At 47.7% G+C, this 131617-nt stretch overlaps 2 protein-coding genes and 4 long non-coding RNA genes across 9 annotated transcripts; 3 read left to right on the top strand and 3 right to left on the bottom strand.

The window, feature by feature from the left end:
- Window positions 1–665: 665 nt before the first annotated feature.
- Window positions 666–10231, bottom strand: LOC111937454 (uncharacterized). Of its 3 annotated transcripts, XR_015277958.1 has the most exons (6): window positions 10109–10231; window positions 9655–9678; window positions 9366–9557; window positions 8878–8990; window positions 6389–6473; window positions 666–1180 (listed from the first exon to the last, which is right to left on the bottom strand). It is a non-coding gene; the product is annotated as an uncharacterized LOC111937454 (long non-coding RNA). The 3 variants fall into 3 exon arrangements; XR_002868636.2 differs by lacking the exon at window positions 666–1180 and having other exon boundaries at window positions 6217–6473; XR_002868633.2 differs by lacking the exons at window positions 666–1180; window positions 6389–6473 and adding an exon at window positions 7700–8788.
- A 125-nt stretch (window positions 10232–10356) lies between these two features.
- Window positions 10357–43010, top strand: KCNJ16 (potassium inwardly rectifying channel subfamily J member 16). 2 transcript variants are annotated; one of them, XM_086857118.1, is made up of 3 exons: window positions 10357–10424; window positions 22503–22610; window positions 37543–43010. In XM_086857118.1, exon 3 carries the CDS (start codon window positions 37598–37600, stop codon window positions 38876–38878), a length of 1281 nt encoding a protein of 426 aa, XP_086713244.1. In that variant the 5' UTR covers window positions 10357–10424; window positions 22503–22610; window positions 37543–37597; the 3' UTR covers window positions 38879–43010. The 2 variants fall into 2 exon arrangements, with proteins under 2 accessions (XP_086713244.1, XP_086713245.1); XM_086857119.1 differs by lacking the exon at window positions 22503–22610.
- Window positions 42730–44560, bottom strand: LOC147649830 (uncharacterized). The gene is made up of 2 exons (XR_015277959.1): window positions 44430–44560; window positions 42730–43308 (listed from the first exon to the last, which is right to left on the bottom strand). It is a non-coding gene; the product is annotated as an uncharacterized LOC147649830 (long non-coding RNA).
- An 11234-nt stretch (window positions 44561–55794) lies between these two features.
- On the top strand, window positions 55795–65923 carry KCNJ2 (potassium inwardly rectifying channel subfamily J member 2). The gene is made up of 2 exons (XM_023938853.2): window positions 55795–55948; window positions 60648–65923. Exon 2 carries the CDS (start codon window positions 60864–60866, stop codon window positions 62145–62147), a length of 1284 nt encoding a protein of 427 aa, XP_023794621.1. The 5' UTR covers window positions 55795–55948; window positions 60648–60863; the 3' UTR covers window positions 62148–65923.
- On the bottom strand, window positions 56202–56976 carry LOC111937457 (uncharacterized). Its single transcript, XR_002868637.2, has 2 exons — window positions 56713–56976; window positions 56202–56459 (listed from the first exon to the last, which is right to left on the bottom strand). It is a non-coding gene; the product is annotated as an uncharacterized LOC111937457 (long non-coding RNA).
- Window positions 65924–71775: 5852 nt separating the features above from the next.
- LOC147649831 (uncharacterized) lies at window positions 71776–89367 on the top strand. The gene is made up of 3 exons (XR_015278030.1): window positions 71776–72000; window positions 73156–73306; window positions 87933–89367. It is a non-coding gene; the product is annotated as an uncharacterized LOC147649831 (long non-coding RNA).
- The last annotated feature ends 42250 nt before the right edge of the window (window positions 89368–131617 follow it).

Below are 131617 nucleotides of genomic sequence, written 5' to 3' on the forward strand. Positions count from 1 at the left end.
ACTTGTGACTTACATGGATGCAGTGTGGGCAAGCACAGTGCAGAATTTAGAAGAGAAAAGTGGCCTTGGCTCACAGGATCAGGTTTTTCTTTAAGAAAACATATTTTTTCTTTTTTAATACTGTGTGTGGACAGTGTCTCTGTTGAGTGAAAATAAATCTATAAAGAAATACAGTAAAATTAAGAAATAAGCAAGTGGCTGCTAAGGTTGGAAGTGCAGGGAGATCTACTCTCATTAATAGTGATGCTAATTTTCCTAATGAGCTTTAAATCACATTCAGCCTGGCCAAAATGTAAGGACTAATATTTCAAATATAAACCAGGTACCAACAGGGTCTCATTTTGAAAGGTGTTCAGATTCCACTGAGATTTCTGGAATGAACTGGGAGAGAAAGGATGAGGAACTTTGGGTTTTGCTCTAAAACTCTGAGCAATTTGGGAATGACACACTTAGACCAGGTACAGGCGGCTGCTGAGAGGGTGAAACTGAAATTGAACGGCAGGAAAAAAATCCAGATGTGGATATCTGGAGAGATGAACCGGAGCAAGAACAACGAATAAAAACACTTAATTAAAAAAACTTAATTCAAATAAATAACTTAAATAAAAAACTTAATTAAAAATATTAACAAATTTATTAAATAAAATTTAATTAAAAATATCAACAAATCACCGGCATTGGGAGTTCTTTTATCACAGGGGCAGAGCAGGATCAGGAGGTTTATTAGATCTCCACTTGTCACTCCAGGAGCTCATCTGGTAAAGAGAACTTGCAAACACCATGCAAAGAGTAGCTCTGGACTGGTTTCTAGAACCAGCATCTAATTAGAAACAAAATTAAGTTTAATTACTCTGAGATTTTTTTTTCCCCCCCTCTTTTTTAATTGCAGTTTTGAAAGAAGTTGTTTCTATTATTTACACCTTTAACTGGTCTATGGAAGCGATATGGTGGAGTACAAAACACAGCTTTGCCTCCAGCCCTTTCTGCACTTAACCCAACAAAGCCCTTGGAACAGCTGGAAGATCTGAAAGGTTGGGTGGGTCAGATGGAAAATTCTGGATGTTTTCACCTCTAGGATATGACTTTGTGTTGGCAAATAATGAAAATTCATTAATCCCTTTTGCTCATCCACGGGAGAGCTCCAGGTGCTGATCCGTTCAGGGAAGTTTGTGTTCCAAACCTTTACAGGGAGACAGAGGGAGAAAATTCTGTGTAAAACCAAAGATCAGCTCTGTTCTGATGGAAAATATCCACTTGTTTCCAGCTTCAGCGTTCCTAAATGAAGAACTAAACCAAAATTGTCTATCTTCACCTGAAGATTGCAGTTTGTGCAGGTGTTTCTACCTCCATGAATTGATGCCAAACCTCCCAAATTTTGCCCCAGATTCCGGGTACAGTGTTTGCCATGCCATGTGCACCTCTAGCCATCAAACTTTTAGGCCCCTGAGTGTTTCTGACTCGATTTCTCCTCCCAAAACAGACTCATTTGGTGTGCCAGGGCAGTGCTGAGCTGCTGCAGGCTCCAGCAGCAACGAGAGGCTTTATTTGACAGAATGAGTGGTCAAACTTTATTCCTGGAACTCCCAGCAGCTTTTTCTCTGAGTGTTCCCCGCCAGCTAAAGGGGATGTGTGAGAGCAGACCTGTTTAAATAAAGACAACTCCCAGAAAACGCTCCCAGGGGCACTGCTGCCTCTCCTGGGATCCTGCTGATGTGTGCAGCCTGATCCTGCCACCACAGCTTCCTCAGAACTTTAGAATTTGTTCTCTCCTTTTTCCTTTTTTTCTTTTTTTTCTTTTTTTTTTTTCCACTGTCAACTGGCCAAATATTTCAAACATTTTCCTCTTAACAAATGTGTCCTTGTGGGGAAAAGTCCATTAGTAACAGAGTAGTTGCATCTTGTCAGGACCAGACTTTAATGGCTGTTTGAATTTTAACTACTATTTGCTAACTATTTCTCTGTTCAAGCCAACTAAGACCATCATAAAAGCCATTAAATCCCGAGTAAGTGGCCCCAGTGTAGCTGCAGGGTATAACCCCGAGTCTGATCTGAATTTATCCACTGCAAAGCAAAGCCTGTGACCCTCACAGACTTTTGGGAGCTGGAAATTTTCTGTTTTCCAGAAAGGATTGCCTAGAAGAATAAATGTACAACTCTTGGCCCCAGGGAAGGCCGAGCAGGGCCTGCAGGTAACGTGACACATTGCAATCCATTTTCCTGTTTGCAGCATGAATGAAGACACTGTCAAATATCTGGCACCGAATTTCTAAAATACATGGGACAATGCAAGCCAGTGTGTGGATGAGTGGAAAAGTTCCCCGTGCAGAGGGACAGAAAATACAAAGCTGGATTTGGTGCTGGTGGTGAGCAGGGCAGGTGGGGCAGGCTGAATTTGGAATTTCTTCATCCTTTTTGTCCAGCTGCTGCTCCCTGAGCGCCTCATGGCATCATCCTGGAATTTGGTTTAGTTGGAACAGCGGGAATGGGCAGGGAAGGGAGGGGAGGGACAGGAATGGAGGTGGACACCCATGGCCAGGTGGAAAACCCACCTGCAAGAGCCCTCCCAAACACCTTCCATGGATGGAGGGAGGTGGGAATTGCCCTCACCTCCCCAAACAGGAGAGCACAGACCCTCCTCAGCCACAGCCTCGCTCTCCTCCATCCTGAGGCTGGGATAACAGGATATCATAGGATAACAGGGTTATCCCAATGTGCTGTCCATCTCCTGAGCCACGGGAAATCAAACCCAGCCCCGCAGGGATTTATCCTGCACATTCTTGTGTCCTGTGGGGACAGAAATTAACTCTGTCAGCATTTGCACTTAACAAATCTAAGCCATCGAAGGTGGTTAGAGCGAATAAATCAAAATCAGTAGAAGTTAAAAGGAGAAAAAATTCAAGGCATGGCTCTTAACTGGGAGAAGTCTTATCTTTAAATAGGTGTGAGGTAACAAATGAAGTAACGAAGTGAGTGCAGGAAAGGAGAAAGGCAGAACAAAGGTTAAAACAACTCAGATTTCCTGGTTGTTTACTTGTGGCCCAATCAAAGCCTATTGAAGGAAAGAGAAAGCCTCAGTGGGGTTTGGAATGGGCTGTTAAGACATTCACACATCCTAAATGATCTCTGGATGTAACCAGTGCCTGGAGTGGAGAACGGAGAATTAAAAATAAGCTCCAGTGGGAGCAGAACAGAGAGCTCACCCAGCCATTTTCCATGCAGCTCCCAAAAACAGCAACAGAAAAAAGGCCAGCCCCAAACAAAGCCCAGCCCTCACAAGCCATGTTCAAAACAATGCTTGGCGAGGAAGGAGAGCTCTGCTCCGCATTCCGAGCGCCACAGCTGGAGCCAGGGATCCAAAACCGGTCCCTGGGTGGATGGGTTGGGGAGAGATGGATTTCCTGGGGAGCAGAGACACGTTGGCACAGGAATGCTTCACCTTGGAGGTGTTCAGGCCTGGAGCTGTCTCCTGTTGGGGCAGCATCGATGCTGCAGTGAAGGTGGCCCAGGAGAAAGGGTGTGGGGATGAAAGGGCTCGAGGGATCATGCTGAAAAAAATCGTTTCCTTGGGCTTTGCTAATAAAAAACACAAAGCTGAGGTTCCCACTCGTAACACTCTGCTTGGTGTCTCGGTAAATCACAGCACACGCTTGGCTAAATCACGGAATCATGGAATGGTTGGGTTGGAAAGGACCTTAAAGCTCATCCCATTCCACCCCTGCCATGGCAGGGACACCTTCCACCATCCCAGGCTGCTCCAAACCCCATCCAGCCTGGCCTTGGGCACTGCCAGGGATCCAGGGGCAGCCACAGCTGCTCTGGGCACCCTGTGCCACCCTGCTCACCCTCCCAGGGAACAATTCCTCCCCAATATCCCATCTAACCCTGCCCTCTGTCAGTTTGAAGCCGTTCCCTGTGTCCTGTCCCTCCAGCCCTTGTGTCTCTCTCCATCTTTCCTGTGGTCTCCCTTCAGGCCCTGCAAGGCCACAGTGAGGTCACTCCAAAGCTTCTCCTCTCCAGGCTGAACAATCCCAATTCTCTCAGCCTTCCTCCATCCCTCTGATCACCTTGGGCCCTCCTCTGGAGTTTCCGCCAGAGCTCCATGTCCTGCTGGGAACCCCTCACAGCACCCAGAGCTCCCTTCCCTGCATCAGCCTGCTCAGGATTCCTCTCTTTCACCAAACCCCACAATGCTCCCACATTTCCCAGCACTGAGAAGCCCCCACTCCAATTTACACCACGACTGGAGCTGGCTGTGCAGAGCCCAGCTCATCCCTGTGTCTGAGTTTCCTGTGCTTGGTGTCACTCTTGGAGCAGCAAATCCCATCTGTCCAGCGGTGGTTTCACAGAATGATCCTGCAGTGCCTCACTTACAAGGCTAATTTGTTTCTAAATATGTTCTCTTTTATTTATTTCTTATTTTTTTATTAGAATCAGCTCAAGGGTTTGCCTGGTCTCAGCGCTGTTTAATGGGGATTAGTTTGAAGTGAAAATGTGTTTTCCATTTGTCTGAGAAAGACACAACAGGGAGCAGAGCCCTGGAGATTATTGAGAGCTTTGGGTGGTTCTGGGAGGCCAAAGGCCAAGAGACTGCAGCTTTCAGTGGAGTGCAATAATCCCCTGGAAAAGCACAGCCTGGGGTGTCCCGTGGGGCAATTATGGGATGGAAATTGCAGAGTGTGACTGACCTGGGGGTTATTGGCTGGGTGTCACCCCTGCAGCTCCGCCAGGAGCAGGGAACACTGCGCTGTGCCCTTCTCCTGCTGCCCCTCACTCCCCACAGCAGGACATCACGGAGATGCCCTCACTCCTGGATAACCCACCAGGATTCTCCCACCTCAGGATGTTTCAGCAGTTCATCAGTGACACACAGAATCCCTGTTTCCGAGCTCGGGGAGGTCACACCCTGACACACAGCGTTTGTCTACTCAGTCGTGTCCTGCCTGTGCTGCCTGGGAGATTGGAATCTTTGTATTAATTAAATGATTTGCCAGCAGAGGAACTCACTGCTTTGTTTCATCTCTATTTATTCACTTCTCCGTGGTTGCCAAACCTTTTCCTTGCCTGCAGGGCACTGCTCTCTGCTGTGGCTGAGGCACACGAAGGATGCTGAGCAGCCCAGGGGTTCTGCCTGAGAACATTTCTAAAATCAGTTTTCCTGGAGAAATTTCCCACCTCAGCATCCTGAATGAAAGCACTGGGATCTGCTGGAGCTGCAGCATCCCTGTGATCCTCAGCCATCCCTTGGATCTCTGCAGCTGGAGACCCAGCCTGCTTTATCCACAGGCTGAGGGATACAACAATATCATTCCTATTCTTTCTTTCCTTGATCCCAGCTCTTTGCTGGCTGCATTTCTTGGGACAGGTCGGAATGCTGTTGGTGACCTTGTGAAAACACCGTCTTCATTATGAAAAGCAGGACAGAAAATCCCCCTGGGCACAGTGAAATGCCTCACCTGCAATTCCTCAAATACTTTCCACTGCTTTTAATCCCTTTGGGTGTGCGAGGTGCTGCACATGGCTGTTCACTAAATAGATATCAGCTGGAGGGAGCTGGACACAACATTTTGGCACCAAACTGCCTGGATGTCGAACACCTAGAAGTTTTATTTGTGGGTTTATCAACACCCTGGGTGATTTCCTGGGATGGCTCCTCTGGAGGGAGCAAACCCAGCTTGGAACGGGAAAAGGAACTTCCCCAAATTTCACCGGTGGTGGAGGTCAGGCTTTGGCTCAGCTCATTGTGGAGACAGATGTTGAATTCCCATAAAGAACTGTATTTTGGGAAAGCTGAAGAGGTTTTGGGATCTGTGGTTTTGGCCTAGCTCAGCCCTTAATCAGAAACGACATCGCTGGGCAAGAGCCCTCAGAGCTCTGGGAAATGTGCGTGAAACGGGATGGACAGGAGCTGCTCCAGCCTGCATGGAAAGCTCAGGTCACCTTTATTCCAGGTGAGCAATCTCCTCCAGTTCACAAGAAAACCATTTTCCCCACGTCAGTTTTTACAGCCCTGTTTTGTCCTGATAAGGGAAACTGTTGGGTTGGGATTGTCGAGACAAACGCTGAGTTCCCAGGAAAAATTAAAATCAGGACTTTTCCAGTTTGTCAGTCGTGACCTCCACTAAAACAGCATTTGCTATAAATTAAATGCTATAAATATGCTCTTCAGACAATATTTTGTGTAGCTTTTGCTAATTACTTTTATTAGAAATGCAATGACTAAAGTGATGTTAAATTTAAAAAAAACAGATTCTTCAGGAAATTCTTGCACATTCATTCAGGTCTAAAAAGTCCCAAGATCGAATTTTTGTGGAACATGTGGGTATCAAGCCTAGCCTGGGGTTAAACTCTGTCAGATATCCCTGAAAAATGTGGATTTATGTGGTCTCACCTGCTGGAGTTTTCTCCTGGGAAAGGTGTCTGAGCTCCTTGCACAGAGCCAGGAATTCCCTATGGAAAAAGGCACCGAAAGGGATCTGTTGGAAGAAGAAAAAAGCTCGTGAAGAGGTGGCAGCCTGGCCCCAGGAAAGTTGCTGGTCTGTGCTATTTACTTGTTTAATAAACATAAACCCTTTAGATAACAGCCAATCTGCAAGATCTCATTACAGGCCCAACTAAAAAAAATCTGATTACGGTTATGTGTTATGCAAACAGCATTTATGAATACTTATAAAAAGGAATTTGGCTACTCAATGTTACCTCTTCATGGCAGGTAAATATAATTTGCATTTTTACATGTGGGTGAGCAGCAGGGTTGGCCACAGTCGTGTGAAACCTGCAGCTGACCCCAGGCTCCTTTTTCAGCTCCGTGCAGGAAAGGAATTTACTAATTTATAACATTTTCCGCCCACTAGATATGCCAAAGAATTAGAGAAATTAAAATCAGCCAGGCGAAAGGGAAAGGAAACATCTCAGCATCCATTTGTAAAGGGGTGAGGGTGTTTAGTATTTAGCAGGGAAAACTTTTTAAACTATTTCTTAGCTGGGAGAGTCTGCAGAGGGAAATGAGAGGGGTCACATCTCTCAGGATATTTGAAAGTTTAACCAAAGCACCAGAAATTGCAGCAAGGGGGGCTCTCCTGGGCTGCCAAGGGGCTCTTGGTGGGGCTCAGAGCTATTTTTGAACCCTACAACTGATGGATAACAACTCTCTTATTTTGCAGCTGTCAATGAACAGGAAGAAAAGAGTTTCCTGAGGAGTGAAATCTTCCTTCCAAGGTGAGGAATCCGCTGGAGACAAATGCCAATGTCACATTCCAGAGCTTCTCTCCTTATTGTGCTTGGCCTGGAGCTTCCTCCATTCAGCGCTGCCACTGGGCCAGCCCAGGACAGAACCAGCCTGTTCTGTCTAATAAAACTTTATTGTGCTGCTTTTCAAAATAGCAATTCCTCTCCTGGCCCTTTGAAAGGCAGGAAGGCACAGAGGCAGGGAAACACAAGCCTATGACTCCTTAGGGCTACTAAGCCCTAAATTAAAATATAAAGCCATAAATGCATCTGACAATGCAGCACACTTTGGCATTCCAGTTTCGTTCCATTAATTGTTCTGGGGGTTTTTTTTGTTGTTGTTTTTTATTATTTTTTTGGGTTTTTTTAATTTTTTTTTTAATTTAATGAAGAATTCTCACCTCAGTCTGCTTCCATGAGAAAGCACAAAGATTAAATTGGAAATAGCAAATCATTAAGTCTTAGTAACCTGCAGAATCACGCCAACGATTTTTGTTTTTCCCAATGACTTTCTAAACTTCTTTTTCCTGTCAGTTGTGCTGTCTTAAATCCCAGAATGACAGAAAGGATATTTTCAAGATCCCAGGGAGCACTGGGAGCTGCAGGACCTTCCTGCTGTGCACCAGAAGGATCTGATGGTCCTGGAGGTGATGGATACAAAGTCAGGGAATGCGTTTTCCAAGCTTATTCCTTCACTTCATAACAACAGAAAAGCTGCCACATCTTTCTTCTGATCTCCCCTTCCCTCACAGCCTTAAAAACCCCAGGAACTGGTGGGAGTGGGAGAGAATGATCCTTAAGTGATGGCAAACAAACCCTTTAACATGAAGAGAAGGGAGTTGAGGATGAAATTTTATTTCCTGGTGATCTGTGGGATAAGTGGAACCGTAACAGCAAAAGTGTGGATGAAGAGTAGAAAAAGGAATAAAGATACAACACTTCCACAGAAATATTGTATTGTTTTGGATGTGTGTTTTACCCCTCTGCAAGCAGAGGGGCTGTGGTGTTGCTCTGAGATGATCTTGGTGTCATTTTTATGATTTTTATGTTTTCTCCTGCTTTGGAGTGCTCCAGACTTGTCCTGGTTATGAGCAGGAGGCTGCTCTGTGGTAATCCAGCCCTTTCAGGATCATAAATGTTTTAATTATGACTTGTTTTACTGCCCAAAGCAGAGATGCAGCCTTGCATTCCACGTGGGACTGGAAAAAGGCTGGACACATTCCTCCAGAACCCCAAATATTAATCAGACAATAATTTGCTTGGAGCTTTGCAAATTTTAGGTGGGCACAAACCGAGATGGAGAATGGTGAAAGAAAATTCCCTCCCTATGTCAGGAAGTCAAACTGAGTGGCAAAAAGAGGTGGCTGCAGCAGAAAATGCTTGAAGGGTTTGTTTGGGGTTGCTGCAATGTTTGAATGCCCCTTGCCTGTGCTGAAGCAGAGCCATGATTGGTTTTCCACCAAAAAAATTGGTGAATTTTAGTCGGATTCCCTCCTGGATTCTGGAGTTCTCAGGTTCCGGCTTACACAACAGCAAAATCTCAATGCAGGGCAGCTTTTCATCCCTGAAATAGGAGTTAAATAAGGCTTGCCTGGAGTAGACAAAACAAGAAGATCCGTAGACTAACTGGAAACATCGAGATTTGAAAATTACCTGATAGGAAAAGGGAGGGGAGCGGGATCAAAGACGTCCCAGGGAATGAAAAATTCCTTCACAGCGCTTCCTGTTCTCTCTGTTATGTTAACCAAGGTAGGATTAGATTTCAGCTGCCAAAAGAAATAACATTTAGAGATTTTTTTTTTGGTCTGGGGAAGTGGGACAGAAAGATTTAAGACAGCTTTTTCCGAACTATTTGCTTTTTGTCAAGCAGTCAAGTCTAGTTATTGTTATTAATTTGTATTACAGAACTACTAAAGTGGGGCTGGATTTCCAGGGTACCTGGGGCTGTGAAAATGCTCAGGCAGGGACTGCTGTCACCTGAACCCAGAGCAGCACCAGAACAGACAGAAAAAGGAGTTTTGCCCTGAGCTGGGCAGCTCTGGGGAGTTGTGCTCCTCTCTCCAGGTCAGGGCAGTGCTGGAGAGCTGAGCTGGCATGAAAAGAGTCAAAACTGGCTTTTTAAAATCTAAATACAAACCCACCGTGGATTTAGACACATTGCCACACCTTGGACCCACTCATTCCAATTCAGTCCTTTAGATTTGGGTTTCTCTTCTCATTTCATGCCCCAGCTTCAGACGTGGTCCCTGGGCAGGGATTGCACGAACCATACCCAGAAATCCAAATGGTTCAAATTCATCTTCAAGTGCCTGCATTAATCTTCAGTGAACAGCCTGAACATGATGTGAAAAGGGAAAAGCAGAAGCTGAAACCATTCTGAAAGGTCTCGATGCTGCAGAGCTCCTGTGTGGGGATGAAGGTTGTGCTCACCTTTTTCCAGGGATCCTTTTCTCCCTGTGGAGAGGAAGGACACTGGGAAGTTGTGTATTTACATCAGTCCTTCCACTAAACTCACCCAGTCCAGCTGTACCATTTGCATTCATCCTGCACCTTTGGTTTTTTTCTCTCTGCTATTTGGGTAAAGTGAATTCTAGAAGAAAACTTCTTGCTGAGGCAAATTCCATCAGCACAGAAAAGGACACGGTGTGCAATTTCAACAGAAAATGAGATTGCACTTCTTGTGCAGGCTGGAAGTCCTTACCTTAACCTCATGCTAATCTAGAAACAAAAGACTTCTTACAGGAAAAAAAAAATATAAATAAAATAGACCCTACTACAAACTGAGCCTGTTTATTCTGAAGTTGTCTATCAGTGGCTAACTCCAAACCCAATCTCATGGGTAAATATTTGCAGAACCATTTGAATGATGAAGGGCTTTTATTACCTGGGAGAGTTTCCTGCTCCTTGCCTTGGAAAGGCTCCCCTGGATGTGCAGGGTGGCCCCAGCTCCCTGCCTGGAGTGTCCCAGCTGGGAAGGAGCTGAGGAGCAGCCTGGGTGATCCTCAAGGTGCAGTGGGCAGACCCCCCGAGCTCACTCCCAAGAACCAGAGTCAATGTTTAACCCGAGTCTTTGGCGTTCACAGCTCGTGCCTTTCTTTATTATTAACCCAGCCCCTGTTTTTCTGCACAGATTGCAGAGCTGCTGCCAGAGGGACACGGAGGAGCCTCCAAAGAACTTCCTGGTGGCTGCCTGAGCAAAGGTAAAGCTCCTTTTGTGTCCTTTCCGTTTCCATCCCTGCGCATTCCTGGGTTGTGCTCTTCTGTTGGGCCAGAACAGCCTGGCAGCAGCCAGCTTGGCTGGATTGTGTCTCTTAATCACTGCATAAATCCAGTTTTTATCCAAAATTAGGATTTCATCCTAATTTGACCCAAACTGATGTGTCCCTATCCATAAAGAGTGAATTTATTTATTCCCTGGTACACTCTTTTCCATTGCTTTTTTCCTCCACACCAACAGCCTTGTCTCTGTAACTGGTTTTTTTTCCCCTCTTCTAATAATTTTTATATTTTCATGTTGTATGCTCAAGTCTGTGAAGGTTTGTCTCTTTTTCTCCCTGCACTAGGGCAAATCTACATTTACATCAGCCCTTTCACTGATCTCACCCAGTCTGGTTGTACCATTTACATTCATCCTGCTTTTTCTCTTAATGTTTTTTCTCTCTGCTCTTGGGTAAAGTGAATTCTAGAAGAAAACTTCTTGCTGAGGCAAATTCCCACAGCACAGAAAAGGACAGGGACACTCATCTCACGTTTATTCTGGGTGCTCTGTCAGTGTGATGGGAATACTTGTTTTTAAATCATGAGTATTTGTTTATAAAACATGAATATTTGCTTTTAAATAATATTTCATGTGTGTGCTATGTGGTGGCTCAAAACTGGTCCTCAGAGGGTTAGGCTCACTTGCTCAAATATGTTTTTTTATTTGTTGTGATATAGATTTATATAAAAATAATAGAATGGAACTTTTTCATGTTCAGAACGATTCATCCTTTAGGATATATTCTGTGTCCAGCTCCAGCTGTTTATTTTGGGGGTCATGGCTCCATCAGCAAGGGATGATAATGTGGCCAATGGACATTTCCAAACCTTCCACCACATTTAGAGAGGTTCAGTCATTTCTCCCCCACTGAAGAATCCTGGAACGAATGGGAGTATTGGTGGTATAAATTAGTATTTATTGGAATATTGTCAGTATGGGTCCAAGTGACCCTGGAAATGTAAATCATAACACAGGAAAAATAAACGAAGAGTTGTCTGATTCGAGGAAATGGAAACCTTGGCTATGAATTAAGTGAGAAGCTTTGAACCCCTTCCTACAATGGCCAGATTCAGATGCTGCAATTTACCCAAAGATTAAGAGATAAACAGGCAAAGAAACCAGAACAAAACACAAACCTGGCCTCTAAAAGAATGGGGGAATTGGCAAAGTGATCAAGAACCTTGTGGCTGTTCAAAGGTGACCTGGGGCAGCAGAGGATGAATTTATCATCGTTTTTTATCAGGAGTTTAATGTTTGTTAAGAGCCCAGAGATTTCTCCATTTCCTGAGCATTTCCCCCCCCCAATCTGGCAATTCTACAAAGCATAAATTGGACTTTAAAGGCATTTGCCTGGCTTGCTCTGGGTGCCATGAAATGCAAATACAGATGATGGCATCAAAAGGGCAAGGAGAGCTTTGAAGATCCAGCTCTTGTCAGGGAGCCAGGGAGCCAACGGAGCAGGGAGAGCTGGAATCCTCAGGAGAGGACACTCTGCCTGCTGGGGAAAGCAAACATTCCTCACGACAAGTTCATGGATTTCTCCTGGATAATCCCACTGGCCAGCCCAGCTGCCTCATCTCAGCTCCAGAGCTGAAGTGGCTGAGGAAAAAAAGTGGAATCCAGAGGGATCTTCCGGAGAAAAAGGAGAGAAAGGAGAAGTGCCTTAATTCTATTTTGCTCATATTAGAAGCAGACAAACTCCTTGTGGCTGAGTTAACTTCTGGCTCTGGGAACCAGCAGCAAAATCCCCAGCCCAACAGGACCTGGAGCTGTGGAGGGGTTTTGGTTCATTGGTTGAGGTTTAGTTGGGTTTTTCTGGGATTTTTTGGGAAGCCAGTCTCCAAACCATGTTGCTGATACTGAATGATAGGATACACTGGATTTCACTTTATTTTACTTCATGGGCACAGGAACAGAGGGTGGAAAAACCTCATTTTCCAGCACCACTGCCCCATCCAAGCTCAGTGCCATTATCCTGACAATAAATAGCTTAGACTTCCTTAGGGAAAAAAGTGCAAAGTAGGAAATGGCTTTTATTCCTCATTCCAGCTTCTGATTTCCCATATAACTCCACAGCACAAGATTCCTTTATGTCCCAGCAATCAAGGCTTAAATAACAGAAGTTATTATAATCAATAATTAATTATTATAATCAATATAATAATAAATCAAGCCTTCTGATAATAACAGAAATACATCCCATGATATGATCAGGGTTTCTTTTTCAGCATCTAATGATGTTAAAATAAATGGAATTATGTTGCTTTTCCTTTTTTTTTTAAGTCAGTAAATTCCCAAAGAGGATTTGCCCCATTTTTACAATGTGCTTAAGGACTTAGAGCTCATGATCAAATGCAGATTTATTATGGGCATGAGGGCTGGCATGCAGTCTCTGCTCAGAGCTGCTCAGGGCCTTTTTGTTCTGCTCCAGGAGGGTTTTTACCCATCTTCATCGTGATTTCTGAGGCCAGATGTGGCCTTTTGCAATTTTTTTTTTTTAATTTGTTGAGAAAAAGTGATAAATGCTAAATCAAAGAGCAAGGAGAGGTGGGGCTGTGGGCAGGAGCTGGAAAATATCACTCTAGTGGGAAGGTTTTCCTTCTGTTTTTGAGGATATTCCCACTGAGTTGGGTGGATGCTGGATGAAATCCCAGCTCTGTCTCTGACTCTCCCCCTCTGCTGGCAGTGCTGGCAGAGCTGCACAGGAGCTCCCAGCTCTGCCAAAAAATCCCTGCAGGAATCCCGGAGCGAGGAACGCTCCAAGGCAGCTCCGGGGTGGTGGAAAGCAGGAAAATGAGAGGATTTAGGGAGGGGTTGTGCAGTCTGAGCTGTGTCTCTTTGCTTTCATAGCTGTGGAACCAAGGGCAGGCTGTGGCTGAGAACACCTGGGTGAGGAGACAGCGATGGTTGGAGCATTCAGGAAGGGCACCCAAGGCTTTTACAACACTTCCTTTGATAACCCAAATCAGATCCCATCACTAAACCAACAAAGCATTAAATTATTCTTATATTTGGAAACGCAAAATAGACGAAACACAAACTATTGATGCAGATAAGATTGTCTCACATCCCTTTGAAAGGCACTGCAATGCACAGAATACACAGCACTGGTCTGTCACTGAAATATCATTTAGAGATCTCTAAAACGGAGTTTTTTAAAGTGCACAAAGATGGGATTGTAGCACATGAAATGCTGAGTTTTTGTGCACATGATGCAAGGGAGCTTTGTCTGGTAAGAACATTTTCTTGCTCCTGCTTCTCAGCCCTTCTTGATGAAGAATTTTTTTTAAATTCTCAATCTACTCTGCACAATTCTTTGCTTTGTTCAGCGCAAAGACTTGAAAGTTGCCAAAAGTAAATGACAAACGATTGGAGGAAGAGAAATCCAGTCCTTTAAGTAAACTCTTCCACCACTCTCTCCATGGGATGAACTTTAAGGTCCCTTCCAACCCAAACCATTCCATGATTCTATGAAACAGCCTCAGCCCAAGATTAATTATTAATGTTTAAGAGATATGTCTTGGACTAATTAATTCCAACCTTCATTAAACCAAATGATGGTTTTATTAAATTACCAGATCAGATCCACAGATTTAGTGGCTGCAAAGTTTTCTTCTGATATAATTCCATGAACAGAAACATTTTTTTGAGAAGAGGAGAAAGCACAACCAATATCTTACTGAAAATAATTTCCAGGTAATCTTTTCTGCAGAAAAAACAAAAAGCACATTTTCTCTGTATTCCTTTAGTGCTGAAAGGGCTCAGCAAGAGCATTCTGAGAAAGGATTTGCCGGTCAGGGCCTTGGGCACATTTTCAAAACTCAGACACTTCCACCTTGTCTTTTGTTCCCAGCTCGAATTTCCCAAATCCTCTTAGGTTAATTTGTTTTCCAGCACAAACCCCTATGAAACCTAAACCACCAGAAGGGCTTTTTCTTTTTTTATTTTGCTCTGCACGGGGGAGGATTGAGCTCGTCCCGCTGGGGCCGGGGGATGTCGGGGGTTTCCCTTCCAGCGCTGCCGGAGCTGCTGTGGTGCTGAAGGGATAGCGCCGGTCTGTCCGCACCCAAACTGTGTCTGACCACACCCAAACTGTGTCTGACCACACCCAAACCGTGTGTGACCACACCCAAACCACACCCAAACCACACCCAAACCGTGTGTGACCCCACCCAAACCGTGTGTGACCACACCCAAACCACACCCAAACTGTGTCTGACCCCACCCAAACCGTGCGTGACCACACCCAAACCACACCCAAACCGTGTGTGACCCCACCCAAACCATGTGTGACCCCACCCATCCCTGTGACCACACCCAAACCGTGCGTGACCACACCCAAACCGTGCTGACCACACCCAAACCGTGTATGACCACACCCAAACTGTGTGTGACCACACCCAAACCACACCCAAACCGTGTGTGACCCCACCCAAACCGTGTGTGACCTCACCAAAACCGTGTCCAACTCCACCCATCCCATGTCTGATCCATGTCCATCCCGTGTCCATCCCATGTCCAACACACACCTGACCCACACCTGACCCCGACCCCCACCTCCTGACCCCTATTTTCCAATGATTTTCCACAAAGGGAAGCAGTGTCCAAGTGCTCCAACACCGCTGTCTGGAAGAAAAGTTGTTCAAAGCAATATTCCTGCCCCAAAGTTGGTTTTAGGATTGAGGGACAGGAGTGTTGAGGTTGGAAAAGACCTCTGAACTCTCTGAGTCCAACCATTAACCCAGCACGGCCAAATCCACTGCCCCATGTCCAAGTGCCACATCTACACAACTTCTGAATCCCTCCAGGGATGGGCACTCCACCACTGCCCTGGGCAGCTGTGCCAGGGCTGGGCAGCCTTTTCTGGCTAGAAATTCTTCCTGATATCCAACCTAAACCTCCACTGGTACAACTTGAGGCTGTTTCCTCTTGTCCTATCACTTGTTGCTTGGGAGAAGGGACAGACCCCACCTCTCTCCACGCTCCTGTCAGGGAGTTGTGCACAGCCAACTTTTCCCCATGCTGAGCCCCTTTCCCAGCTCTCTCAGCTGCTCCTGGTGCTCCAGACCCTTTCTACCTCAATTGTTCTCCTTTGGGGTCACTCCAGCACCCCAAAGTCCATAGACAACCTCCACTGTGTTCCATGGAACTGTTTCTCCTCCCTTGTGAAACAGACTGAGATTTTAAACACCAGCAGTGTTTAATGCCCCCAGTACTGAGCTCTTGCGCTGCTTTGCCTGCACAGGGCCAGGATTTGTCTCCAGCCTGAATTTCCTCAGCCTAATGAGGCAGGACACACGTCAGGCCTGGTGCTAAACTGCTGCAGGGGGGTGCTGGCTGTTGTTGAACAGCTGCTGGATCCTGCCCGAGAGGGAAATCCATTCCCAGGTTGTATTTGGGGTTGTAAAGTTTGCAACCGTGCTGGGGAAACAGCAGAGCCACGGAGCCGTTCTGAATTATTAGGAATGTTCAGTCACACAGAACAAGGACCATAAAGCAGGGGTCAGGTGCTGGCTGGCCCCAGGCTGGGCAGGGACAGGGAGCACAGGTCACCCCCAGGGCAAGGGCTGCTGCTGAGCAGCAACAGCTCTGTGGGCAGAGCCCATTAGCAATTGCCCTCTGGCCTCTGGAACTGGCTGCATCCAGAAAGCTCAAAAACCATGGAACCCCACTGGAGAGGCCGTGCATAGGCAGTGGGAGGCTCTGGGAGAGATCTGCAAGGAATACTGGACCTGGAATTGTGAATGCTGGTGAAAATCCAGAACTTTTCTTACTCAAACACTTTTGAAAAAAAAGCCCCAAATTTCTGATTCTCGGTAACACCTGTAGGACCAAGGGGTCAGCACAGGGGTTGGCAAGGGCTGAGTTATTTCTATTTATCAACTATCCTATCTGAATCCCCCTGCTGAGGGCAGAATATTTAGGATTTCCATGGCAATTTATTTCTGAGCCCCTCTTCCAGCCAGACTGACGCTTGCCAGCTGATCCAGGGGTGCTGGAGGTGGCGGCTGAATTTATTCAAGCAATCACATTCTCTTTCCCAAAGCTAAAGCCCATGAATATGGAGTTAGCTGAGCGAATTGACAGGGATTCCATCCCCATGAACATGGATAATGTTCCAGCCCTGGAGAGCAGCATTTAATTGATGAGTGGGATTATATTTACACAGCAATTATAACAAAGTCAAGGTTGGCTTTCTGGGAAAGGCTATTTGCTTTATCCTCACTGCCTGGTTGTCCAGGAAAGCTTTTCCTTTATGGACAAGCAGAAAAAAAAATGAGAGCAGATGCACTCAGGTCTTTTCATAGCCTGCAAATAGCCCATGAAGCCAACTCAGGAGCCACCAAAGGGTTGCCTTGGCTACATCCATTAATTGACTCCATTCTAAGTGGGATGCTGATTGTTTACCCGCTGAGGAATTAAGAGTCAGTCCCTGCTATCCTCAGATGGCTGCTCGGGACCAATGTAAAATGAATAAGGGCTCATTGCAAATCCCACATGAGTCAATGGGCATCTCTGTCCCCGTTGCCTTCAGAGCTGGAATTAGCCAGCCCTGCTGCTGTGCCCTGAAATATGGAATTTTTGTCCTCAAGGCACCTCTGCAAGGTAAAGCCACTGACTCAGGTCAGGGATGGAAAGCTGGGGCCAGGAAAGCAACCTCAGGATCACTCAGGAGTCCTGGCCCTCGCTGTCCCTTCAGTCTGGATTGCTTTCCATGGGATGTGGAGACAGGAAAGGAGAGTGCCTGAGGTTTGTCCAGCTTGGGGCTGGAGCTGGAAACTGGGAGGTGGTTTCACATCTTGTGCAGTCAGGGAGACCAACAGCTGCATTCAGGTGCCTCTTTATGGGACCTAGCTGGAATTAAGGAAAGGAATTAAAAACTTTGGAAAACCAGAGGGTGGTGAGGAGCCCAGAGCAGCTCTGAGCTCTGGCAAGGCAAGCAGAAACGTGCAGGAGGTGCCCAGTGAGCACCTGCAGACCTCGGGGGGAAGAAGAGCTGTGGTCAGCAGCCAAATCCCAATGCCACACTCATCCATCTTCGTGGACAGACAGGAGCCAGCACCTGGAATCCTGACGTTCCAAAATAGTCAGAAACATTTATCCTTCTCTTGAAGTTCTAAATTCAGCATGGTTTAGGTCCATCTTAGTTACTGCAGAAGGGGAATATCCCTACCTGGATTATCCCTGTGCCAGAGACAGGGAAACCAACCTGGGTGTCTTGAGATTTTTACCACAAAAAGAGCTTTTTGTTTCCTCTTAGCCCAAGCTCAGTCCTGACATGGAAATTTTCTCCCCAGTTGACATTAGAATTAACTTGTTGACATCATTAGCAGAGCACATAATAGATAGCTGAACTGCTCTGATATTTATCTTTAGGTCAACAGCTCTAGAGACTCCAGAGGAAAATTAGAAAAAAAAAAAAGCATAGACTCTTTATTAGTAGAACTTAATTTAACTGTATTCAAACTTCATTAGGGAATTAAAAAAAATGACCTTTCTTAATGCACTCCTGCTTTATAAAATATGGAATGAGAATATTAGATTTGTTTGATCCTGGTCCCCATTAGGCACCAGGGTAGATGAGAATGCACAAACTCCCTCCTTGAGTGAGGACTCTTGGATGTCAAATCAAAGCCCAGGTGCTCCAAAACCCATTTCCTTTCCTTTCCTCCGTGTTTTATGTTTCCTAGCCCTGTAATTCTCCCCAGGAAACCAGCAGAAATCTTAATTTCTTACTCCCCTCCCTGGCCCAAGTAACAGCTCTGGTGATTTAAACAATCAAGCACATGTTCTTACACTGTCTGCACCTCCTGCTCGCCAGGAACGGGGATGTGGTGAGGAAAACCATGGAGGAAAGGAAAGGAAATGACATTAACCTTTTCCATCTGATAAATAAGGGTTCTATTCAGCTGCAGTAATCCACATCCTTCCCTAGAGATCCAGTTAATGTAATACCTAAGGGCTCGGTTAATTTCAAATTATTTCCACACTGGCCAGCTGATTTCTTGGTGAATTATTCAGTCCCTGCTCACATGGAAAAGGACTGGAGCTCTCCTGTCCTTCCCAACACCCTGAACAACCTCTTGGTGTGCCAGGGGCTCTGTGACAGCCCCCAAACAGAGACTTTTGTGCTGATTTTCACGGGACCACCACTCTGCAAGCACTGAAGGTCCCCTGAGCTGCTCTTCCCTGCAGGGACCTCCTCCCTGCCCGATCAAACATCCAGCACCTGCCGTTTTTATGGAATTAAAAGAGAGTTTGAGCTGGGAATGGGCGGAAACTTCGAGCAACAGCCCCAGCCAGGCTGCAGAACGGGTTCTGCACGTGTTTGCTGGGGTTTGAGGTGGTGGATTGGGAGCAGTGGCCACTGCAGGGTGGATGGAGGATCTCCAAGGATGAAAAGCTGGGGATTGAAATGTGGTTTTTTTTCTCTTCTGCACTACACGGATGGCTCCAGGGTCTGCTGAGCTGGGAGGGACAAGGGACGTCTGCAGGCATCGAGGGAGGGGTTTGCAAGGCAGGACAGGGGATCAGGGAACACAAATCCACTTGGAAATCAGTGGGGAACACCAGCCTGATGTCAAAACACGGGATTTATCTCAGTGTCAGGAAAATGAACCCACAAACACCAGAGGTTTATGTCCAAAAAGGAGACAGAGGAGTCCTGGAACTTTGCTCCAATAAAGGGAGAGGCCATGGGGCACTCCCCATGGGGACTCCCAAAATTTTAAGAGGATGCAGCCTCCTTTTTATCCCAATTTCCTGACCACATTTCCCTCTCTCCTTCTCCATTGGCTGAGGTACTTGAAAGGTACAGACTTCCCAAAACCTCTCATACCCCCTTCTGATCTATACCCCCCGTTTTTTGTTTTCCCTTGTGTCTCTCTTCTTTTTCTCTAAATCCACAGCTTGGAGGGAGTAACAGAATGTGGAATTCCTATGGAATTTATGGTTCCCCCCATTGCTTCTTTCACTTCTCCACATCTTATCCACCAGGCCCACAGTTTGTCTGTGAAGTCAGCTCCTTCCCATTCCTTTCAATCCCTCTTCTTTTTTATTTTCTCAATAATTGTCTTTACAAACCTTAGTTATCACTGACTTTACTCCCTGTTCCTGGCTCTTTTTTGGTTTTGCAATTGTTTTTGTAGCCATTGCTGGTCTGTAGGCACAGCTACTGCCTGCATTCCCTTCATCACACCTCGAGTAAGTGGCACCAAGAGAGGGATCATGCATGGTAAAAAGATTAGAGTCACACAACAGGAAAAAATAAACCTTTCCTTTCACCCACACTCCACCAGGTAACCACAAAAACACATCCCATTCCCATCCTCTCCACTTTTGGACTGGTGCATGAGCTAACTTTTTATTCCCTTTGTTGTTTGTTTCACTGCTTTTCCACTGTCACCTCTTTGCAAGCAGCAGTTTGAGTCATTTAATTTTTCCACACATTAGTATTGATCCCCAACCCACTGAAACCATGGGAATCTCCTCATTGGCACCAAGGCATTTGGGATTAAGTTCCTACCTTATGAGACACGCTCCTTCCTCTTTGATTCTTTTCCCCTTCAGGGAGTGTAGCTACCAGAACACAACAACCCAAACTTGGGTGCAATTTTGCAACTTTTCTGATGCTGTAACGAGCTGTGCTCCCAGGGTTCATTATGAGGCTGTCTTGAAACTTGCTGGTGAAACAGGAAAAACAAGAAATCTGACCTCACCGCAGTGCTTAATTGAAGTGGATTTATTGACTGTTTTTCAGCTCTTATAGCAACTGTGTTTGCTGAGAACTGAGGGCTCCTGGCTTTAATTCACCCTTAGCAGACACAACCTTGACAAAAACCTGTCCCACTCCAGGGCTGGACTGGGATTGGGCTGGAAGCTGCAGATGGAGATTGGAGATTTCCCTCTCCTTGTGATGCTCTTCAGCTTCCCTCCCTCTCCAGGACACCCATGTGGGTTGAAAATGCCAGAGGTAAAGCAAGAGCATCATGCCAAGCATGTTTTTGGTGATTTCTTGGTGCCATGGCAAGAAACATGAACCAATAAAGAGAATAAACCCCTCTGCTAAAAGATCTAAAAGATTCTTCAAGCTGCAAATCTTTTTGAAGAGTCTGGATCTCCAACCTCATGCAGCTGAGGAGGGAGGACTGATAAAAACCCGAAGCAGAGCCAGTTTGGTTGGATTTCTGCTGGGAAATCCACCTTTGACACAGCAGTGCTGCCCCTGGCTTGTGCTTAACGCTGCTGAATTCTTATCCCCGTGCACCTGCACTGGAAATTCGGGCAGAAAGCTGCAGGCTGTGACCCTGCTGTAACCTGAAGAACAGTTCCTCACTCCCCCCAGCAGGCAGTGGTGCCTCCAGACATGATCCATCAGCGCTGAACTTTATGTCCGGGTTTGGGGAGCTGTCTCCTTGGCAGGAGGGAATTCTGAGCTTTCTGCTGCGTCTCTCCCTGATCTGGAGTGGGAGCTGAGCCCAGCTGAGCCCAGCTGCCTGCTGAGAGGGGCAGGGTGTGAGTGTGTTCTGCAGGAGGGCTGGAAACCACTCCAGGAATAGATGGAGGAGATGGATGTGGCCCTCCCCTGGCACAGGAGGTAAAGCTGAGCTTGCAAAGAGGCATTTTTGGATGGGATGTCACGCTGCCTCTGTGTGAGACCTGCTGGTTTCACCTCTAATTCATCTGGCTGTAATCTTAAATCAAACTGGGTTGGGGTTTTTTTCCCCCCCAAGAGTTTTGGAGCCCTTTTGGCTTTGCAGAGCTGCTGGTGCTCAGCACAGAGTGACACCAGTGACCCAGGTAAAGGAATCCTCTGAACCCTCATTGTCCCAGCCCAGGTGCATGTCCCAGAGGATGGGGGGCTCTATCCAAGGAGTCTGGGATGCAGATTCCTGCAGATGACAGCCATTAGCCTATTGAATATTTGTTTTTCTGTTTGATGGGTAGGGAAGAGGCAGCGACTCTGCAGAGAACAGGCCTGGAAATTGCAGATTTTGCCCAAACCACCAACTTAAAAAAGCTTTAGAGACTGAAAGAGACTGGCTGTCAGTTCTGTTGGAGGCTGCAGGGCAGTGGGAGGGTGGAAGTTGTTTCATCACAGCCCCCAGCCTCTTGGCTGCTCTTTCCTGGCATTTATTAGCAAAAACTCATGCCAAGGGCTGCCAGGAGCAAAGCTGCATGGCCAGGAGGACACAGGCACCAGCAGCACTGAATTCATTTGACACATCCCAAGTTCAGAATTTATTGATAAACCCGGGGTAAAATCAGTGTTTGCATCTTGGTTCTAAAAACAGTAGAACATTCCCAGGGATGGGTTTTGTCCACCTGAGCCAGAACACCTGGAAAGGCCCGTGGAAGTGGAAGCTTTTTACACTGACCTCATTTTTGTGGTCACTGTGACCTGTTAAAAACCTCCCTCGGCTCTCTGGGATCCCCTCAGGTGACAGGGACAGAGCTGAGCTGGTCCCTGTGCAACCAATTCAGAGCATGGAGCAAAGCAGGAATTTAAAATAACCCGCTGTGAGGGCAGGTTAGCAGCAGCACGGGTTTCTGAGGGGAAAAATGAGGAATTCAGCCATCTCTTGGTGACATTTATTGCACAGACTGGTGATGGGATGCAAGGAGAAAATCCAAGGCCCAAAGGTGTCTGTGCTGCCTGCTAAAAGCCACTTTTTCAACAGCCAAGGCTGCTCTGAAGGGGCTGGAATTACCTCTGGAGCAGTTTATCAGGGAAATGGGGAAGGTTTGGGGTCCTGGTGTAAATCCTTTGGTTGCTTCACACTTATTGCAAAGCGGACCTTGAGCCTTTTTGAGAAAAACAATCAGGAAACTGCTGGGCTCCCCAAAGTAGCATTTTTCTCACCAGTTCCAGTGTGCTGAAAGGACTGGATTTTCTGTGAACTTTTCCCAAACAGTCTTGCTTTTTTCTTTCTTTTTTTTTTCTCTTTTTTTTTTTCCCTTCTCTTTGAGAGGGGGAGGAGTTGTGTCTAAAAAAACAAACCCAACCTGTCGTTCTCAGCTCTGCCAACCTGTCAGTCCAGCCATGCAAGAAGAGAGGGAGAGAGACAGAGCAAAAGAAAAGAGGGAGTGAAGCAGAGATTCTTTCAAACCTCAGCGGGACATTAAGGTAAAGCCCATTTCCAACTTCCCTAATTGCTTTTTCCTCTGTGTTTGTACACGAAAACAGAAATTCTGTTGCCTTAGAGAGCTTTAAACCAAGTGGGCAGCCCGGGTGGGGATGAACTGCTCCTGTTCAGCTGGAGGGGTGTTTGGAGTGGAACCTGGAGCTCGCTCGCTGTTGTTTGGAAACACGGTTTGTGCGGCTGGAATTCGCCTTAATTTGAATATTAAAGAGAGGCAGAGCTTGTTGGATCCCGTGCTTAGGGAGGGTGCTAAGCTGTGTAATTGCAGGGCTGAGCCGGGCTCTAATTACCGCAGATCAGGGTGAGAACTTGTCAGAGAGGAGGGAAATCCTTCCAGAGCTGCTCTGTCACCTTCTCCTGCAGCACCTGGCCCTGCTGGGGATGGGCTGTGGGACCACCCAGAGCCCCATCTGGCATCTCCTCCCTTCCCTTCTGTCCTTTCTGTCCCTCCTGGAGGGGCTCAGCATCTCCAGAGGGTTCCAGAGGCAGCAGGGCAGAGCAGCACAGGCGCTCCCAGCTCCCCCCGAGCAGATTGCGGCTCGCAGAGTGTGAGAAAGGCTGGCTGCAATGAGTCACAGCGATCACCCTGCCTGGGGAGCCTCTCGGGCTTTGCTGGGACAGCTGGGAGCAGGAATAGACACAGCTTGCTGGGTCTGAGTGTCCGTGTGAGCGCCTGTGTCAGCCGGGCACTGATGGGGCTGGGCAAGGAGCCTGCCGAGAGATGTTGCCCTCTCCTATGCCATGAAAACCCACCAAAAAAAAGGTGAGAAAGCAAGAATCCTGCTCATCCCCCTTAGAAATCCCTCTATTTCTATATCCCCGAGCAAACATTTTAAGCTGTCAAACTCTGTGATGCCTTTCTGAGGGCCTGGGGAGGTCCCACCTCCCCAAGGAGGGAGGATTTGCCTCCCTGGATCCTGGGTGGGCAGGGTTTGCTCTCCTCGCTGTGTCCCTGGGCTGTTCACTCCTGTGGAGCTGTCCCCAGCAGCTCACCTGGCACACAGAGCCACAAGGAGCCAGGGACAGACAGTGCTGCTGCCTCTCAGAGCCCTGGAATGCCTTTGCCAGGGCTTTGGTTACACACTCCTGGCTTCTGCATCTTCCTTCTGTTGAACTTCCTCAAATCCTCCTGCCTGTGCTGTGGATCAAAGCTCTTTTCCAGGCAGTGGCCACCACAAGCCTGGAAATCCAGAGGGGATCCAGATTTTATCTGTCCAGATAAAAAACCTCTGCAAAGTCCTGGTGTTCCATCATTTTCCCTTTCCCCTGGGATCCTCTCCTCTCCTGGGAGCCCTGACTCATTCCCTGAGGGGATGGTGATGCAGAGTGTGATTATAAACATTTAATAAATAGAAAAACCTTATTTTAGAGTGTTCTCTGTAGTATTGTTGTGAGTTTTCTTGTTCACAAGCTGGCATGGAGAGGGAAGTGCTTTTCCGAGTTAATGTAGTGGGTGGAGAAGAGGAAGTGAATATTTAAATTTTGGTGGAGATAAACTTTTTTACTCCTTGTTACAGTAAGAGAAATTAGTCACTGAAAGAAGGACAGGAGGAAAATTGGATTTCCTGATCTGCAAAGACTTCACTAATGAATCTCACAGCACTTGTGCATCTTCTCTTTTTTCTCTTTTCTCTTTTCTCTTTTCTCTTTTCTCTTTACTCTTTTTTCTCTTTTCTCTTTTCTCTTTTCTCTTTTCTCTTTCCTCTTTCCTCTTTCCTCTTTCCTCTTTTCTCTTTTCTCTTTTCTTTTTTCTCTTTTCTCTTTTCTCTTTTTTCTTTTTTCTTTCCTCTTTCCTCTTTCCTCTTTTCTCTTTTCTCTTTTCTCTTTTCTCTTTTCTCTTTTCTCTTTTCTCTTCTCTTTTTTCTCTTTTCTCTTTTCTCTTTCCTCTTTCCTCTTTCCTCTTTTCTCTTTTCTCTTTTCTCTTTTCTCTTCTCTCTTTTCTCTTTTCTCTTTCCTCTTTCCTCTTTTCTCTTTTCTCTTTTCTCTTTTCTCTTCTCTCTTTTCTCTTTTCTCTTCTCCCCCACTCCACACTCCACGATGCTCCTGGGCTTTTGTGAAACCAGAGCAGACATTCTGGAGCATTCTCCTGATTCCTGCTCTGGAAAAGGTGTGAATGCAGTGAGATAACGAGATGGGGGCTGCTAAATCAGCCGAGCTGGGACAGCCCATCCATTCCTGACAAACCCAGGCTTTATTGGATGGCTTGGCAGCGCTCAGCAAATGCCGGCTGATCAATCTCAGTTAACCGGCTGCAAACTCGCTAAATTCAGCTTCTACCCGGGCAATCCGTATTTTAGATGGGCTTCATTAGTGTGGCAGCAGCTCTGTGCTGGAAGTGTCAGAATTTAGCATCCAGGAGCTCCCCGGGATTCCTGAGCCTGTCACTGCAGAAGGAGGCAGAAGGAGCAGGGACTGATGGAGCGCTCATTGGTTTTGGGGAGCTTCTCCCAAAGAACTAAAACTTTAGCAAAAAACGCGTTCCCAGACAAAAAAAAGGTCGAAATCTGAGCCGCCCCTCTGCCAGCAGAGGTTCTGAGCAGTGGAAAGGTCAGGAGGAAAACACACTCAGAAAGTTTCTGCCTTTCGCCTCACTTTTTCCTCACCTCGCTTTTAAAATGAAGAGCTCGATACGGTTAAGGGATAAAGGGCTTTTGTTTCAGTATCTGATAAGGACTTTTATGATGCCATAAAAATACATGGCATAAATATAAAATGTGGTGCCATAATAATTTAAGGTATAAATCACTTTTATTTTCTTAATTTTTAACAATTTGTTAAGGTGGAATACGCTAGAATGCACATATATGGTAGATTGCATATATCATTTTATAGACCTTGTAAACCAGAGGCTTGAATGAATAGCAAGATATCTTTTTATCTTACGGTGTTTTCTCTCAGATGGGTTTCATTTGGGTTTATGGGATATGTTTTAGGGGGGGTTTCGATTTTTTTAAGGTAAGCCTTTCACCAGGATGCTTCTCCCTCACCTCAGTGTTCCCTGGTGTGGCTGAAATTCCGGAGATTGCCTGATGCTCTGCCCCTTTTTCTGTCGTTTGTCGCCTTTCTTGCCCAATATTCCCACCCCGAGGTTTTGGTGAGAGGTTTGGGAAGGGAGCGCCCTTTGCAGGAATTGATTGTGCAATTAACCCTCCACGTGATAAACACAAGCAAATTCCACCCCACATTTCTGCCTGCTTTTAAACCGGGCTAAGGGCTTGATTTCATTCTTCATCTTTCCATCTTCAGCTGTAAAAAGAGGATTTGTCTGTCCTGTCTGGCAGGAGGCAGAGCTGGAACTGGAGAAATGGCTGTGCTGCATCTCACGAGGAACTGCTCGTTTCTTGCGCTTTCCAGCCATGATTCCATCCTTGGTTCCTCTTTTCTAAGCAGATAAATTCATGTTCTGAGGGTGCACGCAGGGGAGGACAATCTCCAGCTCCTCAGCTGCTTTTTGTGCTGACGTGCTGGGGTGGAGAGGGTTCCAGCCCTTCATTTCCTCTGGAAAGATACAGCAGAGGAAACATTGAATTTTGGGGTTCTCCTTGCTGTCATGGTACAGGACAGTGGCTCAACATTTCCCAGAGAAGATCTAAAGACTGACATTTGATAAAAATCAACGGTCTGGCAAACAAACTGAAAAAAACAGGAAAAAAAAAAGGTAAATTTGGTGAACAAACATTTTATTCAGACAATTTTTCTTCAAGGGAAAACCACGATGGGCTCACAGAGGAGTGTGAAAGGATAAAAGAGTAAAATTTTAATGGAAAACCACTGGAAAATTTCCATGTTTAATAAAGGCATCTCCATTCCTGAGACAACTTCACAAAACACCTCCAGCTCCTTTTAAAATATTCTCTCCCAATCTGGTTTCAAATTGGAACCAAATTTTGTGCATTTCAACATCAGGGCAGTGTTTAGGAGTGGTTTAGAACTGTTTAGAACCTGCATCACCTGGCCCTGCTCACTCCTGACTTTGGACTCGGTTTTGGATGGCCAAGTGGCCCCTTCTGCTCTCCAGGAAATGCTGATTCCCAGCAGCCCTGGGAGAAAGAGCAATTTCCTACCTGGCTTTGTCCCACTCAGAGATAGATTAGGACAAATCTGAGCCACGGAGATGATATTCACTTCATAAAAGCAGAGGCCGTAAAACACAGGCCACTTTCCACCAGAAATCTCAACGGGGAAATTCAGATATTTCTATTTCCACTCACGAGCCTTCAGCAGCTGTTTGACTATTCATGAAAATCCTTTCAGTTTTCCACAACTGAGTGAGGACACTTTCCAGGAGCGGCCTGTGGTGAGATTTCCAGTGCACTCTTGCTCTGGATAGACTTTAGAATATTAATATTTTCATGGTATTTTGTCACCACAACCAGTTATTCCACAAAAAAATAAATGAGGCAATTGGTGCCTCATGCAAAAAAAACCCCAAGTAACCCTCCAGCAACTCCTTCGAGTTTCTGCTATTCAGGCCTCAGAAAGGTTTGATTTGGACTTTTTCAGTGGGAATAAGTAATTAGTGCTTTGCTTTATCTGCAGTCTGTTCAGGAGTTCAGTGGTTGGTGAGGCAGTTTTGGATGGAGGTGCAGTTGCCCTGGCAACAATCGGGAGTGAAATCAGAACCTTTGGAGCAGCCAGTGGAATGTGGTTCCACTTGGATGACAATGGGTCAGAGCAGTTTTAATGGGCAGAATGTAATCCAGCACAATAGGATTTATTGCCTCTGTGACATCAGATTGACACCATTCCTGCAAATTCTTCGGCTTGTCACAGACCTCAAACCTGCTGGCTGGAAAAACTCGGGAAAACGCCGTTAACCATTTTGTTTTCTGGATCAGCCGGAGCCCCTGTGTCCCAGTGGGGTGGGAGGAATATCTTCCAAGGCAGTGAAAGCCAAGCTCCCTGCACAGAGCCCTGATGAGTGGCTGTCCTGGACACCAGGAACGATTCTGAGAACCAAAGGCTCCTTCCTGCCGGCTGCTGAGCGAGCTGGCCCAAATCTGCCGGAGAACTTGCTCGCTTCCCGGGTTTTATATCACCAAAACAATTCCCAGTCATTTCCAGCGTGGTAATTCAGGCTCTTAAAGCTGATTGCATTTGCTGACAGACAAGTCCTAAAGCAGTGCTGGAAGAAAAGGTTCCCTGTTTGGTGTGGAGGGGAAATATTTCATCCCTCCTGATGCTTTTCCAACTCCTGCAATAAGGATCCTTTTATTCTGGGAGATCCCAGAGTTCTGTCTAAATGGATACGATGCCCAGGACCAGGACAGGAGGATGTGCTGCCTGCAGCTTTAAGGAGATGCAGGTTAGGCTGGCAAAATCTGTCCCCACCACCCTGAACCTAAAGCACAGTAAAGCTGGCATCCCTTGGGATGTCCCTACAGGCCTCTGCCACACACAGAAACCCAGAGCTGATGTTTTGGTGGCATCAGAAACGGCCTTTAGCACTCATTTGAAGGAGGTGGCCCTTGAACCTTGTACCAGTTTTCCTTTCCAATCAATGGAGGTGGTTCCCATTCATTTTCAATATGAAAAGCAGATTTTTTCCCCTCAGTCTCACAGCTGGTACCCTGCACATCCTCTCATTGTTGATAGGAGGCTTTTACAACAATAAAGCCCCAAGCTGGTGAGCTGTTCCTCTCCTTGGAATTAGTCCTGGAGAACAATTGAGCCAGACAATGACACAACCTGTTTCTTGTCTTCCTCAGTGGGAAATGGGCTCAGAGCTTTGTGTCCATAAACAGTCAAGGGTGTGGAAGGCGAGGAGTGACCTCAAAGCCGGGTTTTACACGGCAGAACAAAGAGATCTCCGAGCCTGATTGGAAAAACACCCTGAGAGCAAATCGATGGCATAAGATCATAATTATCAGCACACGTCACGGCGTGGCTGGAGCCCCTGGCAGCTCCTGCAGACACCAGGAGCAGAGTCCAGCAGGGACACGGCTCCATCCTGCAGCACTGGGATGGGCTGGAGGCTCTGATGTTTCATCTTTTGTGTTTCCCATCTATTTGTGATCCTGCAGCTCTTCAGTGGATAACTCCAAACTCCACACACAGTGCCAGCTGCTGCTTCCCCATTGGGCTCAGACACAGCAATTCCTCTCCAGGCCTGGCAATCAAGGACACCTCACTCAGGCCCCGAGAGATGCAAACAAAAGGGAGTTGGGGGCAGCAAACTTGGGGGAAATTACTTCATTCCCTGGAGCTGGAATTGGAAGATGAACCCCCAGGATGGAAATGGACCCAGCTTATAAAAGTGTGAAAGCCGTGAGCCCTCATCCATTTTGGGTGGGCTTCATCTGCCCGAAATGTCCCTGAAGGCCCTTCCATAAACAGAACTGCTTTTTATTCCCTTAACTTTGCCTGGCCTCTGGGTTTAGGTAGCCCAAAAGGCATCAGCTCATCCTCAGGGATGTTTCTCAGGTTGGGATGGGCTGGAGGCTCATCCTCAGGGATATTTCAGGCCAGTGTTGCTCTCACATGGCTTTCCCTTTGTTCCAGCACTCCTGGCATTGCTCCAGCACCTCTGAGGTCACTTTTTCATTCTCTTTAATCCGCACTTTCTTTCCCTCCCATGATCAGCCTTGCGGTTGCTCCCAAAACACCAAGTGATGTTTTTTGGTTTGTTGGGTTTTTTTTTCCTGTGGGAAACACCACTTTATGTTCTTCAAAGCCTTCACTTCCTGAAGATCCTCTCATCCCGAGGTGACAGAGCTTACACCATACGGAATGTTCCAGAGGAGGAATGAGCCTGAGCTCGTGATTTGGGGCAGGCCTTGGCAGTGATTTGGGGTTTCATTAATCACCTTCGGATTTCTGTGAATTTGGAAGGCCTCTGGCTCTGAGCAGGAGCAAGTGATGCTGTAATTCCATTTTATTCAGTGGGAACAGGAGTAAAAACCACCTAGGAAAACAAAGAGGGTACAAAATAGGATAAATCTCCCGCTGAGCCTGTGTTCATCACTCCTGAATTTAATTTAATTTTGATGGCCGATAATTTATCCCACTCCCAGCTAACCTGGAGTGAATCAGGGGACAATGGCAGTAAATTTCAAACCAGAGGGTGAAATTCCTTTTGCCACGCTCCTGTCTCTGGTGACAGCACCCCTGTGAAGGTAATGTGGAATAAATGAGAGACGCATTTATTTCACAGCCTCACAGCACCTGTGAGGCCAAACAGCAAAGTTGTCTCTCAAAACAATCTTTGGGAATTGCTTTGGCAATAAAATCAATCCTACTGCAGTTTAGATATCATTTTTTGTGTGTGTGTGGAGTGTTGACATTTGCAATGTAGCAGGTTTTTATTTGATGTATTTTTGTTAACACGGGCTCTGATAAGATCTGCTCGCTCCTTCACACTGTTTGCCTGGAGAAGTGAAACAGGAAAAACACGGCTGGCTGAGCAGCTTGGAACGGGCTGAATTCCCATCCAGGAGCTCCTTCCCTCCTTTTCCCTCGGCTCCACACAAGGGGCAGGCACACAGCTCCAGTCCCCGGCCTGGAGGGGCACAAATCGGCCTCTGTGCGAGTCACAGGGGGCAAAGATCCCCCTCAAAACCATCCAAACATTTCATTTTTGTGTTAAAGGCAACTTCTGGATATGTGCATTTCTCACATCTGCAGACCTGGATAAGGAGCACAGGAATATTGGCATATTCCTGGATAAGACACACAGGAATATTGGAATATTCTGGATAAGTGGCACAGGAATGTTGGAATATTCTGGATAAGTGGCTCAGGAATGTTGGAATATGTCTGGATAAACTGCACAGGAATACTGAAGTATTCCTGGATAAGGAGCACAGGAATGTTGGAATATTCCTTGATAAGGGACACAGGAATTTTAAAATATTCTGGATAAGTGGCACAGGAATGTTGGAATATGCCTGGGTAAGGAGCACAGGAATATTGGAATATTCCTGGATAAAGAGCACAGAATGTTGGAATATTCCTGAATAAAGGGCACAGGAATATTGGAATATTCCTGGAAAGGAGCACAGAATGTTGGAATATCCCTGAAAAAGGGGCACACCACTATTGGAACATCCCTCAATAAACCACACAGGAATACTGGAACATTCCTGGATAAAAGCACAGGAATATTGGAATATTCCTGGATAAGGGGCACAGGAATATTGGAATATCTCTGGATAAAACACACAGGAATATTGGAATATTCCTGGATAAAAGCACAGGAATATTGGAATATGCCTGGATAAAAGCACAGGAATATTGGAACATCCCAGGATAAACTGCCCAGGAATGTTGGGATATCCCTGGATAACAGCCCCAGCTGGAAGTGCGGTGGCTCGGGGCTGTGGGGCCTTTCCTGGCCCCAAACAAGCAGCAAACAGGAAGGAGAGGAGCTCAGGAAGCGGAGCTGCTCGGGCTGACGTTAAGGAAGCTGTCCCTGAGCCTGGAGGAATATTCTGGCCATTCCTTCTGGAATACCAGCTCCAGATTCCCAGATTATTAATAACCTGCTGTGTTTTGGGAAGGGACAGAACAGCAAATAACGGGGCTGAGGGTGTTGGCTCCGCTAAATTCCTGCTCAGCACTCTCTGATCTCGTTCTGTCATTGTTCCTGACCTGCCACTCAACCTGCTGATTACATTAATTCATTAATTACATCACGGCTATTCAGAGCTGCTACAAACTGTTCTCCTGCTCCTGGCCAGCGAGGGGGAAAAGTTCCTCGAGGGATTTTGCTGGGGCTCTGAAGGCTGAGGGAGCTCCAAGAGGGGCAGTGTGGGGTGGAATCTGCAGAAGGGTGGGAATGAAGCTTCCCTGGGCATCAGGACAGACACCCAGGGGAGGACAAAATGCTAATTAGTGCTGGCACTGGTGATTTGATTGCCTCACAGCTCATTTTCATTAAAGCCCAGGGGCCTGCTGGATTAGGGAATAGCTTGGTTACTGATTTCCAAAGGGAGAAGCCTGGATATAAAATTGTTTTTCCAGCTGTTCCATCCCTGTGTGGCTGCTCCATCCCTGGAAGTGCCCAGGGCTGGGCTGGATGGGGGTTGGAGCATCCTGGTCCAGTGGGAGATGTCCTTGCCCGTGGCAGGGGGCTGGAAGAAGATGATCTTTAAGGTCCTTTCCAACCCAAACCATTCCATGATTTTCAGCTCTAGGATGAGTCCCAGCTGTAGCAGCTTTAAGAATTGAAACTGCAGGAGCAGAAATGGAGACTCCTCGCTCCTGTCAGCTGAATATCAAAATGTAAATTTTTGTTCCATGGCTTCCTGTACCAGCTGATGGGAAGAGAGCCAGGACAAGGAATTTGCAGGAGGAGGGGATGGCAGTGGCCCTGGGGGGTGCAGCTGCCCCATTCCAGTGTGGGATGTCACCTCTGGTGTCCTGGTCACTCCATTTCCCTGCTGGGCCATCCCAGTTCAGTCCCAGTTCTGGGGCAGCCCATGAGGGGAGGCTGAGCTGGGATTGCTGTGCCCAGCCCTGCTGGCCCCAGTTCCCTCTGTGCAGGAGCTGAGGGTTGGGAAGAGACTCTCCAGAGGGAGCAGGTTTAGGTTTCCCCCCTGCCAAAGCATCTGGGACAAAGAATGGCAGCGAGGCCCCGTCAAGAGCCTGGAGTTGCCAGCACTTTCCATCTCTCCTGGTTTTTCAGTGTTTCCACTGCTGGCTCCTGGCTGAAGCCATGCAGGGCACACAGTGGAAATAAATGAAAAGAGACATTCACAGCTTTCCCAGGATTTTGGGAATTGCTTGGAGTGGGAAGCAGGGAGCTGCTCCCTTTTGAACCTGTCCTGTGGCTCCCAAATGGGCACCAAGGAGCAGCTCCCAGTCCGTCTTCTCCAGCTTCAAGGGGCCAAACTCCTTCATCTTTATTTTTATTTTTTTATTGGTTTTGTTGCAAGCAGATCTGGTTTCACTTAGATGAATTAAATGTCAATATATCTGTTGCTGTGAGTTGTTCCAGTGGGGATCACGGCACCATCGCGTGACTCAAAAATCTCTGCAAAGCTCTGCTGCTCTTTGGAGTCTTCATCTGGTCCTTAAAATGCTCAACAAACACTTTGTTATTGATACTTTAGGTCTCTGTCCGTATGGAGGCATTGAATAAGGAGTCTAAGAAATAAGTACGATTTTGCTCTGGGTTTGGTGTGTTAGAATCAGAATGGTTTGGGTTGGAAGGGACCTTAAAGATCATCCAGTGTTTTATTTATTTTATTTTATATAGATATTAATATATATATATTGTATTTTTAATAATTTTATTCTTTTTGATTTTTGATTCTTTTACTTGCAATATTTTCTTCTGCTGCTGGAAGGGCTCTGTGCAAAGGAGGCTGGAGGGGACAGGTGTCAGCTGCCAGGTGATGCCTGCAGAGCTATGCTGGTCGAGCCCTCGGTGACCTCCAGCACTCGCTTGGCTCAGCTGAAGGGATGGGAAGAACAAAACCTTTGCTTTCCAGGGAAATTTGAGCCTTTTAAAAGCTTCACTCTGGTGGCATCAAAGCTGTCACTGTGTGTGTAGGGTGAAAGCTTCCGTGGGGATGTGAAGGCAGCACAACCGGAGTGCTCCTGGCCATGCTCTGAAATGGGGACCCCTCCCCACAGCCCTGCTCCCCCAGCAGATCCACTCAGGGGATCTGGGATTCCCTTTCCCCTTGCAGAGCTGACCTGTGGGGATCTGAGCTGACAAACATTAAATCTTGAGCTGGCAGAGGGCAGGGTTGGATGGGATATGGGGAAGGAATTCCTGGCTGCCCCTGGATTCCTGGAAGTGTCCAAGGACTTGGAGCAGGCTGGGATGGTGGAAGGACAGATCAGAAGCAGAAAGATTGGCTGTGAGTAGCAGGAGAAGTCCCTCTGCAACAAAAAGAGTGAGAGGAAGGAAGGAAAGAAGGAAGGAAGGAAAAGCCTTAATGCTGTCCTACAATAGATTTATTTAGGTTTTGTGGGTGGTGGATTTTTTTTAAAGGAACAAGTGTTGGAGCCAATCCCAAAGCAGCTCCGAAGGTTCTGACTTGTCACATTTCTGGTCTCTGAGCTGAAACCCTTCCAGGGTTACACAACAATGACTAAAACTGGAAACCTTTCAGATCATTTCCAAAATGAAGCAGGAAACTGAGGTGATTGCTAAAGCAAGGCTGGAGAGAGAGAAACATCACTTCTGTGTGTGGGGGTGAGAGCGAGCACCCAATTCAGTCTGGAACTTTGGGGTTGTTTTCTTTTTGATCTGATCTCGGAACAGAATTATCCTGGAGCCCAGATCTTCACATTGTTTTGCTTAATGTTTTACAAACAGGCTGTTGAGTGAAGTTGTCACCGAACAAAAATTCACCCCTATTGTTTACACAATGGGCAAAGGCAGTCATAAAAGGGGTGTAGCAGCAATTTGTTAGGTATTAGGTTACGGTGCAAGAGGGATTATCCTCACAAAACACTGAGCCCTAAACTGCAAATATCGGGATTAAATTGACAATTACATCCAGGGATGCTGGAGGCTTTGCACTGACTGTTCTGAGCCAGCTGACAGGAGCTCGAGTTCTTCTGGCACAGCTGCTCTGCTCGAGAGGAGCTACATGAAAATATAAATATGATAAGAAAAATCTGCTCCTGCTGCTCTTTGCTTTGTGGCAACTCCTCACCAGGTAAAAACAGGTGCTGGGTTTGTTCCTGGCTCTGCCACTGCACTCCTTTGTGACCTTTGGAATTCAGGAATTTTCTCCCACGTCTGATTGGGGTGGAATTTTTAAAGTATATCAGTTTGGGGGCTCAGTGTAGAGACCCCTGAACACAGATCTCTGGAGCAGTTCTGTATCTACCCTGAGCATTTCAAGATCCAACACAGCAAAATCCTGGCTTAGATAATTAAGAATTATTCTGGTTTCTGAACTCAGATATTCTTTAGAACATCTCTCTGCCATTTACCCTAAAGAAACCTTTCGAAATTTCTGTTTCTGCCTTCCTACCACCCTGCCTGGCTTTGCTGATTTATTTTTATCTCTGACAAACTTTCATTTGAAGGGGGAAATGCATTTATAAGAACAGAGAGCAGAAATACTGCAAACTTCAGCTGTGCTGCAATGCAAGGGGAGGCTCATGATGTGCACAAACATGCCCAGAAATCCAGGAAAAAGCCCACAGAAAGTAAAAGCAAGACAGAAAAGGGGGAGGGTTTATATATCAGTGTTAGAGGAAGGTGAAAACGCTTCCTGGCAACATCTGAGAGTCATTTGCAACAACAGATCCCTGAGCTTTAGTGAGTAGAGAATGTTTTTAAATCCTCCCCCACCCCCTTTGTTAATCTTTAGCAGGTAACAGGACCTCTCATGGGATCGTGGGGCTTTCTTAGGGATGTGTCAAATATTTCCAGTTTGGAAAATCAGATTTTGGAAATGTCTCTAGGGTTGAAGGTCACTGGTTTGGAACTCTGTGGTCTTTGGTAATAATTTGGTAATAATGGGATTCTTTGAGCATTCTGCAGAAGTCAGAGTGCCTCAGCAGAGGGAGGGAGGAACATCTGGGTTCCCAAACTCTTGTCTGGAACAGGGAAATCACATGTCTGTTCCATGGTGTCCCAGGAATGAGGGACAGATCCTAATCCTGATTTACACCATCCAGGAACTCTCAAGGGTGGGTCTTTGCACCTGAATGTGCTGAGCAACATCAATGTCAGAGAGTTATTAATCAAGATGCATGATTATTAATTATTATGATTATTATTGCACTTGAGAGACTTGAAAGGGAGGCCTTGAAAAGTGCAGGTTTGGATTATGTTTGAACGCACCCAAAATAGGGAGCAACATTTTTTGATGCTTTGAGTATTGAGTTGGGAGGGATGAAGGATCATCGAGTCCATCTTCTGGCCCTGACACCCCAAAATCCCACCCTGGGCATCCCTGGAGTGCTGTCCAAACCCTCCTGGAGCTCCAGCAGCCTCGGGAATGTCACCATTCCCTGGGGAGCCTGGGCAGTGCCAGCACCTCTGGGGGAAGAACCTCTCCCTAAAATCCATCCCCATCCCCTGACACAGCTCCAGCATTCCCTGGCTCCTGTCAGAGAGCTGCCCCTCAACACAAAGCCCTACAAATGTTTTTATTTAAGATCATATTGGCTCCTGATTACTCCATTTTCACACCTCACATTATGAGGTGCTTAACGAAAACACCAAAAAAAACCCCAACCCTCAACAGTTTCCAGTTTTTGTTTGTTGTCAAACACGACTTTGAAAATGTTGGGTCAAGCATCTTCAATAGAGCAGGCTGCACTGTTTGTTTAAAACTCTGAGTAAAGCAAGTCATATGAATGTTTCCAAAGACCCTATTCCAAGAAGTATTTTTGGAAACATTAATGTTGTGTTTTTTAATGAAGGCCACATTCTGAGGCTACGACACCATATGTCACATTCATTTCTGGACTGGAAAAAAAAAAAAAAAAAGGAAAAAAAAAAGAGAAAAAAAAAAAAAGAAATGGAAACTATGTTTGGCTTTTAAGTGTTTTTGGATGAATGTCTCTGCATGCTTGTCATGGTTCCTTGGATGAGGAGAGAGTTCTTGGGCTGTTAATCCAGTCCATCCTATATATTTTACACCCCATGGGCCTGACTCTGCTCTGCCTGGAAGTGTGTGCAGTCATTTCTGCTCAGGCAAAAGGAGTGAAGACCTGAGGAAAAGAATTCCCTCAGGAAAGCTGTTTTTTTTTCTGAAATTCGATTTTCTTTAATTCATTTTCCATGGATTTCTTGGCTCCATTGAAAACCTACATCCGAACTCTGAAACCAGCTTAAAAATGGGAAAAGAGCTTGTCATTTTTCCATCAAAAACTTGCAGTTTCTGGAAGAATAGTGACAGGTTTCCCACAAAAATATTAGCTGTTGTTTTTTGGTTTTTTCCCCTTCAGGAATATCAGTTAGAAGCATGAAATTAGCAAAAAATTGGAATTTTTCTGCTGTGTCCCCATCACTTCTGACTGGTTTGTGTGTTAGTGGTTGGGATGTTGTGGATTGAGCTGGAGACCTGCAGGAAAAGGATTTGCCTTTTCTAAATTACATGTTTTTTATTGGATTCCAGGTGATAAGGTCTCAATTTCTAACATAATTCTTGTTCTTGGTCACTAAATATGGCCCAGGACTGCTCAGTTCTTCTCTGTTCTGACAGAGGAATCTCCTAATCCACATCACTTCCTGAATTTGTGTCACCCACAACTTCTATTAACACCCTCCGTGTTTGTTTCAAACTCATTAATCAAGATTTAAATATTTTTGGCAGCCGGATATTTTTTTGTTTGCTTTAAGGAAGGATTTCAGAGGCTTTCCAGGACCTCAGAGTGGTTTCTTTTTTTCATTTGAAATGTAAATAATTTTCTCCAAATTGAACAAACATATCTCTGCAGCACCAGCTCAGTCCACTTCACAAGAGCAGGTTTTTCTGGGCAATGCTAGAAGATAAATAATGTTTTGTTCTTGTGTTTGATACATTTTTTGGTTAAAACACACCAGCACTGAATTTCCCTGCCCATGTGACTGAAGTTTTAACTCTAAATAAGGGATATCCCCATTTTCTTTTATTCTTTCTAATGGAAAAAAATGCAGAAAATTGCAAAAAGCAATTAATTACCTCCAATATTTGGCCAAATTTAAGTGTTTTCTGCCATTTGTGACTGCTCAGGGGAGCTCATCCTGCTTTTAATCTTGCTTCATGGGATCATTAAAGGAGTTACTCACAATAGGGTCTCCACTCCAAAAAAAGGTTTTGATTTATTTTTTCATCAAATTTTAGGGCTGACAAGGACATTTCTAACTGGTTGAATTTGTAGCTGTCTCATATTTCCAGGCCTGGTCATGGATGTCACAGCCTGTCCCCTTCCAAAAATTAACCATGATGGTCACGGAGCAAATGGGATCAGATCTGGAAATTCAAATAAAAACGGACTTTCTCCTTTATTTCTTAGATTTCCAATGAACAAAGAAAACAACCCCTGGCACCTTCTGTAAGCTGAGGCAGAGATGAGGAAGATGAATGACCAAAGTGGCTGCTACAGGCCGGTAAATATCCAGGGAAACAAGGTCAGTTACCGCGGCGCCTGTCGGGAAAGCCCGGAAAAGGAGGTGAAAAGGCTGCAGAAGAGGTTTCTCCACAAGGATGGCAGCTGCAACGTCTACTTCAAGCACATCTTTGGGGAGTGGGAGAGCTACGTGGTGGACATCTTCACCACGCTGGTGGACATCAAGTGGCGCCACATGTTTGTGATTTTCTCGCTGTCCTACGTGCTCTCGTGGCTGTTCTTCGGCCTGGTGTTCTGGCTGATTGCCGTCCAGCACGGGGACCTGTTCAGCGACGAGGAGGTCACCCCCTGCGTGGCAAACGTGCACAGCTTCACGGGAGCCTTCCTGTTCTCCCTGGAAACGCAGACCACCATCGGGTACGGCTACCGCTGCGTGACCGAGGAGTGCTCGCTCGCCATCCTCATGGTGATCCTGCAGTCGGTGCTGAGCTGCATCATCGACACCTTCATCATCGGGGCGGCCTTGGCCAAGATGGCCACGGCCCGCAAGAGGGCCCAGACCATCCGTTTCAGCTACTACGCCGTGGTTGGGCTGAGGGATGGCAAATTCTGCCTGATGTGGCGCATCGGGGACTTCCGGCCCAACCACATGGTGGAGGGCTCGGTGCGCGCGCAGCTGCTGCGCTACAGGGAGGACAAGGAAGGGAGGATGACCATGGAGTACCGGGACCTGAAGCTGCTCAACGACCAGATCATACTGGTCACACCAGTCACCGTTGTCCACGAGATCGACAGCGACAGCCCCTTGTACGGCCTGGACCGCAAAGCCCTGGCCAAGGACAACTTTGAGATCTTGGTGACCTTCGTCTACACGGGTGACTCCACGGGGACTTCCCACCAGTCGCGGAGCTCCTACGTGCCCAGAGAGATCCTGTGGGGCCACAGGTTCAACGATGTCCTGCACGTCAAGAAGAAGTACTACAAGGTGGACTGCCTGCAGTTCGAGGAGACCACGGAGGTGTACGCCCCTCACTGCAGCGCCATGCAGCTGGAGCGCAAGGAGCAGGAGTGGAACCGCGCCGAGAAGACGCGGGAGAAGCAAGCGGAGAAGCCAGCCCTGGAAATCAAGTCCAACCAAAAGTCCTTCAGCGCTGTTGCCCTCGTCACCAGTTGTGAGGATCCTGAAGAGCCAGTGACAGCTTCCAGCCAGCCTCCTGGAGAGGTTTCCTACAGGAAAGCTGCTGTGACCTTGAGCAGGCTCTCCATAGAGTCCCAAATCTGACTTTTCCTGCTGTTAAAGCCCCTCCCAACAATTCCTCCCCTCGTGGCTCCTCGAACACAGACAGCGGGCTCGTGTGCAGCAGTATTTATGTCCCAGACCTCGTGGCCACGCTGTCACACACCGTCACACCCTGCTGGGCTGCGGGGACAGCTCTGCGCTGCGGGAACGAGGGAGCAGCTTCCACTTGGGATGTCCAGAGAGCCCCTGCACTGGAGCAAACCCTGGTGAACTTCCTTCCCCTGCAGGGACCAGGGCTGGCCGTGCCCAGAGACGCAGAACAACCTCGGCAGGGCACACTAACCATGCCCTGTGCCCTCTGGGGAGGGGTTTCCAAGCTGCCTCGTTGGTTTGGAACGCCCATTCCAGCCCCTCCAGGAGGTTCTGGAGCTCCATTATCCCAACAAGTGATTCCTCAGATCCAGCCTCATCCCAGAGCTCCTCTGGGGAATCCGTGGGGCTGTTCTTTGTAAGACAAAGGAATGACTGACCCCAGTGCTCCTGGGTGGCTTTGGACACCTGCTCACATCCTGCCTGATCCTGTGGGACCCAGAGTGGGATCCTGGAGAGCTTTCATCCCTAATCATGAACCATTCCCTGAGGTGCTGCTCCCTCAGCAGCTGGAGGGATGCAGGAGGTCAAAAAATAAAAAAAAAATCAAAACAAGACCTCTGGTTTTAAATCAGCAGAATCAGATTGAGCCTTGAGGAGGAGATCATGTGTGGAGTGATCTGTGCAGTATTTGATATCAAATCCTCTTTCATTTCATTTCGCTTTTCTTTTCAGCGTGTTGCACTTCCTTGCAAAGACAAAGATCAATCTGGAGAGCAAACAGGGTGATTTTGTCAGAATGAAAAGTGCTTGTCTCAGATGGCTGTGTTAAAATGATCCTTCACAAGAAATCCAACAACTCCGACTCAAACTGGGGGGAAAAAAAAGGAAAACATTGATGCTCTGAAGGTGTCTGTGACGTGGAAGTTCCGTGCTCTGCACGTCTCTGTAATTATCCAGTGAGCAATGCCTCATCATGCTCTTGCCCCTGATGATTGCAGTTCATTTGCGTTGTGTTTAATTACCCTGCAAACGTAAAATAATCATATCGGAGTTGCTGGGGTTGAGCTCACCTGACCTTAGCAGCAACGAAATTCAGTGTTTGCCTGCTCTCTGTGGTTCCTGGAACTCTTCAGTCTCCACAGGAGAGTTCACTCCACCTTCCTCTGGTTTTTCAGGATGAGTTTATCCTGGAAATGTTCATCCCTCTCCATTTATTGCTGACGGAGATGAAACGACTGCTGTGGAAATGCTGGCTAACTTTAGGCTGCTAAAATTAGGTCTGACGAGTCATTCACATCATTCTGACTAATTAATTGGGCTTTTATGAGCTCATCACGTTTAATGAAGAAAAAAATAGCCTGCTAAGAGGCTTTTTTTTCTTTTTTTCTTTTTTTTTCACCCCCCCTGCAATTTACTCCATGTAGTAGTAGGATTGCTGGATTATTTTAATGTATTTCTCTTTTGCTAGCACTTGTCTCTGGATAAACATGATCCCTTTAGGTAAAGCTGAAGCCTGGGGGGTGTTAGTTATTCCAAAACTCATTAATTAGCCCATTTTATATGCTGATTCATCAGCAGCAACCACTTATAAGTGCAGTAAAAACCATCTTGTTGTATCCTGGATTTAAACACTGGCAGACATGGGGGAAATAGTCTAGAAAAAAATGGAAAGGAATGTAGGAAAATGTGGAAGAGTCTCAGCACTTCTGTGGTGTTGGAAAAAACACCATTGGGATTGAATAAAATAGAATATCACCTTCCAGACATGGGAATTAACCCTTCCACTCCCCTCAGATCCTGGCTGGGATGCATTTATTTAATGCTGGGCACAACTTTTTGGGAAAGATGTGGAGAAATTGGAAGGGAATGGGGAGATGTGGAAAAGCTGTCGGTGAGGAAGGAGGGAAATGGCCTAAAAAGGGCCCTAAAAAGGGTTGGGAGGCAAAGAGCTCTCAAACACAGAAATTGCATTGGGAGAGAGGGAAATCTGGGGCTGGGAGAGGATGGGACAGGAAAAAATGGGATTACACTGGGGGAAAAATAATTAGGAAATGCATAACGAGGGTGAGGGTGACAGAGATGAGGGTTAACCTCTATGGTGGCTCTGGGGAGACTGGTGGAGGAGGAAACAATGAAAGAAAGGCCACCCTGGAGCTTCCCAAGCCTTCTGCTCTGGGATGCCGTGGTTTCCACACATGGAATGTCCCACATGGACACAGCTGCTGCTCTCACCCTCCGTGTTCACTTCATCCCAGTGTGACGGCACCCAGAGGTGAGATATGGCTGAGATAAGTGACCAAAACCCCCACATTCCTTCCCCAGGTGCCAATTCCAGGTGCTGGCTGCCACAGCAGCTCCCCTGAGGAGCTGGGGAGCTCAGCTGCCTTCCCTTCCCCAAGCTCTCCTCCCTGGGAGCCTCCGGACAGAAATTCTTCCTCTGGAAAGGCTTTGCTGGAAGTGAAAGCACCGGGAGTCTGATTTGGGGATTTGTCCTGTGGCTTTTGGCACAGAGAGATGCAAATAATAAATGCAAATACGTGAGTATGGCTGGTAAGGTGTGCCTGGCTCAGCTGAGGAGGGCCAGGAAGAAACTTCTCCCCTGGGCATGTTAATTCATAAAAAGCTGCTTTATATTTTCTTCTACTTTTATCTCCAACCTCTGATCCCAGCCCGTGCTGGAGAACCACTGCTCTCAACCAGCCTGGCTTTTTTCTCTTTGCTGCTTTAATTTCATTTATCCCAGTACAAACACGATGTATAATAATGATGAATAGCAAAGCATGCAGTTATTTTTATTTTTATTTTTTAAATGAATAAAAACATCAAAATAAAGAACATTCCTCTGCCACACACCTTGTGAGAGCACATTGGGCTTTTCTACTCTTCAGCTACAGGTTTTAAGCTTCCATATCCAGTTTCTCTGGGCAAGCTGTGCCAGGATTTCACCACCTTCACAGGGAATTTTTTGCTAATTTCTCATCTGTCCCTGCCCTCTGGCACAGGGAGCCATTCCCTGTGTCCTGTCCCTCCATCCCTTGTCCCCAGTCCCTCTCCAGCTCTCCCTGGAATCTTCTCCTCTCCAGGTTTATATTTAGGCAGGCCTAAACTGCCTAGAGCCAGTTCTTAATCCTTCCTCCCTAGGAAAGGACCTAGGAAAGGCTCCTGCAGGACACTGGACAGTGGAAAAATAGGATAAATAGGATAAACAGGATAAATAGGATAAATAGGATAAATGAGAGGGAGACTCTTCCTCCCCCATCTGCTCTTCCTCAGTGAGAACTTCCCAGGGTTTATTTTTCATTGCCATTGTAGGCCTGAGCAATAAAAAATCAACCAAGACTCCCAAAAGTAACAACACGTGCATCCCCCAGCAGGAAACCAACCTGAGCCTCCAGTCATTCCCAATTAATTGGAGCAGAATTCCCACCAGCCCAAAGGGAAGGACCTGGGGATATTTTGGGCGGTTCCTTGGTGAAACAACAGGGCCCTCCTGCTCTTCCAGAGCCTTGCAGGTCTCCTTGGGGCTTCCCAAAGCCAATTCCTGGAGCTGAGGAACAGCAGCTCCTTCCCAGCCACTGCTGAGAGGCAGGAATTGGAATTTCTGTGTGAAAGTTGCTCACCCCGTCCCCGACCTTTCCACAAAATTTACCAGCTGAAGCAAAATTCTACACAACAAAGAGCAAACACAAACCACCCTGCGCTGGCCTCCTGACTCATGGTGAAAATTTCACCCTGCTTATTTTCCCTTGGAAAGCAGCACCGTTGTTCCGGGTCAAGATTAATTTATGTCAAAGGGGGTATAATAAGAGATTATTATATCATTTATTTTTCCAGCTTTGCTCACCACCATTCATTAGGGCAGCTGGCATCTCCTCCCCCGTTATCATGTGTCATTTAGTGCATACTTTTTGTGAAGTTGGGTTTCAGATGTGGGACAGGATATTATCCCCTTGTTTATCCCTTGTTTCTCACGGGCCGTGCAGGAGGTCTGAGCTCACTTCAGGAAACAGCAGGTACCTTTCAGGGCATCGGAAATGTTGTGTAGGTGAAAAAAAAAAAATAAAAAATGCTTCTAAGCTTTTTTTTTGTCTCTTAAATCTTGGGTGGTTGGAGCTGGGAACCTGCAAACAGGAGGAGTTGGTGTCTGTGGTGGGCAGGAGAGGCCCAAAGCAGGGAAAAGGAAGAAGCATCTGACAACAGAGTCACTTGCAGGCAGACAGGGGAGGTGTGAGACATGAGCAGGCTGAAACAAGAAGCTGAAAGTTTTCATCTGGGCTGAAAATTGTGGGTCGGTGTTTTCATGGATGGGGCTTAAAAATCACAGTGCAGGAGCTGCCTCCAGGACTCAGAGGTTTTTGTGAGGTCTGGTGGCTGAGGAGCTGCTGGGGATGGACACAAAGGCAGAGTGAGGATGGGCCGTTCTGGCTGGGGCTCCCTGGGAAGCCAGGAGGGTTTGGAGCCCTGATATCGACACCTCCCAATGTTTTCTTCAGGACAGGCAACACAAAGTCACCTTGGACTGTCAAAAACACACAGGGATTTCCCACCCAGGTGTGTCAGGGGCCCGTGGAATGGTTTGGGATGGAAGGGAGCTCAAAGCTCATCCAGTGGCACCCCTGCCATGGCAGGGACACCTCCCACACAGCAGGCTGCTCCAGCCTGGCCTTGGACACTGCCAGGGATCCAGGGGCAGCCGCAGCTCATGGGGGAGTTTCTCCCAAGCACCTCATCCAAATCTCCCCTCTTTCAGCTTCAAACCATTGCCCCTTTTCCTAGCACTGTCTCCCCACCCAACAAACCACTCTCCCCATTGGTGGCCATCCCCCTTTAGAGTCTGGACCAATCCCAATCCCCATCCCGATCCCGACACCAATCCTGATCCTGATCCCAGTCCTGATTCCTATCAATCTGATCCCAATCCCCATCCGTGTCCTGATCCTGATCTTGATCCCCACCTCAATCCTGATCCCGATCCTGATCCTGATCCCCATCCTGATTTCGGTCCTGATCCCGATCCTTATCAATCCTATTCCTATCGCCATCCCCATCCCAATCCCCATCCCAATACCAGTCCTTATCCCGATCCCGGTCCCGATCCCTGTCCCGATCCCGATCCCGATCCCGATCCCGATCCCGGTCCCGATCCCGATCCCGATCCCGATCCCGATCCCTGTCCCGATCCCGATCCCGATCCCGATCCCCATCCCGGTCCCGATCCCGATCCCGATCCCGATCCCGATCCCTGTCCCGATCCCGATCCTGATCCCGATCCCGATCCCGATCCCGATCCCGATCCCTGTCCCGATCCCGATCCCGATCCCGATCCCGATCCCGATCCCTGTCCCGATCCCTGTCCCGATCCCGATCCCGATCCCCATCCCGGTCCCGATCCCTGTCCCGATCCCGATCCCGATCCCGATCCCGATCCCGATCCCGATCCCGATCCCGATCCCGATCCCGATCCCGATCCCGATCCCGATCCCGGTCCCTCGGCCGCCACCTGGCGGCAGCGCCCGGAGCTGCGGCGGGCGCCGAGCGGTCCCCGGAGCATCCGCGGCGACAGCGGCGACAGCGGCGACAGCGGCGACAGCGGCGACAGCGGCGACAGCGGCGACAGCGGCGACAGCGGCGACAGCGGCTCAGCCCCGCTCGGCCCCGCTCGGCTCCCCCGCCTGCCCTCGCCTCCTTTCTGCACCCCCGGGACTGGACCCCCACCCATCACCCCCAAAGAAGCGGGGTTATAACCAGCCGAGCTGCTGCCGGTGAATTCCCAGCACTCCCAGTATTTCCATCCCAGGAAATCTGGGCACAGCTCTCCCATTCAGCACCGTCGGTCAGCGCAGAACCCATTTTATTATAAAATTGAGCCGGTTGATTTTGTACCGTTGCCCTTTATATACAGCGGCAGAGCAGGGAGGAGCTGGCCCGGTTTGCCAGCTTAGGTAAATATAGCCGGGCAAACCTGGCTGCCCTCCACAGGAACCTTTCCAATAGGGCAATGAGCTATTTGTGGCCAAAGGGACAGACCTGGGGACATATCAGTGACCGAGAGCCACCCGTTTGTTTGGGCCAGGGAACGTGTGTGCGTGTAGAAAGGCAACGCTAACATTTCTTACCGTGTAAAACTCCGCACAGAAAAGCTCCAGAATAGAAATGCCTTAATAATTATCTCATCTCCAGTGCCATGTCCACTTCTGGATGCACATTTTCCGTCGAGCGGCTTCGTGCGTTCTCTCACGCACGGGAGTAGCTCCAATGAAACATCTGCTGAGCCCTCCGTATCATCCTCCTCCTTCACATCCTCTTGCGGGCTCTAGGAAGCTCCACAAGTGTCAGGCAGCTGCTCTGCTGCGACTACCGGGCACTGCACTCGCTCCTCGTGCTTCCCCATCTTTGATCACGGCGTGTCTCCCAGCCTTGCCTGACAGGGGAGGGATTATTTTTGGTCTGTCACGATCCCTGCTCGGCCCAGGTGCCAAAAGGAGCTGGTGGCCTCTGTGTGACCGCGGTGTGGAGCAGCAGCAGGGAGCCCCAGAGCGTCCCCAGCCCCTGCTCTGCGCTGGGGCTCCGTGGGATGCCTGTGTTGGGTGTCTCCAGCAGGGATTTTGGATGGTAAATGCCTCGTTGGGGTAGCCAAGCTCAGAGTGGGGTGGGAAAAAATTGGAATTATGCATCAGCGCTTTCAGATCTCCGTGGGGAAATCAGAAAGAGCCCAGGGGGTGTCTCCAAGGGGAAACCTTCCCTGTCCTTACTCATGGGAAGTACATGTCACCCCACCAACTCCACAGGAGGCTTCCCAGAGTGGCCTGTGCTAGGATGTGAAGTGGGAAAAGAAATTTGGGAAGTGTTTTATGGCAGTTCCTGCAATTACTCACTGCACTGATTAAACTTCTCTCCAGTGGTCCCTTTTTTCCACAGGCAATCGCTCTGTTAGAAGGTGCTTTTTGTCTTTCCTCCCATTTTATCCTTCTTTTTGGAGCAGTCCCAGGTGGAGCTGTCAGAACACTGTGGTTCTTTACAATCCCACACAGCACCAGCCACGAGGTGTTTCCCAACACCCTCCAGCCAACACTGCTAGTACAGGAGCCCTGAAGCCACAGAATCCCTTTGCTACGGACCAAAAATGTGGGAGAATGGTTTGGAAAAGCTCTGCTGAGAGCAATCCTCAGGATTTGGAGCGAGCAGCTCCAGCAGGGAAGTGTCACATGTGGATACGTCTGCACATGTGGACTGGGGCTGAAACATCTCCCATCCCTTTCCTCACATCGATAAAAGGGGATGGTTCCTGCCAATTCCAGCTCCAGTTTCACCCCTCTGGCTGAAATATCTGCACTTTCCCCAGCTCTGTGTTTGGCCTGGGGTAATTACTACTACAGTGTTAATTTACCTGAGCTGAGGAAAGCCCTGGAACATGAAGGGAGGATCCACAGCCTGCCCCAGCCTCCTGGGCCCTGTTGGAGCAGAGGAAGTTGTGGCTTTGGCTCATGGATTTGCTCCTTGAGGAGCCTTCTCCTTCCCAGGGTTATCTGAAGGGCAGGGAAGAGCGAGGTCAAGGATGTTTGGGAGCCAAAAGCATCGAGGGCTGAGGTGTTGCCTCGCAGTAAATTACCTGATGCAGATTAAATTACTCCCCCAGATCTGCTTCTTCTCTTTGCTCCGCTGTGAGAGGAGCCACTTCCAGGCACCAAACAGCACAAAGATGCTTGGAAGCCTTTCACTCCTTTCTGGGCCTTCCAAAAAGATTCAAAGTCAATTGCCATTTCAGATGAAGATTCAGAACAGACACTTCTTCAGCTTGAAAAAATTACGGTGGAGTACGGTCAGAGGTGAAGCGATTTGCCAGGGTTTGAGGAGTGTGAGTAACACAAAGCAAGGAGCTCGGTGCAGCCTCCAGTGTAAAATCCTGCCCTGTGCACCCCTCCTGCCCCCCCTGGGATCAGCAGCACAGGTGGGGGTGAAGGAAAGCTGAGCTGCTGGGGGAACTCTGACTTCTGGAAAGCTGGAGGGTGGATTTGTGGGTTGGGATGTCGGTTCTCGTTTTGTTATTTTTTTAACAAAAAGAGATTGATTGGCACTGCTGGCACTTGACCTGAGCTCTGCAGTCACCCCACCAGGCGAGGGGAACAAAGGCAGCCCGTTGTTCCCTGCTCCAGTCTGTTCTGCACAGGTTTTTTTGTGTCACCTTTGGTGGCAGAGAGCACAAGCACCTTCCAGTACTGTCACAGGTGATGTGACGAGCCCCTGCTCATTCTCTTCCCCTCTTTGTCAGCCCCTGTGCCTCTGATTGTCCCTGCACGTGATCCCTGCTCTTTGTCAAATCAAGACAGTCCCAGCCTGGGTGCTGGGTGTCCTCTCTCCTCTCACAGGTCACCTCAGGAGGCATTTGGCCCCAAAATGTGCTGGGATTAAAATGAAATATCCATCAAAGCGCAGCTCTGAGTACAGGTTTGTGCTCTGAGGAGGGATGGGAACTTCTTGGATCAGCCTTGGCTTCTCTGGAGCCACAGACCTGGGTGGGGGGGATTCTGGACACCTGCACAAAATTTTGGGTGCCCAGAGGGCAGGGGAGAGATCTAGGGAAGGGATCCAGGGAAGGGACCCAGGAAAGGGATCCAGGGAAGGGATCCAGGGGAGGGATCCAGGGAAGAACTTACAGAAGGGATCTAGGGAAGGGATCCAGGGAAGGGACCCAGGAAAGGGATCCAGGGGAGGGATCCAGGGAAGGACTCACAGAAGGGATCCAGGGAAGGGATCCAGGGGAGGGATCCAGGGAAGGGATCTAGGGAAGGGAACAAGGAAGAGAACCAGAGAAGGCATCAGGGAAGGGAGCCAGGGAAGGACTCATGGAAAGGATCCAGGGAAGGGACCCAGGAAAGGGACCCAGGAAAGGGACCCAGGATGCTCCTGCAGCTCCCATCCCACCTGTAGGGAGCAATCCCAGCCCCGTGGAACCACAGGAACCCTGGGAGCTGCCATGCCACCACAGCCCCACGGTGTCACAGGGTCTCCCTGTCACCAGCCCTGGCACTGAGCAGCTTTCCACGCTGATTGCTCAACATCTGACGGGAAAAAGCACAACCTTTCCCCCTCCAGTCCCTGTCACAAGGTTGTTTAATAGGGTTTGGGCACCAGCTCAAACGATACCAGGGGATCAAAGCCAGCTTCTGAAGAATTAGGGAGATCACAGAGAAACTCATGGCTCACGCTGAGCCTCCTCCTGCCACCCTCCTGCCCCTCTGGCACCCGGCTTGGGCTGGGGCAGAGCACAGGACATTCAGTCTGGCCCAAATTCCAGCTCAGGATGCCCAGGGCTGGGTGGGGAATCCTTCCCCTGTGAGTAAGTGAAGGGCAGAGCTGGGCCTGGAGGCACAAAACGGCATCAGAAAAGCAAATAAGCAGCACAAGATGGTGATAGCAGGGGAAAGGAAGCTGTGGCGCTTACTTGCTGAGGATAATTTCCCCTCTGACGACAGATTTTTCAAGTGGCAGAGGTGTTTTAACGGGTGGGCCTTGGAGGGCTGGTCCAAGTAATCAGCCCAGAACAATCTCAGGAAGTTTAAGTAACACTTCTTGAGCTCGGTTTGGTTGAACTCATGGGTTCAGTTGTAGTTTGGAGGGACATTTTGAGAGGTGGCAGCTGATTTAATTTGTGCTCCTCTTTCCCTGCAGGAGTTCTGGGAAGGGCTGAGCTCCACGTGTGCCAGGGACCAGCTCTGGGTGTCCTGGCCAGGATCTCCTTGGCTTCCTGGGCAGGGAAGGGCAGGCAAAGTGAGGAGAAGATGCTGTGAAAGCTCTGGAAGGGCTTGAGGCTCCCAAAAAGCTGGGATTGCTCCCCAGCAGCTCCAGCATCTCCAGGGATGCACCTGGTAGAGAAATCCAATCGTTGTTGATGGGCAGAATCCAGCACAAACACACCCAAACCTGCCCAGTCCCCTCTCAGGGAGTTTCCTGCACTGCCATGGGGATGGAAGTTCCCACTGGATGTAAAAACCCCAGTGCTGGCTCCTCAGGAAACTCCAGCTTGTTTTCTGCTGTGGTTTTCCTTCCACAATGGCCAGTGATCTAACTCTCTGTTTTTAGCACAGTTTATTTGCTTTCCAGGAGAGAAAATAAACTCTGATATTGTCATTTATGTTGTGGCCACAGACTCCAGGCAAATTCTGAGGCTCTGGTACAAAGTGATAGAAAACACTGAGGACATTTGATCTCAGCTAATCTACTGGAATAAAAAGTGTGAGAAAGAGAGGAGAACAGTCATTTATGTGTTGCTAGCAGAAATCAGATGCTTTCAGGTTTATAAATGCAGTTTTCACTGGAGTGGATCCTCTGAGAGGTAATAAATTAGAGTGGTAATAAATGCTCAGCAGCAGAAATGCAGCAGGCACAGTGCAACCATGCAGGCTTTTCCTTGGGGCACTGCTGGTTCCCCTCCTGTGCCCACATATCCCACACCAGCTCCCTCTCAGAACCACCAAACCTCCCCTGGGCCCCAGTTCCTCGGTGCCTGAGGTGTGAATGAAACAGGCCAGGAGGAGAGATGCAGAAAAGGCAGAGGATTTGCAATAATTTTGCTCAGAAAAGACAGAAACGTTCCAGCTCCTTCTGTTGCAGCTGAGCTCTTGTTCTTGCTTGCCACTCCCTTTCCCACTGGAAGCTTTCCACGGCTCTGCCCATGGTGGCACTCTCAGGTCTTCATCCCTGCCTGGTGCAACCAGAAAAACACCAAAACACAGCCCAGCCCCTCTCTCTGAGCCTCTTGGGGAAGTTTGAAAGTTGTCTGAGCTCCACAAGGGCTTTGGAGCGAGCAGGTGACTTGGCTTGGCTGAACAATCCCAATTCTCTTTGCCTTTTCTGCTAAAAGAGAAGAATTTGGGTTGGAAAAGCTGAGAGGGTTGGGATTGTTCAGCCTGGAGAAGAAAAGCTTCGTGGTGACCTCGGTGTGGCCTTGCAGTGCCTGAAGGGGCTGACAGGAAAGATGGAGAGAGATTTTGGACAAGGGATGGAGCAACAGGACAAGGGGAATGGTGTCAAACGGCCAGAGGGAGGGGATAGATGGGACATTGGGAAAAAATCCTTCCCTGCGAGGGTAGAGGGAGGCTGGGATGGAATTCCCAGAGCAACTGTGGCTGCCCCTGGATCCCTGGAATGTCCAAGGCTGGGTTGGACAGGGCTGGGAGCAGCCTGGGACAGTGGGAGGCGTCCCTGCCATGGCAGGGGTGGAATGGGATGAGTTTAAGGTCCCTTTCAACCCAAATTCTGGGATTTTATGACTCTGATCCTATGACTGCCTGCAGCAGGGACCACTAAAAAAATGATGGAAGTCCTTGGGAGCCCCCTGCTCACGGGCAAGCTCCACGAGCTGAGGTTTAAAACCAGAGGAACACCAAGATCTCCTCAGCTCGCTGTGCCCATCCCAGTTTTGGAAAAGCTGGCACTGAACAGCTGGAGCTGCAAGGGGGAGAATGAAAGTGCAGTCCCACACTTGTGTGTGTGTGAGCTGCTGGCTCTTAACCCTTTTCCTTCCAGGAATTGTCAACATCCCCATAAGCATGTTCTCACCACTCTGGCCAGTTTTATTTAACCATTAACTCCCTTTCCTTGCAGATATCCAAAGAATGGGAGCTGTGGGAGATCAGCTGGGGGATTAACAGGAAGATCTTAGCTTTAGGAGTGTGCTTGGTCACTTTGATCACTCACACTAATTTCTCCTCATTAATCTGAAAATTCCTTCTCATTAACCTGGAAATTTGCTCCCATTAATCTGAAAATTCCTCCTCATTAATCTGAAAATTCCTTCTCATTAATCTGAAAATTTCCTCTCATTAATCTGAAAATTCATTCCCTTTAATCTGAAAATTCATTAATCTGGAAACATCTCCCCACTTCTGTCTTTGAGCACAAAGTGCCCCAGCTGATGGTTTGAGAAGGAAAACCATGGAATTTTGCTGTGTCACAATCAATGCCAGATGCATTTACTGCATTTCTGGGAGGTTATCCACAATCCTGGATCCCTGAATGGTGCTGGACCTGCCTGCTTGGGGAAAATATGGAATGTGCCAGGTGTACATTAAATATCAGATGAACATTTCCTGATCGTTTGAAGGCCTTTGACCCTGCAGTGAGAGCTCAGAGCTCCCTTTTTCCCAACACCACCTTTTATTGGGTCTGAAAGTTCAGCTGGGAACTGAAGATGCTTTAAATTAGGCGCCTTAATTTGGTGAGAACCGAGCCACACGGAACACAGCGTTGGAAAGGAGTTTTCCTTGGCAGAATCTGGGAGTTGCTGTTGGACTGGGAGTTAGGTACAGCTCCTGCTAGAAGTGGATTTCTGTTTGGAATTCAGTATTTCAAGATTTCCTCACCTTGATCCCCACATCCCCCTCCTGCAGCAGCAAGGACTGAGAATATATTTATTTTTTTCCCCCCAAAATACAGTGACTGCCTGGTGATTTGCTTTTAAGATAAGCCTAACTAAAGCCTAACTGAAATATTAAGTGAAGATTTTGAACACAAAACATGGTTAAGGAAACAAATGTGGCTGAGGGAGGTTATGAGTTCCATTTTCTCAGGTACATAAAACCTAAATCCAATTTCCTCTGTCCAGTTTCATCCCTCCCATGGACAAACCCATTTTTATCGAGCACATCTGTAGATCCCATTTGCTTTCAAATTTATTTATTTGCTCTCTCAAGTCTTATCAAACGTGCAAGTTTTGTGGAATTTTCATTGGCTTTCCCCATTCCTTCTCTTACCAGCGTGGGTTCATTTTCCCTTGGAGATCCCAGCATTAGACCTATAAAGATCCAGTTAATGCCTAAACCCCAGGAGGTTACTGGGAATGGGGAAACCACCTTTTCCTGAGGAATTTTTTCCAGTTGACTTCATGGTTAGGGAAGAAAGGCACACTCATGACAGTTTACATGCATGGAAATGGTGAGACCCAAAAAAATAAAAGCCCAGCGTGTTATTTATGGCATTTCTTCTCCTCTTGTGGAAAGCTTTGATTCCCCCAGCCCGTGTTTTCTTTGCAAGTACAATACAATTAAGCCATTTTCAGCTGGCAATAAAATCCTTGAGAACCAAAGCAGATTTGGCCACTTGAAGAGATGAGGACTAATGCAATCTGATAATTAGGTCCTTTCAGCGCCAAGACAGAAAAAGCAATTTCATAACGTCTCCTGTGGAGTGAGACAGGGGCTGAAAACTCTGCTCCAAGGTCTGGGCCTGCAACACAACTCCCGAATTTCCTTCCAGGGGGAATCTGCAGGATCCCCCTGAGGGACAGGGGTGGCTGCAGTGACAACCGAGGGCAGAACTGCGACAGCAAAAGGGGAGAAAAATTCTCCAATGTTCTTCCTCTCCCCTGGTACCATTTCTCCTGCAGATAAAGGGTCCTGCCTTGAAAAATCTCTCAGCCCATGACCATTTCTGATATTTGACCACTTTCCTGATATTTCAGTGAGAGATTTCTGAGGCAAGGCTATGCCAGATTGCAAAAGTATTCATGGAGAGAAGGAAAAGGAACCCCTTGCTCAGCGCTGAGGGTTAAGTTTTCAGCTGTCTCACCCTCTTTGTCCTGGCTTGTTGCAACAGGAAAGGGTTTTTTAGAAACTTCTCTTGTAACTTCAGCTTCCCTGTTTGGAAGTTTGGAAGGGCTTCTCTCGCTGGAGCCCAGGCAGAGGGCCCCGTTATGGTTTTCATTACGTGTGCAATAGGTTTAGAATCGATATTTCGTTCGGAGAAGAGCTTTCTGGGCAGAGCTGCCCTGACTTTGAGCAAGCTGTGAAACTGGTGATGTATCTGCTCTCCCCTGCCTCGTGTGAAATGCTGAATGGCTGAGTAAGCCTTACTCATCTGGGCAGATAAATCTGTAGTAGGGCTGTATTTTTTATCAGCCGCTTTGCATGAGTAAAGGCTGAGTAAGAGGCTCCAAAGCCGGGCTGCAATCTGGAATATCTTGGGGATTTTGCACAGGGAATTGCTGCAGCCACCCCCCAGCAGAGCATCTCTTAGCAGGAGCTGGTCACAGCTCTTTATTTCACTGACACATAGATTTGGAAATACTACAAAGTGTTGCTGTTTTAGCCGTTCATGGGACGTGCACAAATTGAGAAACACGAGGGATGTTTTTTCTCGGATACAGGTACATGAGCTGTGCCCATATCTTTCAGATCCTGTGGATTCCATTATCTTCCTCTCACTAAATCGATAAACGAATTGCTGCCATCCCCTTTTATAGATTTTTGCTTTCCAGATCCGTCACTTGCGAGTTTTGGACTTCTCTTCCCCTTACAAACGAAAGAACAACTCACAAACAGCGTTGATTGCCCAACTCGCCAGATTGCCCAACTCTCAGAAGCACTTGTCTCTGCTTCCCCCTCCCCAGCACGCCAGTTCTGCTCCTCCTGCACTCACAAATGTGGCGCTTTGTGAACCAGCTGCCCTCGGCCGTTGTGTTTATTGCTGCAACAATAACAGCGGCACTTCCTCGCTGGGGATGCGGGGAGCTCGGCAAACAGGGCCGGTGCCAGGCACGGCACTGGGTGGGATGGAGCAGCAGCAGCCTGGGGAGGCTGTTCCTGGAGCCTCTGCCCCAGCAGAGAGCATTTGGGCGAAGATCTTCCACCGAGTGTTCAAAGGCAGCTCGTGGCACACTCGGAAACTTAGCAAACTAATGAGGAGGAGGAGGAGGAGAGTTTAAGCAACGAGGAGAGACTGCAGGCACTGGCATTGCTGTGGAAAGTAAGAAATCTTATTTACAGTCTGCTCTGGACATTGTAAGAAGCTCTCTGGAGGCCGACCCCTCAGCAGCTCCAGGCTGACCTGCTGCTGGTTCCCGCTGCCTTTCCCGGGAGCACCCCCAGCACTCATTTTTGGGTGTTTCAGGGGCTGCTGTCGCAGTGCTGGCTGCAATTCAAGGTGTTCGTGGCAATTCCTAAAGCCTGGGGTGCTCTGCCCCCCTGCATTCAGCAGCCACTTTATTTCTCCAGGGCACCAGGGCTGGATTTCAGCTGTTGTCCCTTCCCGAGGGCAGGGACAGTGTCCTGCTGCCGACACCTGCCCTGGAACCCAACACCCCTGCACTGTCCATCAGAGCTGGAGCTTGCCAAACTTCAGGCTGTGCTTACAAGGCTGTTTTTGTTCCTGCAAGGCTCCCGGCCAGGCATTTCATCCCTGTTTTCTTTGTCTTAGGCCACGTCCACCGTAGGGAGGACAAGCTGTTAAAAATCCTTTGGATTTCTGCATATTTCAAGCCTGGCCGAGCTGCCACAGGTGACTCAGGGAACAAAGCCGTGGATCCCACGCACTGCAGCCAGGCTCGTCCTTGCCTTGCTCCAAAAGATCTTAGCCCGGGGATCAAAGTTTTGTTTTGGAAGGGATGTTCCGTTTCGTTAAGGAGAAGGATTTTCGGTTTAGGGGCGGTGTTGTGCTTGCCTGGCTGCTCGTGCCTGCGAGGCTCGGCAGTTTGGGATGGGACACCCTGCACCTTAGCATTTCCCTTCGACAAAATAAAGAAAGGGACAAAAGAAACGAAACTTTTGTGTCTCCGGTATTTTTTCTCACCGCCCGGGGCCTCGGACATCAGCCCTAAACCCGGGAACGGGAGCGAGCGGGCAGCCAGCTCCCACACGGGACCATCCCAAACTCCCCGGGAAGTCCCGAAAAAGCCTTTATTCCTGCCGAGGGAGGCTGGGGGATGCCGGCGGCAGGTGTCGGGTGCCCGAGGGCGCAACCGAAGCGTCCCGGAGCCGGGGAACGAACCCGCAGCGCCGCTGCCTCCCCGCCGAGCCGAGAGAGCGCGGCCGCCCCCGCTCCCTCCGCCGCTCCTCCCGGGACCGTCCGCACCGGGAACCCGCGGACCTGGAGCCTTCTCCGGGCCCCCTCTGCACCGGGGACCGGGGGTGACCCTCCGCACGGGGATCCAGGGATCCGGCGCCTTCTCCCGGGACCGTCCGCACCGGGAACCTGGGGACCTCCCGCACCGGGGATCCCGGGATCCCGGACCCGGCGCTTTCTCCCGGGATCCTCCGCACCGGGAAGCCGAGGAGCCCCCGCAGCGGGGACCGGGGAACCCAAAGCCTTTTCCCGGGTTCCTCCTGGCAGCGGGAGCTCCGGCTCCGCGTACCGCTCCGCAGCATCCCCGCTCGGTCCCCGCTCCATCCCCGCTCCTTTCCCGGAGCATCCCCGCTCCATCCCGGATCCATCCCCGCTCGGTTCCCGCTCCATCCTCGCTCCTTTCCCGGAGCATCCCCCCTCCATCCCGGATCCATCCCCGCTCGGTTCCCGCTCCATCCTCGCTCCTTTCCCGGAGCATCCCCGCTCCATCCCCGCTCCATCCCCGCTCCGTTCCTGCTCCATCCCCGCTCCTTTCCCGGAGCATCCCCGCTCCATCCCCGCTCCGTTCCCGCTCCATCCCCGCTTCGTTCCCGCTCCATCCTCGTTCCATCCCGGCTCCATCCCCGCTCAGTTCCCGGAGCATCCCCGCTCCGTTCCCACTCTCTCCTCACTCCATCCCGGCTCTATCCCGGTTCTATCCCGGCTCTATCCCGGCTCTATCCCGGCTCCATCCCCGCTCTATCCCGGCTCTATCCCGGCTCTATCCCGGCTCCATCCCGGCTCTATCCCGGCTCCATCCCGGCTCTATCCCGGCTCTATCCCGGCTCTATCCCGGCTCCATCCCGGCTCTATCCCGGCTCCATCCCGGCTCCATCCCGGCTCTATCCCGGTTCTATCCCGGCTCTATCCCGGCTCTATCCCGGCTCTATCCCGGCTCCGCTCCATCCCCGCCGCTCCCGGTCCCTCCTAGGCCCCGCCCCCCGGGCCCCGCCCCGTGCTGTGATTGGCTGCTGGCGCGCGGGGGGCGTGTCCGGCGGGCCCGTATTAAAGGTACCATGGCCGCCCGCAAAAAGGGGCCGCGGGCGGGCGGGAGCGCAGTGCGAGCCGAGCGGGCACCGGGCACGGCCTCGCCACGGATCTTACCCCTTCTCCGCGCCGGCACCTCCCCAGCGGCCGCCGCAGGTAAGAATCGCCTCCTTGCCCCCGTCTCTCCCCGCCTCCCCGAGGAGCGGAGGCGATGCGCGGCGCGCGCGCTGTCGCGATACCCCCGCGATAAAGCGGCCGCTGCCTGCGGCTCGGAGAAGAGGGGGAACTCCTGCGTTTCTCACGGAGCTATTCTCAGCGCCGAAAATAATTCGATAGGTATGGCTGGAGCGCCCGAGCATCTGCTTCCAGCATCTGTTTGTGCTCATAACTTTCCATGCACCAGCTGCTCCCCCTCCTTTTTTTTTTTATTTTTTCCCCCACCCTCGGGATATTTTATCCTGGGGAAGGGCTGGAAGTTCGCACGGAGCGCACCGCTCCATCCCATCCCTTCTCCTCCTTCTCGCCTGTTGTTCCCTGCACGGAGGGAAGGCAGAAGCGGCGGGTCTCGGCACTCGGTTTGAGCGTCCGGGATGGTTGAGAGAGCTGTGAAATGAACCTGTAGCTTCTTCATTCATCGAACGGGAAGGCTCCTGTGTTTTTGACCATCCTGCCAAAAAAATGGGAAGCAGCAAAATAAAAATAAAATAATAATAATAAAAAAACCATCCGTGGAGGCAGCGAAGAGCTGTATTGTTTCAGCTTAGCTCATGACAGTGAAAGGAAAAAAATACTGATAAGCAAAGGCAGATGGATTTGGGGGGTCGGGGACCGCTGGGGACCCGCAGGTGCCGCTGGCCTGGCTTGAGCCGGACCCGCGGCTCTGTCCCCACCCCGCACTTGTCTCCGTGGCTCAGCCTTACCTTTACACTTGTTTGCTTTTCCATCCTCGCAGCCGGTGCGCCGCGTACACCCCCTGGTGATGGCTGCTCCTCTCGGAGTTATTTTGTCACCAGCTACAAATACCCCGAGCCCGTCTCCTTGGCAGGACAGCAGATGCGAGCGCCACTTGTCCTTCCCTTTCTCCTATTTCTTCGCACCCATTTCCCTGCATCATGTGCTCTTTTTGCATTTTTTTCTCCCCCCCTCTGCCTGTCCCTGAAGGTCAGATCCTTCTCCTGAAGCTCGCCGCTCCGTGTAACTTGAGTCGTGCCCGGAGCAGCGGAGGAGCCCTGGGGAATGACTTTTAAGGAGAAAGGTTTCAGGGGTGGCCGTGCCCGGCAGCGAGGGAGCAGGAATGTGGGAACAGGCTTGGCTGGGGCCAGAAGCTGCTTTGTTCTGCTTTCCGAGGGCAGCAGGGAGGGCGCTTGGCTGAGGTGGTGCTGGTGCTCTCTTGGCAACATGTGCCCGGCTCGCTCCGCAGGGCTCGGTGGCGTCAGCCGGGGAATAACAGCTCCAAGCGCTCCCTGCTGCTCCTCTCTACCCCTCCCCTGCTCCTCTGCACTCCGGAGTTGTCCCTCAGTCTTTAACCTTTGCACAAATCCCCTCCTGCTGCGCCTTGCGATGTGAGCGTCCTTCCCCAGGGCAGGTCTGCAGGGGGATGCTCAGGGTGAAGCTTTGGGCTCCTCACGGTGGCATTTCCCCAAATGCTGGCTCAGAAATGCTGCAGATGCAGCACAGCCCCATCTTCCCCCCTCCTCCAAGCATCTCCTCGCAGCACAGCCAGCCAGGCTCTCCCATCCCATCTCGTCCCTTCCCAGTAATCCCGTGTCCCTGCCACTGCTGCTGATTCCAAACTGTGTTGCTTGTCCTTCCTTCCAGGAGGAAAGGTCACCTGGATTAATAATAATAATAATATTAATCATAACAACACACCTGGTGATGATTGAATTTACAGCTCTGTGTCTGGCTGCCCTGCACTGTGCCCAGTTAGGCAAATACTGGGGTGGGTTGGTGGTGCTGAGTCCCTTTGCCCAGTGAGGATTGCAGGGCTGCTCCCACACCAGCCTGGAATTTTTGGTGCCACCAGCAGCTGATGCTGGGGTGGAGTGAGGGGCAGCAGCGTTGTCCAGCCTTTGAGCAGCAGGTGGATTGGCACCATAAGAAGTAGCATTAGGTTTTCCTGCTGCTTTGTTCCTGGGTTTTTTGGGGGAACCTCTGGTGGAAGTGGTTGTGAGGGTCAGGGTGAGCACGGAGCAGGTGCTGGGGCAGCCAGTGGATCCACAGGGCATTTCACAGGACCTGTATTTCCACGAGCAGGAGCGAGATCAGCCCCTCTGGCTGATCCCTGTGCATGGTGCTGCTCCTGCTCCCATCCCACCCATCCCATCCTTCTCCCATCCCACCCATCCCATCCTGCTCCCCGCTCCGAGCACTCGCAGGACGAGAGGCACTTTGTGCTGGAAAAGCAGGCAGAGAGCTCTGCCGCCCTGGGGTGTGCCAGAGCTTTGTGCATTTCCAGCAGGCTGCAAAGCTGTCCCCAGGCTCACCCCCAGCTTTGGGGGTCCCTGGAACCAAAGGGGGGTGCAGCTCCACTCCCACAGCACTGCCAGCGAGGAGGGATCCGGGCACGGGACAGGAGGGAAGAGGTGCTCAGTCTTCCAGGGGAGGGACATGACAAATTCGGGTCCCAAACTTCTAAATGCAGCCACAGGATGTTGGCTTTAGGATTTCAGGGATCTGTGGAATTCAAACAAGTGTCCTCAGGTTCAGACTTTTGTGGGCGAAGCTGTGTATTCAAACACTTTAAATGTTACATCTTCCCCTCCAACACAAGTTCCCCTCTAAAATCCGGGAAAGAAAAGGAAAATAAACAAACTTTAGAATAAACTGTTTCCTAGGCTGTGTGTTTCCATCAGCTTGGAACAAAACAGGCTTTGACCGTGGAAGTCGAACATGACTGTGATTATAGGATGTGGTTTATGGGAGTGATCGATTTGCAGAGCAGTGCAATGGCTTTTCAAGAAGTTTTTTTTAATGTGGGATGTATTAACAGTAATTTCACTTCCCTGCCGTGCTCAGGTTTCTAATAAAAGTGGGGTTTTGGCCAAAACAAATCATTTAAGTGAGCATTAAAAGAATTCTTTTGTATTTTTGAGCACGATATCCTGACGGGAATGAGAAAACCCGCAAACAAAAAGGTGTAAGGGGGCAAAAGAGTGGATTCTTACACACTGGAGGCACGACAGCTGTAAAAGTAAGAGTAAATGCCCAGAGTAAGCTCCACCAGAAGAGTTCAGTGCTGAGAGCTGCACTCAAACGGGCATTACAGAACCCGCCAAGAGCTGCCAAAATGTCTTGTCTGAGCTGAAGTCACAGATGACTAATCTTGGCAGGGAGGCAGCGGGACACTTTCTTGCACAACAAACAGGAGCGAGGGGAAAAGAGGAGGTGAAAGTAAACCCTGAGGAGATCCTGGAGGGAAAAGCAGCCTGCACAGAGCTGGTGATGTTGCTGTTTGTCACCTGCTCTTTTCCTAACAAGTGTTTGCTGAGCTCAAGCCTTTGTAATGTGGCTGGAGGATGTGGGAGGGTTTTGCGGAGTTGTTTGGAACCGCTCAAGTTTTTGGAGCACCTCGGCAGGGCTTTGGGGGCTGCTGTTGTTGGGAAAGGAGATAACATCTCATCTCCAGCTGTTGTCAAATTCCAGTCAGAGGAAGAGCAGAGGTCCTGCCGGGCAGGGGTTGTGCTCCACGGTGGCTGTGGTTTTGTTGGCTTTTGGACAAACTCCGATGAGTTTTGATAACATTAATTTAGGAAGAGCACCGTGATTGAATCCCCTGCTACTGTAAATGGTTCTGGAGCCTCCCATGCCGTGCCAAAGGGACAGCAGACATTCCTCTCCAGCCAGCTTTAGCTTTATTCCCTCCGTGGGCCATGTGTGGCTGGAGCAGTTGCTTTAATGCATCCCTTCTCCTCTGCAGTATTTCAATTCCATTTCCTGATATGCAGTACATGACTTAATGGATGACGCACTTGTTAAAAGCTAGACCTGGGTCTCAGCCAGACCTCCCTGAAACAAGTTTTTGGTGGCTTCTCCCCTCAGGAACAGAGTTTTGTAGCCTTTCTGCCGAGTCTTGGTTGGTGACGTTTCAGACCCTCGGGTCTCTCGGGACCGTCACCCGCTGGAGATGGAAAGGGCTGCCTCGGGCTCCTCTCTCACTCCTAAAGGTGTTAGGAAGGCACTCAATTGATTCTGCTGCCTTTTACTGGTGGCTGTAGCAGGAGCAGATGAGAAGTTTAAAAGGTTTCATTTTTACGTACAACTTAGGCCAAACTTGAGCGTAAAAACTACAGAAATCCCGATGAGTTTATGGAGTTAGAGAGAAGCAACTGCACCAGTGAAATTTGCTGAGAATACAAAACTCCTTCTTTTAGCTTAATTAAAACAATTGTATGTGCTTTAATTTCATGGAATCACTTCCCTGTCTCTACCTTCCCCTTTGCTCTCTCCCTGCTTTGTCACGGGTCAGATGGTCCAAGAGACACATCACAAGTTGCTACAAACCACTTCAGTATTTGTGTTTGAACAGAAGGATGTTAAAGGGAATTGTTTCTTTCAAAAGAAGCAGAACTCATGGTTATAAATAGCAGAGAGATCCTTTGCGTGCCCAGCTTTAAAGCCAATATTGTTCAGACTGGTGTGACACGATCCCCTCAGCGCTTTCCTTCGGGAAGGGCAATTCCTTCCTCGCAGTCACGATGTGTGACCCCTGTCCACGCACAGCTGCCAACATTGAGCACTGCTGAAAATGTTATTAAGAAAGAGGAAACTTCCTGCGGGTCCACAGGTGTCGTTTTCCTCGATTCCTCATGCTTTTCCTCCAGGATCTAAAGTGCCATTTCTCTTTCTCTTGCAGACCATGCCCTCTCTATGACGGTGGCTTGCTGAGCTCACCCTGCATGCCAGCAGACTGTCCTTGGTCGGTCCGAGGGCTTCTGGGGACTCCGGCCTCTGCCCGGTTTTTCCGTGTGTGTGTGTTCCTGTAGAACTTTCAAAACTGTTTCTCCAAAGGGTTTTGCAGAAACTCAGACTGTTTTCTAAAGCAGAAGCACCTCAGTCCCCGGCAGTAGTGATGGGCAGCGTGCGAACCAACCGCTACAGCATCGTGTCTTCGGAGGAGGACGGCATGAAGCTGTCCACCATGGCCGTGGCCAACGGCTTCGGCAACGGCAAGGGCAAGGTCCACACCCGGCAGCAGTGCCGGAGCCGCTTCGTCAAGAAGGACGGACACTGCAACGTCCAGTTCATCAACGTGGGCGAGAAGGGGCAGCGCTACCTGGCCGATATCTTCACCACGTGCGTGGACATCCGCTGGAGGTGGATGCTCGTGATCTTCTGCCTGACCTTCATCCTCTCCTGGCTTTTTTTTGGCTGTGTGTTTTGGTTGATTGCGCTGTTGCACGGGGATCTGGAGAACCAAGAGAGCAGCAAGCCTTGCGTGTCTCAGGTGAGCAGCTTCACCGCAGCCTTCCTGTTCTCCATCGAGACCCAGACCACGATCGGCTACGGCTTCAGGTGTGTCACCGACGAGTGTCCCATCGCCGTGTTCATGGTGGTCTTCCAGTCCATCGTGGGCTGCATCATTGATGCCTTCATCATTGGTGCCGTCATGGCAAAGATGGCTAAGCCAAAAAAGAGGAACGAAACTCTGGTCTTCAGCCACAATGCCGTGGTGGCCATGAGGGATGGGAAGCTGTGCCTGATGTGGCGCGTGGGGAACCTGAGGAAAAGCCACTTGGTGGAGGCGCACGTGCGGGCGCAGCTCCTGAAATCCAGGATCACGTCGGAAGGGGAGTACATCCCCCTGGATCAAATCGACATCAACGTGGGCTTTGACAGCGGCATCGACCGCATCTTCCTGGTCTCCCCCATTACAATAGTGCACGAGATCGACGAGGACAGCCCTTTGTATGACCTGAGCAAACAGGACATGGACAATGCTGACTTCGAGATCGTGGTCATCTTAGAGGGCATGGTGGAGGCCACCGCCATGACCACCCAGTGCCGTAGCTCATATCTGGCCAACGAGATCCTCTGGGGCCACCGCTACGAGCCCGTGCTCTTCGAGGAGAAGAACTACTACAAAGTGGACTACTCGAGGTTCCACAAAACGTACGAAGTGCCCAACACACCCATCTGCAGTGCCAGGGACTTAGCGGAGAAGAAATACATCCTCTCCAACGCCAACTCCTTCTGCTACGAGAACGAGGTGGCCCTCAGCAGCAAGGAGGAGGACGAGATCGACACGGGGGTGCCTGAGAGCATGAGCACGGACACCCACCCGGACATGGAGCACCACAACCAGGCGGGGGTGCCCCTGGAGCCGCGGCCGCTGCGGCGGGAGTCGGAGATATGACTGGCAGGCTCTGCCTCTCCCGCGTGGCTGGAAGGCAAAATCCCCACCGTGTCCGTCGGGCAAGGGCTCGTTGACCTGAGAAGTTGGCCCAGAAGAGTTTGCAGACAACGGTACTGTGGAAGAGTGGCGTGAAGGCAGCAGACCCGAGGAACCCAGGCTGGTTTTAGGGCTGTCCTCAGAGAAGGGACGACAGGAAATGAACTCTAAACACAAAGCACTAAACATGTCTAAGTATGAACAGAAGGCACATATGTTGTAGAATAAATTATGTATATATTTTTTTACAAAACTTGAACTTGCAGGCAAGCTTTGGTTGGGTTATTATTATTTTTTTTTTTCAACTTTTTCCAGAATGCTTCTCTCTAGGGAACAAGAATGTTTTTAATGGCATAACAAAGGCAAGAATCTGCCTTATTATTATTATTATAATTATTTTTTAAAAAGCTGCTGCTAACTACATGAACACAAATGGTTATTTTTGTTGCAGTGTAGTTTTTATTTTCTCTTGTGTAATTTAAAAAGAAAAAAAAAAAAAAAAGTCAGTGTTGAACTTTTTGGGTTGAAAAGCTCGTGATCAGAGAGGCCAATGTTGCCAGAAAGTTTAAACTCCTTTTGAGGCCAGTAGTTGATAGCTAGAATCAATTTCTCTCTTTCCAATTACATAAGGGGCATTATGTAATATCAGGCCAATCAGTAGCCTCCAGCAAAATTATGATTTTTTTGGGGGGGAGAATTTTATTCTCTGTTTAAAGGAAAAACGAGACAAAAGATATGTATACATAGGAAAAAGTACTACGTTAAACTACCTAAGTGGATACCAAAGAAAATGCACAGTTTTGCACAGTGGAGTTTATTTAAAAAAAAAAAAGAAAAAAAAAGAAAAAAAAGAAACAGGCTGCTTTAAACAAAAAAAAAAAAATTCAAACCTCAGACACTTTTTTGGTTTTGACTTTTTTCTTTTTTTTTTTTTTTTTCCTTTTCTTTCAAAGACCTTTATTTTGCACCTTATTCTAAAGGCTTAAGGCTCGGATCTAAAGTGAGCTGGGCCTCCTCCTCTTTCCCCCTGTTCTTCTGTGAGGGGAATAAAATCCCTCTTTTCTTGTAGGGGGAAAAAGCTCAGCTGGGGGAAGCAAACCAGCATCACCTGCGTGTTTCTCCCTGGCCTGCCCCAGCCCCTCAGCTCTGAGCGGAGGAGCTTTCCCTGAACCTGTGCCATGGACACACCGTGGAGCTGCTGGCTGATGCCAGGGGCTGCTGGAGTTTGGCCACGGATGAGCCAAGCAGCAGAGAAGTCCCCAGGAGGAGTTTTTTGAGGAGGGAGGAAGAGGAGGAAAGGGCCTCGGCAGCGCTCGGGAGTGGCGGAGGGACGGCAGCGCTTTGTGCGAGACGCTTCTCTTCAGCAGGGCAGGGTGTGAGGAAGGTGGATTTCCATCTGGTGGAGAGAGGGGTTCCTTGGGGAGGATGAGGCTGCAAAGGGAGCTTCATCTCCTGCCTCCCTCCCCAGCAAAGCCCAGCCGGGTGCTCAGCGAGTGACACTCGCCCTCCACTCGCCACCGAGCGGGTTTTGTCACCTTCAGCAAAGCTCTGGTGGCATTTTGGCTCCTTCACCCAGAAGGCTTTAAATTCTCTGTGCCTCTAAGCTCAAGGAGACAGCAAAGCTGTGCTTGGCCCCTGCTCTCGGGGGGTGGCAGTCCCGGACGACTCTTGCAGTATTGGATCACTGTATGCCATTAAAAAACAGCTTGTTCTAGGTCTGGTGTCTTCTGCACACGGAGATCTGTGCAGGCCTCTGGCCCCTGCCTGGCAGAAGAAATGCCTGCAATGAACTGCTTTCTGATAAAGATGCTATCTGCAGCGGGCAGGGCGGGAACTGGGGGAATTCCATGTGGTAAACACAGATTTGGCTCCTGGAGAGGGCAGAGGATGAAGTGCAAGTGCTGAGGCTGTTTCTGGGGTGGGAGGATGGAGAAGGAAGGGAAGGGTGGACGTTTAAAGGCGGTCTGGTTGCAGTTTCTTGCGGTGGAGACAGCGGGGTGCTGCTGGTGCTGCTGCCGGTGATGTTCTTGCGAAAGGAGAAAAACCAAACCAAAGAGTATTCAGTGACACAGAGGGGGCACGAAAACACAACGGGGAAAGGGAGGCTGAGCAGGAGAAAGGGGACCTGATCTCAGATCAGCATCCCCCAGGTGCACAGTGCTCCCACCAAATGATACTTGAGATTTTTGAGGGAGAGATGAGAGACGGGGGGGATGGAAAATTCAGGATTCGTCGCATTTCTTTGACACACAAGAAATCCAGAGAGTTAAAATCCCCTCCCCTTTAACATTTCTGGTGCAGAGGTTTTGGGTTTGTTTTATTTTATTTTTTTTTCTTGTTTGTTTGTTTTGTTTTTCAAGTCGGTTTTTCAGAAATATTTTTAAAAATTGTACATTTTATAAAGTTTATCAAGTATTTTCATATTTAAAGCCAAATGTAAATAGAAGTCTGTAAAGGAGGACGAGGAGAAGACAGTGAAAAGGCCACAAAAAAAAGTATCAATTCAGCTCAGCAGTCTCGGCTCGCTAGGACTAGATGCTACAGGTTAGCATGATTTTTAGCAAATTACTTGCAAGCCTTATAGGATTCCTAATGCTCTGAACTTCTCTTTATTTATTTTTTAAGCATGGACTTTTCATTTGAGAACACGTTCTAGTTACTGGTGTTTTTGCAGAGCTCCCAGAGCCGTGTCCAGGGGGGTGTGTTGAGGTGTAATCCATTGCTAATCTCTGCTTGTTCTTTCTTTCACAACCCTTTGTCTTTGGCCAGGGAAATCCCACATTTCAGCCCTGGCTCTGGGAAGCTGCTGGGAAGAGCCTTTTTGCTCTTCAATTGAAATTGCTTCATCAATTTTGGCTTTCTCAGCAGCAAATTGGAGGAATATTTGAAAAAAAAATGTTATTTTTAAGGACTAAGCAGTGACTGACAGCTTTCCTTCAGTTCCCATCCATCCTGGGCCAAGCTAATGCTGACATTGAACTTTAAACTTTAAACTTTAAACGTTTTAAGCTGATGGAGCCCTACCCAGAGCCTCCCCCAGGCCTCGGTTCAGCCTCTTTATCCAGGATAAATTGGCTCTCCCGGCTCGCACGGAAGTTTTTATCCTGTTTTTTGCTTAGGGGCTGGGGGGGAATATGTTATTTCTGCCCTTCCCTGAAAATACTTGAATGAGACACATTGTCTGACCCATAATTCTGTGTACAGTGACAGGAGCAGAGGCAGGTGGGGATGCTTCCCTCCCTCCGACTCTTCCCTGCGAGTTGTCCTGGGTTAAGCTGCCGGGGTAGGAATCCTCCCTCATTAGCTGGCTTTAATTACCCTCTCCCAGCCGTGGGACACTCCTGCGTTAGCAGAAACCCTCGGAGAAAGACAAAGGGCTGCGATATTTAATTTGTCCTGGTAGGTTTTCTCTCTCACGATGGATTACGAGGTGAAACTGAGAAGTACTGTAATGTCTTTCCTTCTGGCTGCTCACCACATTGTGAAGTAGAAGGTGCTGCCTAGCTGCCACCCCACAGCCCATCAGAAGCTGATTTTTTAAGGACTTTTTTTTGGCCTGCAGCTCTTGTAAGACGAACAATCTCGGCATCCGACAGTTGTCCATGACTATTTTCCTGTTTGCAGCCTTTTTGTATCGAAGTCTTCCTAATGTACTGCACAAATTGTGGATTGTACAGATTTTTATATATTATGTCTTATTTTATTATTTCTAAATAAATAATTAAAAAAACAAAACAAAACCCCAAACGTTGAGGATGAGCTGGGTGTGTGCTGCCTGTGTGTGGAGGAGGAGGAGGGAGGTGGGTCTGGAGGGGGTCTGGAGCTGAGTTTATGGTTGTCTGAGCACTTGAGGAACAGACAGCTCGACAAAAGGCAGGAGGGAAAGGTGATCCCACCCTTATTTCCCAGGGGAAAACACTAAACCGAGGTTTGTACCAGAGGAAAATCTGCCCCAGGCGAACTCAGGACCTTTCTGGAGGTCACACCTGGGGCTGCAGAGCCCCAGCTCATGCCTTGCCTCCAGTGGGCTCCGAAGCAGGAAGGGGTGGGGGATGAAAGCACCCAGAGCATCAGCAAACAGCACTGGAGGGTTTGGGAAGGGATTAAAAAAATCAGGCAGCAAAAGTCATCTTGAAATCCCCGCGTTTTGTGTCTGCCTGGAACATCTCCTTATTGAAAGGTGTTCCATCCCTGATTTCCCTGAGCCCAGTGTCCCCCACAGGCACAGCACAGGGCACTGGAGGAGCCCCAGAGAGCTGTGAAATCCCAATTTGTGCGGCCTCCAGGGCAGATATTGAGGCTGCACGACCGTGACTCAGCTCCCAAGTGCTGATCCAGCGGGGATCAAACGCCGCTGCCCCGGCTGAGGGAACATTTCCATGCAGGTTTGACCCCTCTGCTGATTTCCCAACCTTTTTATCAGCCTGTAATGCCATTTAACCATGGCTGGAGCCCTGACCCTGCCCAGCTGGATTCTGTTTTTACATCCAAATTGACTCTTGAAACCGAAAGGTCTCTCGGAGAGCTCAGCATCAGCACAGGGCTGCATTTCGAGGATTAGCTGCCCCAAGCCTGCATCTGCTTCTTCTCCCTGCTGCTGCAAGGCATCCTCGGGCATGAACTGAACACAGGGCTGGGGACCAGACCTGTCCCTTCCCTAAATCATGAGCACCCTCTCCTGTCAGTGCCTCTGCTCGGGCGAGTCCAGCACCATTAAACACCGATCTCAGTGGCCAGCAAGGCAATAATTAAAATTTTCCCTTTTGTCTGCATCCAGCCGAGCTGAAAGATGCTCAGTGGGCTCCAGATGTGCTGCCCAGAGCCTGGCAGAGGGAGTAAAATGCCACAGAGAAGGTGGGGAAGCTGCAGGACACGGGCAGCTGGGTGCTCCTGCACGGCAAAATGCACAGCTTTGTCAAACAGGACAGAAAAGGGAAAGCAATGAAAATTATAGAAAAGTCAAGAATGAAATTATAGAAAAGTCAAGAATGAAAATTATAGAAAAGTCAAGAATGAAATTATAGAAAAGTCAAGAATGAAAATTATAGAAAAGTCAAGAATGAAATTATAGACAGGAATGAGATTATAGAAAAGAATGGAATTTTAGAAAAAAATATAAAAAATTAAATACAAGTCTTGAAAAGATGTATTTTTTTTTTTTTTTTTGACTCCTTCCAAACTTTTCATTAAAATAAAGATTATAATCCAACACCGATGTTTTCAGCTTGTTTGAGTATGCAAATCCAGGGTGTCACAGGCAAAGCAAATGCAGTTTAAGAGTTTTGGGTGGGCAGGACAAACACACCTGTTCCAGCAATTTATGCATTTTATATTATCCTTTAAAAATAAAAATGCTGCCCTTGCTTTTCCCTTCCTTACCAACTTGATTTCAACATGCAACAGATTTTATTTTAAAAAAATCTCCGTTGAGATTTGTACAAAAGACACATTGAACTGTGATATCCCTGCTGGATCCCTCTGGTTGGGAAGAAGTTGCAGCCTTTTGCTTTCCAGGATTTTTTGTTTTGCTTAATTTTTTTTTTTTTTTTTGGTCAATATACCCTGTAAAAATTCAGTGTAAATATCCTGCTGTGCATGAAGTTCATTTGGCATGCAAATCAGCTCATTAATTAGGCATGCAGGGTGCCTGCTGGCTGTGCCTGGGTCTCATGCACACAGCCTGGAGCTCACTGGAAACTCCAACACTGTCTTTAAATAAAGAACACTCCAAACCAGAGCACTTTGAGGTCACCACCTCAAAAACCTCCTGATTATTGAGCTTTGAGAAAGACCTGGCTGCTGGTGCTGCCCAGGACTCACAAACTCCAAGATTCCACTGAACTCATTAGTGGGGTTTAATTGATGTGGAATAGGAAAGGATGGATTTCTGTAGCTGAGCAGCACGGGATCTTTATGGCAGGGCTGCATCTCACCCCGGGGCACAGAGATCACCCAGAGAAATAACTCTGCTTTTTGAGCTCTGTTCTTGAAGCCTTTGAATGCTCTGAAATGGGAGCTGCTGCATCTGGCAGGGATGAATGTCACCTTCAAGAAAAGCATTTCTCTGGATTTCTGTGGGATCTTGCACTCACAGAATTCAAGACAGCCCAGAAAAACTTTTATTTTATTTTATTTTTCCTCCTCCCCACGCTGATGCTTGCACTGGCCTCACTTCTGCTGGAAAGGCAGAAGTGGATCAAAAGTTATTTTTCTCTGTTTACACCTAAAGCAAGAGAGCTTTGGTTGCTGCAGGTGACACAGGATCCCTTTGGGATGGAAGCTGAGGGAATTCCCTCCTGCCTTCTGCAGGAGAGTCTGGCAAGAGATGTCTGTGCTCTAATAAAAACCCCTCAGCTAACTGAAAAATAAAACCAGAAGTAAAGCTTTAAAGGAAAAATAAAGTGAACAGAAGCATGGAGCAGCTCAAATGCACACGCTGCACTTCAGAATTATAATTTGCAGGACCCCTGTCTGCAGGATTTGGGGGATTTTAGTGGCACAGCTGGAGGAGGGAAGCAAATAATTCCATGGGAGACAGCAGAATGTCCCAACTTTTGCCTTGCAGAGGCTGTGCTGGTGGAGATTTGGGTTCCTGGAGGTCACAGGGTCCTTGGCCTCCCTTTTCCTTCTGTTTCTGGCCAGTCCCAGCTCTGATCCCATGTGGGAATTGAGTTCTGGGAGTGGCAGTGGGATACAGAGGATGTGGATCCCCCCATGGCTCTTCTCCACATTCTGGTCACTCCTGTCAGCAAGAAACCAAAGGATTAAAAGCAATTAGGGAAGCCCAGATTTATCCTAATTAGAGCCAATACTGGAGCTCTATTAGAGAATTTATCTCCAATTCTCCAAGGCTTTCTCCCAGTGCTCTCTGGAGTTCATTCTGCCCTTCTCATCTCTCCCTCCTTCGGTGACAGCGGGCTGTGATCCCAGGACCCTGCTGCCTTTGGTATTTACCTTCAGAGCTGGAACATTTCCACGCCTTTGGAGCGTGCTGGCATTTGCTGATAGCTCATTAAATGTTGTGATGGAGTCCTGCTGCAGCCCTGCCCTGGGTGTTTCACAGGCTGGGGCTGCCAGGATTGCAGGGCCTGTGATGCCTCAGGGTTTCATCTTTTGTGTTTCCCATCTATTTGTGATCCTGCAGCTCTTCAGTGGATAACTCCAAACTCCACACACAGTGCCAGCTGCTGCTTCCCCATTGGGCTCAGACACAGCAATTCCTCTCCAGGCCTGGCAATCAAGGACACCTCACTCAGGCCCCGAGAGATGCAAACAAAAGGGAGTTGGGGGCAGCAAACTTGGGGGAAATGACTTCATTCCCTGGAGCTGGAATTGGAAGATGAACCCCCAGGATGGAAATGGACCCAGCTTATAAAAGTGTGAAAGCCGTGAGCCCTCATCCATTTTGGGTGGGCTTCATCTTCCCGAAATGTCCCTGAAGGCCCTTCCATAAACAGAACTGCTTTTTATTCCCTTAACTTTGCCTGGCCTCTGGTTTTAGTCCCAAAAAGGCATCACCTGTCCCATGGCATTGTATCTGACAGATTTTCTGTCGAATTAAATCCAGGTATGTGCTGAGTAAACATCTTCAGAACCTGTGGACAAAAAGACAGTGCGAGATTCATGAATCCATGCAAATCAGGATGAGATCTGTCAGCCCAGCTCCCCCAGGAATCCCTGGAGCTCAGCATGTTGTGACAGCCCTGGCTGAGGCAGAGCTGGTGCTTTCTGTGCAGATAATGAGAGCTCTTTCATCCCCAGTGGCCTTTCCAGGGAGCCATCCTCCTGCTCCGAGCTGTGCTCTCATCAGGCAGAAACTGAACCACTGGGAGAGAGCAGGGAAAAGGGATGGGAGCAGCATTTCCATGTCATGTTCCTCCTGTTTGCCCGCTGCAGGAATCGCGCTGTGCCGCCCCACGGATCCCCTGGAGCAGGGGACAGAGATGAGAGAATAAAGTGGGGATTTATTAAAGGCCTTCAGCAGTGCAAAATCCTCACAGGAGCTACACCCAGGATGGACAATGGGCACCAGCTTTTCAGATTATACAGTTTCAGGTTATTACAGTTATAAATTTGGTCCATTTCCATATCAGGGGTTAATTCTCCAATTACAGCTTCAGGTAATGAAGTCACATTCCCCCGCTTTGCTTCCCCCCAGATTCACTTTTGTCTCTGCTCCTCGGGGCTGAGGCAGAGGGTCCTTGGATCTCAGGTTTGGAGGGATTTTGTCTGGCCACACTGAAGGGAGTTCACCAACACTCCCTCTGGAGCTCAGAGTTACGCACCAAAGCAGCCCAGAACCTGAAAAACAGAAAAACCAAAGAACTTACAGCATCACCTAAATGTCACTGCTCCAGAAATGATTAAACAATCCTGTTGTGTCCTGGCTTTTCACACTTGGACTTTGTTTTGTCACACATTAAAGCCATTTGCATGTGTTTGAGGTGTCATTAATTTGGTAGTGCTCGAAAGCCTCACACGCTCCAAGGTTTCCTTCTGAGGATATTTTCATGTCGCTGGAGAGGTTGGTTTGGATGGTGCTGGGTGGGCAAGAGGAGCCTTCCCAGTTTTTACATCTACCCTACACAGTGTTTTCATCTACCCTAAAGGCTGGTGGAGTTTTGCTGACACCCAGGCCATCATCCAGGGAGCTCCAAGGCCTGGGAATGTCTGTGACTGGAACGCTTGGGATCTGCCTCCTGCTGCTCATTGCCCTCCTGCTCTGCCCCCAGCGCAGGAAGGACACGGAGAGAGTCCAGAGAGGGCACAAAGATGAGCAGAGGGATGGAGAACCTCTCCTATGAGGAAAGCTGGGAGTTGGGATTGCTCAGCATGGAGAAGGCTCCTGGGTGGTTTCATTGCAGCATTCCAGAGCCTAAAGCTCTCCAAGAGAGCTGGAGAGGGACTTGGGACAAGGGATGGAAGGACAGGACACAGGGAGTGGCTTCAAACTGCCAAGGATAGATGGGATACTGGGAATTCCTGGCTTGGGAGGGTGTTGAGGCCCTGGCACAGGGTGCCCCTGGATCCCTGGCAGTGCCCAAGGCCAGGCTGGATGGGGCTGGGAGCAGCCTGGGACAGGGGAAGGTGTCCCTGCCATGGCAGGAGGTAAAACAAGATCATCTTTAAGTCCCCTTCCAACCCAACCCATTCTGTGACTATTTCCAGCAGTGCTGTGAGAGTCCACGAGTTACCCAGAAAGGAGCCCTGCTCTGTGTGATTTGTGCCAAAAACCACCCACAGTCCACTCAAACCCTGCCTGCCCCCAGCACGAGACACGCTCAGCCCGTTCCAGTAGGGGAGATTTTGTCTCGGAGAGGAGATGACCAAATTCCTCCCTTGAAGTTTGTCTCCTCCACGTACCAGAAAACCTTAACAAACAGGCATAATCTGTGCCCTGGGGAGCAGAGCAAGCTGCTTTTCTTTTTCTTGGCTGGCTCAGTTCGTGCTGGAGTTGTGGGACTTTTCATCTCTGCGCTTGGAGGAGCGGAGTAAAAGTAGGATGATAGACTGTGGAAAAAATCACTGGCTGGCTTTCCTCAGAACCTCTCCCCTGCAGCTCCTCCTCCCGCTGTACTCCTTCCAGCACCCCAGAATTCCCTGCCTCTGTGCATGTTATGGCACCTTTGGGATGTGTTAGTCATAAGAATGAAGCTACTGGTGCTTTGCAGGGATATTTTCACTCTGGCTCTCGCAGGAGAGCTCTGACACAGCCCTGCTGTCGGCACGGCTGGGGCGCGTTTGCTCGCTGGTGCCTCCTGAGATTCCAGACCGCTCCAAAAAAAAAGGGGGAAACATCCAATTTTTATTTCCTCAGGTATGCTGGAGGTCCTTCTGCTGCTCCTTGGTGGCGGTGGGGCTTTGGGGTGTGGGGTGGAGGTGGGATGGAGGCAGGAGTGGTGGCTCAGACGGGAGCTTTGTGCTGTCGTGTCCAGCTCCAGCTCTGCCCTTTCTCCTCCGAGCAGCGTCACCACAGGGCTGGGGGGACTTGGCTTCTCTCCCTCGAGCCCCTGAGGATTCTTTTCTGCACTGGGAAAATTCACATCGATCCTTTCAGCCCAGGGAGCCTCCTTGGTGCTGTGGATGCTCCATGGGATCCCCTTTCCCTGGGACCTGGAGCATCCAGGACCCAGCAAAGGCAGCTCCAGGAGTTTGCGGCAGCATCAGGAGGCACCAAATCACCTCTAACGGTGCCCAGTGTGCCCAGACCCGACCTGGGCTTGGGCTGAGCCTAAATTTGCTTTCTTTAAATTCATTTGGATCTCAGGACTCATCTGTGATTGCGGGTAATTAACTCCTCCTCACAGGGCAGCTGATAAGGGGGAGCTCCCCTGACTTCTTGGACATTTGCTCCTGGGGGTGCTGCCAGGCTCTTCTTCTCTCAGATGGGGACATCTGGAGCCATTTCAGCAAACATTCCAAAAAGTGAGGTCAAACCCAGCTCTCTGACTCTCTGCTTTTGCACTTAAATGTCGAATTCCTGGTTTATCCCAGCAGGTTTAATGCCAGCCCTGCTTTGGAAAACTTTTCCTGGGCATTTTAGGCCCAGCTCAGTAAAAAACAATGGCTGGTCAAAAATTGTCTGATATTATCAAATATTTTCCACCTGGCTTTTTATCAGGCAAGAAGGATGGGAAGACTTAAAATCCCAAAGGAATTAAATTAAAATATTCAGGTATTATAGGTATATTCAGACCTTTCATGCTCAGAGGGATTTCCGAATGTTCTCCACGTAACCACGTGCATATTATGGATATTATGGAAAAAAAATGGTGTGAAGGAAAACTTTTCCAGCCTGTCCACATTAAATATTCTCACACTGAAGAGGCTGTGGCACAGAGAACGAACTTTAAAATATTTCTCTCCTTTAGACAGAGATCTGGGGAACAAAAATCCATGAAAACAGCAAAGCACAGTGGTTAGAAAAGGTTTTGTTGAATGAAATGTCATTTTTTTTTGTTTTTCCCCTTAGGGAACACCAAGAAAATTTTTCTTTCCGAGCCTGTCTCCTGAAATGAGCTCCAGGAGTGGTCACAACCTGCCATAAAAATGCCATGTGCAAGAGAATATATTTAATATCAGGCAAGCAGAATGGAACGATACGATCTGTTTGGGGTTCGAAGGTAAATGTTTAGACTTTTTTTTCCTTTGAAATAATCTGGGAGAGATGCTGGTTGGCTCAGTGGGAAATGAAATCACGGAGGATTTATGCCATTAATGACAGGCTATGATGTCAAAGACATTTGGCCCGTGGCCATAACCTTTTGTGTGGCTCTGGTTGACTCTTATAAATAAACAGCCCCACTCAGCTGCTGCCTGCAGAGGAGTCCCCAGCACTTGGGAGCCCTGAAAAGCAGCACTTTTAAAAAAAAAAATTGAGGTAAAAAATCGAGGGGAAGGAGCTTTCTCCCCTCAGCATCTCTGGGTTCTGCAGCAGGGCTTGGTTAATGTTTAAAGCAGCAACACCGAAACTGATCTGGCTTTTTGAAACCCTGCTGGCTCCTGTTGATTTGTAATTAATCAAAACCCCAGGCATGTGCTCAATAGTGTCCAGCACCACGGGTTTTGCTCCTTCTGTCCCGTTTGTGGTATAAAAAAGCAGATTTGCGTGGGTTTTAGAGGCACTCTGAGCTTAGCACAGGTGGGAGTGGTGCCAGGGCTGAGCCCAGGCAGGAGAGGTGCAAATCCCACTGCAGAGGGACAGGGAATTCCTGACACCTGCCCACCTCTCCTGTGCTCCAAACCTGTCCCCTCCAGGCCCTCACAGCTGTAATTCCAGTCACAGCTGGGCAGATAATGCCCAGGATTTGCCTGCAGCCATCCCAGCTCCCTGCTGCCATTATTGGTGTCATTTTTCTCTTCACACAGAGCTGTTTTCCTTGGGGTTTTGTCCCTGGGGGTTGTGTTGCTGCTGGCTCTCTGGTTTCCAGCCATTTCAGTGCCCCCCTGGAAGGATGCAGGGCCTTTGGTGACCACAATTAGCAGCATCCCAGTGGTCAGGGGGGTCTGTGAAGGTCCGAGCCGAGCTCTGTGGCCTGCAGGGTTTTGGTTCCTAAACCCCTGGTGGTTCCAGCAGGTCCCAGCTGTGCTGTGGGGTCCAGCTCCAGCCCTGGGGTTTGGGTGAGCACCTGGCAGGGCTGTGCAGCTCCCAGGGCCAGAGGGGTGGCCTGGAAGGTGGCTCAGGACTGCTGGGACAGCTCTGCACAAAGCCAGGGAGCCAGAGGGGCACCAACAGCCCAAAGGGTTGTGCCAGAGCTCAGCCACCACCTCCAGGACTTCAAACATTTCCCCTTCTCCCATTCCACTGAACAAAGCAAAGCATCAAGAAGGCAGAAAATAATTTCTTTGGGGGTCTGTGCATCCTCAGGAGCAGCCAAAATTCAATTCCTTCAAACCTGCAGGCTCCAAATGTCCCCAGGGAAACCCCCAGAGCCATGGAATGGTTTGGGGTGGAAGGGACCTTAAAGCTCCTTCATTAAAGTGCATCCCCCTGATTTAGGATCTGCTTTTCCCCCTTTTCTTTCTCTCCTCTTTCCCATCCCTTTTCTCATCTCTGACCACAGACAGTTGGACTTTGAGTCTTTAATGTCATGGAGTGACTTTGGCACAACTCCCAGGGTCTTTCTGGAGCTCAGAGGGCTCCAAACCAAGAGCCTGGACCAGGAATGGGTCAGATCCCTTTGTCCTGGCCAGGAGCACGCTGCCCAGCCAGGTGTCCTGTTAACATGCTGCTCTTAATTAGCTCACACCACTAATCAGCACCGATGGGCAAAATGTAGCAGAATATTGAGCAGAAAACATCTCAGTTTGGGCAGATTTATACCCTGTGAAAATTATTTCCCTTTAATTTCAAGTCCCTTCAGCTGAAACATCTTCTCCCCCAGGGGTGGAGTCTCCTGGGCAGGGTTGCAGGGCAGAATAAGAAAAGAACTTTAACCCATGTTGTAAACCATTTATTAATATTGAATAAACCCCTGCCTTCTTTCAACACAAATAAAATATTACTGCTCTCCAAGCTGAAATATGCTGAAATGGAGCAAAGATTTCTATTTTTCCAAAACAAACAGTCTTCAAGTGAGGTCCTTTTGCAATTATTTTAGAGATCTTTTTGTGGGTTGGACGGGGGCCTAAAAATAATGTTGTAGATTTTAAGCTCTGACAGTACCAATAATTACAGTGCTGTAACTCAGCCCAAGCACCCCACTTTCCTCTGGGTATCAGGGCTCCCTTTTTCTCCTTGATGTTCAGAGCATTTTAATGTATTCTGCTTGAACATTTAATCCTCAATCACCAGCTCCTCTGGAAAATACACTCTTGTATTTTTAGGACTGGAAAAGGACAGAGGGAACTTGTTTCTCCCTATTTAAGCTGTAATAAGTGTCTCTACTAATCAAGAGGGGATGGAGGGGAAGGAAGGGAATAATGTGGCAGTTTTAGTGATCCAATTCCGTCACAAAACAAGAATGTGAAGAGTGAAATCACCAAACTGCGGAGCTGCTCTGACATCCCACAGCACTGGAGGTGCCAGAGCTGCTGTGTGCTGGGGCAGGTGGATGAGAGGTCTGAAGCCAACCCAGCCACAACCTCCAGCCTGGGAGAGCCAGTCCTGGTCCCTTTTCTGTCCTGAGCCAGCCCTCAGCAGGATCCATGGCCAACACTGGGGCTCTCTGCAGCAAAACTTCCAGAGAAGCTGTGGCTGCCTCATCCCTGGAGTGTCCAAGGCCAGGTTTGGAGCATCCTGATAAAGTGGAAGGTGTCCCTGCCCATGGCAGGGGTGGGCCTGGGTGGGTTTAAAGTCCTTTCCAGCCCAAATTGCTCCATGATTGTGTGATGTCAATCTGTAATTTTATCTGCCATCCCTCCCACGTGCCGAGGAAGCAGCAGAGAGGAGCCAGCGCTGTTTGCTGCACGTTTGGTTGCAGCTCAGCATTGCTCCAGAAGAAATTAGGACGTAATCTTGGGTCATTTGACTAATTTTGAATTAATTTTTGAGGATGCTTTGAGGCTCATCTAATGAGAGGCTCCTCCTGAGACAGGAGGGACGAGGCATCGGTGAATGCAAGGGAACATTGTATTATTTCCACAGATTGGAAGGGGAAGATAAATACCCTGGTAGCTGAGATAATCCTGGTGGAACAATCCTGTAATATCTGCTGCAAGCTGCGTGCACGACTGGATTGGGAACTTCCCAATGGGAACATTTCCAGTGTGAGCAGTGTCTCGCCTCTGATTTAAATTCCCTTAATTCTACCCTTGAAGTTTCTAGTCCTTTACACTTAAAAAGGGAGAGCTGCTTATTATTTGTGCTTGGGAAAGGAGACAAGACCTTTGAGTCTCAAAATGTGCTTTTTTTTCCTTTTCCTTTCCTTCAGAAAAATGTAATTGCACACAAACCCCCTCTAAACAATTCTCCTTGGCTGCCTGAAGAGTCCCTTGGCTGAATTGTAAATCACTGTAAAGTGCACCAAAATAAAAAAAAAAAATAGCAAGATCAGGGCATAAATGAGGTTTGGAGCTGTCTAGTCTGGGGTTCTGTGAGGTAATTAAATCAAGGAGACTTTCTGATCTATAGAAGGGTCAATGTAGCAGGGCAGTGCTTTGAACCATGGGCTCATTAAGGCACAATTGCCTCCTTTGCTGCCCGGATTGTTTATAACAGAGGATTATTTCGGAGCAGTCAATAACTGGAGAGTATAAATCACAGGGCAGGAAGAGTTATCCCCACTTGATGGGCCAGATCCTCAGCTGGTATAAATCCCTGCTGCCCCAGTGGTGTCACCCCAGGGTTTATTTACACAGTCCCAAGTTCTGGCTCATGCTGGTCCCGTTGGATTGGATTTTATTGACTCCTTCTGTGGGCATGGATGGGATGAGAGCAGAGATGTGGGAATTCCAAGCACAGAAAGTTCTCAAAATCTTGTAAATACAAGCTTAGATATAGACATGGACACAAGGCTTGACTTGAGGCCTTGGAGAAAACTTCCAGACTTAAAATCATAAGTGAGAATATGAATTTAAATAGAAAGACATCAGATTAAGCTGTAGGAAGTTTTAAGGTTTTGAAGTTAAGATATAGAAGTAATTATAAAGGTAATAAGAAGTTTTAAGTATAACAAGTAGCTTTGTGTGTCATTGTATGATTGGTTAAGAAAGTCCTCACTGCAGCAGAGACCTATAAAACAAAATAATTAACGATTGGTGTGAAAATAGAATCATTCCTTTGTGGCATTAGTTTATTGGTTAATTAATCTTTAAAAGATCTTATAACCTGTAGCCTTGTGACACTGACCAAGAACAGCTGGTGAATCAGGTGAAGATTCACTCACTCCTTCATGAGACAGCAGAATTAAAATAATAAATCACGCTTTGAAACGTCTTTAAGTGGCCCCGTGTCTCTGGCAAACCCTGGCAGGAGCTGGCAGTGTGAAGTCATTTCTGTGCCCTGTGTCATCACGCTGATGTCAGGGCTGCTGTCAGCACTGCCAGGGTGGTGTTTATGAAGCTGGAGATCGATATTAAATACTGGATTTAGGATCCATTGGCAGAGCTGCAGCTCGGACTGTGTTTGACCTTCTTTGGCTGACAGGGAGCCAGAGGGGTTTTTCCATGGCATTAAGTTAGAGGAGTTTCCACTGCCCAGCTTTCTCTTCTCCCTCCACCGTGTCGTAGTCCCAGCTCTCATTGGGAACCATAAAAAAAAAGATTTCTCGGAGGAAATAATAAAAATTTATGGAAGAAATCTCCAGAGAACAAAACATCAAACCAGCAAAGAGACAGAACACGAGGAAGCAGCCAAGGAATAATGTGAAAAATTGATGAGCAGAGCTGCAGAAACTGGAAAACAATAAACAAGCAGAATCTGCTTAACCAGGGATGATTGTAATGTTGTTTCTCTGGGTTGAAAACACTGAGTTTTATATCCATCCGGGATTTTGGCACTCACACAATGGTGTGTCCAGGCATTTCAGCTCTCTGCTGTTCTCTTTGAGACACACAAAAATTATGTCCACTGCTTTTTCCATGAAAAATTACCGGCGTTTTATTCCAAGCTGTTTCACAAATCAAAGCTGTCACTGCAGCGAGGGTGAAACATTCGCCGGCTCTCATTGCTGTCCTCCTCCCCCTGCTCTCAGGGGAGGGAAGAACATATGTGTTTGAGAACAAATAACCATCATGGGTTGTATTTAAATACCATTCTCTGGCAGAATAAACCTGTACCTGTGAGGAAAAGCAGGGGAGAGAGGATCTGCAGGAACAGGGAATTGCATATCAGGACAAATATTTGCATCCCAGCCCTGGGATCCCCTTCCTTTCCCTCTGCTTGTCCTCCAGCCGTCTGTCCACCTTCCAAACTCAGCTCCTGGGCTGGGCAAGAGGGATTTTATTCCCCACTGTGTTTAAGATGACACCTAAACTTCATCTCAAGTGATGCTCCTTGCTGCTGCCACATCACAAAACCTCCAGAAATGCCGATTTGGTTCTCTGAGCAAATTGAAGCCTGGAGATTTCCCTGCTGGTGGTTTATAAACACACCCTCCCCACCTTACCCCCATAGACATGGCTGACTTCACCCACCTGTAAATCCACCACCTTCACTAACCTACCCTGCTCCCACCATCCTCCTCCAACTCTCCCAAGCCTTGGAAGCCTCAGACCCTCAGCATTTCCTCCTGAAGCCACTGGCACTTTCCCTGAACCCCCTCTTAGCCTGGAGATCTTCCCTACGCTCCTAATCTTCCCCAAACCATCATTTCTTATCCAAAGCTGCTTAAGCACTTTGGGGAGGAACGTTCATTTCCAGGCAATACGTGCCCAACCTTGGCTGCTCTGCAAGTGGAGCTGCCCATAATCCGGAATAAAATTAAACCTTAATCACCGTGTTCTGAGGGAAAGATTTGTCACTGCCCAGCAAACGGGGATCTTAATGAAGATGTTGGTCCTTGCAGGGCACAAATCCTTAAAGGCTTAAAGGGATGTGCAGCTCTGTGCAGGAATGGGGGGTTTTCCCCCTCTGAAGCAGCATGGTGCTGCTAAGAGAGGTTTATGTATTTATATATAAGCACCAGAGACCCTTAAAAATGGATATATAATTACATCTATCTGTCTGAATTCCATAAAAGCAGCAGGACATGGAGGGTTCACCTCAGTGCCAGGAGCTGCTGCTGCAGGGCAGCCTCATGCCTTTTTGTACAAATGGACCTGCAGATGAATTAAATCTCTTTTTCCTGCTCTGACACCGTGACAGAGGTTAGAAATCAACCCAGGTCTCCCGGGCTGCCGCCCCTGAGCACGAACCACAAGGATTCTTTCTCCCTCTCCATTTCCCAACTGCTGGTAATTACACTTAGAAAAGCTCTGGGAGCCAAAACAAACAAGGGAGATGTTTCCAGTGAGCTTTCAGTTTGTTTTGAGTCCTTCCAAGAGGGTTTTGTGCACGAGGCAGTGCAGAAAGTTCTCATGGTGCTGAGCCCTCTCCTCGTGTCTCCGTGCCGAGCGCGTTTGCGTCGGAGCTGACATCGCCCTCCTTGGACTGGATGTTTTCTGCCTCTCACATGATGGGAAAAACAAATTCCACGCTGAATCAGGACCCAGCCAACGTGATCTGGATTGGTTTCAAAGGACAGGGAATTTGGTCACTCAGGACCTACCTCAGAACCGACTGGCAGCAATTTTACACATTTTTTTTATTTATGTGAATAATATTTTATTTATATGAACTGTGACCTCACGGGCAGAGCACTCTTGGGTAATATAGATTAAATGTCCACAGATTTCCTATTAATTATGTTTAATTTTAAATACAACCAGTGGACAAAAAAAAATATAAAAATAGGCATTATTGGATTTTTCTATGCTATGCAATTTTTTCATGGATGTGAAAACCTCCTCGCTCTGCACTGAGTCACTGGAATGTGCTAATCACAGTGAATCTGTTGGAGAAAATCATCTGTATTGCCTTTTTTTCCCTTGGAGCCCGTTCATCCATGACCTCATGGAGCTTCCCAAGAGCTGGCTGAAGTCTGGGCACCTCCAACTGCTGATAAAATCTCACCTGGCACCGCATTTTTACCAGAGCTATTTTACCAAAGCTATCTGGGAGATCTCATCCAAGAGAAACCTGTGGGAACGTCTCAATCCTGTTATTGACTTTTCTTCCCAAGCTTTGTAATTGATTCCCGCTGCCCCAGGCGGGCTGGGTTAGCGGGGAGAGCTGAGCTGGGCTGTGCCACAAACGCCTGTGTCCACCTGGCTGTCCCTGTCCCACCACTGGGGACTCTCCCTGTGCCTCCAGGGTCTGAGCAAACCCTGGAGATGTCAAAGTGACACATGGTGACGTTTTCCAATGAGTGTTGAAAATTCAGGGAGCTCCAGCCCACAGGAGCACGGCACGGTGGGAGGCACCCATTCGCCTTTTAATTCCCTGTCTTCAAACCTCAGAGATTTCTAGGAATAAAGCATTCTCTGTCTCTCTCCAAGCTGGAACTCTGCAGGGTGAAGGGCATGACAGTCACTGAAGAATTCTTTCGATGAAATCAACTTCCAAGGAAGCGATTTTTTATGAGTTTGGGCTGACAGCACAGGTAAAAGTGGTGGAGTTTCTGCTTGGCTTTGAGCCCAGTGAGCTCGTTCAGATATTTGGGATTTAATCCTAGAATTCCCTTTGGAAAGGAGCAGTGGCTTTGGGACACCCTTTAAGGAAAATCTGATGGCAGGGTTTGGTGCTCAGTGCCCAGTGAGTGCCAACCCCAACTCCCCACGCTGTAACTGAGACCACAGGGGTAAAAAGTCCATATTAAACTGGGTTAGGGATGAATTCAGCCTTCTGGGACAAAATCTACACAGGCTGATGCCCAGACATCTGCACAGCCATCAAAGCCCAGCCTACAGATGGTGTTTTACCTCTGAAATTACAACCTGGAGAAGCATTGAGGTGACTCAGACCCCAAGGTGTGCAAACCTGAGCACACCCTGACCCACCCAGCCCTTCTGGGGAGCAGCTGGAGCTCAGCTGAACCCCAGAGACACACACACATCAAAATTCCAGGCTCCCTCTGCTGAACTCAGCTGGCAAATGGTGGTTTAGTGCTGGCCAGGGCTGGTTTTAGCTCCTCTCTGGATGGATTAGGTAGAGCTGCCATAAAATGAACACTGACCCGCTCAAATTTATGAAGCTAAATTGAGCAGATGATTTTATTATCTGACTACAGACCAGTCCAACCCACATGAGGAGAAGGCTGGAGCACCAAACATCTCTTGGCCAACGTGGCACTGCTGTCAGGGGAGATTCCCAGCAACCTCTGCCACAAGTTGCAAGATGTTGATGAGAAGCAAAGAGAGCTTGAAACAACGTGACATTCAATTTCTTAAGGCAGTAATTGCCTATTTCCTTACCAAAATTAGAAACAGCAAATGCTTTGTAAAGCCCTTCCTCCAGCAACCTCTATTGTGACTCAGATTCTCTTCTCTACGGCTGAGACATCGATCCCTTCTCCAAGAGAAGCCTGGGATGGGGTGGTGCCCCCTGAGCTGAGCTCAAATTCAGCCCAGGCAGTGCCAGGAGGGCAGAGCCAGCTCTGAGCTGCTGCAGGAGCCAGGTGAACATGCCACAAGGGAATGACAGAGGCAGCTGCAAGGGAAAAGCTTCACCTCCTCACTCCTCAAGGAGAAAACAACTTGGCTCACTTCTCGTGTCCTCCTGGAAGCTGCTCTGCTTCAGAACGGGAGGATGGGAATGGGTTTTCTCGTGGGGTTTGTTCTGTTTGACCACTCAAGCTGAAGGTGAGGAAAATATGATTATTTGTGGGGATCCAGAAAGAGAACTGTGCAATGGTTTCGGTGGGAAGGGACTTTAAAGGTTATCCAGTTCCACAGGGACACCTTCCACCATCCCAAGTGGCTCCAAGCCCCTTCCAGCCTGGCCTTGGACACTTGGGATGGGGCCTCCAGCTGTGAGATGGACATGACTTATGGCTAAAGTTTTAATTAGCACAATTATCCTTTGATGAATGAGTGTTACCGAGCTGACATCAATTACCTCTCCCTTCAACCCCTTCTTGCCACACGCCCCAGCTGCAAATATCTGCGAAATGCCTCAGAAACTCCTAGAAATGGTTGTACCCCAGCTAATGAGAAATTCCAGAGTCCTGCACAAAATCATGCTTGGAATGCAAACTAAAACTAGCGGGCAGGGCGAGTGAGGGATCGTTATTCTCACAAGTGGTTCCCGGAGCGCTCTGTGCTCCAGGGATCTTGCTGTACCTTCCGAGGGTTCAGAAGGACATGGAACAATCTCACCCCAAGCAGGGATTGTGGAACCTTCCAGCACAAACCTGGCTCAACACTGGGAGACAGAATGGGTCGGGATAAAGGCAGGAGCTGCAGATGCTGCTAACAGCAGTGAGCACAGGAATAAATCTCGTGTCTTCCTCTGAATGAGATCAGAGTCCTCGCCAGAGCCGTTCTTGGAGGACTTCACTTCAGAGGAAAGTGAAAATACCACAACAGAGTTAATCCCAGGTAGTTCTGGTGAAACCAGAGCCAGCTTTAAAATGAGGTGAAAATTAAAGTGTTACACTGAGTGTGACAGTGTGGTTACATCCTTTTATCCTGCCACCAGTGTCCCACCCTTTTAACATTTTTCTTTTAAACATTATTTTTCCTTTAAACATTATTTTTCCTTTCAACATTATTTTTCCTCTTAGCATTTTTTTTTTTTTCTTCTCTCACACTTCTGTACCCTTCTAATCTCTTTTCTCCAGGTCATTTTAAAGTTTAGATCTTTCTCTTTTTGCCTTTTGTGGCCACTCCAAATTTGGGAAATTGTGATTAGGGCTGAATTTACAACAAGGAAAATTATCCCTGTGGTCTCTCAGCTTTGCTAAGGACACTGTGAACACAAAGAATTCCTGTAATTCTGGGATCTGGCATCACTCCAGGAGGTGAATCCCCTTTGGTGGCTGTCAGATATTGCTGCGTATTGGATCCAAAAGCTGTTCCAAGCAGAGGAAAATTAGCAAATACCTCCCTGTGTAGCACCTGGAATTCTGACTGTCCCCTCTCCCTGCTGGGAATCCTCACGCTGAGCACAGATGGATTCCAAATCCCTAATCCCTGGAAGCTCTCATGGAAGGGTCCTTTAGGAGAAGGAGGCTCCTCCAGCATCTCCTGTGGCAGCCACAGGCAGGTGGGGACAGCCCCAAAAGTGTCCCCAAAGGCACGGGGGACACCCAGGGAGGGCTTTGGCAGGGCTGCCACCATCGGATCTGGATAAAATTCCTCCCCTCACATCCCTGTGGGGCTTTTGGAGCAGGCAAAGGTCGCGTGGCCGCGAGGGTCCCATCACACCTTGGGACAGGGACAGGCTCAGCTGGAGCCCAATCCCAGCTCCTCAGAGCCAGCCTGTGCCCTGGCTCTGCTCCACTGGGAAATTCCCACCCTCCACATCCAAGGACTGTCCAGGATTGATGGCGCTGGCATGTGGCGCATCCTCCCTGCGGCAGGATGGAGCAGGTGTGGGAGGGGATGGTAATTCCCATGGAAAACCTGGAGGATGCCAGAGCAAAGGGAGAATCATCCAGCAATTGTGCTGCGAGGAGGGAGCAGTGCTTGGGATAAAGGTTTCCCGGGATGAGATCATCAGTGCTCTGTGGGGAACGCCTCGACGTGCCCACAGGAGTTCTGTGGCGAGGAAAAGAAAAAAAAAAAATCATCATTCTTCAAGGAAAAGTGCTAAAAGATTTTTACCAATTGCCTGCTGACAAACCAGTGGAACATCTGAGTATTCGTCTCTTGGTTTCGCAGCTCTATCAACCACAGCAGGGTTGGACTTGATTTGCCCCGCTGCCTTTTGGTGTTTTCTGAATTCCTCCCTCTCCCATTTGTCATTTCTGCTGTGACTTCCCAGCAGGCAGCAGACACAAGGTACATGCTGAGTGATCATCCTGTTGGGTTTTCCACAGCTGACACTCAAAAAATAAAAGATATGTGGAGGGGGAAGGACGGTTTGCTGCGGGTGATAACGGGGTGCCTGTGGTGACATCGGGGACAGCAGGCGGGGAAACAGAAGGTGTGGTGGCCATGGATGTGGAGGCAAAAGGGATGGGATGTGGAAAATCAGTGGCAGGGCAGGAACAGGGCACTGAGGAGCAGTCTGGGGCTGCCAGGCTGTCCTGGCAAACCTGGGCTGGGTTTGAAGTTACCCTGCAGTGATTTATGGGCTGGATGCAGAGCTACAGATCCTGCACCGATTCTGCTTTGGGGCTCTCGGGGAAACTCCAGCTGAGCTTTCTCCTGCTTTTTCACATAAATACAAACCAAAAGCCTCGACCCAAATTCTGCCAAATCTGGGGCAATGTGCCAAAGCAGAGTATTTTTAACTGTCTTCCCCTGTTTTGTGGCTTATGGGGTGGGAATTGGGGTGCTAAGCAATAAATAAAGGAATACAGACAGTGTTTTGTGAACCCTGGGCATGACCTTTTCCACGAGGTGAAGTTATTGTGTGAGGTTTTCCTGTCTGGATGGGAAGGGACAGCACAATAAACGATCCCTCAGCAGATGCTGACAACTCAATCACGAGGCTAGGGACTAATTTCAGGGTCCAGCCAAACTGAAATTGCTGAGGCACAGCTGGGTGTGAGACATCCCTTGGACCAGGAGGGCATCAGCAGCCCAGAACCAGGCAGCCACTAGGAAAGGCTAAAAACCCTCATTTATTTAACATCAAGAGGATAAGCAACCTCTAGGTAGAAAGATAAAGAGTGATTTACTGCCCTTAAAATCTGTTTTGTTTTAAAAGTATCTCTGGTTTTGTTTCTTTTTTTTTCCTAAATAAAAGCCTCTCTTAAGTAAACATGGCTCGGATAAGGAAATAATGGATAAGAAAGCAGAGCACCACGGGCAGGAAAAAAAACCTCACCGTGCTGAGGTGATGGGGATAAATAGCTGGAAATGGGCAAACAGGGTGATATCTCCCCAAAACCTGGGTGCAGAGCCTGGATGATGCTGGGGAAGCCTGAGCAGCTCTGGGGCTCCAGCGAAGCAGCAGCAGCAGCTGGAACATCTGCACCATCCCGTGCCTGGGTGCAGAGGGAGGGAACAGGATGGCGATCAGCTCCTCCCGGGAGGGGAAGAGCAGGAGCAGCAGAGTTTGTCAATGGGAAAAGTGAGAAGAAAAAGCGCAGTTCCAGCTGTCAGGGAAGCGTAAAGGAGCGTTAGCGCTCCTGGTGTCACCCTTGCTGCTCTGCCCTGTCCAGAGCTGAATAAATTCCTGCTGAAACTCCTGCCCTGCAGGGCATTGGCTGAACCCTTGGCTGCAAACAGAGCTGTTTTCCCTTTTCACTGGAAATAAATACTGGGAGGATGTTACATCCACCCCGAGGTGCAGCCAGGTCTGTAAAACTGCCATGGCTTCAGCTTCTTCATTCCAAGGAATAATTCTCTATTCCTGATGCAGGAAAGTTTCAGGTGAGAGGTGAAGTGTCGTTTAGCCTGGTCCCTTTGCTCCATTCCCAGCTCATGGAGTCCCGGCTTTGAGCCTGGAATATCCTCTGGAAATGCATCCAGCCTTGCTCTGAGCTGCCAAAAAGGTCCCCTCGCTCCTGCAGGAATTTCTCTCTGCTGTTAAACAGGTCCATCTCATTTCTTCTAGAATTTTATAATCAGTCACTTGCAGCTGCTGGTGCTGAGTGCAGCCATCAGAACAGAGCACAGCATCCCAGGACCAGCCTCTCCTCCCATCTCTGTCCCACTCTGCTCCCCTGTCTCTGCATTATTCTGAACTTCACTTATTTTGTGATTTATTTTTTTAACACAGAACGCACTGGATAAATAAAAGTTGAAACAAAGTGATTGTGTATTAAAGCTCCTGGCTCTGAATTTCCCTTTGTGTCAGGAATATCAGAAGGTGATGGGAACAAGCTTTATAAATTCCCCTTCACGTCTGAGGAATATCAAAAGTGATGGGAACAAACCCAGCACAGCCCTGATGGATTCTGCACCAGTCACCGGTGCTGGGCACAGGACTGTCCTACAACAGAACCCTCAATCAGCTTAGAAACACAACCAGTGTAAAGAAAAGGCCCCAAGTGTGGCTGGAAGAGGACTGCTTTAATGTTTTAAAGACGGGAGCTTTGTCCTTCTCTCTGCTCCAGACACAGACCAGAGCAAAAGGCAGCGGGACAGGCTGCCAACATTAATATTATTGTTGGAAAGAGATTGATCCTGGAAAGAAAGTACACGAAAGAGGAAGAGAAACAAGGGATTGTTAGCTAAGGTCACTTTGAGGTCTGGCACACATGACCTGAAAAAGCCCAAAAGCTTTGGATGCAATTCCCCCAGAGAAGGAACTGACGGGGATTGCGCAGCTCCAAGAGCGCACGGGGCAACAGAACAGTCACAAGTGGGGTAAAAGGAGGGTCGGGTATCCACAAAAAAGCCTCTCTGCATGTTGGGAAGGCTTTGGCAGCAGCCAGAAGCACTTTTAGGTGAGCCCACAGCAAGCAGCAGCCTGCCAAGGGTATGAGCATCCTCGGGAGTCTGGGACCGGGCACCAGCTCTGCTCTCTCACCACTTCCTTCCCTCACCACCAGTGGAACAGCAAAACAGAGATAAATTAAATAAAAAGGGGGTGTCTGGCTAGGCCAAATCCACATGCAGTTCCCCAAAGGCCTTTATTAGAAAGGCTGGAGCACGTAGGGCTGAGGCTATCGGGGAATCAAGGACGCTTCCCATTGCTTTCCATTACGACACTGGGAATTGACTCCAGGAGTTGTGGCTTGGTTCAGCCCTGCCCACTCTCCCCAGGGACTGGGGAACTTGCTGTGCTCTCTTATTGTTTCAGAGTGGTCTAATAAACCAGTTATCAGGTCCAGGATGGAAGTTTTCTTTAGCTGAGACAAATTAACAAAAAAACTGGGGGATTTAAACATTGCTCCGTCTTCCCCCTGCTTTGGGGATGTCATTGACAGCTCTGGGTAGGGAATGTGGAAATTCAGCCTGCAGAAATATCCACTCAATCAGCAACAGGTACTTGTGTTAATAAGGGCAGAGTCCATCCCTGGGAGAAATAAACTCTGTCACAGACAGGGCTGAGTTCTACACAGTGGGAAAGAAACCAATCTCCTCGGAAATCTTTTCCTGCACTTTCTCCCTTTTTTGCAAGGTCCTTGGGCTAATTAGCACCTGGCAACACCTCGAGAAAGATGAAACCTGGCTCAGGCCTGGCTGCTTGGACACGCAGCTAAAGGATCAGGGACACAGGAGGCTTTTTTTGGTATCTCATATCCCACAGACACGAGTGCCTGTAAGATGAGAAGAATGGGCTCGGCTTTAATCAGCTTGCTAGGCTTGCAGGCACGCTTAACCAGGCAAACCCAGCCTGTCTGGGCCGGGATCAGACTGCACCAGTCATTAGCTCCCAATTGCTCCTCTCTGGCTTTGCTGGAACCTCCTCGGATTTGGAGGGGAGAGGGAAAGAAACCACGAATTCAGATGAGGATGTGAAGAAAGGGAGGGAGAGATGAAACACTAATAAAGCTTTATTGGTATTTTATTTTAGTATAGTAATAAATAAATAAATAAATAAATAAATGATAAAAAAATAAAAATAGTGTTTTATTTTATGTAGTTAAAATTGTAAATGACTGTAAATCTGAATTTGCTTGGAAGGCAATCAGCAGTGAGGGGATGAGTGGCGGTCTCTGCTTTGCCTCCACTGATTTATTTACACAACATTCCTGTTTCCTCCTGCAGCAATCCCAGCTCTGATGCCCCTCACAGGGACAGACCCCAAAGGACACCAAGCCACCACTAAAGAACCAGCAGGGTCTTGAATCAGGATTTTGGGGTGGTTTTGGTGTCACTTCCACTCTGACCGACCCTGCCAGTGCATCCTCAGCCGAGGAATTCAGGTGGACAAACTCTGGGCACACATTCCTGGGAGAGGCAGGACCAACCTGAGCTGGCAAAATCAGCCTTTAGAGGAACACCCTGAAGCCTCTCCAGTGGGAATCAAAGAGCCTCTCTTTTAATTAGTTCCAGGTATGTGTTTGACAGCAAAGAAGTTGTCAGGCTGCTGTAGCAGACCTCGTGTTTCAGGTTGAGGGGAATCACCTCCAGCCTGAGAGTAAAACATCCACAGTAGTGCAGGGATTCACATCCCCTGGAAGAAAGCTCCTCTTTATCTTCTCTGGCTCTAACTCTTGAAGCATTTCCTAATCCCAGGCAATCTGGAGCGCTGGGAAATGCAGGGTTTTGAGACAGGCAATGGGCAAATGCTCAGAGAGAGAAAGAAAAACGCTTTTTCCATTTTCCCCTCAAACTTTATTAGTTAAACCAAGCTGACAATGAGCTGAATTTTATTCACTCCCCAAATATGAATAGAAAGACACCCAGCCACACAAACCAGCTGAGAGAATTGACATTTTTTGGGGTTCATCCACCATGAAGATCTCCTGTGACCTCTTTCCCAATTCCTGTTAACACAAATGCTGACTATTTTCACACTTGTGCAGACAGCAGCCCCCAGAACCAATAATCACAAACCCACCCCTCAACACCCTCAGTCTTGGACTTTCCAGCTGGGCTCTGCTTTCCAAACCCTGAACAATCAGCTGAGCTCATTTGCACATTTTCCCAACCTAATTAGCCCTCGCTATGATGAAGATCATGAAGATTTTTGTTCTGGCTAATAATAGTTGTACTTTATCTCACTTTGCCTTTTAACTAAGCATGTCCTAATTGTGTATTTACATTTGCTGGCATGTGAAAAACATTTTAAGTAGCTGGGCAAAGCAGCTAATTAGGATTGTACATTCTGTGCTTGCATGGCTTGGTGGAGGAAGCTTATCAAGCGTTGTGCACATTATTCATTAATTCAAAAATAGGAATTGCTCATGAGGGCCCTGGATGAGTGACACTGGTGTCCAACAGACAGGATTCCTTATCAAATCTTTTTTATCGAACACAGAGTTTTGCTGATTAACAATCTGGAGCTACATCTGGGCTGTATTTCTACAGAAGGTTTTGTTTTCTGCTTGCTCAGCTCCCATTCCCGAGCAGAATCAGGAATTCTCCTCTCAGACTCGATGTGTCATTTTTCCTTTGTTCTTCCTCTTTCTCTCGTGGAAGACGGAATTGTGGCGTCAACAGATGCGTGGTAAAACCATCAATAAACAAATGTTCTGCGTGGAAGTGGGTGGGTTTCTTCTTCAAGCACTTAAAGTGAGATTTCTGCATAAAATACAGGGAACAATTGTGGGTTTTAATGCAGATACTGGCCAGGAGCAACGCCAGATTCCAGGTTTCTCCCGGGAAGCCTCAGCAGGTCGGTCACAACCAGGCAGGAGTGTGCTGGGGGTTACAGGAGCTCTGTTTTGTGCCATGGGGATGGGGAGGATGCAGTCCAAACCCCCAGCCTGTCCCCTGCCAGCTGCTGGCTTTGTCACCAGGAGAAGGGCTGGCTCTGGATCAGGGACCTTCCCGGTCTGGAAGTTTTTCTGGAAGCTGGGAGATGTGGTTGCTGCTCCACAGACAAATATTTTAGGAAGAAATTCATCCCAGTGAAGGTGGGGAGGCCCTGGAACAGATTCCCAGAGCAGCTGTGGCTGTTCCTGGATCCCTGGAAGTGCCCAGGCCAGGCTGGAGCAGCCTGGAGCAGTGAAGGTGTCCCTGCCCATGGTCTCTTCGGTGATTTTATCATTCTTATAATTATCCTTTTATCTCCTTGTTCATTTTCTCCCTTTCCTTCCCACATTCCATATTAAATTAGAGGCTCCACGCCGACTCCAGTTTTTACATGATTAAATCCACCTTGTCCCTCTGGTGAGCACCAACCCTCAAAGCACAACAAGAAGCAAAAGCAGGCCTTGGGTTGCTGCAGGCCTGGCAACTCCTCTGCTGAGAAAATCTAGCAGGCCCATTAATAAAAATGCAATTAGCTCCTCTAATCAACCTGCCAACGTTGGAACCTTCTGTCTTTTCCTGGAAAACAAGGAGACAGGTGTTCACTGGACAAGAATTGTGTTCTCAGTGCCATATTTGACTCTTTTATTTTATTTTTTTTCCTTGCTGATGGATCCAAAATTAACCAATCTACAAGAAATCAAGAAGCGCTGCTCCTCGAGAGTTTGCAGGAAATTACTGATCTAATTAGAGAGGACATAAATATGTATTTATATCTAGAAATAAGTATAATAGCTTTCAAATTTATCTCCCAGTGCACAGACTGGGGCCTGAACTACCCACCACAATGGCAGGAAGGAAATAAGCAACGTTGCCTCAAAGCATCAAATTACCCTTTTTTTTTTTAATTTAATACTTTTTTGCCAGCTGAGGATGAACTGGTGACACAAACATCAGGAAGGGAGCTGTGAAATGGCACCTTCCAGGCCCAGGTTTTGCCAGTTAAGTGTTTTTGATAAGCCCCAAACCTCTGGGGCAGTGAAATGTGTTTACTGAGGAACACACTTTTAGTGCTGCCACCTTTTAAATTTATTGCAGGGCCTTGCAGGAGGAGCAATTACCTCTCCAATGTCTTCATTTGTAGGTGCTGATCAATACCCAGTGTGTAAAAAACCCCTCCTGAGCAGCCCAAATCGATGCAGAACGGTTTGTGATAGGCCCCACTATCAGAGTAGCTCTAATCAGCTCTTTTCCTGTCTTAATTGATCAGGCACAGCCAAGCCCAAGTTCAGAGCAGCCTTTCCTAGAAGGGATTACTGTAAATCAAATCCAGGCTGGGTTACAAGCAGAAATAAAAGCTGGGTTTCACCAAAGAAAATAAAAGCAGAAATAAAAGCTGGGTTTCACCAAAGAGCTCTGGCAGGTGATGGGAGGTTCAGATGAGGGAGGTCAGGAGTCAGCCCTCATTTCAAACTGAGATTAAATCTGAGATAAGGCTCAAGTTCAGAGGTTGAACTGTTGTTTTTTTTTCTTGTTTTTATGAGATTTTTGCTGAAAGTGTCGTTAAGAACGAAGCTAGACATGTTTTCTGCAAAATAAACCAGCCATTAGCTGCAAGAAAGCAAAGCCAATAAATAAATGTGGTGCTCTCCAAGCGAGGGCTCCTTCAGTGCTGCCAACCCAAAAAGAAATAAAGCTCGAGAAGATAAATTTTCTCCTCAGCAAAAATAATCTCCAGCAACCTGGCAGCTTCTGGGAGCTATAAAATTCAATTAACATCTTCTGCTTTGTGTGCCACACTTCAATTAAACAGAAAGCAGAGGAATTCTAGGAGTGTATTTAACGTGAGATAATGTGCTGGATTCCAGAACTTCGGTTGGGATTCCATCCCAGGATGGTCTGGGACTTGTTTATGTCTTTGGAAATGGGAGGGGTTGAGTTATCCCGTGCATTTATTAATTGGAAAATTGATTAGAGCTGCACTGGAGGGGCTTGGAACAGTTTTTTCCTCTGCAAAGCGCTCAGTCCATGCCTGGCACCGCATTTTAGCAACGGGGTGAATTTCATCTTTGAGAGGGCTCTGAAACCTTCACGGGACCACAAAATGCTCCATGAGGAGCAAGGGTTTTGTGGTGGAGAAACCAAAACCTTGTGGAGGTACCACAAGAGAGTATTTTTAAGAATTCCAGGAGTCACAGCCCCGGAAAATCTGTCCCAGGAGAGGAGAACCAGGAGCTTTTCCTCACGAAGGACAGGGAATGATGGTGGCTGTGGCTCTGGAGGAGGAGCCCAGAGCTCTGGACTCATCTGGACTTTGCCAATGATCTTGAGAAATCATTCCCACTTTTCAAATTGGGTTTCCCATCTTTCAGCCAGGACTGACCCAATCTGACAGAACCATTAAGGGTGGAAAAGACCTCCAAGATCACCAAATCCAATCCACCGTGCCCAGTCACCCTTCCCTGGCTCACAGCAGGATTTGTGAAAATCTGAGGATCTCTAATTAACAAAAACCTGTTAAAATTCCAGCTTTTCCAGGCAAAGGAGGATCTGCTCCTTCACCATCTGTGCAGCCGCTGGCAGGGGCAGCTCCCCAGCGACACCAAAGGAATTCCCCGAGCCCAAAAACGCCCCAGGCATCGCCTTTGTGAAGGACAGAACTTCACAAAGTCCATCCCACTGACGGATGACAGAGCTATGAAAAGATTAATTTAGGTACCTTCCCTAAATATCTTGAGTTTGGTTTCCCCAGGCTGCCAAAATTTGACTCATGGGGGTTAAAATGCTGATTCCTGCCAGTTCAGCACTTCCAGCTTGAGCTGGGAATGGGAATTTAGTGTAAAAATGGAAAAAAGTGATGGGATCTGTCAGGAACTCCAAGGGAGTTTGGTTTTGAAGTAATAAAGGATCCAGGATTGGAGAGATAGATTGATATTGATATTGATATTGATATTGATATTAATATTTATATTTATATTGATATTTATATTAATATTTATATATGTTATATATGTTATGTATGTTATATATGTTATATATGTTACATGTTATATGTTATATAATATACAATATACAATATGCAATATGCAATATATAATATACAATATACAATATACAATATGCAATATATAATATATAATATATAATATATAATGTATAATGTATAATATATAATATATAATATATAATATATAATATATAATATATTATGTAATATAATAATTAATATATAATCTATATTAATAATTAATCTATATGTTTAAATATATATTATTTATATTTATATTTACATTTACATTTACATTTACATTTACATTTACATTTATATTTATATTTATATTTTATTCTCTCATTCAAGTCGTTTTTTAATTACAAACCAAACAGAAGCAGAAAGCAGAAAAAAAACCCCCAAACCTTTAATGTGCCTTATGGTCAGGAGTAGCTGGAAAGGAAAAAACTTTCCTTCCCCTATTTCAACTGCAAGTTTTTTATTTATTGGAGATGATTTAAACCCTGAAAGTTTGCAAAGATGAGAATAGAAAACAATAGTGGCTGCGTGTGTCAACTTTTCAGAAGAGACCCAAAAGGAAAAAAAAAAGCAAAAGCTGAACAAAAAGAATGAAAAAATGCTTCGAGCACAAACCAAAGGCCGCAGTAAATCATTGGGATGTGCTAAATAAATCAGAGTGATGCTGATAAAGCTGCTTTGGCTGCTTCCAGACCCTTTTTGTAAGGTTTTTAAACTGCTGGTTACATCCCCTCTGTGATATGTGGTTGTGTAACTCATCAGGTGGGCCAAAAAAGGATCAATAAATAAATCTTTAAGAAACAGAAAAATGGGATTTGGCTCAAGGGACGAAGGAACCTGTGCAAGAAATTTCCACATTAAAAAACCATTGCTCTTTCTGGAGCCGGGGGTGAAGAAAGAGCTTGAAATGAAACAGACAATTCCATAATTTTAGGGGGAAAATATTTATTATAAAACAGACAAGTTCACCAAAACAACCAGTCCGAGATGAATTTAGAATAAAAGCTTCTCCTACCCAGCTCTGCTCTCAGCTGTGAGGTAACGTGCGATGGGTTCAGGGGGTTTTTGGCAGAGGTTTGGGCTGTCTGTGTTTCTGTGATCGTGGATGCTGTGATCCAGGGTTGGTTTGGGGTGGAATTCCTCTCCAGAAGATCCCAAAGTCTCTCTCTGAGCATGGAATCTCTTTATTCAAAGAGGCAAGATGTCATTTTCCTCCAGCTCTTTGTGATGCTGTTGGAAAATCAGGGAGCAGAGAGGATTTTCCTAAAATCTGTTACCAAGAGAAACTTCCCAAAAGGGCAGCAGGAGCCAGAGCAACCTTTAGAGAGTACAAAGAATCACCCTGGGCTAAGTTAATTTATCTTTTTAATCCTATTACCCCATTGGAATGCAAAAATTTCCCTCAAATACCAAAACATTGAACAAAGAGAAGGGAATAACGAAGCTGGGACACGACCATAAAAACACAAACCCTGAATTTGTGTGCAGGTGTAACCTTCTGGCAGGATTTGGGTTGGTTTGTTGGCTGATCAGAGTCACTACCTGACAAAAAGGTGATTTTTTTTCCACATTTCCCCACTCCCATCCCATGGGTGCCTGGAGCATGGCTCTTTTTCCTATGGATTAAATTACTGGGACAAAAAGGACATGAAAGGCAGTGCTGGAAAATTGGATTTTCCTGTGCCTGAAAAATTGTGCAGGTGAGGTCATCACAACAGCCCAGCACATCTTTTGGGTTTGGATCTTGGAAAAAATGCCAAGCTCTGAAATGGGATGGGAGAGAGGAGGAATCTCCAGTTCTGCTGGATTTTGTTCTTCCTCACCTCATGTTTTGCTGCCAGTGATGATCAGCGTGAAGTTGGGTCCTGTAAGCTCAGAGCAGGACATCAGGCCATGGATCTGGGCTGGTAATCACAGAACTCCAGAATCACAGAGGTTGGAAAAGCTCTCCAAGGCCATCAAGCCCAGTGATGCCCACCTTGTCCCCAGCCCAGAGCACTGAGTGCCACCTCCAGACCTTCCTTGGATACTCCAAACCTCCCCAAGCCCAAAGCTGTTCACAGACCTTGCTGAAATATTCTATTTTTTTAGATTTTAATGGAAATTCAACCTTCAAGACACAAAATAATGAACAGCCCTGGGAAAAATATCCAGCACAAGTTGCACGTTTTGTCCCCGTTTCCCTCTCTGGGAGATCCCCATGACCAACAATCCTCATTTTAAATCATTGGCTCTCGAATTTTGTGAGCTCAGTTGTGCTGAATTGGAATTCTAAATAAATGTTGAGGACTGCAAAAAAAAAATCAAATCCCAGGGCATGAGACAGCCCTTGAGGGAAAAACATTCCCACTATTTCTGCTCTTGGAGAGTAGGGAAAAGTTACTGGGAAAGAGTCATGGGATGGGTCAGAGACAGAAAATGATGGCTGAAGGTGTCATTTCCATCTTCCTGCTTCTAAATCCCTCTTCCTGGTGCTAAATCCTTCTTCCTGGTGCTGCCCTCTCCTTCCTGTGCCTGTTTCTGGCTAATTTATGCCACTGTGGTCATAAAAACTGCCTTGGTTGCACAACTCTGCAAAAAAGATTGTGGAGGAGCAGCCAGATCTCCAGATCTGTATTTTATCTCCTTCTGAGCTAGAGGTTGGGGGGTTTAGTAATTAAAAATAGATCAAAAGCTGATGGAAATGTTCCTAAAATTCGGATTTGGGTCATTCAAAAGGGAAAACAGGTAAAAGGTCTGGCTGCAACTCTGAACTTCCTCTGGGTTGGGTTTGTTTGGGTTCTGGGTTTGGTCCATCTCAATAAACAGAGCTGACAAGCAGAACTCGCTTAATTCATCATCATCTGAGAGTGGAATAAAGAAAAGAGCAGATCTACTTCTGTTTGTTCAGAGGGTGCAGGTCTGAGATAAAGGAGAATAAAATACCTACAAGGGCGACTGTAAAAACAACTTTAAAATTCTTTTTAACACTTTTAAATGACTTTAAAATATCATCTGCCTTTGGTCCAGCCCCAAAAACAACTCCCAAAGGGGGGAACACAAAGTTGTATCAGAGCTTCTAGGAGCTGGTGAGGGTTTGTGTGATCTGAATTACCTTTGTGTGATCTGAATTACCTTTGTGTGATTTGAATTACCTTTGTGAGACCTGAATTACTTCTGAAATTGTTTTGCTCACCTGGAATGAGCCAGGTCTGGCTGAGGTTTCAGGGGTGACTCAGACCACAAAAAGGGAAGAACAACAAAGATTTCTCAGTTCTGTCCAAGATCTCTTCTCCTGGGGCAGCTCTGGGGAAGAATTGGCATTATTGAAATGCCAGCTGACACCAGAGCCCAAAAATTCCTCCAAAAGCCAGGAGTGAGCCCTTCCACTCCTTCCAGCCTGATAAAAGCAGGAATTCCAGCGAGTTCCCCCTCCTTGGCAGGGCTGAGCTGGCCCAAAAAGCTTCTCCTTTCTGCTCCTGGATGCAAACTCTGCTGTCCATCCACGCCAGGAATGTCCACAGTGGCCCTTCCCGCTAATCCAGGGCAGCACAAGGGATAAATCCTCTCACTTTCGGAGCACTGAGCAGCAAAAGCTTCGGGATTTGGGCAGGGAAAGCTTTTATATTGGCTCAGGCAATAAATAGGGAGAGGAGAATGGATTTGCTGTGCCAGAGGACAGGAGAGGTGACCTGCATTCGCTTTTCCCTCTCTGCTCTCCTGGGCAAGTGGAACATGGGGAATTTTCCCTCTTTTTCTCCCTCCAGCCCTCCCAGACAGGCTCCAGGAGGAGAGGAATAAATGGAATTCGTGGTTTGTAGGGCTCTGGTTTGTGGCTGTTTGACTCTAAGTGCTTTCATTGCAGAAACCCAACCTTTGGCTGTGTTTTCCAGAAGAAAAAAAACCTTTTGAAATGTTTGGAGGGTCTGGGTGCAGTTTGTTTTTGTCCATTTGGGCTCCACAAGTGTCAGGGGAGCCCAAGTGGAAGCTCCTCCTGCCCTGGGAGATGCTGGAATTGTGTCAGAGCACAGGATTCCCTCTGACATCCATAAAAGACTTTTTCAAAATACAGAGAAAATTTGAGTTTGAAGGCAACTTCCAGTTCTTGGAGAGGAGATTTGTCTTTGGATGCAGGATCCCACATGCAGGTTTTTCTCCTGATTTCTTGGCTTCTCTTCACTCCAGAGTTTAAAGCACACCTCAAGCCCCGTGTCCCTTCATTCAGGTGAATCCATGAGGATGGTGGGACACTGGAATTCCAAATTCCAAAAAAAACTGTGGCTGCCCCAATCCTGGGAGTGTCCAAGGCCAGGTTGGAGCACCCTGGGACAGTGGAAGGTGTCGCTGCCCATGGATTTAAGGATGGGCTTTAAGGTCCCTTCCAACCCAAAGCATTCCATGATTTTCAGATCATTTTTGTGCCTTTTTGTCTCCCTCAGTGCCCTGTGGTTCCAGAGCTGGACCTGATCTGGACACCCAGCAGCAACACCAAGGTGAAAGGATTCCCACAAATCCCAATTTTCCTCTGGATTTCCTTTGGAATTTAAGAATTTAGATAAAAGGAGAGAGAGAGGAAAATCAAAAAAGAAAAGAGGAATATTAAAATGACCTGAAAAGCGTCGCTGCCAGTTTGTAATGTGAACCTGAAGCTGTAAAATGATGACAAGTATGTGAAATTGGGAGATGCTGGCTGACATTTCAAGAGTACAAACATCCCCAGCTTCATCCAGATTGCAAAATATCGATGATTTCAAATGGAAAAATCCAATGGGCCAAACACTGGTTCCACTTTTCTATTTTAGGAACACCTAAAATGTGGTTTTTGTTGTTTTCTAAGAGGATCTGAGCAGATCCTGGAAGTGAAATGACTCAAGTTTAACATGGAGGATTAGAAGAAACAAAACCAAACCAAACAAATAAAATTAAAACACCCTTTCAGCTTTAAGGTGAAATTAAAATCAAGGTTCTCATTGGCTTAAAATTGTCTTTTTAAATTAAAAATGTGGTTCCAAATGCTCTTCATCTTAATTCTTTGATATTTTCCTGGCACTTTGGATTATTACTCTGCAGTAATTTAAAATTTATGCTTTTTCCTCCGTGTTTCTGTTTCACTTTCTGCTTCTTGAGACAATTCCAGAACACTGAGGTTGGGTTTAACACCACCAGGTACAAAAATGACATTCCATTATCTCTAAACTTTTCTGGACTTCCTGAAGTCCCAACTTCCACATTATTTTCCCAACAAATCAGGGCGACCTCCGTTCCCCTTTCCTTCACATCCACATGGATATTAGAATTTCTCTGGATTTTTTTATTTGTCTGGAATTTTTTAACTTCAGGCAGGGGGCCAAGCTCCAGCTCAGGTGCAGTAACCCAATGAGTGCCTAAATTTCAATTGCACATTCCCAAATTAAAGTGCAGCTGCTGCCCACAGTTCACCTGATCTGCTCACTCAGACATCAATTAGGGAAAATCAATTAATTTTTCCGCTCTCCCAAACGCTGCTGGAGTTGAATAGGAGGAGGAGGAAGAGAAAAGAGGAAATAAAAAAAAAAAAAAAAGGACTTTTGTGTGGGAAAGATGAAACCGAAGGTATTGAGTGGCCAGGTGAATGCAGGGCATTTAATGCAGGGAAGAAAAGAGATACAAGAAGTTTGTATTTCATTTTAGGGATGAAAATGAGAGCTGCTCATCCATGAAACAAACCTGCCTCCCTTGCTCTTCCACCAGCTCCTTTTTCCATGTCCCTCTGCGTTGTGAAACTGGGTGGAGATTATTTAAAAGTGAAAGGGAAATGTTCTGTTCAAACCTCGAGGGAAGCCCTGGAAAACTTGGCACTCAGATTCCTGAAAATTCTACAGATTCTTCTATAATTCCTTAAAAATTCGCTCTGAGATCGGGCTTTGGGAAATGGATTTTGTAGGATTTATTCATTATTGGTTTTTAATCGTGAGCCAGACATGGAAAAACCAAAAGTAATGTTTAATTGAAGCTCAGAGGGCAAAAGGAGCTCTGAAGAAAAACCATCCTTTAGTTTGGCTCCTATGAAATGAAAGAGAGCCGAGTGCATTCTTGCTTTTAATGGAAATTAAAAACAAAAATCATTTGGAAGGATGGACATTTAAATTTGGGCCTATTAAGCAATTTTTAGAAGTGCTGTAGTTGATATTCAAAAAACCCTTTTATTTGGTTAAGAAGGTGAAATTCTCATCTCAAACCACAATTTTTGTAAATTTTTGCTTCCAAATGGGGAGGTTCTGTTGTTACTCTGAAATGAATCACAGAAAACATCATGAGAATGAAATGGAACATCAAAAAACCTATTCAAAATCCAAACTGAAACTTTCATGAGCTAAATGTTTATTATAATGACATTTTCCTTATGGAAATGTTAGGGAGAAGCAAAATAAACCCAAATCATTTTTAGGAGAAAATGCCTCGATACCTGCAATTTTTCTAAGAAATGCTGCACTAGAATTTGAATTAATTAAGTGCTATAATGAACTATTTTTTATTTAGACAACATAAACAAATGTGTTTATGGAGCACTGTTATTCATGAAAGCTTTCAAACATTAAATCATTCATTCAATCACAGAATTTTCAGATCTTAGATTTCTCTGGAGGAGGAGCCATCCTGATGGAGCCACAGGGAAGGAATGAAATGCTGGAAAAACCTGCAAAACTCCACTATTTTACACAATATTTCCTTCCTTTTTTTGTATTTAACCATCACCAAAAAATTACAAAATGCAAAATTCCTGACTAAAAGAAGGATTAGACCGAGGTGGGGCCAATTCCTTCCCTCTGTGCCCATCCAGATAAATGAAAATTCCCTGTTTGGAGCAGGGATTCCAGCAGCTCCAAACACCCAGTGAGATCCTTATCAACCCCAGGATGCCACAAAACACCTCAGTGATGGTCAGCGAGTAATTAACTAAGTAATCAATCAATTAATGATAAGGGAAAGTTACTCCTGTAACTCAAATCATTTTGGGAGCTCCGGTTTCAGGAGTGGAGTGTTCATCCCGGGATCTGCAGGAGCTTCCCTTATCCTTAATTAATTTTGCTGGGTGTGGGCAGCACCCAAAGGAGCAAATCCAGCTCCCAGTTGGAGCCTGGCACTGGGAACAGCTCAGCAAAAATTCCTGCTGAGCCTTGGGGATGTCACAACTCCCCAGTGCCACCAGCAAGGGGATTGCTGCAGTAGGGAATGATGCTGAATTAAAATATCTGCAATCATTTCAAATCCAGATCTCTGCAACCATTTCAAATCCAAATATCTGCAAACATTTCAAATTCAAATATCTGCAATAATTTCAAATTCAGATCTCTGCAACTATTTCAAATCCAGATCTCTGCAATAATTTAAAATCAGAATATCTGCAACCATTTCAAATCCAAATCTCTGCAATAATTTTAAAATACAATATCTGCAATAATTTCAAATCCAAATCTCTGCAATAATTTAAAATCAGAATATCTGCAATCATTTCAAATCCAAAGCTCTGCAATCATTTCAAGTCCAAATCTCTGCAATCATTTCAAATCCAAATATCTGCAATCATTTTGAACTACAATATCTGCAATAATTTAAAATCAAAATATCTGCAGTCATTTCAAGTCCAAATCTCTGCAGTATTTTCAAATCCAAATCTCTGCAATAATTTCAAATCCAAATATCTGCAGTAATTTTGAATGACAATATCTGCAATAATTTCAAATCCACATCTCTGCAATCATTTCAAATCCAAATCTCTGCAATAATTTCAAATCCAAATCTCTGCAATCATTTTGAACTACAATATCTGCAATAATTTCAAATCGAGGGACTTAGCAGATCCAAGTGAACAATGAGAGTCTAATTCCCTTTCTGGGAAGATCATACAGAGGAAAAGATTTTATAAATGTCATTATTTGATTTTTTTTTTTTTCCCCTGTGATGGAGGAGAAGCCTTAATTCCTCAAATATGCCAAGATGATGTTTGCAGGGAGCAGAGCTCTAAGTTTCCTAGGAAACGTGAATATTACCTTCCTCAGGAAGGAGAAATTCAGAGGAGCACTTTGTTCTGAGATGGAAAGGCTGTGTCCTTTTGGCTGATGAAATCCAAAGCCAGAGCAAGGAGGGAAACTGCAGCAGAGGAGAACTGGGATTAGGTGCAGGGAAAAGTGGGAACTGCTCTGATGGGAGTGTGAAAATGGTGTCAGTGGATAAGGATTTGTCTTTAAACACCTTCCTTTTCCAGGGTGGACTGGCATTGTTCCTAAATCGAGTCACTGAAGGTGCAAAAACCTCCTGAAAAATCAGCTTTTCCACCCAAAAAAATTCCTGATCAGGAGATGGAGTGCCCAGGAAGGAAGAGAAGAAAATACAGCATCCCATGGAGGGGGGAATGAAGCAGAAAATTCCCTCCTCCCACATCTCCTGGGAACTGGCTGGGGTTTGTGCACCTGTGACCTCCCCACAAAGAGTTTGGATTTCTCTGAGCTGGCTCAGGCCTCGTTTCCAGGAGATTTTCCTGGATGTTCCCCTGATTTTTCAGATCCCTGGGGTGCCTGTCCCTGTCAGGGTGTGTTTGATCCCGTGTTGGTGCCTTTTCCCACTTCCAGCAGGAAAATCCATCCTTCCAGCCCTGGCCCATGACAAATTTGCTGTTCTGACAGCAGCAACGGAGAGCTGTGAAAATTCCTTTACATGGACACAGCAAAAGCACAGGAAAAGCAGATGCCAGGGGTTTAATTGGCTCAGCCTTTTGTTCTCTGCTGAGTCAGACAAAAAGCTGAGGAATCCGTGGCTGTGCAGCTCTCCTTATCTGTGGAGCTGGAATCTGTGGGATTGGAGGAGCGTGGCTTTAATCCACTCTGCTGGGAATGACCTCATGGCTGGGAGATTGCCCTGGGATGCAGAAATTGGGGGATTAAAGCTGATGGATTCCAAGGACTGGCCTCAGGTTTTGCTCTGTTTGTAGGGAATTTTGCACTTAATGCAAAACGTGGCACCCGCAGCTCCCATTTTATCCTCTACTGAACCAAATCCTTGTGCAGGGAACGGTTTTCTTCCCCCTTTTTTTCCTGTTCTTACACCAATCTTTGCAGGGATTCCAAAGTTTGCCATTCAGATCTATTTCTCTCAGAAATGAGATTAGTTATGATGAACCAGCAAAGCTTTGCTCTGATAATCTTTCCCCTAAAAGCCAATTTTTTTTTTTTTTTTGAAATTCCTTCCTTTTTTAGCTTTCCTGAGAGGGGTAAGGGATGATGTAGCTCAAATGATACTCTGGTGACATAACAAAGAACAGTAAAGGTCAGAGCAGATTAATTTGCCCCAGGATCAACTGGAGAATATTAAACCTCTTAACTGTAATCCTTTGATAACCAGTTCTATAATGTAATCATCAGTGTACATCCAATAACACACATGTTAATTACTTTGGAATTCTATTTTTCATTTTTAATCACAAGACATATTTTAAAGGATTCCCCAGCACCTCCAGCAGCCCCCACCACTCCAAACAACTCATTTCAAACGGAAAAAAAAAAGGAAAACAAAACGAAAAAACTTTATTTTTATGAGGTGGCTGGGGAAAAAGTCAGCCTGGAAAATATCCTTGTGAAGGAAGCATCTGTCACAAGTCAAAATGTTATCACTGCTCCCCGGGGAGAGGCACAAAGAGCAGGGAAATGCTCAGTGCTGAAATTTGGTGGGTAAAACGTGGGGAGGGCGTTACAGAGCTGGGGCTGAGCATCTCACCTCCCTCAGCCCTCAAACCCTGGGAAATCCAAGCCTGGAGAGGAGGAGGAGGAGATTTTGCACAGAGGATTTAATATTCATGGGGAGGGGGCAGTTTCTTCATGAGATTCACGGGAGTTTTTCCCACCAAACCAAGGTCCCAAATAACTTCCATCTGAAATCTCAACCCCAAACCTTGTCCCAGCTCCCACTGCCCTCCTGCTCCAGCAAAACCTCCTCTCCCCAGCCTTGGAGAGGCAGAACTTGGTGCCAGCTGTGCTGAAGTTCATCAAATATATCAAAGCTCATCTGTGTCCCACACATTTCTGTCACCGCTCCGGAAATCATCAACCACCCTCTGAAAATGAGCATTTGTGGGTGTGCTGAGCATGCTCAGGGCTTCCAGAGAGGGGAAAAAATACTCCAGGGCTGAAAAATCTGGGGAAAAAAACCATCCATGGATTGATCAGGACTTTTCTCTGAGCCCAAACATGGTTATGCTGAAACACTGACTCCTCTGAAAGTGCTGGAATGGTTTGAAGTGTGTTCATTCCCACGATGAGTAAATGGGAATTTCCAGGTGTAGTTTTGATTCTCAGCGTAACGATGGGTGAAACCGGGGCAGACTAAAGGGTCAATCCCTCCCTCCTCCTTCCCGAGGAGCAGAGTTCAAGCTGGGCTGAGCCTGGGTTGGACCAGTTTGTAGCAGAAAGGGCAAATTCTGATTGCCTGAAAGTGCTTGCAAAGTCTTGGGAAAAAACCCAGTCCCACGGGGACTGTGAGGAAGGGAATTTATACAGGGCTGCATTTCCAAACACTCTGTGAAATGTGGATGCACCCAGTCATGACAAGTTCCTTTTGATACTTCCAGTGCCATCATTTCACTGGAGAATTTCAGATCTCCAAACTCACTCCTTGCTTCCAACTCTTTCCAGTGAGATTTCCTGACTGGAGATGGATGAATGAGCCCAACAGTTCCTGGCTTGAGGTGTGATGTCCCTCCAGAATAGAACAAACCCTGAACTTCCTTCAGATGAGTGTTTGGAGATATTTGATGTTTGGAGATGTTTGATGTTTGGACACAGCCCAGCAGCACTGTCTGGCCTCTGGATGGGTGGCATATTTTGGGGAGGAGGTATTTTGTGAAACCAGGGCTCAGCACGCACTGACATCTCTCAGGTGGGCTGTCTGAAGTGCATTTCTACCTGAGAGAACGGAGTCAGGGTGAAAACCAGCCTGGGAGGTCTCCCCAGAACAACTTGCAGCTTGATTTTCAGGCCCTTCCTCCTTCAACAAGCACCATGTCCCAGACAAAATACCTCCATCAACACCAAGATCGCTTGGACAAGCCCCTGAACAAGTGGTGTGTACACTTTCAGCTGATAGCTGATTCCAGCTCGTTGTTGTCCTCAGAGAAGAAGAAAAGAGACAGGAAAGTTGGCCCAAGGTCAATTCCTGCTCTGGGTAGCGCTGTAATGCAATAGGATTTATGAATCTTTAATTGCAGTTGCTTTGCTATAAATGCTTAATGAAAACACCGTGTCCAAGGCTGTTGGTGAGCAGGGGGGTTACAAGGAGGTTAAATAACCCCCAGGGCAGGAATCACAGAGGATCCAGCTGGATTCCTCGTGGATCTGCTCTGGAGAGGGGCTGCCAGGGCTGCAGGGGGTGTGATGAGGGTGGTGTGACGGAGTGTGATGTGAGTGTGATGAGTGTGCAGGAGTTCCAGGGCCGGGCTGCCATCAGCTCCGCGTGGGAGGGCGGCTGCATCACTCAGGGTGGCGTTAATTAAACCTTTAAAGGTCGCTTTACTCCAAGGGGGGCTCGGGGCTCGCTGCCCTGCAGAGCACCCAGGGCTGCTGCCCCTGCTGGGAGAGAGCTGGACTGGGGGGACAGGACTGGGGAGGGGAGGGGGGGTCTCTTATCAGCACCCCCAGCACCATAGGGGACCCCTTTCAGCATCCCAAGCCTTGATGGGGTCTCTTATCAGCATCCCCAGCCCTGTGGGAGACCCTCATGAGCATCCCCAGCCCCATGGGGGACTCTCATCAGCACCCTCAGCCCCGTGGGAGACCCTCATGAGAATTCCTAGTCTAAGGATGGTCTCTCCTGAACATCCCCAGCCCCATGAGAAAGTCTTGTCAGCATCCCCAGCCCCATGGGGGTCTCCCATTCCCATAGGGGATTTCCCATCCCCAGCCCTGTGGGGGTCTCCCATTCCCATAGGGGATTTCCCATCCCCATCTCCAGCCCCGTGGGGGTCTCCCATTCCCATCCCCAGCCCCATGGTGGTCTCCCATTCCCATCCCCAGCCCCATGGTGGTCTCCCATTCCCATCCCCAGCCCCATGGTGGTCTCCCATTCCCATCTCCAGCCCCCTGGGGGTCTCTCACAGCACCCCCAGCCCCTGTTCCCTCACTTCCAGGCACTGCTGAGCTGCCCCAGGTTTCTCCAGCCTCCCCCTGTGCAGGACAGGGACTCTGGGATCTCCCCTGGCAGCAGAAGCTTTTGTGTTTTGTGGTGCCCTCCATCAGCTGCTTGCCCGTGGCTGGGAGGAGGGAGAAGGGGGGATGAGGGGAGATGATCCCCCCGGGTATGGAGCATCCCTCCGGCCCAGCTCTGACTCCTGGCTGCAGAACAATTAAAAACAATTTTCACATAACGATTTTTATTTATTTTCCCGTGGAAGAAGGGAAGGGAAAGCAGGAGGAGACAAGCTCAGGGCTGCTCTCCTCCGTGCGGCTTCCCGAGGCTTTTACTCTGCACCATTTACCCTGCATAAATCAATTGCCAGAATATCAGTGCCCTGCTTCCCTGTTTACTCTGGAAGATTATGTCCCATTAGCAGATTTGTCTTGTAATTGAACTGAAGTGTAAAATGCCAATGTCCTGACAACCCCAGTGGTCGGGATTAACTACTGCAGACATCTCTGCCCTCTTTTGAAACATTTTGATTGAGCATAATTAATCCAAGTGAACTGATAGGATGATGGATGCTCCCACCCCGGCGGTTTGCAGAGGGAAGCACAGCTGGACACGAATATCATAACAAGATAAAGAGGTAGAGACAGGCAGCAGCTTCTGCTTTTCCAGGGCTTATTTCTCCTTCCTCTCACTAATTCTCAGTGGCAAAGCACAAACTCCACTGAGTGCCCAGTTTCAGGATGTGGATGTGCTGGTGTCGAGTTGTGTTTAGAGTGCCCCAAAAGCACGTGTGGAACTTTGATCCTCTGCCCAAGAGCTGCTTTGGGCTTTGGGCTTTGGGCTTTGGGCTTTGGGGTCAGGCTCTGCTCACCCCTGGCCCTGCATGGGCTGAAGGTGATCAATACCGACCCCAACACAAGTGAGGTTTTTATTTTATCTGTGTTTTTTTTACCCTCCAAGGCTCTGTCAGGGTCACAGAACATCAGTGAACAGGCAGGAGAAGCTCCCAAAAAATCACAACACGTTTATACATTGCATTAATTCAGAAGCAAAAGGGGTTTTGTTTCCTTTTTTTTTTTCTCTTTGTCCCAGAAATTCTTGAACTCTTAATTTCTATTCAGAATTTCTGTCCCCAGACTGAATTCTCGAGGCTGCAAGAGGCTGGAGAGTTCTCTAAGAGGGGAGATAAATTCAGGTGATTTTCGCTCTCAGTCTGAAAGACAAAGAATCAAAGCTGAAGGGGAAATTGTCCTGAAAAATGGCATTTTCGGGACAGGACAAGCCCAGGTTCCTGCTCCCCCTGCCCAGCCTGGCCTGTGCCATGGCTGTTCCTCACCATTTTCACAAAGCCTCTCACCACATCTGCTGCAAGGCTCGGGGCCAGGGCAGAGATTGAGGGCTGCAGGGTTTGTTCTTGCTGGGGTAATGAAAAAGGAGACACTGGGCTGGCAGGTGCTGAGACACGGGGTAAAAACACCAGAAATCTGTGGCTTTGCGCTTGGCCTGAGCTATTTTGATGTCTTCATTGTTTTCTTTTGCCGCTTTTAACCCTTCTCTACAAAGAAAGAGGTTTTAGGATGCGAAAAGGACAAAAAGATGCTTTGCAGCTCTTCAGGGCTCAGCCTTTGAGCTCAGTTCACAGAGCCCGCATTGTTCTTGTTTACCAGAAGTATTTGAGTTCCTTGTCCCCAACCAAAATTAAGTTAAAATCTTGTAAAAAACGGTATTATTGTGGTTAGCTCCTCCCCTAGATCCTGGAATTAGAGAAACAGAAACAATATTAACCAAAAAAAAAAAAAAAAAAAAAAAAAGAAAAAAAAAAAAAAGAGGGGGACGAAAAAAAAAATAAAAAAAAAATCAGATGAGCTGTGTTGCCACGTGCCTTTATTTTCAATTCCTCTGGAGAGAACATCATTTACTGTCTCACGTGTGGAAACAACACCCCCAGCTTGAGTCAGCTCCCGCAAACCCCTGCACACCTCGGGCCAGGAACCGGGGGGCAAAGCGGAATTATCCGCCAGGAGAGGGAAGAGCGTGCTCAGGTTGGGTTTTGGGGAGCAGCACTGCATCCCTGGGCTGGAAGGTCAGCCAGTGCAGCCCTGGGGACTCATATTCTGCTTTATTACATAACTCCTATCTCCGGAATTAAAGCTTAATCCCAAAGGGTGGCTGGCAGCAGGATCAGCAGGGACTCGCTGCTGGTGTCACAGCCCCCCGTTCTCCAAGGGGACACGAGCAGCAGCACCAGGGGGGGTTTAATCAGGGAAATGAAGCAGCTGTCCAGAAATCTGAGTTGTTTTTTTTTTTTTTGCCAGGGCTTTGATGAAACAGCAGAGTTTTGTGTGGCACTGGGTGCCAAACACGCTGCTGATAGAAGCAATAAATCCCCATCCAAACCCTAAAAATAATATTGGGCTTGTTTTAAATTAAGGTTAAGGGAGTATGGCTTTCATTAGCCCCTGCATGGATCCTGAATGGCAATTATTACATATTTGTTCAGGTTTAAGTATTTTTATAGGGATTTTTTTATTTTTTTTTTTCTTCAGATCCTGTTGGAATATTTTTCCTATGGGATGGGGATCATCTTTGTGAGAGGAAGAATGGCCTTGTGGTTAAGCCTGGCCTGAGATTTTGAAGATCTGGGCTCGGCTGCTGGCTCTGCCACAGACACCCTGGGTGAGCTGGGGCAAGGCACGGAACAGCCACTTTTATTCTGCTTAAAAGAAATGTTCGAGGCTTCAGTGGAAGCATCTGAAAGCTCAGCACTCAACAACCAGGGGGAGAACTGAAGCAGAGGGAGAAGGAGAAGAAAGCTGGCTGCCTGTCTAAGAGCTGTCCCTCGTGGTGCCTTGGGAGCCTGCAGAGAGGTTTTGGAAAGCCAGCCCCTCACGGCTCCGCTCCTCATCTGTGCAGCACAACTCTCACTGGGGCTCTGCAAGGGCAGGAAGGGCTGCAGACAGGGCATGAGGTTGGGATGGAGTTAAAATGGGCGGCTTGTGGGGTTTTATGCCCAAACCTGAGGAATGTCACCTCTCCAGATGGGTCAGGCACCTGCTGGAAGCCACCCAGGGAAGGGGATCTGGGAGGAAGAGTCCTCATGGCACCAGCACATCCCTGGGGCTGGGCCTGTGGAGCTCTGATCCCTCCAGCAGCCCAATCTTCATTTAAACCTGAATTCTCATTCCCAGTGCTGGCTCATTCTTTGGTTTGGACCACGGGATGCCTCAGGACCCTCAGCAGGGTTTGCACTTTCCCCAAGGTTTTTCCTGCTGTGCCTGCCCCACTCCAGCCACCAAACCATCACAGAGCCTCATCCTGGTCAATTCCCACTTCTAAACACAACTCTAAAGGAAAAATTTTGGTTGAGACATCCCCAGTGCTTGGGCATCCCTCGGCAGTTTGGTGAAATGTGACAGAGGGGACTCAGGGATGCTGACAAACTCAGACAGAAATTTCTTGTTTGGTTATTTATGACAACAGAGAATAGATAAGATCTGCCCCTATGGAACATTTTTTACAGGAATTGCTGATTAAAAATGTTTTTCCTGTCACAACCTCTTTCCATCCCCTCCAAAACAATGAATGAATTTGTCACATGAGGGAACGTGACCTTGATTCTCTGTTTTCATTGATTAAATAAAAAAAAAAGTGTTTTGACAGCTTTTTCTGCACCTGCAGGTACACACTGAGAATGAAACAAATGTGGAATTTAATAAATGTCATCTGGTTAACCCAGGGGTGAGGGGGGAACAGGGATGGGACCCTGCTCCATGAATAAAATTTAAAGGGAGAATTCCAGGGAAGTATTGCTGACCTGTTCTGGTGACAGGTGACCACAGAATTGTTCAATTAAATGGGCCAGCAGGGACTGAAATTACAGAAGAGATCAATACTAACGTGGGCAGTGCCTTCATTCAGGGTGCAGAGGCTGATACAGAATAAAATGCTCTTTTTGAAGCTGTCACAGCACACTGGAAGGTCCCTCTGGAGTCAGGGAAAGAATTCTGAATATGGGAAGGTTATGGCTTTGTAAATTCACAGATCATGGTGTGGATCCATCAGGTAAAAACAGAATTTTGGTTGGAAGAAAGCAAAAAGCAGAGGGAGCTTCAAAGCCAGCCCATGATGCTCAGGGCCTGAGCTGATTGAATTCTCAATATTTTTATCAATGAGGGTTTCACATCCTCATGGTGAATTTCTCCCTGGATCTAACTGGAATTTCCCTTGCTCCAACCTGCTTCTCCTCTACAAACAGAGAGCCCAGCTCTGTTCCTCTGCCACCCCTTGAAGAGGGAATTAAAGCCCAGCAATTAAAACACAAACCCCTCCTGGAGCAGCCAAATTTTCCTCTGCTAAACCCTCCAGGTGCTCCCTTTCCCAGGCTGTGGCTGAACAGCCTGCATTTATTAATACCTAAAAGAAATCAATACTGGCAGTGGCTCTGGCAAGCACCCGACCCAAAAATTCCTGGGGGCAGTGGATGGATCACAAGGAGCAGCTGGATGTGCCCAGCACTCCCTGGGATGGGATCCCTCTGGAGAAGGGAACAGTTTAGGGGATGAACACAACCGCTCTGCCTTCTCTAAATTCCACATATCCCAGCCAGGTGAGAGAAATCCACCTTCTCCTGCTGCTCCCAGGGCCTGGCACCGCAGCATTCCCAATTCCAGCGGCTCCGGTGGCACAGGGGCGGCCGGGCAGGGAAAGGCTCCCGGTGCCTGTTTGCAGTGGAAAGTTTTGGGTTATTTTATTTTTACTTTTCCAGGGAGCAGCACATGCCCCGGAATGTGAGGAATGTCCCTGTGTGGATTTCCACCCGTTCCTGCTGGCCAGTCCGGCCCTGGCTCGCTTTGGAGCGGGGCCAGGGTGGAACAGATTTGGAATAAATTTCCTGAGTCACTCAGGGCCGGTGGGTGAGGTCCCCTCCAAGAATCAAAAGATAAAAACAGAGCCCTGGCCCTCGTGTCCAGCCAGAGCAGGGCTGGAAGGGGATGGACAGAACCTCACCATCCTCCATCCAGATGGATTCTCACTGCCTGCAGACAAGAAATGGAAATTCCTCCCGACTGTGGAAGGGGTTACGACTGACACTGGCCAGATTTAAATTGTTTGAGTGGGTCCCCCCACAGAAAGGAAAAATCCAGGATCCTGGTGGCATTCCTGGGCTGCTCCAGGGGACAACCACTGGGCATTTCTGCCCATTCTTGTAAATCCAGTCGGTGTCTGGTGGCTCGGTGCCAGCACATTCCTGCAGCAGGAGCCTTCCTTTGCCCTTGAGTGAGCTGAGCATTCATTCCCTTCCACATCAGAAGATCTCTTCCACAAAAGCTGGGATTAGAGGTGCCCCTCAGAACAAAGCATACCACACGTGCCAGAGAAAATCTCCAAGGGCCAAGGAGTCAGCAGAGAGACAGAGGGACAGGGCACGGGCAGGGGGTGATGCCTTTGGGAAGTTAATCTCAGTTATTTGATGAGCATGGCAGCAAGGATGGGTTGGAACCGGTTGGAACGGTTTGGAATGGGTTGGAATGGGTTGGAATGGGTTGGAATGGGTTGGAACAGGTTGGAATGGTTTGGAACAGGTTGGAACAGGTTGAAACAGGTTGGAATGGGTTGGAACAGGTTGAAACAGGTTGGAATGGGTTGGAACAGGTTGGAATGGTTTGGAATGGGTTGGAATTGGTTGGAACAGGTTGGAATGGGTTGGAATGGGTTGGAATGGTTTGGAATGGGCTGGAATTGGTTGGAACAGGTTGGAATGGGTTGGAATGGGTTGGAATGGGTTGGAACAGGTTGGAATGGGTTGGAATGGGTTGGAATGGTTTGGAATGGGCTGGAATTGGTTGGAACAGGTTGGAATGGGTTGGGATGGTTTGGAATGGGTTGGAATTGGTTGGAACGGGCTCAGTACTGCACTGGTGGGACCCCACCTGGGGCTCTGCATCCTGTCCTGGGCTCCCAGCATGGGAAGGATGTGGAAATACTGGAACAAGTCCAGAGGAGGCACCAGGATGATCCAAGGTGGGGAAAGGGTGGGAGAACTGGGGTGGCTCAGCCTAGAGAAGTGGAGCTTTGGGGTGACCTCGCTGTGGCTTTCCAGCTCCTCAAGGAGCTACAGGGAAAATGGAGAGACCCTTTACAAGGGCTTGTAGTGACAGGACACAGGGAATGGCTTCCAACGGGCTTAGATAGAATATTGGGATGGAATCCTTCCCTGGCAGGGTGGGCAGGCCCTGGCACAGGGTGCCCAGAGCAGCTGGGGCACCCTGGAAGTGCCCAAGGGCAGGCTGGATGGGGTTTGGAGCAGGGACAGGGGAAGGTGTTCCTGCCATGGCAGGGGTGGAACTGGATGGGCTTTAGATCCATTCCAACCAAACCATTTCACCACTCTGTGATAAACCATTTCACACTCTGAGAAAGTCACATCTTCCAAACCAGCAGTCTCTGCTCCCAGTGCTCCCAGCAGAAGGGATTTTCCAGCTCCTCCTGCCCAGGCTACCAGCAGTTATAATAATATAATCCAGCATCACTGTAGTGCCATTTGTCCTTCTGCTGACACTGCCTCCAGTTTAAGCAGTCACCTCCTCACCTCTTCAGGGCCATCCCCTCGGGGATAAAGAGGTGGAGGTCTTTAATTCCATCCCATAAAAGCAATCCAAGTGTTAACAAAACGTTGGAATTTCTCGTGTTGCATAAGGATAAGAGGGACGATCCCAGCCCTCCTCACTGCTCCAGTCCCCAAACACACCCTGGGAATGATCTGAGCTTTTCACGGGTAATTCACACGGATAAAACACAATCACACTGCCACCAAGCCACATCTTTGTGCTCAGCTCCTGCTAACGAGGCCTCTGCTCCCATCTCCACCCAGGAATTTCCACCCAGCACCAGCTCCTTGGCTCCTGCTCCAAGCACAAAGCACCCTGAGAGAGGTGGGAAAGTCAAAACTGATTGATGCTGATCCGCTGCCCTCCTGAAAAGGATCCAATTATCCTACAAAAACATGGAATTTCAGCTACACCCTCCCACTGAAAGGCAGACAGCTCCGAGCGAGGAGCTGAACCCATTAAACACAGCTCCCAGTCACATCTGACAGGAAGGAAATCACCTTCTCCCATGGAAACAGGAATTTGGGGAGGCAGGAGGGAATGAAGTGTGCTGGGTGCGCCAAGAGCGCTGAGCAGAGGCTGCTGAGAGCCAGGGGATGTTAATGATGTGTTAATCATCAGCAGTGGAATTTTATTGCTTCCTTTAGAGGGGACGGATTTCAACACAGTCATCTCTAAACCCCTGGAAGTGCCTGTCAGAGTGGGAGATATATTTCAATTTTCTTTTCTGAAAATCATCCTGAAAATCTCCACTCTGTCTGGTTTTGACTCCCTCACCTTTGTCAGTCACAGGCATATCTGACTGTGCAGGTATCAGTAATAAATTACTGAAATTACTCAGAGGTCCAGCTCTAAAGGCAGCAAATAACCAAGATTTTGTTTCTCAGGAAAAATTCGGAACACTGCCTCTCTTCCCTTTTGTCATTCTTTTGATTATGCACAAAAATAGCCTAAAAAGTTGTTAAATAATCTACATAACTTTGTTAATTTTTACCTCAAAAATATCAGAAGTCAGTTTTTTTTTCCGCTCATGTTGTACTTCTCTTGAAATGCCCAAGCTTCGTTTTCTGAGCTGGTTAACTGACAATTAACCCAAATTACTTCATACATCTATAAGGACTAATTTAGCCACCCACAACCATTTGTCTCAGGCCACCATAATTTGTTTAACACAGAGCAAAATACTAAATCTGGCCCTTCTTGGGACTGGCTAAGAGGCAGCAGCTCATCACTGCAGAAGATGCAGCTCCAGGGGCTGCTTGGGAGGGTCTTGGGAATCATTATTTCCTCACAGATCCCAAAATTGTTTCATCTTGGCCATGTCAAGCTTTTGGTGAATCAAGGGCTGGTTTCCAATGGAACCATGCCTGGATTCAGGAGGGGCTTCTGAGGAGCTGAGGGCTTCCAGAACTTCCAGCACCACTGCTGCCAAGCTCATCCTGATTTGAAAGCCTGAGGAGCACGGGTGGTGCTGGAGAAGCAGAGGACAACACACAGCAAAGGCACAGAAAGAATTCTAAACAATCCTGACTCAGTTTGGGCCCATCTCAAATATCAGCTTCCCCTCCAGTGATCTCTGTGACGCTCCATTTGTTCTCCAGCCATCCATTGTCTCCTGGAGCCTCCTCCTGCCAAACCAGGCCTGGCAGATCCTTGGACTGGAGGGTGGACGGGGCTGGGTCCAAGCTCAGGAGGTGCCACAGACCCAGATGAGGTCCCAGGAGGACCTCAGTGGTCCTGGAGGTGGCCACAGCTTCATCCACACCAAATTCTTCTGCCTCTTCCACAAACAGAGTTTTTGAGGCTGTTTTTCTTCCCTTATAAAGAACCACCAGCATTTTCACCTCTGAAAAATCCCATTTGAAGCCCCAGGAATTGGCCAATATTTGCCACTGCCCATAAAATTCGTGGTGACACATCAGAGTCATGGGTGTGCACTGGAGAGAAATGAACTGCAGCAGCTCCAGGCTCTCCACCAGCTGCTGGCAGGAGCTCACCTTCCAGCCCCTGAAATGCCTCCAAGAGTCCCAGCACTTTCCTCGGAAAGATCAATCCCCCCAGCTCTGCAGGAGACAAAAGGTGGACTTGACAAATGCAGTTTAGCCCTGAAACAGGAGCAGCCTGACAGGATTTACTGCTGGGACAGAAAGAACCAAAGGCATCGGTCCTGGGGAATCAATCTGAGGGGTCCTGCTCCACCTGCTGCTGCTGGGATGCTGCACACAAACAAAAAACAAAACAAAAAAAGGGATGTTCAGCATCAACTTCACTCCATTCCTCAGTGATTTGCTGTTTCCAGAGGCTGGTACAACACAAAATTTGGTGATGTTGGGGGAAGGAATGGAAAACTCTGGGTGAGGTTTCTTTGTTTGTTTGTTCTGGGGTTGTCATCTGGAGCCCTCCAGAACAAACCAGGGTGAGAGCAGTGCTGGAACCTGCAGATTTACCCTGAAAGGCTTCCTCAACTCAGCTTCCCCACCAGCTACAATGACTTAAATATTATATTCTTCCTCGTTTTGGTGTGAGAATGTGCAAAAATCTGCCCAATTCTCCCAACATAACTGAGGGAAGGAATTCAATTCTGTGTGTGTGACCATTTATTGTGATAATTCCTGGACTAAAGTCCTGGGTTTTGAGAGTTTCAACACACCATTTATTTTTCAGCATTAGGTGGCCCTTATTTTTTTAATATTTTAATTCCCCAGCTGCTTTCATTCCCTCTTTCCCACCCTGCTCCTCATTGCAATTTTTTTCATTATTCAGTGGGGATAACTCCTTGCCCTAAAAGTCCCAGAACAGAATGAAACAGCAAGAAAAAAATGTAAAACTTTCCAGGCCACGCTGAGTGGATTTAGGGAGAAGGTCAGGATGGCAAAGCTACTTCTATCACAAGCAGGCACTGGGATAAACTCCATTCCTGGAAGTTGCTCAGGCTTTGATGAAGAGGATGGTTTTTGGGTGAGGAAACAACCAGAAAATAGTTCATCTGCCAGCCCTTCATCCCTCTGCCCTCAGCTGTATACACAACTTTATTGCTTTGCATTCTTCTCCCCACTGAGATTTATATTTCTCCACGAGAGCCTGGCCTTGTAAAAATTTTTCAGGCTATAGGTGTGGAATACATTTATTTTAGGCTGGTTTGACAAGAGGAAAAGCAGCTTAAAGTCTTTGTGGAGCTATGTTGGACTATCTGGCCTGTGCATTCCTCCCTCTTGGAATGAAGGAGAAATTGCCAGAGCGTGGACATGAAAGGCTGTCAGTTAATTTGGGAAGGGGGATTTGGAAGAGATGGAGAAGAGAAAAAGGAGCTTTTGGCGAAATTCCTTGTGCAAGAGGAGAAAATGAGGAAGCACAAACAGGTTCAGCACAGCAAACCCCCTGTGCCATTCACAAATTTCATTCTGAAGAGAAAAAAACATCTTGTGGAAACGGAGGGAACAAGGCGCAAGACAACCCTTAGAAAACTGACAGCATTTCTGTTCTCCACACCTCACAGCAAAAATAACTTCAATATTTTAATCTCCCTCAACATGGTGTGAGACTCAATGTGCAAAAATCTGCCCACCTCTCCCTGCACAGCTGATGGGAGGAGGGAAGGAATCCCAGGAGAGGAATTCCTCGCTAGCAGGGTCCCCTGGAAGGAGGAGCGGAGGTGCAGCAGGGAAATGCTGGTCAGCAGTAGGAAAATGAGGGATTCTGGCTGTGGAGAGTGGCCAGGTCAGAATCCACAGAGAAATGCTTGGTTTGGGAGAGGTCTTGATAAATTAGAGTGAAGTGAGGGGTCATCCCTGCTGGAAAAGGGAACAGGGACCTGGCCTGTGATAGAGATTCATTTATCTTGCTCTTTCTGCTGGCAGAAATCAAATTCCTGCTCCTCCCCACATAATGAAAAAGGCAAAATCTGACAGATTCCACAAAAGACCCTTTTCCCCCCCAACCACTAAATTTGCCCATTGTCCCAGAGCCTCTTCCTATCTTATTTGTTCTCATCATAAAGACGAGTGATCAGTTTTTCTCTGACACCGCCACTCTCTCTAGAGCTGGATCTATAATTCATGAGCATGAAAACAGTGGCATCAGAAAGAAAACCTGTCATAAATTCAGCTATTTAAGCTTTTAAATGAGCAGTGGTGGCAGCACGGGGATGCAGAACATTTATTGCAATGCTAAATATAGGGGTAAAGCTAAAAGCTTTCCATCAATACACGGTGAGAACAAAATCCTGAAAGCGCTTGGAGCTTGGATTTTTGTCTTCTGGAAATTGGATTAATGGCTTCTTTCGTTGGATTTGGATTTCTGTGATTTTTTTGGGGTGATTCTTTGCCTTTTGAATTTAAGGTTGTCACTTGCTGGAGGAATTGAATTTGAAATTCGGATCTTTCCCATCTCCTCTTCTCCCCCAGCAGCGACACTAAAGACAGCTCCAAACAGAGGGGGAAGGAAGGGGCTGAGGCTGTTTCATGGAAGATCCCTCATTGTCCCAACAAGTTGTTTATGAGGAAGTTTCTCCAAAAAATGCTGTGGTAGACACAGAAATGGTGCCAGCGTTGCCAAAGGGCCAATAAAGGACGGCTCCCTCCTACAAATTCCCTGCCTGTTGTGATCTAAATTCACTTTTTATCCATTTACAGGTGGCCCAGCACTCCCATTCTCTCCTTCCTAATCCCGTTTGTCCAATTTCTCTCGCCACTGCAAACGTGAGTGATGTCTGATGGCTTTATAGGAACCTCTAAAATTTATTCCAGCCTGAGCAGGAAGGAAATTTATCCCCCTGCCTTTCCACTGGGCTTGCAGAAGATCGGGATTTCACGACAATAATCCAGAAAATATATGGAAAGGTGAGACAAGGAAGGAAAACAATGCTCATGTGAATCCCTTGGAGCCCTGAGGTTTTCTGTTGGAAGCTGAAGACGCTGGGGAGGTGCTGTGGGAGTTGGAGAACACAGGAGTTCTCCTGGGATAATTTAAACACAATTCCCGTTGGCTCCAGCCAGCCCTGACATCACTTCCGTGGCACCGAACGCGCCGGGCTGGCGCTAAAAATAGAAACCTCATAAATCTGCCCATTCCCTTAATTAGGGAACCCTGATGACAGGATTAAGATTGAATGCTTTCATTTCAGATTGGTTAATGAAGGGCTTTCCAATTCCTTTTTTGTTTTTTTGTTCCTCTCTGCTGAGTCCTGCCATTGCTGATTGCTGCAGGTACAGCCAGGCTGGAAAAAATTCCTCATCCAAAGGTTAAAAGAGAAGATTATGTAGACATTTGCTTATCTCCTGTTATGTTTGGAGACTACAATTGCTTTGCAGGCAGATGAGGCCATGCAGCTCCGCTCTGTTTTTTTAATTAACAGAGTCAACATTTGATCAAAATCAAAGAGAACTTCACGTTGGGATTTTGCTCCTGAAATCTTACGAACCGGGGAAAAAAACAGTCTCCTCAAACAAACCCCAAAAGAGAAAATTCACCCACAAAATCTATCCTGTTTTGCTGGTGAATCTCCCAAGGAAAAGATGAATCTGGGGAGAAACCAAAAAGTTTCCACCCCATGCTGCCAGCCCCTCTCAAATTTAAAGGAACTTCATCGTCCATTCCCACTGCTCTGGTGTCCAGGGAGCTGCAAAATCCAGGTGATTCCCTGATATACAGGAGATAAATTTACCTCAACACCATCCTCTGTAAGACTGGCCAAAGGGATCACCAAGAACGTGCCTAAATTCCCTTCATCATCCTCATCCCAGCGTTTCCCCGCATCCCGAGGAGGATTTATCACTCTTGCATTGAGAGCTCTCAAAAACTGCTTTGAAAACAGATGCAGCAGGAGGGGAGGACCCAGGCTCTGCTCCAGCTGATGGAGGAAAACACCGAGGTGCTCGTAGGAAATAACAACAGGCCAAGCAAGGCCAGGGAAAAGGAGGAAAAATCGTTTTTCCTGCTCCTGAGCAAACGCCTGCGGTGGCCAGCTCAGGAACATCTGGTCTCCCAGTGTGTTTTCTCACATCATGCCAATACCTGGCTGGAATAAACAACTTTATCTAGATCCTCTTTTCTTGCCATCAGAGGCTGATAAGAAAACTCGCTGCTATCAGCGTGAGATTCGAGCAGAGGGAAGAAAGATTTATGCCTGCTCCGAAGCCGCCTCCACCCTGCCCGATTGTTCCGTGCTCCGGAGAGCCGTGGAGTTAAATCCTGTGGATTCTGGTTTTCCAGGAGGCTGTGGAGCACGGCATCAGAGCTGCTCTGGCCACCCACCAGGCCGGCAGCTCGCAGCTCCCATTTGTTTTTCCGTGGGAATGGCAGCGCTTCCCTTCTGTAATTTACCAGAATATTTGGTGCTTCCACGGCTCCTCTCCTTCCCTGGGCTCTGTGAAACCTGAATTTATTAACTAGAAACCCGCGAGGCACTGCAGAGGCGGGAATATTTTATATTCTGATGGGCCAACAGGGGCATTGCTGTTCTGCTGGCATTTGGGGATGCTTCCAGCACCGTTTGTCCCCATCCAAGAGTTGGGATTCAGCTGGATTTGAGCATGAGCTCCACGCTCAGCCTCGGGCTCGCTCTCCTCCCACATCCCTCCTCAGCCTTCTTTTGGGCAGCCAAAGTGGAACAACTAAAACAGTTCCTGATGCTGATATGAGGTAGAAAAGGAGATAGAAGTGGATCAATAAGGATTGGGAGGCCGGGTTTAAAATGTTTCCCTGGAGCAGTGGAAGGCTCTCCGTAGGTGAAGCCACCACGGCACCAGTGGGATTAGAGCTCAGCTAATCTCACTCTATTCTTGTCCTGCAACCTTTGTGTCACCTCCAGCCACAGACACCAGCAAACCTCGCATTTTAGCTGAGAATCCTCCCCACCCTCAGCTGTGGATGGGGAAAGAGATGGGGGAAATGAACTATTTCCAGCACCTGAAAGAGCGTTTGAGCTGTCGAAAGTCTCTTGTCACATCTTCGGCTTCCTAAAAATTCCTTCCTGTAGGTGTGTAGGTTCTCTGTGAGAGTTTGGGAGCTGGGCTCGATTTTTCCTTCCAGTGGGCTCATCATTCAGCTCCCAGCATCTCCCACAACCACTCCTGAAAGATTCCTACTTAATAGCATTGCCTCATTATTATTCCCACCTTGCATCCAATGTAAGCTTGACTAAAATAATTTCAAAATTTGAGAAAGCTTCATGATGCCTTTTTTATCACTGAAACAGCATGAAAGGAGTTTCTCATTTTTATATAAATTGACATGTTATGTATTTTTTGCATTTTTTCAGTGCTGAGGAGCTGTTTGTTTGGGCACACCCCATTAACAGGAGCACTTTTGGGAGATTCCATATTTGCAGGCACGCTCAGATTTTGGTGTGAGGCATTTTTTCCGCACAGTGAAAGTGGTCATTTCTTGATGTGGAGGCTTTGAGGCAACTTCAGTCAGATAAATGAGATTCCCAGTGGTAAAACCAGCTCTTTCATATAAACCCAGCTGGGTGTGGGGGTCCCAGCTCAAACAAAAGCTGAGTTGAGCAGTTTAAGAGTTCAAGTGAAGTGCAGTGGGGAGCTCTGAGTGAGCTCAGCAAGACTGATGGGCTCTGCATGGAGAAGGACAAGAACTGGAGCTGAAAAGCTTTTCCTGTTGCAAATTTGATCTTTTATCTCTTCCCTGACAGAAGATGGGAGGTGCCCTGCACTGTGCCTGGCAAAGAATAATCCCACCAGCCATTCCCACTTTTCAATGTCTCCATGAAAAGGGATCACATCCATTTGTGGGGGGATTTCAATGCCATTCCAAGTTACAAAATAATCACACAACTCTTTGTTTTAATCACCCTCAATCACCCTGGCCCAATGCAGCAGAGACCCTCTGAAGTGCAGCACCTCCCTCCAGCTCTGCCTTATCTCTGGAGCGTGTCTGGACAGGAGATTCATTCCCTGATAGCTCCATTTCATCTGATAACAGAAAGAAAATAACTCCTCTGAGGGGCCCTGTTGTCCAAGAGCTTTGACAGGTCCCTGTCTCTTTAGGCTCTTGCCCTCTATCCAATTCTGTGATGTCTGAGCACCTTCTGACCTTTGAGAAGTTGAAGAATCACTCTTCCCCCTGCTTTTCTTGAAGTGTTAATTAAAACACCTTCCCAGTGCCTGTCAAAGAATCCCCTGCTACGCCAGGGCCAGTAGATACAGGTTGGCAGCATTCCTTAAAAATGCCTTCCCAAGGAGCTGCCTTGCCTTCCACTTTCAGGGGCTTGTCTCAATATGAACCTGTGCTTTGAGGAAAGAAAACTCTTCCCAGATTCCCTGCAGGAATGCAGGTTTTTATGGAGAGCTGGAGGATCACGAGCTGTCGGCTGTGGGATTTTCTTCCCCTTGGCACCAGAGGAATTCTCAGGAATTCAATCCCAGCCCCGTGACCTGGAATAATTTGGGAAGCTCTTCCATAGAGAGCACAGGCACAAATCCTGCCAGGACTCAAACAATGGCTGCTTGGGAAGGCCAGTCTTCCCAAGGGTTATGGATGACTTCCCAGCCCCAGTCCAAGGCACTGTCAGAGCTCTGGATTTCTGCTTCCCCCCTTTGTTTCCAAGCTCTTTTCTTGGAACTGCCGCCCCCTGCTCCATACCCTGCACCCCTCTGCTCTGCCTTCCTCTGCTGCAGGTGCCTCCACAGATCCCAGAAACCCCCATGGGAACTGATCCTGCCATTCCAAAGGGCTTCTAGAGAACATTTCCCTTGTATTTCATCAGGAAAAATGTTGCATTTCGCCCTTCTTGCCTGTGGAGAGTAACTTTAAGGATAATTTTATGTTCAAAAGCTGCCAGTGGAAGTTTTGCTTCTCTCCAACCTGCCATCCCTTCACTCCCAGATAATTTTGACTGTGTTAAGTCATTTTTCTCATCTATTTCAGCTCTTTGGGGATGGTCTGGAGCTGCTGGACACAGGGATTTTTCCTCTGCATCCCCATCCCAGAGCACTGACAATGGCACACGTGAGGAGTGGGATGTTCCCAAAGTGCTTTTGAAGAGTTCATTCACATCAGAACTGGGAAAACCTTCTAGAATGGAATTTCAAATCATTTTATTCCTTCAAAATGCTTTAATTAATAAAATATTTCCTATTTATTACTATGGCCATATCTAGAGGTCACAATTCTGTAAATAATTATTTTTTTTCCTATCAATTTCTGTTCTGCAGATGAAGGAACCTCTTTGTTCTCACCTGTTCTGATAATTTCACTGGAAATAAAGGATGAATAGTAAAGAACCTGAATCCTCTGTCTAATCAGTAAAACAAACTAAATCAGGAAAATTCTGTGAGAAAGCTGATCTTATTCTCTTTCCCCTTTGCAGATGAGTCAGGAATCAAGAATGAATTATATCCCAACATTGATCTGGGGGGAAGAGACAGGAAAAAACACCCTGTAAGCATGGAATGAACTTCAAATAGTGCATCAATCCCTAAAACCGACCATTCAGGTGAAGAAAATAGGGATTATTTCCACATGCTGCAGTTCCACAGGTGAGCAGAGGGCACAGCGGAGGCACCCAGAGGACGCTGCTGCTCTTCACCTCCTCCAGACCCAGCTGGTTTTTGGCAGAGATGCCTCTGCAGCTGGAGATGGGGTGAAATGGGGCAGGGAAAGGCACCCCGAGGTGGAGTGCAGTCCCCAGCAGAGCTGGGTGTAGCCACACAGGCTTTGCACACCCTGAGCATCCTGTGAGTAGCGGGACAAGTCAAGGCAGCCTGTAGTGGGTGTACGAGGAGCTCCTAAATCCCTGCTCCTGAATCCCAGCTGTCCTGACATCCCTGTGCAGAGAGGAATGTTCTCTCCCCGTGCAGTCTGTCACTGCAAGAGCTGCCAAGGGAAAAAGCTCTGAATTTTTAAATGTTTTTTTTTGGTTTTGTTTTGTTTCAGTTTCGGTTTTGCTGTCGTTGTTTCTGCAAGCGATTCGGGTTCCCTTTTTATTTACCTACATCAGCGTGGTCTCCTTCCCCTGCAGAGGGGTGTAATTCCCTCTACAGCTGCAGCCAGGAAAGGAAAGTTGAATTTTCAGAGAGGACTAGGCAAGAAAAGTGGGATATTACAGCCTCACTATGTGGCTGATGGGCAGAGCAGCACCAGGGTGATTTTTACTCACAGAATTCTTTCTGCTCACAGATGAGTTTGCCCTGGGATTGCTTTTTGTTTTGTCCCTGCACTGAGAACAAATCAATTCCTGCAGGAAACTCTCAGCTGGCTGAGAATGGTGGGGGAAACACAAACTGGGTGAAGCTGCAGGTTCAGACCTGCAAAAATCAAGGAATGGGTTTGTTGTGGTGACATCCAGCATGCCAGGGAGCCTTTCCAAGGGTCCTGAGCACTGACTCAGAGCTGCCAAGAGTGGCAGGACGTGGGAATGGCTTCAGACTGATGGAGAGCAGGTTTGGAAGGGATTTTGGGAAGGAATTGTTCACTGTGAGAGTGGGCAGGCCCTGGAACAGGGTGCCCAGAGCAGCTGGGGCTGCCCCTGGACCCCTGGAAGTGTCCAAGGTGAGGCTGGAGGGGCTTGGAGCAGCCTGGGACAGGGGAAGGTGTCGGGATGGGAACTGGATGGGATTTCAGCTCCTTCCAACCCAAACCTTCTGTGGTTCTGTGATTCCTGAGGCATAAAAAGTGGGCTCATCCTCACTAATTTTAAGCATTTGCATTGGAAATGTTGCCACTTGAGTCTCCTCCCAGTCTCCTTTTAAAGATTAGGAGGGACTTCCAATTTATCCCTCAGGAGCAGGCAGTGAAACGAGTGCCACCCAAAAATGCCATCAGAATAAACTCCAGGGCAGCTGACAGGGACCTTTCCATTGATCCCAAGAGGAACCTGAATTCTCCCAGTTCACCCCAGATCTCCAGGCTATTTGGACAAGCATTTCCATGCAAAACCCTCACCTTTGCAATCTCTTGACTGACGGACACGAGACCTCAGCTTTGCTCCAGTTACAGCAAAATATCTGAGCTCTCCAGTGAGCAAAACACGGCAGGAAAACATTTGGAGCCTATCCCTGCTCTGGGAAAGGCTTTGGGGAGCAAAGGATCTCTGCACCCTCCGAATTTCAGAGCTGGTGGCAGGGATCTCCAGGATGGGGGTTCTGAGGAAGGAGAGTTCAGAGTCAGAAACAGAAATGATGAGTTGGGGGTAACCAGGAGGGAGCAGGGACCTGGCTTTCCTTTTCCCTCTAAGGTCAGAGCTCATCTTGTGCTCTCTGGGTTGGGTTCTAGGATCATCTTAGTGCCCCTCTCATGATTTATCACACCACATGTCAGTGAGTAGTAAAAGGGATTTACAGCAGATTGTGGGTCAGAAGGGTTAGGGCACGCTGGAAATAGTGAAAACAGGAGTAAATTTAGCATAAATGAATGTGCTGGATATTGAGTGAGTGCCAGAGCATGTATGGGACTGCAGCCATTGTTTTCTGTGGGTCTGAGCCAAGGACGATGCACAGGGGTCCCACATCTGTGGATTTGTGAGTAATTAATTAAAAAAAAAAATTAGTAATTGTAGCCATTAAAAAGGAGAAAGAATCTGGATGTCATTGCTCTGCTAAAAATTATAATTAATCCCAACCTAGATCTCAAAGGGCAAGAGAAATCTCTCAACAGGTAAATGTATTGAGAGAATTCCTGGGGAGCTTTTCACATTCTGCTTTCTACTCAGAAAAACCCAAATCTCTCTCTCTCTTCTCCATACTCAGGCTGCACTTTGCACTTGAAGTTCCTCCTGCAAAATCAGCAAAATTTATTTAATTCCCTGCAAATCCTGACTGCCCAGCACACAGAGGGGCCAGCCCTGAAATGTTTCTGTAATAAGGAGATTACTCAATTATGAGATTCTGATAAGGAACCAAAGGCATTTGTCTTGCTCTTTTTGTCACCTGGCTGCCCTCCCTCGCCACTTTGGATGAAACAGTCGAAAAAAGAAACAAAAACACAGCCAGAAAGATAAAGCAAAACCTTCACTAATGTGACATCTTGTGTATTTTCTGAATTCCTGGCTGTCAGCAAGAGAAGAAGAAAAGCCTGGGAGGCCCAGAAATCTCAGAGCCCCAAATACCTGCAGGCGGAGGAGAGAGCAAGCCCTGGTGCCTCACAAAAACTTTCTGCTTCTTTTTCTCTCCGTTCTGCTGCAAAAACTTTGGGTTTCAGTTTTTTTAGAGTGAAATATTTCCATGATTTTTTTCCCTAAGGAAGGTTCTCGTGCCACTTTTCCTCCTTTTCCTCCTGCCCCATCTCTCTGAGGTCGGTGTGTAGTTGCTGCTGGAGTTTTCTCTCTGAGGTGTCCATCCTTCTCCTGCTCTCCTTGTTTTCCATTTCCACCTTCCTGTCCTTCACTGCACTGCCCTTCCTCTCCCTCTTCCCTGGTTTTGTTGGATGACTCTCATCCCTCCTGTCCTCCACTTCAACACTTTCTTCACACCCCTCAGAAAACACAGGGGAATCAGGGAAATAAGACTTTGGATGGCATTTAAGAGCATTTCATTAACACTCAGTGCAGGAAAATAAAAATTTGAGTGGCATTTAAGAGCATTAAATCAACACTTGGTGCTCTAAAGTCTCTCAAGTTCAGTGCCCTGTGGGCACAACGTGCAGGGCATGAGTGAGGCTTTTCCCCCCAGCCACAGAAAAGTGATGAAATTCTTTAAAATTATATCAAATAACAAAATCCTGAGTTGGAAGTGCCCCCAAGGATCCCTGAGTGCAGTCCCTGCCCTGCACAGGACACCCCAACAAGCCCAGCCCGTGCCTGGGAGCATCTTCATTATTTTGCTGGTACAAACTGGATCAAGCTCTGCAGGTCAAAGCATTCCCACACCAGTTCAGGTGAAGGGGAGGAGCTTCTTCCTTTGGCCATGTTATTTTCAATGATGGAAATATAAATCCAGCCTGGATTTTTAGGTTAATTTTCCTGGAAATATTCTCTCGCCTCTTGCAAAAACGTTAAAGGAGCATGCTTACGTTTGAGGAGGAGAAATTTTAACTGGGAAGAAAGTGTTGGCAGCAGGATGTCAGCCAAGTATGGAAATCTCAGCCCCCAGCTCTGCCAAAAAGTGCCTGTCCCCTCCCCAGCTGTCAGCTGGAGGGTGGCGGTGGGTGGGAGGTGGTGCTGCTTCCCCAGCACAGACAATGCAAACTGCTCTTTTCTTCCCCTCCTCGCTGCTTTTAGAGGAGGCCTCCGGGTGGCTTTGCATCCTTTAAATAACGCAGGAGCTGTGCTCAGCAGGGCAGCACAGGAAATCAAAGCCTGTGTGGGGACAGGTTTCCGCGTGTGGCTCCATCAGCGCCCGCCTCGTGCTGCTGCTGAGGGACAGGCAGAGCTGGAAAGGTGCTGGGCTCTGGGTCTGATTTAGGTGGGGTTTGAGGAGGAGGTTTTTGCCATGAGGGCGGTGAACACTGGCACGGCTCGCCCGGAGGAGCTGTGGATGTCCCATCCCTGGGAATATTCAGATTTAGGTTGGACGTGGCCCTGATGTGATCCAGCTGAAGGCGTCCCTGCTCACAGCATGGGGATTGGATTAAATCATGTTTAAGGGTCTATTCCAACCCAAATTCCCTGATGCCATTATCTCTTGATCCCATGATTCCCTGATGCCATGATCCCATGATTCCCTGATGCCATGATTCCATGATGCCATGATGCCATGTTCCCATGATTCCCTGATCCCACGATTCCCTGATCCCACAATCCCATGATCCCCTAATCCCATGTTCCCATGATCCCATGATCCCATGATCCCATGATCCCATTTTCCCATGATCCCATGATCCCATGATCCCATGATCCCATGATCCCATGTTCCCATGATCCCCTGATCCCATGATCCCCTGATCCCATGTTCTCATGTTCCCATGATCCCCTGATCCCATGATTCCCATGATCCCATGATCCCATGATTCCCATGATCCCATGATTCCCTGATCCCACGTATTTCTGCCATGGGGTTCCTTGCTGGGGAAGCTCCTCCTGCCCATAGTGCCCATCCCAGCAGTGCCACCCCGGGGGCTGTGCCCACACGGGGACAGCAGCTCCAGTTTGACCGAGAAAGATGAGAAACACGCCTGGGAGGGGCCTCAGGTGGTGACCCCACACCAGGCTGCTCCCAAGGGATCTGTGGGATGTGCCGGTGCTTGGGATAACTCCTCAGCCACCTGGGCCAGGGCAGCTCAGAGCTGGGGAGCAGCAGGAGTTTCCAGGCAGGTGTTGGACACAATAAACCAGGAGCTGCTCCATGGAGAACCTTCCAGCGCTGCCTGAAAGGACTTTGAGTCTTTTTCCAGGAAGCTGCAGAGCCATTATTTACCAAGTGCTTTTCTGGACTTCATGGAGCCCAGCAGGGACAGGGGGAGCAGGAGGCTTCTAATCCCTGCTCCAACCCCGCCTGTGTTCCCGGGATGTCACGGCAGCCTTTGGAAAGGCACAGGAAGAGCTGGGGACACCTTCCTGGAGCTCTGCAGCTGTGAAAACCAGTAAACACCAGAAGTGAGCCCAGCACCAGCACAGTAAACACAGGAAGCTGACTCAAAACTGAAACAACAACAACAAACCCTCCCCCAAGAAGGGCCAAAATGACAATGGATATTAGTATCAGTATTATTTACTTATTTGCTTATTTATTTTTAATTTTCATTTTTATATTTTTATATTTTTATATTATTATATATTATATATTATATATTATATATTATATATTATATATTATATATTATATATTATATATTATATATTATATATTATATATTATATATTATATATTATAGTTATTATTATTATTATTAGTAGTAATAATAATAGTAATAATAATAGTAATAATAGTAATAATAGTAATAATCTTCCCAGCTTGATTAGGGTCAAGTTTGAGCTCACACACACACAGAGGAACACAAAGCCCGGCTCTGGGCTTTCTAAATCATTTTTGAACCAGCCAGGGCTATAGAAAATGGTGGAACAATGGATCAGAGCTGTGTTTGTTCTGAGCCCCAGCAGCTCCTGCCAGGGCTGCGTGTTGGAGGAGCAGGAGCTGGGCTTGCTGGTGGTTTCCTCTTTGTGCATTCAAGGTAAGCTGCAACAAAAACTTCCTGCTCACTCTGCTGGGAAAATCCCCTCTGGTTGTGGGGATGAAAATAGCTCTGGGCCCAAAACATCCCTGGGCACGGAGAGACTTCCAAACTTTAGGGGACAGCTCAGGAATCCCATTTCAAATGTCCCCAAGCTGTGTCTATCCAGCAATTTAAGGTCCTAACAGCTTAAAAGTCTCAGGGCCAAATTCTGCAGGATATTTGGTGAATAAAGAGGGAATCAAGGAAAGAGCAGCTGAAGGAAACCTTCAGAAGGAGCTGAAGGACAACTCCTGTTCCAATGTGTTATCACTGGAGTGCTGCTACAAATTCGGCTTTGGGAATTGGGATGGGAGCAACCCTAAGGAGAGAGATTTGGGGTGTGGGTTGGTAAAAAGGTCAGCATGACCTAGAAACCACCCTGGGGTGTCCTGGGCTGCAGCAAATTGCAACTGCCCCATCCCTGGGAATGTCCAAGGCCACACTGGATGGGGCTTGGAGCAAACTGGGATAGTGGAAGGTGTCCCTGCCATGGCTGGGATGGGATGGGATGGGATGGGATGGGATGGGATGGGATGGGATGGGATGGGATGATCTTTAGAGTCCCTTGCACCCCAAACTGTTCTGGGATTATCTGAAAGAGCTGTCAGGGGAAAAAAAGTAAGTGTAGTACCGCAATAAACTACGATTGAAATTAAATTCTAGCCAATTTCTCCCTTCAGAAAAGCTTCAGTTTTTATTTCAATATTATTAGAATGAAATCTCTCCATTAAAAAATACTACAGCCCAAATGAAGCATCACTTGGGCGTGAAACATGATTTTTCACTTTGCCTGAATGCTCTGCTTCTGCTCCAGAACAAACAATCTTTGCTCTGTGTTTGCAGAAACTGGAACAGACCCTTCCCAAGGTGACAAGATTTTCTTCACCCTTCCCTTTTTCCCAGACCCACCAGGTGAATAAAACCCTGAGATATTCGTACACCACTTCTAAGAATGGGATTTTCAGGAGCACCTGAGGATCTGTCAGCATCCTTAAGCATTTAACCAGCCTTAAATATAGCCCCAACAATGTCAGGAGGCTTTCTGCGAGCCAATGTGCCTCTTGACCCAGGGTATTGTCAGCTAATCCACAGGGGAGGAATGGAGAGTTTCTCATCTCAGACATTGGGGCTGGAACTGAGAAAATAATCCCCCAAAATATTCCCCCCACCCCTGGTTTTGTGCAGGGATTATCTGTGGGCTGGTTGGAATGGGGCTGGTGTTGACATCTGGTTTATGAAGGCTGTGCTGATATCTCAATAAATGCACGGCTCCTTTTCCAGGTGGGGTGTGCTCTTTTCACCTGTGCAACCACTAAAATGAAAATGATGTGCCCCAAAGAGCAGCAAAACAGGAATATTTTCTCCTAAATGCATTCAGGAGAGGGGACAGATTAGCTCAGCCACAATTGCCTTCTCCCCTGAGAACCATTTCCCACCTGCTTCCTTAACCCCTGATTTTTTTATCGCCCCATTCACTCAGGTCTCCCGTATTTAAAGCCATTAATGAAAATCTTTTGTCCTCCTTCAACCCCTGCTTGAGGAGCCTCAACTTCCCCCTCTCCTGGGTCATCCTTAAGAGCATCACCAGACACGGAAGGCTGTGCTAAGCCCCTGAGCAGACAGGGCTGGGAGTGGCACTGGAGGGGCAGCTCAAGGTGAGCTCGGAGCTGCAGGGGACACACGGGGGCTGTGTCATTGTCACCAGCCACCCCTGAGGTGGCACAGCCCAGCTGGCACCACCCTCAGCTCACCTGGCTGCTTTAAAAATGGTTTAGAGAGGCTGCGAGCCCAAAGCCAGGCTTTGTGTTCCTCTTTGTGCGTGTGAGCTCAAACCTGAGCCCTTCCAAGTCGGGAGGATTTAAAAAAAAAATAAAATTAAATAATAAAAACAATACTAATAATAAACCCATTATTTGCAGATTTTGCTGCATCAATTTCACATGCTGAGAGAATTGAGAATTTTTTCTTTTTTTTTCTTTCTTTTCTTTTGAGCTTTTTATGGATTTTTTTTCCGTTCTTTTGAATGAAAAATCAGCTGCTCTGAGCCAGCCCCAGATTGCAGCCTCAACTTTGCTTGGCACAGAGCGCAGACAGTTCCTCCACTGCGTAAGCACCTCCACCTAATCCCCAATCTTGTCAATATGTATTTACCCTTAATAACTTGGATCTGGGTCAGCACTTTGGCTCCCATTTGTTTCCCTGTTCCCTAAGCTGGGGCTCTATTTCTGTCCAGCCTCAATGCTTGGTATTCCCCCTAAGACCTGGGCACTTTCCAGCTTCTGTCTCCCCAAATAAAACCAGCTCTAAACAAAGCCTCTTTCCAGCCAGCCGCTGTATTGTGTGCACAATTTGAGATTTCCCACCCTCAAAAGGTATTTTCACAGCTCTAGCCCCTGTGTCATCGCTCCAAAACATCTCAAGTCATTTTCCTTTAGCAGAGCAAGGGATGAAAATAAAAAAAAAAAACTAACATCCACACAAATCCCAACCCTGTAATGCCTCTGTCAACAGGTGAGGTCTAAAAATTTCATTAGGGGGAAAAAAAAAGGGGAAGCAGGAACAGCTGCAGGCGTGTTTGGAGGAAATCGGAGGGGCACTTTCCATCTGGCATGTGCTCCACAGGCAAAAGAGCTTTTCTAGGGCTTGGAACTCAAAGACAACTCGTATTTGGGGGAGCAGGCTATTCTTGGACAGCTCCTTTTAGGCAGCACAGCAACAGCTCCTGTTCAAAATATCCCGTTCTCCCAGCCCAGAGTTCACACCATGAATAAAAACTGGGAAAAAACGCCCATCTCCAAGTGGGAAGATGGACACGGCCAAGGTGAGGATGCCTTGGGTTTGTCTCTGCCAGAAATGATGGATTTGATCCTTTTGTCTGAGTTTCTGTGTTTTCCCCACTGATTTAAGGCCTGACTTGAAGGAAGCAACCTCTGCTTAAAACCTTTCCAAGCTGCACAAGGAACCTCCAAACCTGAACCATGGATGGGATAAACTCTTCCCTTCACCCCAACTGCCCCCAAACCTGAACCATGGATGGGATAAACTCTTCCCTTCACCCCAACTGCCCCCAAACCTGAACCATGGATGGGATAAACTCTTCCCTTCCCCTCCACTGCCCCCAAACCTGAACCATGGATGGGATAAACTCTTCCCTTCACCTCCACTGGAGCAACTGGAGTTTGATAATTTATTTTTTAGGGGTGACTTTAGTTTTGGTTTTTTTTGGTTTTTATTTTGGGGTTTTTTTTTCTTCTTTTAATTAAAAATGCCAACATGAAATTGTGATTATCAGCTCATGCTGACACACAACCAAGCCTTTTCTGTAAATCAGAGGGCTGATCAGTGCTGCTTTTCCTGCCCACTGCCTGCTGTAATTCTGATTTTCGGAGCATTTATCATTCCTGTCTCCTCCAAAGCAGAGCTGCCCTGCAGAGCTTGGGGCTGAGTTAATTGTGTGGGATCAGCCCTGCCAGCCCTGAGCTCTGGGAAGGGTTCCTGGCCTTTGGGCAGCTCATGGAAGGCAAGAAAAGATAATAACACATCACTCATAAGAGTGGGAGCACAGAAAGGAATCAGAGGGGTCAAAGGAGACTCTGGGGAAGAGAAGTAAAAGCTTTGGCAGGACTAAATATTTTAAAAACAAGCAGCAAAGTTGTTTTTCAGTGTCCAAGCAGAGAGAAACTGCTCAGCCAGAACAAGAAGTCTCCAGTTCCACATTGTCCTGGTGCCAAACAGGGGGAGAGCAGCTTGGATTGAGTGGATCTCACTTGTGTGATCCTTTATTTTCCCCCAAAGCAGGAGTGCATGCCCTGATCTCTGACGTTGTAAGGAGCACAATATTTAATAGATTTGCTTTAATTCGGCTGCCCCAGCAAGAGAGAAGCTGCAACAGCAGAAATCAACCAAAGCAGTGACTGAAACCCACTGGGAAGGAGCCAGAGGTGCTGGGACAGTTTGGATTCACCCCTGAGGGTTTGGATGGAGCCAGAGGTGCTGGGACAGTTTGGATTCACCCCTGGGTGTTTGGATGGAGCCAGAGGTGCTGGGACAGTTTGGATTCACCCCTGGGGGTTTGGATGGAGCCAGAGGTGCTGGGACAGTTTGGATTCACCCCTGGGTGTTTGGATGGAGCCAGAGGTGCTGGGACAGTTTGGATTCACCCCTGAGGGTTTGGATGGACACTCTGAGCTCCACCTGGGCCACCACCCTGGCTTTGAAGGAAAAGGCTCAGAGAAAAGCAATCCTACACTGCAGAAAGAGCCTTCCCAGCTTCTCCCAGTGGCATCCCAGTGCCTAGACACTGAGGCAACACTGGGAAGGGATCATCCTGAAAATAAAGGTGGCCAGAGGGTTTATTTTAATTGCTGCACCCCCAGCTGAGGCAGGGACCCTTCAGGGATGTGACGTTCCTGCTCCTCCCGACCTCCTGAGCTCCCATGTGCTGCTCCCAAAGCTGCCAGAGCAGGATCAGGGGAGGCTGCACTCAAATTGGGACTTCCAGGAGAGGCAGATGTCAGTGATATCTCCAGACTGAGCCCTGAGCCTGTCAGTAGTGGGATATTTGCAGGTCAAACAGCCCTTCTGGGGAGAAGGGAACTGGTCCTTGGATCCCCTGGGATCATGTTGGTCTATCCACGATTTGTTCCATCAGTTACTCAAACTGTGACATGAAAATGGAAGCTGGGGCTGAGAGAGGTCACATTTTCTGACCTGCTGGATTTCCTAGCAAGCTTCAGAAGCTTGGGGCAAGCTGGGAATTCAGTGTACAAATGGGGCAGGTGGGAATGAGGCTGTGTTTAAGTTGGGTTTTTTTGTTTGGTTGCCTTAATTTGATTTTAAAATCTCCAGGCAGGAGCAACAACAGCATCTACAGGGGCTGGGCAGAGAGGTGAATCCAATCCATGAGGGTTCCTGTGTGTTTTATAAATGCACATGTGTCCCCATGGCATCATTCCTGCCAGCAGCCTCCCAGTGTTTTGCTTTTCACGCTTTTCCATGTAAATGTTGGGAGGTCAGAGAACACCAATAAAATCTGAACGATGAAAGTTCCTCACTCCTCAGTTCAAAGCACAGCCCCAGCCACGGGGAACATAAAACCACAGATTTTCCCCAGGAGGAAGAGTAGGAACTTCATGACTCGGATCAGGGTAATCAGAGCAGACAAA

Source organism: Cyanistes caeruleus, chromosome 19 (assembly GCF_971803275.1).
Source record: "Cyanistes caeruleus chromosome 19, bCyaCae1.hap1.1, whole genome shotgun sequence".
Lineage (NCBI taxonomy): Eukaryota > Metazoa > Chordata > Aves > Passeriformes > Paridae > Cyanistes > Cyanistes caeruleus.

What these genes read in the sequence shown, in the direction of transcription:
- KCNJ16 (XM_086857118.1), top strand. Translation starts at nt 37,598, where the DNA reads ATGAGGAAGATGAATGACCAAAGTGGCTGCTACAGGCCGGTAAATATC.
- KCNJ2 (XM_023938853.2), top strand. Translation starts at nt 60,864, where the DNA reads ATGGGCAGCGTGCGAACCAACCGCTACAGCATCGTGTCTTCGGAGGAG.